Source organism: Ranitomeya imitator, chromosome 4 (assembly GCF_032444005.1).
Source record: "Ranitomeya imitator isolate aRanImi1 chromosome 4, aRanImi1.pri, whole genome shotgun sequence".
Classification (NCBI taxonomy): Eukaryota; Metazoa; Chordata; class Amphibia; order Anura; family Dendrobatidae; genus Ranitomeya; species Ranitomeya imitator.
This window is the reverse complement of record NC_091285.1, coordinates 707,746,388-707,890,566: the sequence shown is the minus strand read 5'-3', so window position 1 is coordinate 707,890,566 and position 144,179 is coordinate 707,746,388. Positions and strand designations below refer to the sequence as shown.

At 44.3% G+C, this 144,179-nt stretch overlaps 2 protein-coding genes across 2 annotated transcripts; both read right to left on the bottom strand.

The window, feature by feature from the left end:
- Positions 1–19,583: 19,583 nt before the first annotated feature.
- Positions 19,584–62,465, bottom strand: LOC138674849 (olfactory receptor 5V1-like). The gene is made up of 3 exons (XM_069762666.1): positions 62,172–62,465; positions 27,941–28,843; positions 19,584–19,670 (listed from the first exon to the last, which is right to left on the bottom strand). Exons 1-3 carry the CDS (start codon positions 62,463–62,465, stop codon positions 19,584–19,586), a joined length of 1,284 nt encoding a protein of 427 aa, XP_069618767.1.
- A 16,292-nt stretch (positions 62,466–78,757) lies between these two features.
- LOC138674848 (olfactory receptor 5V1-like) lies at positions 78,758–134,027 on the bottom strand. Its single transcript, XM_069762665.1, has 4 exons — positions 133,929–134,027; positions 125,257–125,335; positions 119,573–119,712; positions 78,758–79,675 (listed from the first exon to the last, which is right to left on the bottom strand). The coding sequence occupies exons 1-4, from the start codon at positions 134,025–134,027 to the stop codon at positions 78,758–78,760; spliced, it is 1,236 nt and encodes a 411-aa protein (XP_069618766.1).
- Between the last annotated feature and the right edge of the window lie 10,152 nt (positions 134,028–144,179).

Here is a 144,179-nt window from a genome sequence, read left to right as displayed (position 1 = left end):
ACAACCCATAATGTATGAACGGAAGGTCCTCTTGGTCAAGGTACCATCTCTATGCATTATATGTTATAAGCACAGGGGTACTTCCAAAATATATCCTGATTAGAATAAAGTTCTCGTCAGGACATATAATCTCCCCATACGTTCGCCACCCGTAAACACTCATTCGCACCCATATAATTATTCGATGAATTCATGAAAAGATGTACATACAAATTTATACAGGCGTCGCAAGACTGATATGGTCAATAAATATGTCTTACAGATAATGAGACCCATAAGTTAAGACTCCATATGTTAAATTTGTTATATCTCTTTAAAACACAAAAGAGGCTGGGGGTAAGAAGACCTAAAAAAAGAGAGGGGGGGGGGTAAAATGATAGTGTGTTTTAATCATATCTCGCTTATCTAAGCTAGATCGTAAGGAGAAACCTATGCAAATTTCACAAAGGATTCTCTCAACAGAAAACACACTTGTACAATAAATGTGGATAGTACCAAGCATAAGGGAAACTCTTATATTCAGATCATGGCATATAAGTTGGACTAATACGTGTGCCACCGCACTACTCCACTAATATCATTGCTAAAAATAAGAGCAATCAAAGAAAAGGGGGGTGGCTATTGTGAACTTGTGCACTTTAATACCAGGGATGGGCATTATGAATATCTGGTGATGCCCTTCGGGCTCTGTAATGCCCCAGCTGTTTTCCAAGACTTTGTGAATGACATCTTCCGGGATATGCTCTCCACCTCGGTCATAGTCTATTTGGATGATATACTCATCTACTCTCCAGATATTGATTCCCTCCTGAGAGAGGTTCGCAAGGTCTTCGACATCTTATGGGCAAATTCTCTTTATGCCAAGGTGGAGAAATGTATATTTGAGCAGGACAGGAGTCCTTGCCTTTCCTTGGTTATATCATCTTCCCCCAGGGATTGGCTATGGATCCTGCCAAACTACAGGCTGTGATGGACTGGCAGGAACCTCATTCTCTCAAAGCGGTGCAGCGTTTTATAGGGTTCATTAATTATTACCGTCAGTTCATTCCGCATTTCTCAACTTTGGTAGCTCCCTTGGTAGCCCTCTTCAAGAAGGGAGCAAATCCCAAATTGTGGTCGGAGGAAGTCTCCAAGGCCTTCCCCTCCATAAAATCTCATTTTGCTAGCGCTCCCATCCTACATAGATCCAATGTAGATAATCTGTTCATAATGGAGGTGGATGCCTCATCTGTTGGTGCCGGTGCAGTCCTCTTCCAAAAGGATGCCGAGGTCGGAAGCATCCTTGCTTCTTCTTTTCCAAGACCTTCACACCAGCAGAAAGGAATTATTCCTTCGGGGACAGGGAGTTGCTAGCTATGAAGTTAGCTTTCTCTTAGTGGAGACATCTCCTGGAAGGGGCTTGCTTTCCCTTCCAAGTCTTCACCGACCACAAAAATTTGGTGTACTTACAAACAGCTCAGCGGCTAAATTCTCGCCAGGCCAGATGGTGCTTATTCTTCTGCTGGTTCCATTTCACCCTCCATTATCTCTCTGGGGAGAAGAACATTTGTGCTGATGCTCTCTCTTGCTCCGTTGTGTCTTAGTAGCCCTTTAAAAACTGTGCAGAAGGGTGCAGAGGTCCTTAATCTGTGCCCACTCTGTAAACGTGATATGTGCCACCTCCATACTGCATTGGGCCAGGCTATATGACATAACATACTGCATCAGGGTGCTGTGCTGCCGCCACAGTCGCTGTAACATGTGCAGAGTGGAATTCCACCGTGTTGTCTCATCGCATATCAACCTATTATCTGGCATGGACATAGACCTCTGCAAGTCGATGAGAAGATTTTGTCTGCTACCTGCTGGTGTAGTGCAGACACAGCTTTCTTAGAAAAGTAATGGTGACTGGGTAGTTGGTACTGGGGGACTGCGACAGCCATCATCCTTCGGAAACCGTCGGTATCCACCTAGCGGAAAGGCAGCATTTCCATGGCCAAATTGGAAATGGTGGAGTTCAACTTCCTAGATTTGTTGTGCGTAGGAGGAACCAATATTTTCTGTGACCACAACTGCGGAACCATGGCCTGGCTGCAGTGCTTTGAGAGGGTGGAGTATGGTGAACTGGACAAACTGCTGGACCATGAGAGAGGTGGATACTGTGAACTGAGAAACTTTTGGTGTGATCATTTTCTGAGATCGGTCAAAAACAGCAGGAGTGTCCACTTCCATTACAGCTGAAGGCGGCCTCTCAGTCAGTGTGACTCGATTGGGTAAAGAACCTGAGGTTTTATGGTCAAAGACCTGCATCTCAATATTTGGCACGGTAACAGAGGAGGAAGAAGAAGCAGATGCAATTAATGGGTCGGCTGATGGTGGTTGATGTTTGCTGGTCCGCATTCTTGCACAGTGGGATTCCCACACTAAATCATGTTGATTGCGCATTTGAAGGTTCATACATGTAGTAGTCAAATTATTGCAGTTTTTACCTCGACTCAGTTTTTTTGAAAAGTTGGCAGATTACGTGAGTTGGCTCATCCTTTGCAGTGTCAAAAATGGCCCAGGCTAGGCAATCATTGCCACCCCTGCGAGCTGCAGATCCACAGATGCTGCTGGTCAGAGGCACAGTTGTGGCTTCTTTTCTTGCCCTGACAGCACAGTACAGTCTGTGTGAGCCTCAGGTATCTGAGACTCATCAGGATCACCTCCCACCAAGGGGTTAAAGTCTGATGATGCGGGTCAGTATGCTGTTGGGACTGTACTTCTTCCTGCCCCGGATCCAAGCTACAAAAATTTTGGGCATCAGTGCAGATTTCCTCATCTTTACTCGGGAAAGCTTTTGAGTACACTTCTGATAAACATGGCAGAGAGTGTGTGAATCTTCAGAATCACCCATCTGTGGTTCCATGCGGTCACTTGAATGTTTGGATAGTTGGGATTTGGGGAGATGCAAGGGGAATTTGGGTGCCACCTCTGTGGACTGTACTGGGTGTGATGTTGAGGTGGAGGAAGAGGAGGAGAGGCCAATTGAAGCTGCACTTGCCATCCACTCGAGTACATGCTCTTTCTGGGCATCATTGACGAGGCGTACCGCTGTGCCTCTGCCAAAGAAAGGTAGTGGAGTAGCCCGTCTAGTAACATAAGTTGTCAGTCGTCTTTGCATAGGACATGACATTGCTTCACTAGTGCTTTCACCAACATTGCCACCTACCCACGTACACCTTGAACACCAAGCCTTATTCCCATTCCACCATGGCCTCACTTTTTCCCAGTCATGTTGCTCAGATAGTGTGGTAGGAGCACAGAATTAACAACCAAAAATTAGATTTTAAACTCTGCACTACCTCTGCAAACAGCTGAATTTAAGCTACAGTAAATTCAAAGTTGAAATATGGCGTGCTGTTTTGTGTTAATCACAAAAAAAAGATTTTTTCTTCAGACCAAGGATTAGGCCTCTATAACACACTAGATGCTACAAACTAATTTCAAGTAAGGTCCCTTACTGTATAACTTTAACAGAATAATTTGTTTGTGGCCTATGTATCACGCCTCTATAACACACTAGATGCTACAAAATGTTGCATAAACTCAGGTCCCTTACTGTATGATGTTAATAACAGAAGATTTTTTGTGGTCTATGTATCAGGCCTCTATAACACACTACATGCTACAAAAATATTTAGAATTAAAGGGAACCTGTCACCCCGTTTTTTCAGTATGAGATAAAAATACCGTTAAATAGGGCCTGAGCTGTGCGTTACAATAGTGTATTTTGTGTCCCCTGATTCCCCACCTATGCTGCCGAAATACCTTACCAAAGTCGCCGTTTTCGCCTGTCAATCACACTGGTCTGGTCAAAAGGGCGTGGTGAAATGGCTGTTTCTTGCTTATCTTCCCGGCGTTGACGTAGTGGTTCTCGCATGTGCAATAGCCGAAAAATAGCGCGATCTGTGTTATTCCCCTGGTTATCGGTGGGGGCGGCCATTTCCCTGAAACCCCGGGCAGCAGAATACTCCATCTGCGCCCGCGCGGCCTCAGGAAGATGGCCGCCCCCACCGAACGGGGTGACAGGTTCCCTTTAACCCCTCTGTGACCTTGGACGTACTATCCCGTCGAGGTGCCCTGGGCCTATCTGACCCTTGACGGGATAGTACGTCCTGCCCTTTAATGCGATACCGCGACTTAAGTCGCGGTGATCGCATTAAAATTCCGACGCCATCTCACCTGGGGGGAGATGGCCTCGGCATCCAGGGCATTGTCGCCGCCCACCCGCCCTCTCGATCGCTGTGATTGGCTGTTCAATTCTGAACAGCCAATCACAGCCATTCTCATTGTTTCAGCCAATCGGTGCGGCTGAAACAATGAGGTCACAGGCTAGGATCGAGTACCGATGTACTCGATCCTAGGTCCAGTGCCTGGCAACGCCAGGCACCGGCAAGAACACCCCGGATTGGTGCGATCGCCGATCGCATCGATCGCGCCAATCGCAGGGCACCGCGCGGTACTACCGCGCGGTGCCCTGCCGGAACCTGCGTGGATCGGTGCTCTAATAGCACCGATCCTAGGATAGGATAGGATAGGACACAGTGCAGGCCCAGCAGGGCCTGCAGGAACCGATTGGCGCGATCGATGTCATCGTCGATCGCACCAATCACAGGGCGCAGCGGCGATCACGCTGTGACCGCTCTGTGCCCTGCAGGTGACCTGGCTGTGACCTGCCTAGGATGGCGCGAACAGATCCGATCCTAGGCAGGTCACAGCCAGGTCACCAGGAAAGCTCTGATTGGTGGGATCGATGTTATGGTCGATCCCACCAATGACAGGTCACAGCAGCAGCATGACCGCTCTGTGACCTGTCTGTGTCACCTGCCTGACCTGTGTATGACCGCTCTGCAGGGTCCTCATTCTAGCTGAGGATTCCTACAGAGCGGTCATACTGCTGGATCTCCTGGCTTGATCTCTCTGCTGGATCTACCTTCTGTGCTGGGTATTGTGGTGCCACAGCAGCCTGTAGCACCACAATCCCTGCTAAAGAAAGAAGACAACTAAACGTAAGTTTTATCCCTGATCCCTGCCCAATCCACGTTCATCCACCCCAATCCCCGTTCATCCACCCCAATCCCCCCTTCCCCCTCTTTTTACCCCCTCCACCCCCATTTGTGCCGCCTCCGTGCGCACATTTAGTAGCCGCCGAGCGTTGATTGGTGACGCAGTTCACCGATCAACGCTCGCGCTCGCTTTTTTTCACCTCGCCCCCCTTGCGCCAACTCCGTACACACATTCCGCAGCCGCCAAAGTTTGATAAGTGACGCAGTTCACTTATCAGAGTTTGTGCCTGCCGTTTTCCTTTTTTTTTTTTTCACCCCCCTTTTGCGCCACCTGACTACAACCGTACGTTTTGATCACTGATCCCTGCCCAATCCCCACTTCCACCCCCATCTCCCTTCCCCCTCTTTTTACCCCCCTTTGCACCTCCTTCCGTCCGCCCATTTAACAGCCGCCGAACGTTGATTGGTGACGCAGTTCACGGATCAACGCTCGCGCTCGCTTTTTTTCCCTCACCCCCGTTGCGCCAACTCCGTACACACATTCCGCAGCCGCCAAAGTTTGATAAGTGACGCAGTTCACTTATCAGAGTTTGTGCCTGCCGTTTTCCTTTTTTTTTTTTTTCACCCCCCTTTTGCGCCACCTGACTACAACCGTACGTTTTGATCACTGATCCCTGCCCAATCCCCACTTCCACCCCCATCTCCCTTCCCCCTCTTTTTACCCCCCTTTTCACCTCCTTCCGTGCACCCATTTAACAGCCGCCGAACGTTGATTGGTGACGCAGTTCACGGATCAACGCTCGCGCTCGCTTTTTTTCCCTCACCCCCGTTGCGCCAACTCCGTACACACATTCCGCAGCCGCCAAAGTTTGATAAGTGACGCAGTTCACTTATCAGAGTTTGTGCCTGCCGTTTTCCTTTTTTTTTTTTTTCACCCCCCTTTTGCGCCACCTGACTACAACCGTACGTTTTGATCACTGATCCCTGCCCAATCCCCACTTCCACCCCCATCTCCCTTCCCCCTCTTTTTACCCCCCTTTTCACCTCCTTCCGTGCGCCCATTTAACAGCCGCCGAACGTTGATTGGTGACGCAGTTCACGGATCAACGCTCGCGCTCGCTTTTTTTCCCTCACCCCTGTTGCGCCAACTCCGTACACACATTCCGCAGCCGCCAAAGTTTGATAAGTAAATAGGGCAGCACACTGCAGCGCCAAAACATGCAAACTTGAAAACACAAAATTTGAACTGCATTACTGCACTGAAAATATGAAAAATGAGAGCTTTTAGCGCATAAAAATGGCCAATTTTATGTGTACCTCGTAGCCACGATAAGGCATCTCTCTTATACGAGGCCCTACGCTTGACCTACCTCTCTGAGAATAAACGTCTCCATCTGAATGGGTACATGTGAAACCTCTCCTTGGACTCAAATTCTCTCTCACTGTGGAGGGGTATTGGACCTATTATAATTAAAACACCTGAAGCTAGGAGGCGGGGAGTGCACGATCAGAAGGCTAGAGAATACATTTCAAAAAACCTGATCTGCACATCCAAACATAGACACAGTGTGAACAGGTGCTGAACCCAGAGTCGCCAACTCGTATATATTTAAGTAAATAGGGCAGCACACTGCAGCGCCAAAACATGCAAACTTGAAAACACAAAATTTGAACTGCATTACTGCACTGAAAATATGAAAAATGAGAGCTTTTAGCGCATAAAAATGGCCAATTTTATGTGTACCTCGTAGCCACGATAAGGCATCTCTCTTATACGAGGCCCTACGCTTGACCTACCTCTCTGAGAATAAACGTCTCCATCTGAATGGGTACATGTGAAACCTCTCCTTGGACTCAAATTCTCTCTCACTGTGGAGGGGTATTGGACCTATTATAATTAAAACACCTGAAGCTAGGAGGCGGGGAGTGCACGATCAGAAGGCTAGAGAATACATTTCAAAAAACCTGATCTGCACATCCAAACATAGACACAGTGTGAACAGGTGCTGAACCCAGAGTCGCCAACTCGTATATATTTAAGTAAATAGGGCAGCACACTGCAGCGCCAAAACATGCAAACTTGAAAACACAAAATTTGAACTGCATTACTGCACTGAAAATATGAAAAATGAGAGCTTTTAGCGCATAAAAATGGCCAATTTTATGTGTACCTCGTAGCCACGATAAGGCATCTCTCTTATACGAGGCCCTACGCTTGACCTACCTCTCTGAGAATAAACGTCTCCATCTGAATGGGTACATGTGAAACCTCTCCTTGGACTCAAATTCTCTCTCACTGTGGAGGGGTATTGGACCTATTATAATTAAAACACCTGAAGCTAGGAGGCGGGGAGTGCACGATCAGAAGGCTAGAGAATACATTTCAAAAAACCTGATCTGCACATCCAAACATAGACACAGTGTGAACAGGTGCTGAACCCAGAGTCGCCAACTCGTATATATTTAAGTAAATAGGGCAGCACACTGCAGCGCCAAAACATGCAAACTTGAAAACACAAAATTTGAACTGCATTACTGCACTGAAATGTATTCTCTAGCCTTCTGATCGTGCACTCCCCGCCTCCTAGCTTCAGGTGTTTTAATTATAATAGGTCCAATACCCCTCCACAGTGAGAGAGAATTTGAGTCCAAGGAGAGGTTTCACATGTACCCATTCAGATGGAGACGTTTATTCTCAGAGAGGTAGGTCAAGCGTAGGGCCTCGTATAAGAGAGATGCCTTATCGTGGCTACGAGGTACACATAAAATTGGCCATTTTTATGCGCTAAAAGCTCTCATTTTTCATATTTTCAGTGCAGTAATGCAGTTCAAATTTTGTGTTTTCAAGTTTGCATGTTTTGGCGCTGCAGTGTGCTGCCCTATTTACTTAAATATATACGAGTTGGCGACTCTGGGTTCAGCACCTGTTCACACTGTGTCTATGTTTGGATGTGCAGATCAGGTTTTTTGAAATGTATTCTCTAGCCTTCTGATCGTGCACTCCCCGCCTCCTAGCTTCAGGTGTTTTAATTATAATAGGTCCAATACCCCTCCACAGTGAGAGAGAATTTGAGTCCAAGGAGAGGTTTCACATGTACCCATTCAGATGGAGACGTTTATTCTCAGAGAGGTAGGTCAAGCGTAGGGCCTCGTATAAGAGAGATGCCTTATCGTGGCTACGAGGTACACATAAAATTGGCCATTTTTATGCGCTAAAAGCTCTCATTTTTCATATTTTCAGTGCAGTAATGCAGTTCAAATTTTGTGTTTTCAAGTTTGCATGTTTTGGCGCTGCAGTGTGCTGCCCTATTTACTTAAATATATACGAGTTGGCGACTCTGGGTTCAGCACCTGTTCACACTGTGTCTATGTTTGGATGTGCAGATCAGGTTTTTTGAAATGTATTCTCTAGCCTTCTGATCGTGCACTCCCCGCCTCCTAGCTTCAGGTGTTTTAATTATAATAGGTCCAATACCCCTCCACAGTGAGAGAGAATTTGAGTCCAAGGAGAGGTTTCACATGTACCCATTCAGATGGAGACGTTTATTCTCAGAGAGGTAGGTCAAGCGTAGGGCCTCGTATAAGAGAGATGCCTTATCGTGGCTACGAGGTACACATAAAATTGGCCATTTTTATGCGCTAAAAGCTCTCATTTTTCATATTTTCAGTGCAGTAATGCAGTTCAAATTTTGTGTTTTCAAGTTTGCATGTTTTGGCATGTTTTTACCCCCCTTTGCACCTCCTTCCGTGCGCCCATTTAACAGCCGCCGAACGTTGATTGGTGACGCAGTTCACCGATCAACTCTCGCGCTCGCTTTTTTCCCCTCAGCCTTTTTGCGCAACCTCCGTACACACATCCCGCAGCCGCCAAAGTTTGATAAGTGACGCAGTTCTCTTATCAGAGTTTGTGCCTGCCTTTTTTTTTTTTACAGGTTTTTCTTCTCCTTTTAGCATTTTCTTTTCAGATAAGTTTGCACAAATCACTATCCCCCCACACATACACATACAGTTATCAATAAAGTGCACCCAATCACCATATTCACACAAAAATGTCCTGCTCGTCCCGTTCGTCCCAACAGCGCTATTCATTGGAGGAGGCATATGCTTTCCTTGCCTCCGACACTGATAGCGAGGGAGAGGATCCCACTTTTCTTTACTTTTCTGATTCTTCATCCTCTTCCTCCTCCTCCTCCTCCTCCTCCTCTTCCTCCTCATCTTCCTCCTCGGGTCCTGCGGAACCACCACGCAGACGCCCCAGGACAGAAGATGAGGCAGCCCCCACCACTCCTGAACCAGCGCTCCCCACTGCAGAACCCACATGGACCTCGCCCCCCGAAAATTACGAGCCACTGATTCCTGATTTTGTGACAGAATCAGGAATCAAGTTTGACACCACGGGCCTCACAGAAACAGACTTTTTCAAAGTCTTTTTCTCTGAGGATTTTATTAACCTCATGGTGGAGCAAACTAATTTGTATGCTCGTCAATTTTTGGTGCAAAACCCCGGTACATCATTTTCCAACTGGTCTCCTGTAGACGCAGTTGAAATGATGCAGTTTTGGGGCCTGGTCCTCCACATGGGGATCGTGAAGAAGCCAGAAATGCGGCAATATTGGAGTGTAGATGTTTTATATAACACTCCAGTATTCCGAATGGCCATGGTTCGGAGACGTTTTGAGGCCATCCATAAATTCCTGCATTATTCCGATAATGCACAGTGTCCCGCACGAGATGACCCCAACTTTGACCGTCTGTTCAAAGTTCGGCCGGTCATCGAACACTTCAACAAAAAGTTTTCTGAAGTGTACGTGCCCAAAAGGGACATCTGCGTGGATGAGTCCTTGGTCCATTTTAAGGGGCGGCTCGGATTCCGTCAATACCTGCCCAACAAAAGGGCCAGGTACGGAATCAAACTCTACAAGCTGTGTGAGAGTGCCTAAGGGTACATCCACAGGTTTAGAGTGTATGAAGGGAAGGACAGCAGGATTGAACCCCCTGAGTGTCCTCCTGTCCTGGGAGTGAGTGGGAAGATCGTGTGGGATTTGGTGCACCCACTGCTGGATAAAGGTTATCACCTCTATACTGATAACTTTTATACCAGCATCCCACTCTACAAATCCCTCTCTGCGCGAGGTACCGCAGCCTGCGGTACTGTGCGCAAAAATCAGAGAGGCCTCCCAAAGACGCTACTTCGGCAGATGCTCAGAAAAGGTGAGAGCAAGGCCCAATGTAGCGACCACCTGCTGGTGGTCAAGTACAAGGACAAGAGGGATGTCCTTCTCTTGACCACCATACATGGTGATGGCAGAGCCCTCAGCACTGTACGGGGTACCTCTACACAGGTCTGCAAACCGGACTGTGTACTAGGCTACAACAAAAGCATGGGGGGGGTTGATCTCTCTGATCAACTCCTCCAACCATACAGTGCTTTGAGAAAGGCCAAGGTGTGGTACAAAAAGTTGGCCGTCCACATCGTACAAATGGCAATGCTCAACGCTTTCCTGCTGTTACGATGTGCACGCCACACCGATACGTCGTACCTTCAGTTTCAGGAGGTAGTGGTTAAGGCCCTGATATTTGGTACTCCGGAAGGAGAGGGCCCCAGTACTTCCGGAACTGAAGGTGCTCGTATCGTACCAGGCCAGCATTTTCCGGGGGTGGTCCCGCCAACCGGCAGAAAAGGTAAGCCGCAAAAAAGGTGCCGAGTGTGTTACAAAAGGGGAATACGCAAGGACACCATTTATCAATGCGACACCTGCCCCGAAAAACCTGGCCTGTGTATGAAGGATTGCTTCAGATTGTACCACACCTCCATGCACTACTAATTTACTTTACAAGAAAGCGTACATTAGTTCCAAAAAGGGGGCACATCTAGATAAGTTCCTTGGGGGGGGGTCTAGGTTCCAAAATGATGTCACTTGGGTTTTTTTTTTACTGTTTAGGCACATCAGGGGCTCTGCAAACGGAACATGACGACTGCAGACCATTTCTGCATTCCAAAACGTCACAACTTCCCTTTCGAGCCCCAACGTGTGCCTAAACAATTTTTTCCCACATATGGCATACCAGCGTAATCAGGACAATTTGGACAACAACTTTTGATGTCCAATTTCTCCTGTTACCTTTGGGAAAATTAAAAATTGGGGACTAAAATATCATTTTTGTGGGAAAAAATAGGATTTTTTATTTTCACGCCTGGGCATTATAAACTTTAGTGAAGCACGTGGGGGTTCAAATTTCTCACCAAACACCTAGATAAGTTCCTTAGGGGGTACAGTTTCCAAAATGGGGTCACTTGTGGGGGGTTTCTACTGTTTAGGCACATCATGGGCTCTCCAAACGCAACATGGCGTCTGATCTCAATTCCAGCCAAATTTAGCTTGAAAAAGTCAAACGGCGCTCCTTTCCTTCTGAGCCCTGCCATGCGCCCAAACAGTGGTTCCCCCCAAATATGGGGTATCAGAGTACTCAGGACAAATTGGACAACAACTTTTGGGGTACAATTTCTCCTTTTACCCTTGAGAAAATAAAAAATTGGGGACTAAACTATCATGTTTGTGGAAAAAAATAGGAATTTTTTTTTTCACGCCCGGGCGTTATAAACTTTCGTGAAGCACTTGGGGGATAAAAGTGCTCATGACACATCTAGATAAGTTCCTTAGGGGGTCTAGTTTCCAAAATGGGGTCACTTGTGGGGGGTTTCCACTGTTTAGGCACATAAGGGGGTCGCCAAACACGACATGGCGTCCGTTCTCAATTCCAGCCAAAGTTAGCTTGAAAAAGTCAAACGGCGCTCCTTTGCTTCTGAGCCCTGCCATGCGCCCAAACAGTGGTCCCCCCCACATATGGGGTATCAGCGTACTCAGGACAAATTGGACAACAACTTTTGGGGTCCAATTTCTCCTTTTACCCTTGAGAAAATAAAAAATTGGGGACTAAACGATCATGTTTGTGGAAAAAATAGGAATTTTTTTTTTCACGCCCGGGCGTTATAAACTTTCGTGAAGCACTTGGGGGATAAAAGTGCTCATGACACATCTAGATAAGTTCCTTAGGGGGTCTAGTTTCCAAAATGGGGTCACTTGTGGGGGGTTTCCATTGTTTAGGCACATCAGGGGGTCGCCAAACGCGACATGGCGTCCGATCTCAATTCCAGCCAAATTTAGCTTGAAAAAGTCAAACGGCGCTCCTTTCCTTCTGAGCCCTGCCATGCGCCCAAACAGTGGTCCCCCCCCACATATGGGGTATCAGCGTACTCAGGACAAATTGGACAACTTTTGGGGTCCAATTTCTCCTTTTACCCTTGAGAAAATAAAAAATTGGGGACTAAACGATCATGTTTGTGGAAAAAATAGGATTTTTTTTTTTCACGCCCGGGCGTTATAAACTTTCGTGAAGCACTTGGGGGATAAAAGTGCTCATGACACATCTAGATAAGTTCCTTAGGGGGTCTAGTTTCCAAAATGGGGTCATTTGTGGGGGGTTTCCACTGTTTAGGCACATCAGGGGGTCGCCAAACGCGACATGGCGTCCGATCTCAATTCCAGCCAAATTTAGCTTGAAAAAGTCAAACGGCGCTCCTTTCCTTCTGAGCCCTGCCATGCGCCAAAAAAGTGGTTCCCCCTCACATGTGGGGTATCATCGTACTCAGGATAAATTGGACAACAACTTTTGAGGTCCATTTTCTCTTTTTACCCTTGGGAAATTAAAAAGATTATTGCTGAAAGATCATTTTTGTGACTAAAAAGTAAAATGTTAATTTTTTCCTTCCATGTTGCTTCTGCTGCTGTGAATCACCTGAAGGGTTAATATACTTCTTGAATGTGGTTTTGAGCACCTTGAGGGGTGCAGTTTTTAGAATGGTGTCACTTTTGGGTATTTTCTGCCATATAGACCTCTCAAAATGACTTCAAATGTGAGGTGGTCCCTAAAAAAAATGGTTTTGTAAATTTGGTTGTAAAAATGAGAAATTGCTGGTCAAATTTTAACCCTTATAACTTCCTTGAAAAAAAAAAGTTTGTTTCAAAAATTGTGCTGATGTAAAGTAGACATGTGGGAAATGTTATTTATTAACTATATTGTGTCACATAACTCTCTGGTTTAACAGAATAAAAATTCAAAGTTGGAAAATTGTGAAATTTTCAACATTTTCGCCAAATTTCCGTTTTTTTCACAAATAAACGCAAGTTATATCGAAGAAATTTTAGTACTATCATGAAGTACAATATGTTACAAGAAAACAATCTCAGAATCGCTAAGATCCGTTGAAGCGTTTCGGAGTTATAACCTCATAAAGGGACAGTGGTCAGAATTGTAAAAATTGGCCTGGTCATTGACGTGCAAACCACCCTTGGGGGTAAAGGGGTTAAGAGTCCTCAGTGGTTGATACCTTTTAATGGCTAACTGATAAGATGGTAACAAATTGCAGCTTTCAAGACTACTCAGGTCTCTTCATCAGGCAAAGACTCAAAGAAATTCTGGAGAATCACATATTTATGCACAAAACATCACAGAAAAAAAAATGGATAAGACATGAAGCAGAATTACCCCTGAGGATCCTCAATTCTAAATATTTTTCTATCTACTGGCTAACACTTGTACCAAGATATTTATTTTTCCTGGATCTACAAACTCTTTTTAAAGGTATTTCTTATACTGTAGGACGTTAATAACAGAAAATTTTTTTTTGGGGGGACCAAGGATAAGGCCTCTATAACACAGTAGATCCTACAAACTATTTTTCAAGTCAGGTCCCTTACTGTATGACATCATTAATAACAGAATAATTTGTTTGTGGTCTCTGGATCAGGCCTCTACATCTTAATTTCAACCCAAACATATGACAGAGTGTGATACAGCGGGTTGTCTAACTTTTTGCAAATGAAAAATTATAGTTTTGTTTTTATGTGCCTTAGGTCTACAGACAGGTTACTATCACCGCCACAAAGTGACTATGTGGGACACAGCAGGTTGTTTCACATTTAGCAACAGAAAAAATTATAACTTTTTTTATGTGCCTTAGGTCTAGAGACAGCTTTATTTCACCACAGCACTACATTAAAAGGTGAGATACAGCAGGCTGTTTAATATTTTTCCACTAGATACATGTGACTTAGAATGCTAAACTCATGCATGGATCACAATAGAAGTAATATACAACACGTGCCCTGCTGGATTTGTTTATGCACCTCAGTATGGCCAAAAAAGAAAAAAAAGGGCTGGAAGTTAAATTTCACAGCCACACTGGACAATATCTAGCTACACTATCTGACTGATATGCAACCACCTATCTAACTAGCTACAATATAGTAACATAGTAACATAGTTAGTAAGGCCGAAAAAAGACATTTGTCCATCCAGTTCAGCCTATATTCCATCATAATAAATCCCCAGATCTACGTCCTTCTACAGAACCTAATAATTGTATGATACAATATTGTTCTGCTCCAGGAAGACATCCAGGCCTCTCTTGAACCCCTCGACTGAGTTCGCCATCACCACCTCCTCAGGCAAGCAATTCCAGATTCTCACTGCCCTAACAGTAAAGAATCCTCTTCTATGTTGGTGGAAAAACCTTCTCTCCTCCAGACGCAAAGAATGCCCCCTTGTGCCCGTCACCTTCCTAGGTATAAATAGATCCTCAGCGAGATATTTGTATTGTCCCCTTATATACTTATACATGGTTATTAGATCGCCCCTCAGTCGTCTTTTTTCTAGACTAAATAATCCTAATTTCGCTAATCTATCTGGGTATTGTAGTTCTCCCATCCCCTTTATTAATTTTGTTGCCCTCCTTTGTACTCTCTCTAGTTCCATTATATCCTTCATGAGCACCGGTGCCCAAAACTGGACACAGTACTCCATGTGCGGTCTAACTAGGGATTTGTACAGAGGCAGTATAATGCTCTCATCATGTGTATCCAGACCTCTTTTAATGCACCCCATGATCCTGTTTGCCTTGGCAGCTGCTGCCTGGCACTGGCTGCTCCAGGTAAGTTTATCATTAACTAGGATCCCCAAGTCCTTCTCCCTGTCAGATTTACCCAGTGGTTTCCCATTCAGTGTGTAATGGTGATATTGATTCCTTCTTCCCATGTGTATAACCTTACATTTATCATTGTTAAACCTCATCTGCCACCTTTCAGCCCAAGTTTCCAACTTATCCAGATCCATCTGTAGCAGAATACGATCTTCTCTTGTATTAACTGCTTTACATAGTTTTGTATCATCTGCAAATATCGATATTTTACTGTGTAAACCTTCTACCAGATCATTAATGAATATGTTGAAGAGAACAGGTCCCAATACTGACCCCTGCGGTACCCCACTGGTCACAGCGACCCAGTTAGAGACTATACCATTTATAACCACCCTCTGCTTTCTATCACTAAGCCAGTTACTAACCCATTTACACACATTTTCCCCCAGACAAAGCATTCTCATTTTGTGTACCAACCTCTTGTGCGGCACGGTATCAAACGCTTTGGAAAAATCGAGATATACCACGTCCAATGACTCACCGTGGTCCAGTCTATAGCTTACCTCTTCATAAAAACTGATGAGATTGGTTTGACAGGAGCGATTTCTCATAAACCCATGCTGATATGGAGTTAAACAGTTATTCTCATTGAGATAATCCAGAATAACATCCCTCAGAAACCCTTCAAATATTTTACCAACAATAGAGGTTAGACTTACTGGCCTATAATTTCCAGGTTCACTTTTAGAGCCCTTTTTGAATATTGGCACCACATTTGCTATGCGCCAGTCCTGCGGAACAGATCCTGTCGCTATAGAGTCCCTAAAAATAAGAAATAATGGTTTATCTATTACATTACTTAGTTCCCTTAGTACTCGTGGGTGTATGCCATCCGGACCCGGAGATTTATCTATTTTAATCTTATTTAGCCGGTTTCGCACCTCTTCTTGGGTTAGATTGGTGACCCTTAATATAGGGTTTTCATTGTTTCTTGGGATTTCACCTAGCATTTCATTTTCCACCGTGAATACCGTGGAGAAGAAGGTGTTTAATATGTTAGCTTTTTCCTCGTCATCTACAACCATTCTTTCCTCACTATTTTTTAAGGGGCCTACATTTTCAGTTTTTATTCTTTTACTATTGATATAGTTGAAGAACAGTTTGGGATTAGTTTTACTCTCCTTAGCAATGTGCTTCTCTGTTTCCTTTTTGGCAGCTTTAATTAGTTTTTTAGATAAAGTATTTTTCTCCCTATAGTTTTTTAGAGCTTCAATGGTGCCATCCTGCTTTAGTAGTGCAAATGCTTTCTTTTTACTGTTAATTGCCTGTCTTACTTCTTTGTTTAGCCACATTGGGTTTTTCCTATTTCTAGTCCTTTTATTCCCACAAGGTATAAACCGCTTACACTGCCTATTTAGGATGTTCTTAAACATTTCCCATTTATTATCTGTATTCTTATTTCTGAGGATATTGTCCCAGTCTACCAGATTAAGGGCATCTCTAAGCTGGTCAAACTTTGCCTTCCTAAAGTTCAGTGTTTTTATGACTCCCTGACAAGTCCCCCTAGTGAAAGACAGGTGAAACTGCACAATATTGTGGTCGCTATTTCCTAGATGCCCGACCACCTGCAGATTTGTTATTCTGTCAGGTCTATTAGATAGTATTAGGTCTAAAAGTGCTGCTCCTCTGGTTGGATTCTGCACCAATTGTGAAAGATAATTTTTCTTGGTTATTAGCAGAAACCTGTTGCCTTTATGGGTTTCACAGGTTTCTGTTTCCCAGTTAATATCCGAGTAGTTAAAGTCCCCCATAACCAGGACCTCATTATGGGTTGCAGCTTCATCTATCTGCTTTAGAAGTAGACTTTCCATGGTTTCTGTTATATTTGGGGGTTTGTAACAGACCCCAATGAGAATTTTGTTACCATTTTTCCCTCCATGAATTTCGACCCATATGGACTCGACATCCTCATTCCCTTCGCTAATATCCTCCCTTAAAGTGGACTTTAGACAAGACTTTACATAGAGACAAACCCCTCCTCCTCTCCGATTTTTACGATCCTTTCTAAACAGACTGTAACCCTGTAAGTTAACTGCCCAGTCATAGCTTTCATCTAACCATGTCTCGGTTATTCCCACTATGTCAAAGTTACCTGTAGATATTTCTGCTTCTAGTTCTTCCATCTTGTTTGTCAGGCTTCTGGCGTTTGCGAGCATGCAATTTAGAGGATTTTGTTTTGTTCCAATCTCCTCGCTGTGGATTGCTTTAGAAATGTTCTTACCTCCCATCTGAGTATGTTTTCCTGGGTCTTCTTTGTTCAAGTCTAATGTTTTTCTTCCCGTCCCCTCTTCTTCTAGTTTAACGCCCTCCTGATGAGTGTAGCGAGTCTTCTGGCGAATGTGTGTTTCCCAGGTTTGTTGAGGTGTAGTCCATCTCTGGCGAGGAGTCCATCGTACCAGTAATTCACACCGTGGTCCAGGAATCCGAATCCTTGTTGTCTGCACCATCGTCTTAGCCAGTTGTTTGCATCAAGGATCCTGTTCCATCTCCTGGTGCCATGCCCGTCTACTGGAAGGATAGAAGAAAAAACTACCTGTGCATCCAGTTCCTTTACTTTCTTCCCCAACTCTTCAAAGTCTTTGCAGATTGTCGGTAGGTCTTTCCTTGCCGTGTCATTGGTGCCAACATGTATCAGAAGAAATGGGTGGACGTCCTTGGAGCTGAAGAGCTTTGGTATCCTATCGGTCACATCCTTGATCATCGCACCTGGAAGGCAGCATACTTCTCTTGCAGTTATGTCCGGTCTGCAGATGGCTGCTTCTGTGCCTCTCAGTAGTGAGTCTCCCACCACCACCACTCTTCGTTGCTTCTTGGCTGTACTTTTTGCTGTCACTTGTTGCTGTGTGCCCTTTTCTTTTTTGCTTGCTGGTATTGCTTCATCCTTAGGTGTGCCATCTTCATCCTCTACAAAGATTTGATATCGGTTCTTCAGTTGTGTGGTTGGTGATTTCTCCATGGTCTTCTTGCTTCTTTTGGTCACATGCTTCCACTCATCTGCTTTTGGAGGTTCTCTGACACTTTTTTCACCTTCTGTGACCAGTAGAGATGCTTCTGTTCTGTCTAGAAAGTCTTCATTCTCTTTGATGAGTTTCAAAGTTGCTATTCTTTCTTCCAGACCCCGTACCTTTTCTTCTAAAAGGGCCACTAGTCTACACTTCTGACAGGTGAAATTTGATTCTTCTTCTGGTCGGTCTGTGAACATGTAGCACATGCTGCAGCTCACCATGTAGGTCGTCACATCTGCCATGTTGCTCCTAGATCCTGCTGACTTGCTGTGTGTTTTCCTTCTTGTGTAATCTACTCAGCCAAGCTCTTTTGCAATAATATCCTACAGGCAAAAATTCGCGCGCCGATACAATGTATGATACAGCAGGCTTTTCCACATTTAGCTACTGAAATAATATAATTTAGAATGCTAGACTAGTGCATGTGAAACGGAGGCCAGGGTGGTAGTCGTGGCAGAGGGTGGCAGTACTGGCACACCCTTGCCCTCCATCACATTGACACATTGCAGTCCACTCACTTGTAGGTCAGGGTCCATTCCACACTGCCGGAGGCTCCTTTTCTTTCTAAACCACACAATGACAATCAGAGACCAGGGTCATCTTTAACATAACAATTTTACTCAGCTCGTCCAATATAGTCACCAAAACAGCTCAAGATTCTTCGCAGAATATCACAATTCTGTTTCCTGTACTGTCCCTCATTCCTCCAGGAATGTCCACCGGATCCGCCTGTGATGCAGCTTCCTGACTGGTTAGAGTAACCCGCTTCAGGAGTTCCCTGCCCGCTTTCCTCTCCAAAGGTGAAATCAAAGAATGGCTGTTCCATTCCTTACTAGGCCGTATGTCTCGGACATTAAGGGTTGTTCCCACGAAGTTAGCTGCTACAAAATTTATGCTGCCCTGATATTCCTCCACTACCGTGTGACTGTCAACTCTTAGACCCTGGACTGCTGAGCTTTTCTGCTTGAATTTTCCCCTGGACATGGCTGTCCTGTCCCTGCTCCCGGCTCACACACACTAACTAACTCCAGGAAGCTCCCAACTACTCTTTTCCTAGCACCTCCCAACCAGACAAAATACTTTTGGTCTAGCTAATCCCTGTTCTATTCTATTCTATTCTACTATGTATCCCGTACAATGCAATACACAATATATAACCATTACATGACATATGAAATATACCAGGGATGTACAGTATACAAGGATTGCAGGGCACTAAACTGGCCCCCCACACCCCTTACACTCCTCCCTCCTAAAATATGGTCGCTCCCGACCACACGGTGCTGGAACAACATAAAACACATTTTTTAAAATGTATTTAACTGTAATATAAGTTTATTTGCTTTACATGAGAGTCCATTTTTCCTTTACCGTCCAATGCTGACCTTTTGGCCATTGATATGCTTTAGGTAAGCGCTGGGTTACAGTCCTCCCTGACCTGAGCATGTACACAGTTCACATTAGGACTCACCACAGTCCTAGCAGATACAGCCCACATTATATTGCCCCGGCTCATTCATTAGGTCCTCTTGTTTGAGTTCTTCCCTCTCCTACTTTGCAAGGATTATGGCCATCTAACGCACGTTTGCTGCTCTTTCCCTAGGGATAAAGTTCAGGTTACACATAGCAAATTAAAACACAATCCATTGCAGCAGCCATGTACAGTCCCTTTTTAGTCCAAAGACACCTAACCCCTCAGGGTCAGCATCCTGAAATCTAACAGAGGAGGTGCAACAGGCGCAACAGAACTTGGGGAAGGGGAAAAGAAAAATCATGTAAACCATGTTCCTCATCAATGTTCAACCATGAGTGTGCCAGCCACATTCTTCCTCAACTCTGCACCAGGCTCGGGTCCTACAGGGCTCCTCTGCCCACAAGGACATTGAACAGTCCCATTCACCATTTTTTTTCAGCAGATACAACAAGCACAACTTTTTTTTCAAGTACTCCTCATCAGTCACTGTCTCGGTGGCACAAGTCCTGTCCCACATCGGGCTCCATGTCTGTGCAACAGGCAGGGAATGTGAGGACTACTGCACCCGTTCCTGGCACTCATGCAGTTCCGAGTCATCCTACGGAGTAGCAGGGCGACTGCCACAGCAAAATACTCCAGGTTCCATCCCCTTTGAAGAAGGTGTCCCGATCTCCTTCCCTCAGGGGGTGCTGAAATTTGACAGAGCTGGCGTTCACAAACACCTTATCATCAGTGTAGGCCTCGCAGAGGAAGCCATACTCGCAAGATGCATTAGTGTGCACCAACACCCTGTTGATCTGCCATCCGGCAATTGCACACCCACCAGGTCGGCGCAGCTCTGCCCAGACCTCTCTCTCTCTCCTTCTTTCCTTTAATCATCCCCATTATCCATGCTGCCTGCCCGAGGGATGGGAAGAAACCCTCTCCTTCCTGTTATCGGTGTGATGGATCCAAGGATGGAACGTCTATGAAGATGTGCTTGCGCTCCAGTGTGTGGGACCAAGTTCCACTCACCGCCTGCTTGTCGTCCCGTTCCTGCTGTTCTGACATCTCGGCCGTGATTGCTCCGAGACCATCAGACTCCACCGACACAGCTACCACACCCTCCAGCTCAGGCTCCGGCTCCTCCAGTTCCACCTCTTCCAGGCCTCACCTGTTCCAGGGTGGAGCTGCTTCAGGCTGCTCCACTCATTCAGCATCGGACTCCGCCTGTCCCTGGGGAATCTGCTGTAAGGGGCAAGGCTTCCTTTTCTTTCTTCTCGCCCACCATGGGCAGGCACCGCTCACCGGGGAATGCATCTCAGACCCGGGCCACTGTCTCTGACATACGGAGTTTCATGCCACTTTCAGGTTAGGACACCCATAAGGGGCGGAGCTATAGTTGTCCACAGTTTCTGTGCCAATTTCCACCATCTTTGCCATAGTAAGGGTACCTCCACTTTCTGAATGTGAGGTACCCGGATCCTGCCATACTACACAAAATGAAAAGGAGGCCAGGAGGGTAGATGTGGCTGAGGGTAGCCGTACTGGCACACCCTGGCCCTCCGTCACATTAACACATTGCAGTCCACTCACCTGTAGGTCAGGGTCCATTCCACACTGCTAGGGCTCCTTTTCTTTCAACTCCACACGAGAGTCAGAGTTGAGGGTCATCTTTAACATAACAAATTTACTCAGCTCATCCAGTTTATTCACCAAAACAGAACAAGATTCTTTGCAGAATATCACCATTCCCTGTACTGTCCCTCACTCCTCCAGGAAAATCCACTGGATCCGCCAGTGACGCAGCTTCCTGACTGCTCAGACTAACCCACTTCAGGAGTTCCCCGCTCACTTCCCTCTCCAAAAGTGAAGTTGAAGACTGGCTCTTCCATTCCTTACTAGGCTGTAGGCCTCGGATGCTAAGGGTTGTTCCCACGAAGTTAGCTGCTATGATCTTTATGCCCTGATATTCCTCCGCTCTGTGTGACTATCAGCTCTTAGGTCCTGTACCGCTGGGCTCTTCTGCTTGAATGTTCCACTGGACATGACTGTCCTGTCCTTTCTCCGGGCTCACACACTAACTAACTCCAGGAAGCTCCCAACTACTCTTTACATAACCCCTCCCAACCAGACAAAATCTTATTGGTCTAACTAATCCCTATTCTTTTCTATTCTACTATGTATCCCCCTACTGGTCTAAGTCCTCCACTATCCCTATATCTTTACAACACATGAACATAAGTACAATGCAATGCACAATCTATAAACATTACATGATATATGAAATATACCATTGGCATATGCAAGGAGTGTAGGGAACTAAACATGCCCACCGCACCCCTTACATATGCAGCACTATAGAAGCAGTGCACAACACACTTGTAGGACATGTGCCTTGCCGGTTTTCTCTGAGAACCTCAGTAATGCCACAAAGAAAAATTACAGAAGGTAAATTTTACAGCCACACTGGACACTATCAAGCTACACTTTCGGCAAGATATACAACCTCCTAACTAAATAGCTGAAGTCTAACACTCGCAGCCTCTCTGCGCTGTTACAGTGTCAAAATGGCGCTAAAACTACATGTATGCTATTTATATGGAGAGAGACATGTGATTTCAGCAGCCAATGATGCAAGCCATGGTGTCAAGACATTGTGGGTGTTTTCTGCATCATGGTTGGCTAGCCGCAATGTGCACACATAAATTTAGGAAAAAATAAATAAAAATTACTATTTACAAGGACGCTGCACCTCTGAGCTCTGCAAACCCCTTCCCCTCATCAAACAAGTGCCGAATGCTCATGATACACCACCATTACCATTGCTAAAGTGGGGAAAATATTTTGAGGGCAATGCACATATTTTCCCGCACTTTTACCAAATGTTACCGTTTTTTACCCGTTTTATGAAATTTTCCTTAGATTTACGATCACGAATGTGAATGTGCCATATACATGCAGAATTAATCTTTGGCGATCATTTTCCGAACAAATGCACTCATTTCTAGTCATGATGTCATTGTGACAACCGCTGATGAAGCTGCTGAGGCCATTTAATATGTGGAGAGGGCAAATCAATTACAATTTTACCTCAATGAGGGGATTCTCAGTCCTTATTAATAAGTTCAACTCCTTTATGATCTATTGTATACCCTTGGACTGTGCTTAAATTAAGTTACTGATGTATCTCTGCAACAGTTGGTGAATATCAACCATACTCGGGTTACAGAACCATTTTCCAGGTTGTGTAGGATTTGTGTCGTGTGTCAAACTTGCATATTATTTAGTGCAACATAAAGATTTGAATTGAAAGTATTATTCTTCACATAAATCATATGAATATTTCATAAAAATCACAAATCATGGAGCGTCCCGGTACAAAATACTCAATGCATAAAATATCCAAATCCGGACATTTTATAGCTTCATGTCCAATTCTAATGAGTCCAGAGACATGCACTATCTTCTCCTGAGTTTCTAGATATTATTACTCTATTGAGAGGCAATTTACAGGTAATTTCTGTCAACTTTATATTTTGTATTTTTCGTTTTTTACGGAATATTTCTGATTTTTATTGACTATTCAACTCTAAAAGTAAAAACAAGTTAAATTTCTCTTTAGAATAAAACTTCATTTTAGTTTTCTACTTTCTACGTTGTGTCAGAAGTCAGTCTTTGTTCACGCTACAAAATTGTACGATATACTAACTTAAGTTGGACAAAACTTTTGAAAATTTAATTTGCCGGTTTACAAAATTTTTCCAATTTTTTTTATTTGCGCAAGTAAGTTCTCCACATGTCTCTTTTTATAATTCACAGCTCTTATTCAGACATTTTTCGCAGAATTGGGAGAAGGTGGCAGTGATTCATCTCTCATTGTTTGAGTATTTAATCAATCTGCGTAGTTTTTTCTCCCCTGTTTCACAAGTCCACAAACTACATGGACTCATACAATGGATAATCAACATATTAGCAAGCATCAGTTGTTTAATGACCCTGTGGCACTGTTTTGCAAAGATAGTCGATAATTTGTTGAAGCTGAAATAAGAGGCAAACAGCAGCCATTCAAAACTCCTCAAATATAAATTTCAATAATCAACACTCAAACAATAGCCGCAGTTCACTATATGAAATTTCTCAAGGTGAACTGCAGTGGACTCAATGAGCTCAGCGCTAGTGTTGAGCATTCCGATACCGCAAGTAACGGGTATCGGCCGATACTTGCGGTATCGGAATTCCGATACCGAGATCCGATACTTTTGTGATATCGGGTATCGGTATCGGATCAATAGGGATGTGTAAAATAAAGAATTAAAATAAAAAATATTGATATGCTCACCTCTCCGGCGGCCCCTGGACATCATGCTGCTAACCGGGAGGCTTCTTTGTTTAAAATGCGCGCCTTTAGGACCTGGGAATGACGTCCCGGGTTCTGATTGGTCGCGTGCCGCCCATGTGACCGGAAGCCGCGACGTCATTCGCAGGTCCTCAATTCCTAGAATTAGGAGTTTTTGTGAATGAGAATGACGTCGCGGCTTCTGATTGGTCGCGTGCCGGTCACATGGGCGGCACGCGACCAATCAGAACCCGGGACGTCATTCCCAGGTCCTAAAGGCGCGCATTTTAAACAAAGAAGCCTCCCGGTTAGCAGCATGATGTCCAGGGGCCGCCGGAGAGGTGAGCATATCAATATTTTTTATTTTAATTCTTTATTTTACACATCCCTATGGATCCCAGGGCCTGAAGGAGAGTTTCCTCTCCTTCAGACCATGGGAACCATGAGAATACCTTCCGATACTTGGTGTCCCATTGACTTGTATTGGTATCGGATATCGGTATCGGCGATATCCGATATTTTTCGGGTATCGGCCGATACTATCCGATACCGATACTTTCAAGTATCGGACGGTATCGCTCAACACTACTCAGCGCTAAACTGTGAGACTTTTTCTCAAGGTGCTAGCGGTGATCTCACTGAGGTCACAACAGTTCACTAACAGAGAAGTGAGCTGGGATTGCAGTAAAAGATCATTAGTGTTTTTTTTGTGCGAGATAAGCAATATAAAAGTTTTTTATTTGCTGATGGCATTCTGCTTTTTATAAATCTCCATATTTCCCTTCTAACTCATAACTCCACCAAGTTACGACTTGCCTACTTTAAACAAATCATACGAAAAGGGCAATCACTAGAGAAGGACTTCATGGTTGGAAGAATAGAAGGAATAAGGAGGCGAGGAAGACCAGCAACCCGATGGCTTGATACTATCAAGATAATGGCGGAGAAGACCCTGGTGGACCTATCTAGGCTTGAACAAGTTCAATCTTCCTATTCATCCTATTTCCCTACTTGGTAGCATGACTGAAGCTAAAATGCGAGATTTGCCTTAGCTTTTTTTTACTTTTCAAATTTTTTTCTATATTGGTCTCTCAAAGGAAGGTGGCATTTATACCGAATCAATTTCTGACATTCATGTAGGTCAAAAAAGACGCAATATTTTTCCTGTTTGCTCTTGTATCACGTTGGACTTTTCATGTACAGACATCACTAAATACTATCACTTGTCTCAGCTACGCTCTTTAGTATCACAGACTCCTTTATTTGATTTCAGTAGATGGTGCCAAATTAATAAATCATGGAACTAACATGTTCACCTCGAATCATTCTTGTGAACCCCTTATTTCTTAAAGTTCTCTGGCTTTGTATTGGGACATACTGTATTTACAACCAATGGTCTACTGAAACTTTAATAATTTTTAAGAAATTTATCTTTTAGACATGTGCAGATTAGAGAGAGCACTGAAGAACATGTGCTTACAACCATGCGTAAATTATGTGTGGTCCTTACTCATAACCTGCTGATAAGCCTAAGTAGTGTCGGAAGATGCACCACAATTCCATCTGGAGAACACAACTATTTCACCCATGTGCACCTCTCAACATGTTATTTTGACAGTGCCTGGAGTGAGAGTGTTAATTACATATCGCTCACAGACATACAGTTTTCACATGGTTTGTAGGATTTTTAATCTCTTTATGACCAGAGCTTTTTTCGGTTTTGCATTTTCATTTTTTGCTCCCCTTCTTTCCAGAGCCATAACTTTTTTATTTTTCCGTCAATATGGCCATGTTAGGGCTTATTTTTCGTCGGACGAGTTGTAATTTTGAACAACATCATTGGTCTTAGCATGTCGTGTACTCGAAAACAGGAAAAAAAATTCCAAGTCCGTTGAAATTGCAAAAAAGTACAATTCCACACTTGTTTTTTGTTTGGCTTTTTTGCTAGGTTCACTAAATGCTAAAACTGACCTGCCATTATGATTCTCCAGTTACAAGTTCAAAGAAACCAAACATGTCTAGGTTCTATGTTATTTAAGTGGTGAAAAAAATTCCAAACTTTGCAAAAAAAAAAAAAATGCCATTTTCCCATACCCGTAGCGTCTTCATTTTTCATGATCTCGGGTTGGGTGAGGGCCTATTTTTTGTGTGCCGAGCTGACATTTTTAATGATATAATTTTGGTGCAGATACGGTCTTTTGATCACCCGTTATTGCATTTAAATGCATTGTTGCAGTGACCAAAAAAAACGTAATTCTGGTCTTTCGATTTTTTTCTCACTACACCATTTAGCAATCATAGCGACCAAGTTAATCCTTTTTTTATTGATAGATCGGGAGAGTCTGAATGCGGCGATACCAAAATATGTATGCTTGATTTTTTAAATTGCTTTATTTTGACTAGGGCGAAAGGGGGGGTGATTTAAACTTTTTTAAATTTTTTTATATTTTTAAAACTATTTTTCTTAAAGTTTTGGCAAGCATCAATAGCCTTAATGGGAGGCTAGAAGGTACCACAAATTTATTCGGCTCTGCGACATTGAGGGGATGGTCAGATCGCCTCTATGTAGCAGAATTACTGCATTGCTATGAGCGCCGACCACAGAATGGCGCTCATAGCAATCCGGCATCAACAACCATAGAAGTCTCAAGGAAACATCTGGTTTTTATGCCAACAAACCGATGATCCCTGATCACGTGACGGGGTCATCGGTGCATGTATTTCCAGCCCGACGGCCGTAAGTGCACGTTAAATGCGGCTATCAGAGTTTGACAGTGGCATTTAACTAGTTAATAGGCGCAGGTGGATCATGATTCCGCTGGTGCCTATTGCGAGCACAAGTCAGCTGTTCAAAACAGCTCCGGCTTTGATGCGAGCTCACCATCGGAGCCCACATCAAAGCCGGGGTTCTGCCCTCGGACGTACTATCCTGTCCAATGGCAGTAAGGGGTTAAGAATTGATGCTTTCAACTATGAAGAAAGAAATCAAAGGTGCAAATATATGTTCTGCTTCTGAATTCTGCTTCTCCTTTTATCCATGTCCCACCTCCTTTAATATATTCTTCCACCTGCAGCAGAATAATTTTCAATCAAAATGTAAATAGACTTCATCTCCAACATGTGCTCTAGTCCTCTTCAGGCTCGGAAGACAATAATTATACATTTAATGGTATGCTGTAACAAGGAGACACAAGCAGAACATTTGTTTTCCAAGCCTACCTATGCTCCTGGTTATGACTAATCCCTTCTCACTCTCTATGTTAGACAAGTCTTAAGTTACCTTCACACATAACGATTTTGTTAACGATATCGTTGCAACGTCATGCTTTTTGTGACGTAGCAACGATCCCGCTAACGATCTCGTTATGTGTGACAGCGACCAACGATCAGGCCCCTGCTGGGAGATCGTTGGTCGCTGGGGAATCATCAGGACCTTTTTTTGGTCGCTGATCACCCGCTGTCATTACTGGATCGGCGTGTGTGACGCCGATCCAGTGATGTGTTCACTTGTAACCAGGGTAAATATCGGGTTACAAAGCGCAGGGCCGCGCTTAGTAACCCAATATTTACCCTGGTTACCATTGTAAAAGTTTTTAAAAAAAACAGTACATACTCACATTCTGATGTCTGTCACGTCCCCCGCCGTCAGCTTCCCTGCACTGACTGTCAGCGCCGGCCGTAAAGCAGAGCACAGCGGTGACGTCACCGCTGTGCTCTGCTTTACGGCTGGCGCTGACACAGTCAGTGCAGGAAGTTGACGGCGGGGGACGTGACAGACATCGAAATGTGAGTATGTAGTCTTTTTTTTTTTACTTTTACAATGGTAACCAGGATAAATATCAGGTTACTAAGCGCGGCCCTGCACTTAGTAACCCGATGTTTACCCTGGTTACCCGGGGACTTCGGCATCGTTGAAGACAGTTTCAATGATGCCGAAGTCATTCCCCTGATCGTTGGTCGCTGGAGAGAGCTGTCTGTGTGACAGCTCCCCAGCGACCACACAACAACTTACCAACGATCACGGCCAGGTCGTATCGCTGGTCGTGATCGTAGGTAAGTCGTTTAGTGTAACGGTACCTTTAGTTTATGAAAAGCTTTTTTAAAGTCCTTGTTCCTCAGAGTGTATATAATAGGATTAAGAAGTGGGGTCAGCACAGTATAAATCAGAGATAAAGCTTTGCTCATGGTTATAGCTTGACCCTTAGATGGAAAAAGATAAACAATAATTAGTGTCCCATAAAGCATGGAAACAACAGTGAGGTGGGAGCTGCAGGTGGAGAAGGCTTTATGTCTACCGGTGTTAGATGGGATCTTCAGTATGGTGATGGCAATGTACACATATGACATAACAATTATTACAAAAGGGCTAAATCCATTTAAAACCCCAACTAGAAGAATTTCTTTATGAATTGTGGATGTATCTGAGCAGGAGAGCTGCAGAATAGGCTCTAAGTCACAGTAGAAATGGTCAATAACGTGTGGTCCACAATAATGCAGATGGTACATGGATATCATATACATGAACATCACTGTAAAGCCAATCAACCAAACTATAGCTACACATACCACACAAAACATGTGATTAATTATGGAGGTATAACGAAGGGGGTTACAAATGGCCAGATAACGGTCATAAGACATCACCGCCAGTAGAAGACATTCTGAGGACTCTGACATCACAAAGAAAGAAAACTGGAGGATGCAACCGATGAGAGTCACCGAGCTTCCTCCATACAGTACAGTGAGAAGAAGGGTCGGCACAATGTCTGTGGTCAGCAGGATGTCACACAAGGAGAGCTGAGTAATGAAGAAGTACATGGGGGACTGGAGGGTTTTACTCAGTAGAAATAGAACGATGATTAGAAGATTCCCTGAAATAGTTGCCCAGTAAATGAGAACTATGATTAACAAGAATGGGATTTTGAAATGTTGAAGATTTGAAAATCCAAGCAGAGTAATTGATGTAACATTATTTGCGATCTAAAGAAAAAGTTAGAAATGGTGCAAAATAGTTATGAAAATTCTAATGAATAAATAATAGCAAAATGTAAATGTAAAATAAAAATAACTTATGTATTGAGCATGAAGTTTCTAATTGTACAGTGTCCTATTATTGTTTATAAATCGCAACTCAGAGATCACTAGTTAGTGTTGTCCTTAATTTCGCATCAAGCTATTCCAAGAATCTACGCGGTTGTACCCTACGTATCGGCATCGGATGTGCGCAGATGTGAGCACAGCTTCTTTCTGCAGTTGACTTATGGTAATTTTCTCAACATTCTATCAAGGTTCCGCTTACTCAGACCCACTGGTGCTACGGAGTGACTGCCTAACTGTGAACATTTTGCTCATTCATCTGGTGATCAGCAGCCTATTTAGACTGCAAATTTATTGTGAAACGTAATCTTTCAGTGTAAATACAACTTTAGTGTGGCAATGACTATTTTTACTGCACAATTTTCAAGACCTGATATTTTTCAGTCTTCCTTATTTTTTTTTTACCCCACTTTCTCCCGACACTTTTCGTGACGATCCACAACATCTCCTTCTTAATGATAGTTAAGTCAGGTGTCTTGTGGATTAATACTTTTTCCATTGTTTGTTCTCACTGGTTCTTCTGAGTGCGCAGCTGGTAATTTTCGCAAATGTTCCAATGAATCATTTTTACAACAGTCTAACGTTGATCTTAGTCGGTCTGCGAAAAATTTGTGCAAGGTTTACAGCTTTGTGTTATTCCTTGCGCTCAGTGTAAACTTTCCACTCCTGGTTATTTCATCAAATAATAATAACACTGTTCATCAGAAATTGAAATGGTCAATGTAGAAAGAAATTAAGTAAAACTTTTACTAAAACAGTAAAGAGAAAAAAGCAAATAACTAAACTTTTAATTTTCAGTAACTGTATACGCAAAAATAATACTCACGTGAATTTCCTCTGAGATCTCCCTTTGTGCGTCCATTTGATATATTTCTATGGTCTTATAGCATTAGAATTAGGAACTGACAACATTGATGGGTTAATATAATTATAGGACCATGTGGACAGTACAGCAGTCATTGTATAATATATTGATATTCAGTCATTTTTCGGCTACATTTATAGGGCATCATATACCTGCAGAGTACAGGGTGCAAAATGTCCCCAGAGCTTCGATGTAAATCTTCTCCATTGAGACACTGCCTGTCTGTAATTTATTTTAATTAGTCATATTTTAAAATTGTTACAAAATAAAAAAGTAACAATATAAAACAGTAACATACAAATTAACAGACTTGAAAATAAAACAGGATTTTTTACTAATTTTTTTATTGATTTCCTATTTAACAAAAAATAAAGTCATATATTTTATTAACGAAACTTAATTATATCAAATCATAGAACAAACGCGGCAGCACTCACCGGTCCTGTAGTCAGAAGTTCTTTTATTCAAATGTGTAGAAAAAACATCTTCACGGCTCAGGGAAACAGGGCAGTGAGAGGAGTGTGCAGGAGGAGACGACGGCCGTTTCTATGGGTAACCGCTTCTATGGGTAGCGCTGTTTCAAGCACGAAACGGCTGTCGTCTCTTCCTGCACACTCCTCTCACTGCCATGTTTTCCCGAGCCGTGAAGATGATTCTACAGATTCTACACATTTGAATAAAAGAACTTCGGACTACAGGACCGGTGAGTGCTGCCGCGTTTGTTCTATGATTTGCTATGACTTGATCTCTCATTTTCACGCAAGCACCTCCGTCTATGTATTGGATTACCACTGACTGAAAGTCTCCATTTAGCATCTTTTTGGATTCTGCAGCTGTGCAGCTCACTTTTTTCTTTTTGTTTCATTGGAAACTTAATTATATATTACACAAAACTATACAAAAGTTTTTGACCATGCCAATTGCCACCTCGTCACTCACTCGAGCATCAGTGTGCTCGGGATGCTCATTTATTGGGCTGTATTTTTTAATGCTCAAGCAGGAGAAACTCAACCCACAAGCCCTTCTGAGGGTTCATAATATTCTGATATTGGTATTGTAAAACTGCAATTCTTTGGAGCAGTGGAGTTTTATATGGCATTTAGCATGCTACAGTTGTACTTCAAAACCCCTCAAAAAGAAATTGCTGTTAAAAAAATCACATTGCTATATTTATATTGCAGTCTGATACATCCTTCTGAGGTGTACAATTTTCCTGGTAATGTAATACATATATTTTTTTAGCTGTAATATTTTACATAGCATTTATCATGCTAGAATTGAGCCTCAAAGCACACAAACAACCCTTTGGTTTCAAATAGCATTGCTATATTGATACTACAGTCTTATGTGTCCATCTGTAGTGGGCAAATTGTGCTGGCATTGTCATACTGTCTGCAGTGTTTCTCAACAGGGATGTATAATAATAATAATAATAATTTTTATTTATATAGCGCCAACATATTCCGCAGCGCTTTACAAATTATAGAGGGGACTTGTACATACAATAGACATTACAGCATAACAGAAATACAGTTCAAAACAGATACCAGGAGGAGTGAGGGCCCTGCTCGTAAGCTTACAAACTATGAGGAAAAGGGGAGACACGAGAGGTGGATGGTAACAATTGCTATAGTTATTCGGACCAGCCATAGTGTAAGGCTTGGGTGTTCATGTAAAGCTGCATGAACCAGTTAATTAATTTTTTTTTTTTTTTTTTTTTTAAATATAGGCCACACAGGGATCGTTAGGTTAATGCATTGAGGCGGTAGGCCAGTCTGAACAAATGAGTTTTTAGGGCACGCTTAAAACTGTGGGGATTGGGGATTAATCGTATTATCCTAGGTAGTGCATTCCAAAGAATCGGCGCAGCACGTGTAAAGTCTTGGAGACGGGAGTGGGAGGTTCTGATTATTGAGGATGCTAACCTGAGGTCATTAGCGGAGCGGAGGGCACGGGTAGGGTGGTAGACTGATACCAGGGAGGAGATGTAGGGTGGTGCTGAGCCATGGAGTGCTTTGTGGATGAGGGTAGTAGTTTTGTACTGGATTCTGGAGTGGATGGGTAACCAGTGTAATGACTGGCACAAGGTAGAGGCATCGGTGTAACGGTTGGTGAGGAATATGATCCTGGCAGCAGCATTCAGGACAGATTGGAGCGGGGAGAGTTTGGTAAGAGGGAGGCCGATTAGTAGAGAGTTACAATAGTCCAGACGAGAATGAATAAGTGAAACAGTAAGAGTTTTTGCAGAGTCGAAAGTAAGAAAAGGGCGAATTCTAGAAATGTTTTTGAGATGCAGGTAAGAAGAGCGAGCCAGTGATCGGATGTGGGGGGTGAATGAAAGGTCAGAATCAAGGATGACCCCAAGGCAGCGGGCATGTTGCTTTGGAGTAATGGTGGAACCGCAAACGGAGATGGCAATGTCAGGCAAAGGTAGGTTAGTAGAGGGAGAGAACACGAGGAGTTCAGTTTTTGACAGGTTTAGTTTCAGATAGAGGGAGGACATGATGCTAGAGACAGCGGTAAGACAATCACTGGTGTTTTCTAATAAGGCAGGCGTGAGATCAGGAGAAGAAGTGTATAGTTGGGTGTCGTCAGCATAGAGATGGTACTGGAAGCCAAATCTACTGATTGTTTGTCCAATAGGGGCAGTATACAACGAGAAGAGGAGGGGGCCTAGGACTGATCCTTGAGGAACCCCAACAGTAAGGGGAAGGTGAGAGGAGGAGGAACCAGCGAAACATACAGTGAAGGATCGGTCAGAGAGATAGGAGGAGAACCAGGAGAGAACGGTGTCCTTGAGGCCGATGGAGCGGAGCATAGTGAGGAGGAGCTGATGATCCACAGTATCAAATGCTGCAGAGAGATCCAAGAGAATTAGCATGGAGTAGTGACCATTAGATTTAGCTGTTAGTAGGTCATTAGAGACTTTAGTGAGGGCAGTTTCAGTAGAGTGTAAAGAGCGGAAACCAGATTGAAGAGGGTCGAGAAGAGAGTTATCTGAGAGATAGCGGGTAAGACGGGAGTGGACCAGGCGTTCGAGGAGTTTAGAGATGAAGGGAAGATTAGAGACAGGTCTATAATTAGCGGCACAGTTTTGGTCGAGGGATGGTTTTTTAAGTAATGGATGTATGATGGCATGCTTAAATGAGGAGGGAAAAATACCGGAAGTGAGGGAAAGGTTGAATATTTTTGTTAGGTGAGAGGTGACAGCCGGGGAAAGGGACTGGAGGAAATGTGACGGAATGGGGTCACTGGTGCAAGTGGTCGGGCGAGAAGATGCAAGGAGCCTGCTTACTTCTTCTTCTGTAACTGGTTCAAAGTCAGAGAGTGAACTAGATGCAGTGGGGGAGGGAGGACAGTGCATGGTATGAAGAGATTGGGAGATGATTTCCTGTCGAATATGGTCAATTTTTTCTTTGAAGTAATTGGCCAGATCGTCAGCACGGAGATCCGTGGTTGGGGCCTGCGCTCTTGGGTTGAGTAGGGACTGGAACGTGTCAAAGAGACGTTTAGGGTTATTGGACAGGGAGGTGATGAGGGTGTTGAAGTAGGTTTGTTTGGAGAGGTGAAGGGCAGAATTGTATGTCTTTAGCATGAACTTATAATGGATGAAATCTTCGGGTAGATTAGATTTTCTCCACAGACGTTCTGCGCACCTGGAGCACCGCTGCAGGAAACGTGTTTGCAGCGTGTGCCACGGTTGTTGCCGTCTGTGCCGAGTTGTTTTATGTATAGGAGGAGCAGCTTCATCCAGGGCACTTTGCAGGGTTTCATTGTAATGCTTCAGAGCAGAATCAGGACATGAGATGGAGGAGATTGGGGCCAATGAGGACTGCAAGTTCTTCATAAGTTCCTGGGTGTTAATGGCCTGTATGTTTCTATAAGTGTGGAAAGTGGGGGTGACCTGAGCGGGATGGCAGTTCTTGATAGAGAATGAAAGAAGGTGGTGGTCAGAGAGTGGGAGAGGGGAGTTTGTGAAATCATCCACTGAGCAAAGCCGGGAGAAGACCAAGTCAAGGGAGTTTCCATCTTCATGTGTTGGCGAGTTAGTATGCTGCGAGAGGCCGAAAGAGGAGGTTAGAGCCAAAAGGTGAGAAGCAGATGGGGAGAGGGGAGAGGCAATAGGGATGTTGAAATCACCCATGATAAGGGTGGGGGTGTCACAGGAAAGAAAGTGTGGAAGCCAGGTGGCAAAGTGATCCAGGAACTGATGAGAGGGGCCGGGAGGACGATACACCACCACCACTCGCATGGAGAAGGGGACGTAGAGTCTGACCACATGGACCTCAAAGGAAGGGAAGACAAGTGAGGGTACTTGGGGGATAACTTGGAAAGTACATTTTGGTGAAAGGAGCAGACCAACGCCTCCACCTGCTCTGTTGTCCGATCTTGGGGTATGAGAAAAGTGTAGTGCACCATATGAAAGAGCAGCAGCAGCGGTGGTGTCTGACTGCTGGATCCAGGTTTCAGTAAGAGCCAGGAGATTAAGAGAATTAGAAAGGAAGAAGTCATGGATGAAGGAGAGTTTATTACACACAGAGCGAGAATTCCAAAGGGCACAATTCAAAGAGACAGAAGGCATGCAGGGAATATTAATAAGGTTAGAGGGGTTTCTGGGTGTAGCAATTGGGAGGTTTGACTGGCTATAACATGGGGGGCCGGGGTTTGGAGAGATGTCTCCAGCAACTAGGAGGAGGAGGATCGAAAGAGTGAGCAGATGGTTAAGTGATTTGTGAGAGCGTCTCTTGTGTTGGATGGTGGGACTGAATGGATCTGCGCTGCTAAGCAATGTGAACAGAGCATGAGTGCTATACATAGGAGAGGCAAGGACAGAGGGGCCGATATGGATGGAGTGTAGAGAGTTAATGCAAGGGCGGTGAATGTGAGTGAATGCAGCAGCCAGGATATAGAATATGCAAATAAATATGGTGAGTATTTGTGTTGTTTCAAGTGAATAGGGAATAGATTTAGATTGTCTTACCTGTCTCCTGCCCTGTCTATCTGCCATGTTATAACTGCCGAGTACTTAGAAAAAAAAGTACTTTGAATAAAAATACACGAATACAAGTGCACGAATGCACCCCTGCATGAATGCTTCCCCAAGCTAAGTCTACATTTATAGAAGGCTAGCCCTTAGATCTTCCTATTTTTTTTTTTTTTTTTTTTTTTTTTTTGTGTTAAAGCTCGTTAGCAATCAATCAAACTCAGTTGAGACAACAGGACACAATAAATGTAGTGATCAGATAAACAAATGTCCAGGTCTACATGGATCATAAAGCACTTTGAAACAGTTATGTGATCTCTCTGAGTAAGGACATGCAAAGTCAGATTAAATATCTATAAACACAAAAAATGCATAATAGGATGACTAACATATATAGATATATGCAGGATTCAATGCCGAAGATGGAATGACTCAGATACCATTCAAGCTGCTTGCTGTCAGGGACTGGAGCAATAGACATGCAGGATATTTCAGCTCAGAGAATGAATGATCTGTTTACCATTCAAGCTGCTTGCTGTCAGGGACTGGAGCAATAGACATGCAGGATATTTCAGCTCAGAGAATGAATGATCTGTTTACCATTCGTAGTATAAAATGGGCACAGCGAGTGCTAAGTGTAAAGCTGCAGTAGTATCGTACGCAGTGAAGAAGCAGTGACCCACAAATGCAAACACAAAAGTCTCTTTTAATGTGTTTCTTCACAGCATTAAAGTCCAATTCACATAAATGCATATAACTTCAGTGGATATTATCAGTGACCAGTTTACACCAGTTCAAAGCAATACATATCACATGGCTTTAGATTTGCGGTCCCTAAACAGGCCAGACTTCCCTTGTCCAGTTTCTCTGGGCGACCACACGCCATCTCACAGTCTCTATACGTCTCCATACACACAGCCTCATATGTTGCAGACACTACACACGCCAGCCCTCCTCTGACTACTTCTCGTGGGTGTCCTGCATCGCTGTATCACAGTCTCTTTACAGACCCTTTACTCACACAGTCGTACACAGTTCAGGATATCCTCCGGATAGCAGCCGGGCGCCATATCCACCTGTTTGCAATTGTTGCACATGCTAGTCCTCTTTCGGGTACAGGACATCCACCTCCGGGCACAGGACTGTCCACATCCAACTCCTACGGGCACAGGACATCCACCTCCGGGCACAGGACATCCACCTCCGAGCACAGGACCACATCCGAAACCAGTACCATGGACGACTTGCATCTCTGTGTACACTGCGGGTGCCAGGCTATTCAGCTGCCCTGGGTGCTGGCTCTGCTGGCCTCCATGCACTCTGCAGACCAGCACACACCAGACTGACACTGACGTGCACCTGGCCTCCTGGCCAGACACCTGACACACCCATACCCCTTACTGCAGGGTTTTTAAACACACCAACCTGTGGCCTTCAGCCACCTGAAAAACCTGGACCGGAGATCCGTGACTCTCATGCACACCTATGGACTTCATCCGTCTGCATGCACATTCTGGGGAGAACAAACAGCGCCCCCTAGCTGTATCAGAGGCCGCAGCCTCATAAAAGGGACAGGTAAATGGATTTTAAAGGGACTCTGTCACCTGAATTTGGAGGGAACCATTTTCAGCCATAGAGGCGGGGTTTTCGGGTGTTTGATTCACCCTTTCCTTACCCTTTGGCTGCATGCTGGCTGCAATATTGGATTGAAGTTCATTCTCTGTCCTCCGTAGTACATGCCTGCACATGTTTCACCATCACGTGGAGTAGGAATCCACACTGATGAGGGGCAAACACCCCGAAACAGCTGTCTGTGGATGGATACCATGCTTGGCATAGGTGGCTTTCCTTCATAGGATGCTGCCCTTCCCGTGGTTGTTCCTTCCCGGGGAAAGGCCTGGCTATTCACTGCTTGCGTCGAGAAACACGTGATGGTGTCTCCGCAGCTTCTTTACCTGCATCTGCATATTTCCCATAAGGGATGGGGGCAGTGTTCTGGAATCACTGCGTTGAGAAACACGTGATGGTGTCTCCGCAGTGTTGGATGTTTTGGTCTCCCCGAGGCCAATCATCTGTGCCTTTATAGCCTTTTTACTAGGCACTGCTCCTAATAGCCAGATTCCTACTCCACACTGATGAGGGGCAAACACCCCGAAACAGCTGTCTGTGGATGGATACCATGCTTGGCATAGGTGGCTTTCCTTCATAGGATGCTGCCCTTCCCGTGGTTGTTCCTTCCCGGGGAAAGGCCTGGCTATTCACTGCTTGCGTCGAGAAACACGTGATGGTGTCTCCGCAGCTTCTTTACCTGCATCTGCATATTTCCCATAAGGGATGGGGGCAGTGTTCTGGAATCACTGCGTTGAGAAACACGTGATGGTGTCTCCGCAGTGTTGGATGTTTTGGTCTCCCCGAGGCCAATCATCTGTGCCTTTATAGCCTTTTTACTAGGCACTGCTCCTAATAGCCAGATTCCTACTCCACACTGATGAGGGGCAAACACCCCGAAACAGCTGTCTGTGGATGGATACCATGCTTGGCATAGGTGGCTTTCCTTCATAGGATGCTGCCCTTCCCGTGGTTGTTCCTTCCCGGGGAAAGGCCTGGCTATTCACTGCTTGCGTCGAGAAAAACGTGATGGTGTCTCCGCAGCTTCTTTACCTGCATCTGCATATTTCCCATAAGGGATGGGGGCAGTGTTCTGGAATCACTGCGTTGAGAAACACGTGATGGTGTCTCCGCAGTGTTGGATGTTTTGGTCTCCCCGAGGCCAATCATCTGTGCCTTTATAGCCTTTTTACTAGGCACTGCTCCTAATAGCCAGATTCCTACTCCACACTGATGAGGGGCAAACACCCCGAAACAGCTGTCTGTGGATGGATACCATGCTTGGCATAGGTGGCTTTCCTTCATAGGATGCTGCCCTTCCCGTGGTTGTTCCTTCCCGGGGAAAGGCCTGGCTATTCACTGCTTGCGTCGAGAAACACGTGATGGTGTCTCCGCAGCTTCTTTACCTGCATCTGCATATTTCCCATAAGGGATGGGGGCAGTGTTCTGGAATCACTGCGTTGAGAAACACGTGATGGTGTCTCCGCAGTGTTGGATGTTTTGGTCTCCCCGAGGCCAATCATCTGTGCCTTTATAGCCTTTTTACTAGGCACTGCTCCTAATAGCCAGATTCCTACTCCACACTGATGAGGGGCAAACACCCCGAAACAGCTGTCTGTGGATGGATACCATGCTTGGCATAGGTGGCTTTCCTTCATAGGATGCTGCCCTTCCCGTGGTTGTTCCTTCCCGGGGAAATGCCTGGCTATTCACTGCTTGCGTCGAGAAACACGTGATGGTGTCTCCACAGCTTCTTTACCTGCATCTGAATATTTCCCATAAGGGATGGGGGCAGTGTTCTGGAATCACTGCGTTGAGAAACACGTGATGGTGTCTCCGCAGTGTTGGATGTTTTGGTCTCCCCGAGGCCAATCATCTGTGCCTTTATAGCCTTTTTACTAGGCACTGCTCCTAATAGCCAGATTCCTACTCCACACTGATGAGGGGCAAACACCCCGAAACAGCTGTCTGTGGATGGATACCATGCTTGGCATAGGTGGCTTTCCTTCATAGGATGCTGCCCTTCCCGTGGTTGTTCCTTCCCGGGGAAAGGCCTGGCTATTCACTGCTTGCGTCGAGAAACACGTGATGGTGTCTCCGCAGCTTCTTTACCTGCATCTGCATATTTCCCATAAGGGATGGGGGCAGTGTTCTGGAATCACTGCGTTGAGAAACACGTGATGGTGTCTCCGCAGTGTTGAATGTTTTGGTCTCCCCGAGGCCAATCATCTGTGCCTTTATAGCCTTTTTACTAGGCACTGCCCCTAATAGCCAGATTCCTACTCCACACTGATGAGGGGCAAACACCCCGAAACAGCTGTCTGTGGATGGATACCATGCTTGGCATAGGTGGCTTTCCTTCATAGGATGCTGCCCTTCCCGTGGTTGTTCCTTCCCGGGGAAAGGCCTGGCTATTCACTGCTTGCGTCGAGAAACACGTGATGGTGTCTCCGCAGCTTCTTTACCTGCATCTGCATATTTCCCATAAGGGATGGGGGCAGTGTTCTGGAATCACTGCGTTGAGAAACACGTGATGGTGTCTCCGCAGTGTTGGATGTTTTGGTCTCCCCGAGGCCAATCATCTGTGCCTTTATAGCCTTTTTACTAGGCACTGCTCCTAATAGCCAGATTCCTACTCCACACTGATGAGGGGCAAACACCCCGAAACAGCTGTCTGTGGATGGATACCATGCTTGGCATAGGTGGCTTTCCTTCATAGGATGCTGCCCTTCCCGTGGTTGTTCCTTCCCGGGGAAAGGCCTGGCTATTCACTGCTTGCGTCGAGAAACACGTGATGGTGTCTCCGCAGCTTCTTTACCTGCATCTGCATATTTCCCATAAGGGATGGGGGCAGTGTTCTGGAATCACTGCGTTGAGAAACACGTGATGGTGTCTCCGCAGTGTTGGATGTTTTGGTCTCCCCGAGGCCAATCATCTGTGCCTTTATAGCCTTTTTACTAGGCACTGCTCCTAATAGCCAGATTCCTACTCCACACTGATGAGGGGCAAACACCCCGAAACAGCTGTCTGTGGATGGATACCATGCTTGGCATAGGTGGCTTTCCTTCATAGGATGCTGCCCTTCCCGTGGTTGTTCCTTCCCGGGGAAAGGCCTGGCTATTCACTGCTTGCGTCGAGAAACACGCGATGGTGTCTCCGCAGCTTCTTTACCTGCATCTGCATATTTCCCATAAGGGATGGGGGCAGTGTTCTGGAATCACTGCGTTGAGAAACACGTGATGGTGTCTCCGCAGTGTTGGATGTTTTGGTCTCCCCGAGGCCAATCATCTGTGCCTTTATAGCCTTTTTACTAGGCACTGCTCCTAATAGCCAGATTCCTACTCCACACTGATGAGGGGCAAACACCCCGAAACAGCTGTTTGTGGATGGATACCATGCTTGGCATAGGTGGCTTTCCTTCATAGGATGCTGCCCTTCCCGTGGTTGTTCCTTCCCGGGGAAAGGCCTGGCTATTCACTGCTTGCGTCGAGAAACACATGATGGTGTCTCCGCAGCTTCTTTACCGGCATCTGCATATTTCCCATAAGGGATGGGGGCAGTGTTCTGGAATCACTGCGTTGAGAAACACGTGATGGTGTCTCCGCAGTGTTGGATGTTTTGGTCTCCCCGAGGCCAATCATCTGTGCCTTTATAGCCTTTTTACTAGGCACTGCCCCTAATAGCCAGATTCCTACTCCACACTGATGAGGGGCAAACACCCCGAAACAGCTGCCTGTGGATGGATACCATGCTTGGCATAGGTGGCTTTCCTTCATAGGATGCTGCCCTTCCCGTGGTTGTTCCTTCCCGGGGAAAGGCCTGGCTATTCACTGCTTGCGTCGAGAAACACGTGATGGTGTCTCCGCAGCTTCTTTACCTGCATCTGCATATTTCCCATAAGGGATGGGGGCAGTGTTCTGGAATCACTGCGTTGAGAAACACGTGATGGTGTCTCCGCAGTGTTGGATGTTTTGGTCTCCCAGAGGCCAATCATCTGTGCCTTTATAGCCTTTTTACTAGGCACCGCTCCTAATAGCCAGATTCCTACTCCACACTGATGAGGGGCAAACACCCCGAAACAGCTGTCTGTGGATGGATACCATGCTTGGCATAGGTGGCTTTCCTTCATAGGATGCTGCCCTTCCCGTGGTTGTTCCTTCCCGGGGAAAGGCCTGGCTATTCACTGCTTGCGTCGAGAAACACGTGATGGTGTCTCCGCAGCTTCTTTACCTGCATCTGCATATTTCCCATAAGGGATGGGGGCAGTGTTCTGGAATCACTGCGTTGAGAAACACGTGATGGTGTCTCCGCAGTGTTGGATGTTATGGTCTCCCCGAGGCCAATCATCTGTGCCTTTATAGCCTTTTTACTAGGCACTGCTCCTAATAGCCAGATTCCTACTCCACACTGATGAGGGGCAAACACCCCGAAACAGCTGTCTGTGGATGGATACCATGCTTGGCATAGGTGGCTTTCCTTCATAGGATGCTGCCCTTCCCGTGGTTGTTCCTTCCCGGGGAAAGGCCTGGCTATTCACTGCTTGCGTCGAGAAACACGTGATGGTGTCTCCGCAGCTTCTTTACCTGCATCTGCATATTTCCCATAAGGTATGGGGGCAGTGTTCTGGAATCACTGCGTTGAGAAACACGTGATGGTGTCTCCGCAGTGTTGGATGTTTTGGTCTCCCCGAGGCCAATCATCTGTGCCTTTATAGCCTTTTTACTAGGCACTGCTCCTAATAGCCAGATTCCTACTCCACACTGATGAGGGGCAAACACCCCGAAACAGCTGTCTGTGGATGGATACCATGCTTGGCATAGGTGGCTTTCCTTCATAGGATGCTGCCCTTCCCGTGGTTGTTCCTTCCCGGGGAAAGGCCTGGCTATTCACTGCTTGCGTCGAGAAACACGTGATGGTGTCTCCGCAGCTTCTTTACCTGCATGTGCCCATAATAGACATGGGTGGAATCGCGATCCACTCATGCCTATTAACTAGCTATATGCCGCTGTCAAGCTCTGACAGCGGAATTCAATGCATGCTTCCGGCCATCGGACCAGAAATACGTGCACCGCTGACCCCATCACATGATCGGGGTCATCGGTGTGTCAGCATGACGACCAGAGTTCTTCTTGAGCCCTCTATGGTTGTTGATGCCGAATTGCTATGAGCGCCACCCTGTGGTCAGCACTCATTGAAAGTCTGTAATTCTGCCACACAGAGGCGATCTGAGCATCACCTCTATGTAGCAGAGCCAATCAAGTTATGGCAGCTTCTAGCCTCCGATGTAGACTATTGAAGCATGCCAAAGGTAAAAAAAAGTTTGTAAAAATATGAAAAAATAAAAAAGTATAAAAGTTTAAATGACCTCCCTTTCACCCCATTCAAAATAAGACAAAAAAGAAAAAAGAAACAAAAAAATATTTGGTATTGCCACGTTCAGTTTCACCTGATCTATCAATAAAAAAAAGATTAACCTGATTGCTAAACGGCGTAGCGATAAAAAGTCAAAACTCCAGAATTACGTATCTGCACCAAAATGCACTCAGTTAGCCACTCCTTTTGCCTATATAATCTGGGCTCTGCTACTAATACTAATGCACATGGTAATTCCCTATCCTTCTCTATTTTGTTTTTTTCCCATTCCTGCACACCCCAGTGGATTTGTCTGTTATATGTGATTGAATAGTTTGTGTGACTGGAATTTTTCTTTAACCCCTGTCTGTGTTACCCTGTTTGTCTGATTGATGTACTGTGGTGCACAGTAGCGCCCTCTCTTTCTTGGGTGGGGAAGAGAATAGACTGAGGGAAAACTTAAAGATAATGCAAGGGTGGAGGTCCTGGCCTCTTCACCATCTGAAGTATCCCAGGGATCAGGGTGAGCTAAGGCGCCCCCTAGTGTTAGGACCAGGAAAGGAGCCCCTGGTCAAAGGCTTCCCGACAGCTGTGTTGTGACACGCAGTTTCAGTTACTGTACCAGCAGAATCCTGCTTCTGCTCACCGGGCTCCATATTCCAGTAAAGGCAATAATGCACTGATGGCGGCCGTCACATTAACACTTGCCTCACACTTGCACTTCAAATACCATGCCTGTTCCCTGTTTCACCACAACCTCGCTTTTCCCAGTCATATTGGTCAAATAGTGTGCTAGGAGTAAAGTGTTACTAAAAATGTGATTTTTTTTTTTTAATCTGCACCACCCTTGCATACAGCTGAATTTCAGGAGCACAAAATGAAAAGATGAAAGATGGCATGATGAATCTTGTTAGTCACTGAAGTAAGAATTGTTTCAGTGTGGATGAGGCCTGTATGACAAAGAATACATGCTCCAATTTCTAACTGAGATCTCCCCTACTGTGTGACAGAAACCAACAAAAAATGTTTGGCCTGTGGATGAGGCCTGTATAAGATTGACTAGATGCTACAAACAATTTCAAAGTGAGATGTCCCCTTCTGTATTACACTAGTAACAGAAGAAATATTTTTGGGGTCTGTGAATGAGGCCTGTATAAAATAGATTAGATGCTCCAAACAATTTCAAAGTGAAAAATCTTTTATTGTATGACATTAGTAACAGAAAAAATAATTGTTTAAGTGTGGATGAGGGCTGTATGACAAAGAAGATTTTAGGGCTAGCGGAATGCACCAAATAATTAGGAAAATGGTATAAGGTGCGTTCGCAGCCTAGGGTCCACCGTGCAGAGATTGAACCTGTTGCTGAGTAATGGTGGACTATATGGCGGTATAATGTGGATACACACATGGGTTAGCTTCACCCTGCTGCACAAAGAGCGCAAGCAAGGAGTCACAGAAATCTGTCCCAAGACGCAGGGAGAGAGTTCCTCTAGACCTCTTGCGCTCGACACTGCTACTGGGGTGTCAGAGTTTAACAGAAATAATAATTTAATGCACAAGAGTGCGTGCAGTGCCGCTCTGGCGGATGCCACCAACCACCCAGACTTGGGTCAGGAAAGTGCTCTAATAGTGCACGGCTCCGCACTGGCAGTCACAGCAATAAGACACTGTGTCGTGTGTTAGGTACAGATAGCACTGTCGGGCGCTAGATAGCAAGCATCCACCATTCGAGAGCAGTCAACAACACTAGGAAGGGGGATGATTAATGAGCGACTTTCACACATCTGCACATACACGTTTTCAAGTATACACTAGCACATGACTGAGCGGCCATGTGAACCTTTTATAGCAGCAGTGCTACGGGACCTTTCAGATGGTCAAATAGGAACTACAATAGGACCTTAGCATGTAGCCTCCGACCTCCAATGGGAGGTGTTCCCATGGGCATGCTCAGTATGGGAAAAGCAGAACTTAGTCCCAGAAAGACCTGCTCGCTGCTGATCAGTGCTGGCTACAAAGGCAGAGCCTGGAAGGCCAGTGGTAACCAGTTGCATAGTATCAGCTTGAGCCAGATGCTGGGACCGACGTCTCTGCTGAGCAGGCACCACTGTGGCTGGAGAAGAATGGGAGACCGCAGCGGAGATGGTTCCCCCTGTGCAGAGGCGGGAACTCGACACCTAACATTACCCCCCTCTTAGGGTCCCCCCTCCCTGGGCCTCGCTACATTCAAAGGCTGCAATGAGGAGCGGAGCCCGATTGTGCTCCACAGGTTCCCAGGTTCTGTCCTCTGGGCCGTGACCCTTCCATTCAACCAGATAGAACTTTTTTCCATGTACCACCTTGCACCCCAAGATAGCTTTCACCACACAATCGTCTGTGGACGAACCCGTTGTCCCGGCAGATGACTCGGAAAACCGGGACATGTAAACGGGCTTTAAGAGGGACACATTAAAGTTGTCGGTGATACCCAGGCATGGAGGAAGAGCCAGATGGTAGACCACAGGATTAACCTGTTCCAGAACCTTGAAGGGACCTATATAGCGAGGCGCAAACTTAGTGGACTCAACTCACAGCTTGATATTGCGGGTGGAGAGCCACACTAAGTCGCCAGGAGCAAAGGTCAGAGCAGGGCGCCGATGTGCATCAGCAGAGACCCTTATTCTCCTTGGAGGCCCGGATGGCATCCTGTGTGCAGTCCCAGATATACCGTGCTTCCACTGCCCAGTCTGCCACCCTAGAGTCGTAGGAAGACATGGGCATGGGCACAGGAACCCGCAGATGCTGGCCATAATTAAGGAGGAATGGGGTCTGCCCAGTGGAGTCGGCTACGGCATTGTTCAAGGCAAACTCTGCCCTTGGTAGCAGGGTTGCCCAGTCATCCTGCCTGGCCGAGACAAAATGTCGTAGGTATGTGACTAGGGTCTGGTTGGCCCTCTCTACCAACCCATTGGTCTTGGGATGGTATGCTTAAGAGAGATTCAACTTAATACTAAGTAGGCGACAAAGCTCCGTCTTCGGGAGAGACAGGGGATAGACTGATCTCCAGGGAGGCTCTGACCCAAGGCAAGAGATCAATAGGGCAGTCATAGGGGCAGTGAGGTGGTAGAGTCTCTGCAGCTCTCTTGGAGAATATATCCGCATAAGACCATTAGTGTTTGGGGAGAGAGGTAAGATCTCGGGTACCTCTGTTGTGGCAACCTGAATGCACTCCCTCAGACATCTGCCCCCACAAGATTTACTCCATCCCAGAATTCTCCCAGAGGACCACTCTATATGTGAAGAGTGGTAACGCAACCAAGGTATCCCTAGCAGAATCTCATCTTTTCCCTCAGGAATGACAAGAAGGGAAATGATCTCCTGATGGGATGGAGACATAGATAATGTAAACGGGATAGTCTGGTGTGTAATTTGTGAAGGCAGTGTCAACCCATTCACCACTCTTACGGTCACTAGTTTGGCTAGTATATTCCATTGGGCAAAGGCTGAGGACATGAAATTTCCCTCCGCCCCGGAATCCACACAAAGTACAACCATAAAAGTGGAAGGGTCAAAGGTAATTTTCCCCTTGATGGACAATTTGGAGGAAAACGCCGGTGTCTAGTGAACCTCCACCTACAGTTACTAGACGTGGTCGTTTCCCCTGCCGCTGTGGACATTTCTTGGTATAATGTCCTGACTTCAGGCAGACATTACAGACCATGGGTTTTCAAACTGCCCGAGACTTAGGACCCGCTCGAGAAACCTCCATGGCCTCATAGGGCTTGGACGCCTGAAAAGGGTACTCCAGTGGCATGGCGAAGGTAGGTGCTAGCCGAAACCTCTGCCTACACTGGTCTCGCTCCAAATCCCCGCTCATGAAAACGGAGGTCAATGCTAGTGGATATGGCTATCAGCTCAAGCCAGTGTGACGGAAATCTCCCTAGTGGCCAAGGTGTCCGTCATATGGTCAGCCAGTCCTCTCCAGAACAGAGATAAGGACCTTATCTGGCCACTCCAGTTCGGATGCCAAAGCCCGGAAGTGAACGGAAAAGTGACTGACCATGGACAAACCCTGTGTCAAAGCCAGCAGTTGGAGCGCCGAATCATGAGTGACAGGAGGTCCCAAAAAGACCTAACTCAGAGAGTCCAGAAACCTTGGAGCACTCTGCACCACATGATCGTCACGCTCCCACAGAGGCGTTGCCCACTCTAACGTCCTGCTCGACAACAGGGATGCAATAAATCCCACCATCGCCCGCTCCATGGGAAAATGTGCAGCCAGGAGCTTAAGGTGTATGGCACACTGACTCATGAATCCCCGACACAGCTTACTGTCACCTCACCAGTGAACTTATCAGGTAGCGGGAGACGGGACAAAGTCGGAGCAGGGGTGGCAGTGGGCAAACTGGCTGCAGCCAGCGCTAGCAGCCTGAACAGCGACCGCAGTAACATCCACAGCCGAGGTTGTGCGCTCAAGAGCTGCCAACCTACCCTCCAGCTGCTGGATGTACCTTTGTAATCGCTGTTCGTCCTCCATTACTAGCCAGACCCTGGTGCTGGTGTAATGTTAGGGCTAGCGGAATGCACCAAATAATTAAGAAGATGGTATACGGTGCGTTCGCAGCCCAGGGTCCACCATGCAGAGATGGAACCTGCTGCTGAGTAATGACAGACTATATGGCGGTATAATGTGGATTCACACACAGGTTAGCTTCACCCGGTATGAAGGAAGCAAACTCTGTTGCGTCACAGGGCTGCAGTACCGCAGAAAGAGCGCAAGCAAGGAGTCACAGAACTCTATCTCAAGCTGTGGCAGCTCCTATTGGACCACTAAGAAGGTCCCGGAGAGCTACAGCTATAAAAGGTTCGCATGGCCGCACGGCCATGCACTAGTATAAACCTGTTATTGTGTGTGGTTGTATGCCTGTTCTGGTGATGGCTCCTTAATCATTTCCATTCCTAGAGTTGTTGAATGTTTGCGAATGTTGGAGCTACCTAGCGCCTGACAGTGCTATCCTTAACACAAGAGCATGATCCTTACTGCGTCTAACCAGCAGCAACCACCAGTGGTTAGTGGCTTCTGCCAGAGCGGCGCTGTACGCACTCTGTGCAGTAATCTTTATTTAGTCCTGACAACTGGTAAGTATAGGGTGGGAACTCCCGCTTGAGCTCAGCATCTGACTCAGGGCATCCTCAGGCGCGGGCTCAAAAGCCACCGACGGTCAGAGTGAGATCAATCACCAGCATAGTGGGGGTGAATTTCAGGGATCCCACTAGCGTCCATCTGCTGCACCCTGTGACTGCTAACAGGGCACAGCTTTTCTTTGTTTCCCTGCGACTCTGTGAAGCAACAGAGTTTGCATCAGTTCATACCAGGTGACGGAACCCGAGTTTAGTCTGGCGTAGTACCGCCATATAGTGTCGCTATTACCTAACAGCAGGTTCCATCTCTGCACTGTGGACCCCGGGCTCGAATGCACATTTTATTATCTTTCTATTTATTCGGTGCGTTCCACAAGCCCTAACACCAAGTTTTTTGAATTTTATGAAGGCACAGAAACATCAGCTTAGGCCAGTCTCACACGTCCAGATAATTCCGGTACCGGAAAAATCGGTACCGGAATTATCCGTGTCCGTGCCTTTCTGTGGCACATCAGTGTGGCACACGGGCAGCACACGTGTACTGCCCATGTGCCGACTGGGTACCACACGCACTGTGCAGGAGACAGCGCTAGAGATAAGCGCTGTCCCCTGCATCTGGTGCTGAAGCTGCCATTCATATCTTCTCTGCAGCAGCGTTTTCTGTAGAGAAGATATGAATAATCCTTTTTTTTTGTTTCTCGTGTTTAAAATAAAGATCCATGTTCCCACCCCCCTCCCACCCCCTGTGCGCCCGCCCGCTGTTATTAAAATACTCACCTGGCTCCCTCGCTGGCGCTGCTTCCTGTCCTGGCCGCACCTTCTACTGTATGAGCGGTCACGTGGGGCTGCTCATTTACAGTAATGAATATGCGGCTCCACCCCCACGTGACCGCTCATACAGTAGAAGGTGCGGCCAGGACAGGAAGCAGCGCTAGCGAGGGAGCCGGCTGAGTATTTTAATAACAGCGGGCGGGCGCACAGGGGGTGGGAGGGGGTGGGAACATGGATCTTTATTTTAAACACAAGAAACAAAAAAAAAAGGATTATTCATATCTTCTCTACAGCAAACGCTGCTGCAGAGAAGATATGAATGGCGGCTTCAGCACCACGTAGGGGGGACAGGACTTACTGTAGCGCTGTCTCCTGCATGGCACACGGACTGCACACGGACAACGTCCGTGTGCGGTACGTGTTTTACACAGACCCATTGACTTTAATTGGTCCATGTAATACGTGCGCTCCCACGAACACTGACATGTCTCCGTGTTTTCCAAACGGACACACGGTCCGTAAAAACACGCTGACATGTGCAGAGACACATTGATTTCAATGTGTCTACGTGAATCAGTGTCTCCGGTACGTGAGGAAACTGTCACCTCACGTACCGGAGCCACTGACGTGTGAAACCGGCCTTACAAGGTAAAAAAAATCTCAAAGTAGGGTGCGTTGCACTACATCATCAGGTCGGATCCAGAGTATGTGAGGCATAAAAAGGAGAAAAAATGCCAGCATCTTCAAAAATACATAGACTAAAACATAACAGTTATGGTATACAAAAATCCAGACAGAAAAGGAAAAATACATGCAAAAGATGAGACACCGAGATGACTATCTTTTACTCTTGACCAAGAGATATTTTGGAAACTGATGTCATTCCTCATTTACCCATTTTAGTAATAATTTTGGCATTGTGACCACTTTATTAATTTCAGGCAACGGTAATGGAAACTTGAAAATATTCTAGGACCACTACTGAAGCCAAGCATTAGTGGATCCCATTGCAGGATCCCATTCTTCTGAAGATCAAAAGACTCAAGCTTTCCATTCCTCAGTGCATGATGTCTTCTCATAGGAAATGAAAACAGCTATGGCAATGGTGGGTAACTAAGAATAATGTGGCTTCAAAACAATGCTAATTTATGCAGTTGATTTCTCAGCATTTGGTGTAGCTGTTTCCTAGTGTATTTGCTGGATCATTGTTTCTGCGATAGTTATGTATTTTTAATCTTCTGCATTATTATTATTATTTATTATAGCGCCATTTATTCCATGGCGCTTTACATGTGAGGAGGGGTATACATAATTAAAAGAAGTACAATAATCTTGAACAATACAAGTCACAACTGGTCCAGGAGGAGACATTTTTGGTGGTGTACATTATACACATGCATCCTTAATTCATAGAATCCCTTTCCCGGTAATGTTTTATGCGATATAATCCCCACGTATGTGTCTTCCACCTGCAGTGTTTGTCTGTATAGTCCTAGCCATACCCTTTTGGATATTTGAAGTGGGATTCTTAGCTGCCACGAATTAAGTTATAGTAATCCAAGGATACCTAGCAACGAGCCATGAATAACATTTTTGTATAACGTCACATATTTTTGTTTATACAATTGTATCAATTTGATTAACTTTATGTGATTTCTTTATAATTTTAACCATTATCATTGTGACAGCTATAATTGAACAAAAACCTTCCACCCTTTCTCATGCACAAAACCGATTATATCGGATGACTGCTCTCCGTTGTTTTCATGGAGAGCACTAGTACTCATACTTATGATATTCTTTGGGGCTGTGTACATGCCTGATCTTTTACTCGGATCAAGTGAAATGAAAAAAATCGGAGACAGGTCCAATCTGAATTTAGGATCAAAATCGGCAATGTAAGACTATGGGTCCATGAAAAACATCAAACGGCACAGGGATAGCAAATTGGGAAACAAAAAGATAACGTGTATCACAGTCCATATGCCTGCGGGAATCCGCCTGCTCACGGTACAATCAACAGAGTCCAGCACAGTTGCACATAAACTTTTCTGGGATTAACTCCCACATGACCAGTCCAGAGATAAAACAGCTGAACATAAACTCAGAACTGGATCATGAAAATTCTTATGTGGTATTTCCTGATGAAGGGGTTCTTTGAAACTCAGAAACGTGTTGAATAAAGACCACTTTTTAACAACACCTTTGGATTACATGATTCAGCAGCGCAGAATTTGACCACGTTCTCCTACATTGTATTCTCAATGGTGAGTCCCTCGTGGATTCATGGATCTGCAGCAGCGAATATTTCCAATGCTTGTCTTAAGCGTCCTCTGGTGAGTGCTTTTACCTTGCATTGACTGCTTAATCTCGGATAAAACCCTATTGTGCTATTTTCCTCCAACAGTTTTTACATCTTTCATGATGTCAAACCCCTCTGCCTCACTTTGAGGCTGGCTGAGCTATTTAAGTCCTCTGCAGCCTGTGGGCCAGTGTCAGCTATAGTTCATGCTGCACGGTTTGAGCACCTGACCTGGATCCCTGTACTAGTGTTCCTATTTGCCTCTGACTGCCTGCACCCGTTTATGACTTGTTCCGACCTTTGGCCTGTACCCCGACTCCATCTTACATCTCACGTTTTGGTTCCCACGTTCCCGGTAGGCTCTGACGTTTTGCTTGTCCCCGACTATTCTCTGCTTGCTCCTTCTGTACCGCGCTGCTATCTCCGTGTATGACCTTGGCTTGTCTCACACCTCTTTCTTTACCTGTGACACCTGTGTTGTTGTTCAGTATTGCTGCGCTGTGTGTTCAACCTCTTTTCCTTAGCCAGCAGCACTTGGTGGAGGTTGCTCTATACTGCACTGCAGCAGCACATTACAAGAATGAAAAGAAAGGCTGTAAGATGGAGCCATGTGAGCATGCAATCCTAATAAAGGATAAGAGGGGTGAGGTAAGGGCCCCACGCATATCCCTGCAGCAGCTGACGAAGGCTATTGTATGCCTCTGTTGATCTTTATTCCACCAGGATATTTACCTTTTCCCAGTGTTGCTGCACTTTCCATTTTTGGACTTTCCTTGTCCTTTCCTCTTTCTAACTATGGTGTTTCATATTGTGGGAATCTATTCCCATACCTTTTAGGATAACACACCAGTGATCTGGAGGTTGGGATGCATCATTTTATGTCTCCACAATGCGGCTCACTTGTGACAACAATCGTGTGCATATATGCTATGTAAGGTGTATTGTATTCACTACACATACTCTTGTGTCACATCATTTTTGGGATGTTGTATGGCTTGTCACTAATATTTGCTTTTGCTTACTGACTAGACCCATATTATGGTGTACAGGGGCCATTATTGACCTTTTTTATAAATATAACATTGATTATTTAATTTGTTTCACTCTTTGCCTAATTGACCTAGTTCTTTGGGGGTGATGCTTTATTGGTCATGTTATATGTATTTTACATGTTTTTAAATGTTGTTTTGTCTTGAGGTGCAATAAATGTTTTTTCTTATATTTTACTATGTGGATGTGCACACCATTATTAGTCTAGTCTTTTTTCTCTTCTCTCGTGTTTAGTTTATACTTGCCGAGCGGCCATGCAAACCATTTATAGCCCTATATATGTACTTTTGCCTATATTAGGCTGGTTTCACATTTGCGGTTGTGTCCGCAGCGTTTCATCTGCAATAATTTGCATGCGTTGTGTATTCCTATATTTAACATTAGAAACGCTAGTGTCTGCGTCTGAGTGCGTTTTTCCGCGTTTGACGACGCATGCGTCGTTTCGTCGTCTGCGGTTTGGCGTGCTAAATGCTACATGTAGTAATTTTAGAGGCGTCAATTTGCCGCCTAGAAACGTATGCGGTTGTTAGCGGTTCAAATGCGCCAAAAAAACGCATTGCTGTCTATGTGAACGCATGCAGCCGCAAGCACATGCGTTTGCTTGCGTTCGTGAACGCATGCGTTGCACCAGATAAAAACACGTCTAGACACTGATAAGCCACCCCCCACATACAAGGTGATAAGGGGAGGGAGTGGACAGTTGCAGGTCACTACGCAGCAGACAGAGAAGCTTTCCAGATGCAGCAGAGCAGACACAGGTAGGAATCTACACCCAGAACAATGTGAGTGTATCCTAGCCAATGCCTTTATTTTCTATTTTCTGTCTCTACATGTCCTAATTTCTGCCATTTCTTTCTTTCTGCATGCCTCAGAATGTCTTCTTCTTCTGATGAGGAGCAACATCCTGGGCCTTCTGAAGTCGAACATGTCAGTGAAGTAGTACTCACCTCGTCAGATTGTTAAGTATTCACTGTCACATCTACACATATGACACTTCTTCTACTGCGGCAGAGACTGGGCAGGAGCAGCGGAGTCATGGTCGGGTGGCAAGGCAGCAGCGTGTACGTATATCAGGCTGACTGTTTACTGTATCCTCACTTTAGTATTCTTGAATCTTCCTTTATTTACTTTCCTCTTTCTTTAGATTTTTCTTCTGTACTCCTTTTGTATCTTGACTTTCCTTATTCATGCCATTTCTCATCCTCTGTTTCCTTTCTTTTCCTTATGTTAATGTATCCAACATTAATGTCTTTATTTAATTTTTAGGTTCCTGAATGGGATGAAGACCTCATAGAAAATGACCTCCTCATCTCCCTGGTCCAGGAGCAAGTCCCATTGTGGGACACCCGGGTTCCACAGCACTCGGACAATGTGACGATCCGGCGCCTATGGAATGAGGTGGCCAAAGCGATGTGGGATGGCTGGGAAAACGCCCCTACTTGGGTCCAAAATGCATTTTCTAAGTATTGCAATGCAGTGAAGCAGCAGAGACCTTGGCCGTGCTCACACAACTGTGTGTGATGAGAGAAACTCTCTGGAGTTTCTCTCATCACACACAGTTGTGTGAGCACGGCCAAAAGTACATTGTGTAACCCTATTTTTTTGTTTTTACAACAGTGCAGAAAGTCAAAACACGTTGGCGTTCGATGAAGGACCGCTTCAACAAGGACCTGCGTCAAGAGAGCCGTGTTCCCAGTGATTCAGGAGCAAGGATCTGAAAGTACAAATACCATCACATTCTGGCATTTTTAAGACTGGTCATTGCCCAGAGAATGTAAATATTTATCCTGTGTGTTAGGTTGTATTGTATTGCCATAATATGTATGTTTCTATTTCACAGGATTTGGCGTCTGGTTAATTTTTGGTATTCATTTTTTTTTCCTTTTTTCACAGCACATCGAGCAGCACTGTTGACCCAGGTTCTGGAGCGGTCTCCATCATGACACAGGATACAGGAGCAAAATCTGAAGATTTCAGCTGTTCAAGGGTCTATATAAAGATATCCCATCATACATGCCCTCTGTAGTCAAATTGGCGGTGTCTGGTTATCTAGGTTTTTCTCCTGTAAAATTTGTTACCATATGCAACAAAAAGGCAAATGCAGGAAAAAACACATAGAAAAGCGTGCAAACGCTGCGTTTTTTTAACCGCATGCATTCCCGCATGCGTCTAAAAAACGCCGCGTTTGTACGTGTTTGTATGCTTTTTTTCCTGCACTTGCGGATGCGGATTAAACACTGCGGATTCTAATGCAAATATGAAACTAGCCTAAGTCATATTATGATTATTATCTAGTGAGTGTTAGGTGTCGAGTTCCCGCAGCTGCACAGAGGGAATCTCAAACCATGTCCTCTGCAAAGCAGTCATCAAGGCAAAAGGTGGCTACTTTGAAGAAGTTAGAATATAAGACATATTTTCAGTTGTTTCACACATTTTTGTTAAGTTTATAATTCCACATGGGTTAATTCATAGTTTTGATGCCTTCAGTGTGAATGTACAATTTTCATAGTCATGAAAACACAGGGAAATCTTTAAATGGTGTGTCCAAACTTTTGGTCTGTACTGTATATATATATATATATATATAGAGAGAGAGAGAGAGAGAGAGAGATAGATAGAGATAGTGACGGTGCTTACAAATAGGGTTGAGCGACACGGATCGGACATTTTCAAAAGTTGCCAACTTTCGGCAAAGTCGGGATTCGTGAAACCCGACCGGATCCTAGTGTGGGATCGTCCATGAGATCGGCGATCATCGCGCCAAAGTCACGTTTAGTATGACGCTTTCAGCACCATTTCTCATCCAATGAAGGAGGACGCAGAGTGTGGGCAGTGTGATGACATAGGTCTCGGTCCCGACCATCTTAGAGAAGGGCATGGCAGTGATTGGCTTGCTGTCTGCGGCATCACAGGGGCTATAAAGGGGTGTGCACGCCAACCGCCATCTTACTGCTGCTGATCTTAGCATAGGGAGAGGTTGCTGCAGCTGCATCAGAAGAAGGGATATAGTTAGGGAGGGAAGATTAACCCCGAAACTGCTTGTGCTGTAGCGATTTCCACTGTCCAACACCACCTTTTCTTTGCAGGGACAGTGGAGTTTTTTTTGTGCATCAGCTCTGTAGCTTATTAGGCTGCCTTATAAGGCTCCTTGATAGCTGCATTGCTGTTTGTACACCGCTGTGCAAACCAACTGCTTTTTTAAAAGCAAAAATCCTGTTGCTCCTTTCTGCACAGTTCTCTTGTTTCTTTGTCCACACTTTTGTGTGCAGCAGTCCTTTTTATTGCTGCCATACTTGTTCTTTGATCAATGTAGGGAGATTGAAATTGTACTACAGCCCTTTGTATTTTTTGATATATCTGCCAGCCACGTTTTGCCACTGACATTGTGTAGTTTAATACACAGGGCCTGTTTTTTGCTGCAGTCTCCCCCCCAAAAAAGGAGATTTAAATTGCCAACAAGTTTCTATATGTCAGTTCTGTTAGTCGTATATCTGCCAGCCACGTTCTGCCAATTACATTGTGTAGTGTAATACACTGGGCCTGAGTTTTTTTGCTGTCTGTTAGGGCTAGCGGAACGCACCGAGAAAATAGAGATGTTTTATTATAAATGGTGCGTTCGCAACCCGGGGTCCACCGTGCAGGAGGAACCTGCTGCTAGCAAATGGCGGCACTGTAAGGCGGTATAGACTAGCTCTGTTACTCCACAGAGGAGCCGTGTAAGGGAAGCACTGCGCCCTGTTAGCCTCACAGGAGCACAAGCTTACTGCCAAGCTGACAGCAGTCAGTGGTTATGCTACATGCAATCTCTTCACCGGAGAAGCCGGTATTCTAGGGGCTTATTTCAGCCGGGTCCCTGAACACACTCATACATAACCACACTGGCGCAAAGCACATATATGAATTGATACTAGCGCATGGCCGTGCGGTCATGCGAGCCTTAAATAGTTGCAGCACATTTAGGACCTTTCAAAGAAGGAACAATGGAGTGCTGCAGCACCTGAGCATGTGACCCTGGATCTCCACTGAGAGATCTCGCCCTGGGCATGTTCAGAGTGCAAAGCAGGATTTAGTCCTAGCAGCTACAAGGACCTTAGCTGCAGTATCTGATCATGTGACCCTCGATCTCCACTGAGAGATCTTATTCTGGGCATGCTCAGAATGTGAAAAGCAGGACTTAGCCCCAGAAGCGTCCGCTCGCCGCTGCCCAGCACTGACTTCAATGGGAGAAGCAGGAAACGCAGCAGTAACTCTTAGCACAGTCAGACCGAGCGAGATGCTGGGATCGACGTCTCCGCTGAGCAGGCTCCACTGCGGCAGGAAAAGAATGGGAGACCGCAGCGGAGATGGCCCGAGATTCCCCCTGTGCAGAGACAGGAACTCAACCCCTAACACTGTCTCCCCCCAAAAAAGGGAGATTTGAATTAGCACTAAGTGGATCTACATCAGTTCTGTTTGTCGTATATCTTTCAGCCACGTTCTGCCTCTTACATTGTGTAGTGTTATACACAGGGCCTGTTTTCTATTGGAGCAGTTGTAAAACCGCTGCGGAATCCGCAGAAAGAAGTGACATGCTGCGGAATGTAAACCCCTGCGTTTCCGTGCAGTTTTTCCGCATGTAACATAGTAACATAGTAACATAGTTAGTAAGGCCGAAAAAAGACATTTGTCCATCCAGTTCAGCCTATATTCCATCATAATAAATCCCCAGATCTACGTCCTTCTACAGAACCTAATAATTGTATGATACAATATTGTTCTGCTCCAGGAAGACATCCAGGCCTCTCTTGAACCCCTCGACTGAGTTCGCCATCACCACCTCCTCAGGCAAGCAATTCCAGATTCTCACTGCCCTAACAGTAAAGAATCCTCTTCTATGTTGGTGGAAAAACCTTCTCTCCTCCAGACGCAAAGAATGCCCCCTTGTGCCCGTCACCTTCCTTGGTATAAACAGATCCTCAGCGAGATATTTGTATTGTCCCCTTATATACTTATACATGGTTATTAGATCGCCCCTCAGTCGTCTTTTTTCTAGACTAAATAATCCTAATTTCGCTAATCTATCTGGGTATTGTAGTTCTCCCATCCCCTTTATTAATTTTGTTGCCCTCCTTTGTACTCTCTCTAGTTCCATTATATCCTTCCTGAGCACCGGTGCCCAAAACTGGACACAGTACTCCATGTGCGGTCTAACTAGGGATTTGTACAGAGGCAGTATAATGCTCTCATCATGTGTATCCAGACCTCTTTTAATGCACCCCATGATCCTGTTTGCCTTGGCAGCTGCTGCCTGGCACTGGCTGCTCCAGGTAAGTTTATCATTAACTAGGATCCCCAAGTCCTTCTCCCTGTCAGATTTACCCAGTGGTTTCCCGTTCAGTGTGTAATGGTGATATTGATTCCCTCTTCCCATGTGTATAACCTTACATTTATCATTGTTAAACCTCATCTGCCACCTTTCAGCCCAAGTTTCCAACTTATCCAGATCCATCTGTAGCAGAATACTATCTTCTCTTGTATTAACTGCTTTACATAGTTTTGTATCATCTGCAAATATCGATATTTTACTGTGTAAACCTTCTACCAGATCATTAATGAATATGTTGAAGAGAACAGGTCCCAATACTGACCCCTGCGGTCCCCACTGGTCACAGCGACCCAGTTAGAGACTATACCATTTATAACCACCCTCTGCTTTCTATCACTAAGCCAGTTACTAACCCATTTACACACATTTTCCCCCAGACCAAGCATTCTCATTTTGTGTACCAACCTCTTGTGCGGCACGGTATCAAACGCTTTGGAAAAATCGAGATATACCACGTCCAATGACTCACCGTGGTCCAGTCTATAGCTTACCGCTTCATAAAAACTGATTAGATTGGTTTGACAGGAGCGATTTCTCATAAACCCATGCTGATATGGAGTTAAACAGTTATTCTCATTGAGATAATCCAGAATAACATCCCTCAGAAACCCTTCAAATATTTTACCAACAATAGAGGTTAGACTTACTGGCCTATAATTTCCAGGTTCACTTTTAGAGCCCTTTTTGAATATTGGCACCACATTTGCTATGCGCCAGTCCTGCGGAACAGACCCTGTCGCTATAGAGTCCCTAAAAATAAGAAATAATGGTTTATCTACTACATTACTTAGTTCTCTTAGTACTCGTGGGTGTATGCCATCCGGACCCGGAGATTTATCTATTTTAATCTTATTTACCCGGTTTCGCACCTCTTCTTGGGTTAGATTGGTGACCCTTAATATAGGGTTTTCATTGTTTCTTGGGATTTCACCTAGCATTTCATTTTCCACCGTGAATACCGTGGAGAAGTAGGTGTTTAATATGTTAGCTTTTTCCTCGTCATCTACAACCATTCTTTCCTCACTATTTTTTAAGGGGCCTACATTTTCAGTTTTTATTCTTTTACTATTGATATAGTTGAAGAACAGTTTGGGATTAGTTTTACTCTCCTTAGCAATGTGCTTCTCTGTTTCCTTTTTGGCAGCTTTAATTAGTTTTTTAGATAAAGTATTTTTCTCCCTATAGTTTTTTAGAGCTTCAATGGTGCCATCCTGCTTTAGTAGTGCAAATGCTTTCTTTTTACTGTTAATTGCCTGTCTTACTTCTTTGTTTAGCCACATTGGGTTTTTCCTATTTCTAGTCCTTTTATTCCCACAAGGTATAAACCGCTTACACTGCCTATTTAGGATGTTCTTAAACATTTCCCATTTATTATCAGTATTCTCATTTCTGAGGATATTGTCCCAGTCTACCAGATTAAGGGCATCTCTAAGCTGGTCAAACTTTGCCTTCCTAAAGTTCAGTGTTTTTGTGACTCCCTGACAAGTCCCCCTAGTGAAAGACAGGTGAAACTGTACAATATTGTGGTCGCTATTTCCTAAATGCCCAACCACCTGCAGATTTGTTATTCTGTCAGGTCTATTAGATAGTATTAGGTCTAAAAGTGCTGCTCCTCTGGTTGGATTCTGCACCAATTGTGAAAGATAATTTTTCTTGGTTATTAGCAGAAACCTGTTGCCTTTATGGGTTTCACAGCGATTTTTGTTTCCCATAGGTTTACATTGAACTGTAAACTCATGGGAAACTGCTGCGGATCCGCAGCGTTTTCCGCAGCGTGTGCACATACCTTTAGAATTAGGCTATGTGCACACGGTGCGGATTTGGCTGCGGATCCGCAGCGGATTGGCCGCTGCGGATCCGCAGCAAAGTTCCATCAGGTTTACAGTACCATGTAAACATATGGAAAACCAAATCCGCTGTGCCCATGGTGCGGAAAATACCACGCGGAAACGCTGCGTTGTATTTTCCACAGCATGTCAATGTCACGTTGCCTGGATATCTATGCTGCAGGGGAAACTGCAAACAGCAGCTGAACAAAACGCCAAGTTACTAACCTGAACCCACGGGACCTTAGACATAAAACAGAGTGTACAGGTAACGAACAGGACCTAGACCATGTGACAGAGTGGGAGGAAGAAAAAGGGGGCGGAGCCAGACGCCAGGGAAACAGAGAAAGGACAAGCACTAAAGAATTATTAAACAAGCAGAAGTCGGAGCCAGGAGATTACGAGGTACCAAAACAGAGAGACAGGGGATCATCAGAAGCAAAGCCAGAGTTCAGAAGCCAGGAACACGAACAGGGTAAAGCACGGGAAGCAAGACAACGCTATGCAAACCAAGCACACAATCCAGGAGTCACACATACAGACAAACACAGAATCTATAGCTGACAGAGAAACCAGGCTAGGAGCGAGTATAAATACCCCTCCCAATATAGAAAAGAGGCTAGCAAAAATTAACCCTGACAGGACATTAACCATGTCCTGACCATGACAGTACCCCTCCTTAATGGGGGGCCACTGGACCCCCAGGCTTCTCAGGGTATCTAACATGAAAAGCCCGCACCAGTCGATCAGCATGCACAGAACTGGCCGGAACCCATGACCTATCCTCAATAGAAAACCCCTTCCAATGTACAAGGTACTGAAGCCTACGACGCACCCACCGTGAATCAAAGATGCGCCCTACCTCGTACTCCAGCTGACCCTCTACCAATACTGGCGGAACATTCAATGAAGAATCTTCTCTAACCGTCCCCACAGGTTTTAATAGGGACCTGTGGAAGACATTAGAAACTTTGAAAGAGGTGGGCAACTGTAACCTATAGGCCACCGGGTTGATCACCTCAATAATCTTGTAGGGACCTATAAACCTGGGGCCCAACTTCATGGAGGGAATCTTAAGTTTGATGTTACGAGTAGACAACCATACCTTCTCCCCCACCGTCAGTGTAGGAGCTGACCCCCTCCTCCTGTCTGCAAAATGTTTGTACCTCTTTTGGGCTTTGGAGATGTTCGCCTGAACCTCCCTCCAAAGGGTTCTTAACTGTTGCACCAGACCCTCAGCACCAGGGCAACCAGAATCCATGCGGGAAAATTCTCCAAACTGTGGAACAAACCCACAATTGACTTCAAAGGGAGATTTGCCAGTAGACTGATTAATACGACAATTGAACGCAAACTCAGCCATGGGTAAAACCTCACACCAGTCCTCCTGTCTGGAAGAGGCCAGGCATCTCAAAATCTGTTCCAACGACTGGTTGGTGCGTTCAGTCTGTCTGTTGGATTCCGGGTGATAAGCAGAGGAAAATGACAACGTAACCCCCAACTTCTTACAAAAAGCTCTCCAAAACCTGGCCACAAACTGCACACCCCTGTCAGACACCACATTCACAGGGACCCCATGCAACCGAACTATATGCTGAATAAACAAGCGAGCCAAGGTTTCAGCAGAAGGCAACGCAGGTAGCGGCATAAAATGGGCTTGCTTTGAAAACCTATCAACCACAACCCAAACTACAGTGTTGCCCTTGGAAGACGGAAGATTAGTGATAAAATCCATGGAGAGGTGTGTCCAGGGTTTATCCGGAATTGGCAAAGGTACCAATTCCCCGGCCGGCCGGACCAGAGAGCTCTTAGAACGAGCACACACCCCACAAGAATTCACAAACTTTTTGATATCCGAACCCATAGAAGGCCACCAAAAGTTCCTAGCTACTGCCCCCCGGGTAGCTGCAATCCCAGGGTGTGCACTCAACACAGAATCATGAAATTCTTGCAGAAGTGTGAAACGGAAGTGATCGGGTACAAACAGTTTACCTTGGGGTTTATTCCTGGGAGCTTGTGTTTGTGCATTCAAAATCTCCCTCTGTAACTCAGATGAGACTTCAGCCACAACCACTCCAGGTTGAAGAATGGAGGAAGGAGGTTCTGGAGGGGACACAGAATCAAAACTACGAGATAAGGCATCCGCCTTCACATTTTTAGACCCTGGTCGGAATGTAATGGTAAAATGAAACCGAGAAAAAAAAAGTGCCCACCGAGCCTGTCTGAGGGTTAATCTCTTAGCGGACTCGATATAGGCCAAATTTTTATGATCAGTGATGACCGTAACGGGAAAAACAGCCCCTTCCAGAAAATGCCTCCATTCTTCGAAGGCCAATTTAATTGCCAACAATTCTCTGTTGCCGACATCATAATTTCTCTCGGCCGAAGAGAATTTTTTAGAGAAAAAGGCACAGGGTTTAAGGTTAGTAAGGGTGGACGGACCCTGAGACAACACTGCCCCCACCCCCACCTCCGAGGCATCAACCTCCACGATAAAAGGTTTCGATGGATCGGGTTGTATCAACACGGGTGCTGAAGTGAAACATTTCTTCAGTGCCAGAAAGGAATTTTTTGCGGCCATGGACCAATTTTTTACATCCGCCCCTTTGAGTGTGAGGTCCGTCAAGGGTTTCACTATCTGCGAAAACCCTTTAATGAACTTCCTATAATAATTAGCGAAGCCCAGAAATCGTTGCAACCCCTTCAGGTCCTGAGGTTGCACCCAATCAGAAATGGCCTGAACCTTCCCAGGATCCATGCGGAATCCCTCCCCAGATACAATTAACCCCAGAAAAGACAGTTCTTGCAAAAAGAACGAGCACTTCTCCAGCTTAGCATATAAATGGTTCTCCCTGAGTCTTACAAGAACCGAATGAAGATGGTGTAAGTGTGACTGACTGTCCTCTGAGTATATCAAGATGTCATCCAGGTAAATGACAACATAACGCCCAATCAGGTCAGAAAACACAACATTAATAAAACTCTGGAAAACAGCAGGAGCGTTGGTGAGACCGAAGGGCATGACCAAATTTTCAAACAAGCCCTCGGTCGTCAGAAATGCTGTTTTCCATTCATCCCCCTCTCGGATCCTTATCAGATTATAAGCCCCTCGTAAGTCAAGCTTGGAAAACCACTTGGCCCCAGTGAGTTGATTACATAAATCAGGAATCAGAGGAAGAGGATACGTGTTTTTAACAGTAATCTTATTTAGTTCTCGAAAGTCGAGGCACGGTCGCAAACCACCATCTTTTTTCTTGACAAAGAAAAACCCCGCGGCAACGGGTGAGACAGAGGGCCGAATATGCCCCTTGCGGAGGCTCTCTGTGATGTACTCTTTCATAGATTGGCGCTCAGGCCCAGACAAATTGTACAGACGAGCCTTGGGTAATTTGGCTCCCGGGATCAAATCAATTGCACAATCACCGGGTCGATGTGGTGGAAGCGCCTCAGCCTCACTTTCGGAAAACACGTCTTCGAAGTCCTTCAGGTACTCCGGAATACCCTGCAGACCGACAGACGACAAAGATACAGACTTAATAGGGTTAACAAGAGGTCCCAGGTTACAACACGGACCATTACCCTTACATCTCCATTGAGTGATTTCCCCTGCCACCCAATCAATGACAGGATTGTGGCGTTGCAGCCAAGGCATATCCAGTACCAGTCCTGCAGGTAGATTATTCATTACAAAGCAACTTAATTTTTCCACATGAGTGGAACCCACTTTCAGAGAAAAAACATCAGTCCCGAAACAAATTCCATCCCGGGTAAGAGGGGATGAATCAACAGCCACAACTTTAACAGGGTTTTTCAGCCTGACTGTCCCTATCTTATGACGAGTCACAACTTGGGCATTAATCAAATTAATAGAAGAGCCACAGTCAACAAAGGCGGTGGTCACCACAGGACCGCCAGCAAGTTCCAATTCCACTTGAAGCAATATTTTGGCAAGTGAAAAAACATGTACCTGGGAGTCTGGACAACCTCCTCGATTGTTGTCCAGACTCAGTCGTTTCTCAGACGGTTTCACAGAAGAAGGGCAGAGTGGACAGTTGCTTTTCCAATGTCCAGAGGCTCCACAGTAAAAGCACAATTGATTGTCTCTCCGGCGCCTCCTTTCTTTTTCCATAACCAAAACTGACCCAATCTCCATGGGTTCAGATACAGGAGCAGCGTCACGCAATTTGGAAAACAAGGAAGTCTCTTGCTGCATCACTCCTCTAGCACGGAGTCTCCGGTCCATTCGAACTGCCTGAGTCATGGCGTCCTCCAGGGTATTAGGAGGAGGATGAAGTGCCAGAGCGTCCTTCAGACGGTCGGACAGACCCATGCGGAACAACCCCCTCAGGGCTGCATCATTCCAAGAAATTTCAGCTGCCCAGCGCCTAAACTCTGAGCAGAACCATTCAGCAGAGTGCTTCCCTTGTGTCAAACTCATCACCATTTCCTCCGCCAGATGTACTCTATCAGGTTCATCATAAATGAGCCCCAGGGACTCAAAAAACAGGTTCACAGACATACGTTCAGGAGCAGAGGGAGAGAGGGAGAAGGCCCATGCTTGAGGGGACCCCCTTAATAAAGACATAACTACCCCCACCCTCTGTCTTTCATTTCCCGAGGCCCGGGGACGCAACTCAAAAAACAACCTGCATCCCTCCCTAAAGACCCTGAATAACTTTTTATCCCCAGAAAAAGAATTGGGTAACTTTACAGGTGGTTCGGGGTCCACCAGGGATACATCAGTGGTGCCCCCCTCCCGGGACCGCAAGGAAGCAGACATCTGTAAAGCACCTGCCACATCTCTCTGCACCTGCTAGTGCGAGTGGACCAGGGCTTGCTGTTCCACAGACAGCTTCTGCAACAACTGGGAGAGCTCATTAATCTGCCCCGTGAGAACCTGTACAGGATCCATGGCATACCAAGAACCCCCCACCAGGGAAAAAGACTGTAAGGTCAGCTATAATGTCACGGTGCCTGGATATCTATGCAGCAGGGGAAACTGCAAACAGCAGCTGAACAAAACACCAAGTTACTAACCTGAACCCACGGGACCTTAGACATGAAACAGAGTGTACAGGTAACGAACAGGACCTAGACCATGTGACAGAGTGGGAGGAAGAAAAAGGGGGCGGAGCCAGACGCCAGGGAAACAGAGAAAGGACAAGCACTAAAGAATTATCAAACAAGCAGAAGTCGGAGCCAGGAGATTACGAGGTACCAAAACAGAGAGACAGAGGATCGTCAGAAGCAAAGCCAGAGTTCAGAAGCCAGGAACACGAACAGGGTAAAGCACGGGAAGCAAGACAACGCTATGCAAACCAAGCACACAATCCAGGAGTCACGCATACAGACAAACACAGAATCTATAGCTGACAGAGAAACCAGGCTAGGAGCGAGTATAAATACCCCTCCCAATATAGAAAAGAGGCTAGCAAAAATTAACCCTGACAGGACATTAACCATGTCCTGACCATGACAGTCAATTCTTTGTGCGGATTCCGCAGCGTTTTACACCTGTTCCTCAATAGGAATCCGCAGGTGAAATCTGCAGAAAAAACACTGGAAATGAAAAACCTCACATGAATCCGCAACGTTGGCACATAGCCTTAGGGTTAGGGTTGGGTTGGAATTAGGGTTGTGGTTAGGGTTAGGGGTGTGTTGGGGTTAGGGTTGTGGTTAGAGGTGTGTTGGGGTTAGGGTTGTGATTAGGGTTACGGCTACAGTTGGGATAAGGGTTAGGGGTGTGTTGGAGTTAGAATTGAGGGGTTTCCACTGTTTAGGCACATCAGGGGGTCTCCAAATGCAACATGGCGCCACCATTGATGCCAGCCAATCTTGTATTCAAAAAGTCAAATGGTGCTCCCTCACTTCCGAGCCCTGACGTGTGCCCAAACAGTGGTTTACCCCCACATATGGGGTACCAGCATACTCAGGACAAACTGCGCAACAATTACTGGGGTCCAATTTCTCCTGTTACCCTTGAGAAAATAAAAAAATTGCTTGCTAAAACATCATTTTTGAGGAAAGAAAAATTATTTTTTATTTTCATGGCTCTGCGTTGTAAACGTCTGTGAAGCACTTGGGGGTTCAAAGTGCTCACCACATATCTAGATAAGTTCCTTGGGGGGTCTAGTTTACAAAATGGGGTCACTTGTGGGGGGTTTCTACTGTTTAGGCACACCAGGGGCTCTGCAAACGCAACGTGATGTCCGCAGACCATTCCATCAAAGTCTGCATTTCAAAAGTCACTACTTCCCTTCTGAGCCCCGACGTGTGCCCAAACAGTGGTTTACCCCACACATGGGGTATCAGCGTACTCAGGAGAAACTGGACAACAACTTTTGGGGTCCAATTTCTCCTGTAACCCTTGGGAAAATAAAAAATTCTGGGCTAAAAAATTATTTTTGAGGAGAGAAAACGTATTTATTATTTTCACGGCTCTGCGTTATAAACTTCTCTGAAGCACTTGGGGGTTGAAAGTGCTCACCACATATCTAGATAAGTTCCTTTCGGGGTCTAGTTTCCAAAATGGGGTCACTTGTGGGGGGTTTCTACTGTTTAGCCACATCAGGGGCTCTGCAAACGCAACGTGACGCCCGTAGAGCATTCCATCAAAGTCTGCATTTCAAAACGTCACCACTTCACTTCCGAGCCCCGGCATGTGCCCAAACAGTAGTTTACCCCCACATATGGGGTATCACCGTACTCAGGAGAAACTGGACAACAAATATTGCGGTCAAATTTCTCCTGTTACCCTTGGGAAAATTAAAAAATTCTGGGCTAAAAAATTATTTTTGAGGAAAGAAAACTTATTTATTATTTTCACTGCTCTGTGTTATAAACTTCTGTGAAGCACTTGGGGGTTCAAAGTGCTCACCTCACATCTAGATAAGTTCCTTTCAGGGTCTAGTTTCCAAAATGGGGTCACTTGTGGGGGGTTTCTACTGTTCAGCCACATCAGGGGCTCTGCAAACGCAACGTGACGCCCGCAGAGAATTCCATCAAAGTCTGCATTTCAAAACGTCACTACTTCACTTCCGAGCCCCAGCATGTGCCCAAACAGTGGTTTACCCCCACATATGGGGTATCACCGTACTCAGGAGAAACTGGATAACAAATATTGCGGTCAAATTTCTCCTGTTACCCTTGGGAAAATTAAAAAATTCTGGGCTAAAAAATTATTTTTGAGGAAAGAAAACTTATTTATTATTTTCACTGCTCTGTGTTATAAACTTCTGTGAAGCACTTGGGGGCTCAAAGTGCTCACCTCACATCTAGATAAGTTCCTTTCAGGGTCTAGTTTCCAAAATGGGGTCACTTGTGGGGGGTTTCTACTGTTCAGCCACATCAGGGGCTCTGCAAACGCAACGTGACGCCCGCAGAGAATTCCATCAAAGTCTGCATTTCAAAACGTCACTACTTCACTTCCGAGCCCCAGCATGTGCCCAAACAGTGTTTTACCCCCACATATGGGGTATCACCGTACTCAGGAGAAACTGGACAACAAATATTGGGGTCAAATTTCTCCTGTTACCCTTGGGAAAATAAAAAATTGCGGGCTAAAAAATCATTTTTGAGAAAAGAAATTTTTATTTTTATTTTGTTGGCTCTGCGTTATAAACTTCTGTGAAGCACTTGAGGGTTTAAAATGCTCACCTCACATCTAGATTAGTTCCTTTCAGGGTCTAGTTTCCAAAATGGGGTCATTTGTGGGGGATCTCCAATGTTTAGGCACACAGGGGCTCTCCAAACGCGACATGGTGTCCGCTAATGATTGGAACTAATTTTCCATTTAAAAAGCCAAATGGCGTGCCTTCCCTTCTGAGCCCTGCCGTGCGCCCAAACAGTGGTTTACCCCCACATATGGGATATCTGCGTACTCAGGACAAACTGGACAACAAAATTTGTGGTCCAATTTCTCCTATTGCCGTTGGCAAAATAGGAAATTCCAGGCTAAAAAATCATTTTTGAGGAAAGAAAAATTTTTTTTTATTTTCATGGCTCTGCGTTATAAACTTCTGTGAAGCACCTGGAGGTTTAAAGTGCTCAGTATGTATCTAGATAAGTTCCTTGGGGGGTCTAGTTTCCAAAATGGGGTCACTTGTGGGGGAGCTCCAATGCATAAGCACACAGGGGCTCTCCAAACACGACATGGTGTCCGCTAACAATTGGAGCTATTTTTCCATTCAAAAAGTCAAAAGGCGCGCCTTCCCTTCCGAGCCCTGCCGTGTGCCCAAACAGTGGTTTACCCCCACATATGAGGTATCGGCGCACTCGGGAGAAATTACCCAACAAATTTTAGATCTAATTAATCCTATTGCCCATGTGAAAATGAAAAAATTGAGGCGAAAAGAATTTTTTTGTGAAGAAAAAGTACTTTTTCATTTTTACGGATCAATTTGTGAAGCACCTGAGGGTTTAAAGTGCTCACTAGGCATCTAGATAAGTTCCTTGGGGGGTCTAGTTTCCAAAATGGGGTCACTTGTGGGGGAGCTCCAATGTTTAGGCACACAGGGGCTCTCCAAACGCGACATGGTGTCCGCTAACGATGGAGATAATTTTTCATTCAAAAAGTCAAATGGCGCTCCTTCCCTCCCGAGCCTTACCATGTGCCCAAACAGTGGTTTACCCCCACATGTGAGGTATCAGTGTACTCAGGAGAAATTGCCCAACAAATTTTAGGATCCATTTTATCCTGTTGCCCATGTGAAAATGAAAAAATTGAGGCTAAAAGAATTTTTTTGTGAAAAAAAAGTACTTTTTCATTTTTGCGGATCAATTTGTGAAGCACCTGGGGGTTTAAAGTGCTCACTATGCATCTAGATAAGTTCCTTGGGGCGTCTAGTTTCCAAAATGTGGTCACTTGTGGGGAGCTCCAATTTTTAGGCACACGGGGGCTCTCCAAATGTGACATGGTGTCTGCTAAAGAGTGCAGCCAATTTTTCATTCAAAAAGTCAAATGGCGCTCCTTCCCTTCCAAGCCCTGCCGTGCGCCCAAACAGTGGTTTACCCCCACATATGAGGTATCAGCATACTCAGGACAAATTGGACAACAACTTTCGTGGTTCAGTTTCTCCTTTTACCATTGGGAAAATAAAAAAAATGTTGCTGAAAGATCATTTTCGTGACTAAAAAGTTAAATGTTCATTTTTTCCTTCCATGTTGCTTCTGCTGCTGTGAAGCACCTGAAGGGTTAATAAACTTTTGGAATGTGGTTTTGTGCACCTTGAGGGGTGCAGTTTTTAGCATGGTGTCACTTTTGGGTATTTTCAGCCATATAGACCCCTCAAACTGACTTCAAATGTGAGGTGGTCCCTAAAAGAAATGGTTTTGTAAATTTCGTTGTAAAAATGAGAAATCGCTGGTCAAATTTTAACCCTTATAACTTCCTAGCAAAAAAAATGTTGTTTCCAAAATTGTGCTGATGTAAAGTAGACGTGTGGGAAATGTTATTTATTAACTATTTTGTGTCACATAACTCTCTGGTTTAACAGAATAAAAAATCAAAATGTGAAAATTGCAAAATTTTCAAAATTTTCGCCAAATTTCCGTTTTTATCACAAATAAACACAGAATTTATTGACCTAAATTTACCACTAACATGAAGCCCAATATGTCTCGAGAAAACAATCTCAGAATCGCTAGGATCCGTTGAAGCGTTCCCGAGTTATTACCTCATAAAGGGACACTGGTCAGAATTGCAAAAAATGGCAAGGTCTTTAAGGTCAAAATAGGCTGGGTCATGAAGAGGTTAATGGAGCACACTCGAACTGGGTAGCGGTTAGCAGTGGAGTACCACAGGGGTCAGTATTGGGCCCTCTTCTTTTTAACATATTTATTAATGACCTTGTAGGGGGCATTCAGAGTAGAATTTCAATATTTGCAGATGACACTAAACTCTGCAGGGTAATCAATACAGAGGAGGACAATTTTATATTACAGGATGATTTATGTAAACTAGAAGCTTGGGCTGATAAATGGCAAATGAGCTTTAATGGGGATAAATGTAAGGTCATGCACTTGGGTAGAAGTAATAAGATGTATAATTATGTGCTTAATTCTAAAACTCTGGGCAAAACCGTCAATGGAAAATACCTGGGTGTATGGGTGGATGACAAACTCATATTCAGTGGCCAGTGTCAGGCAGCTGCTACTAAGGCAAATAAAATAATGGGATGCATTAAAAGAGGCACAGATGCTCATGAGGAGAACATAATTTTACCTCTATACAAGTCACTAGTTCGACCACACTTAGAATACTGTGCACAGTTCTGGTCTCCGGTGTATAAGAAAGACATAGCTGAACTAGAGCGGGTGCAGAGAAGAGCGACCAAGGTTATTAGAGGACTGGGGGGTCTGCAATACCAAGATAGGTTATTACACTTGGGGCTATTTAGTTTGGAAAAACGAAGACTAAGGGGTGATCTTATGTTAATGTATAAATATATGAGGGGACAGTACAAAGACCTTTCTGATGATCTTTTTAATCATAGACCTGAAACAGGGACAAGGGGGCATCCTCTGCGTTTGGAGGAAAAAAGGTTTAAGCATAATAACAGACGTGGATTCTTTACTGTAAGAGCAGTGAGACTATGGAACTCTCTGCCGTATGATGTTGTAATGAGTGATTCATTACTTAAATTTAAGATGGGACTGGATACCTTTCTGGAAAAGTATAATGTTACAGGGTATATACACTAGATTCCTTGATAGGGCGTTGATCCAGGGAACTAGTCTGATTGCCGTATGTGGAGTCGGGAAGGAATTTTTTTCCCCAATGTGGAGCTTACTCTTGCCACATGGGTTTTTTAGCCTTCCTCTGGATCAACATGTTAGGGCATGTTAGGTTAGGCTATGGGTTGAACTAGATGGACTTATAGTCTTCCTTCAACCTTAATAACTATGTAACTATGTAACTATGTAAATACATTGTGTAGTGTAATACACAGGGCCTGTTTTTTGGCTGCATTCTCCCCCCCAAAAAAGGGAGATTTAAATTGCCAACAAGTTTCTATATGTCAGTTCTGTTAGTCGTATATCTGCCATCCACGTTCTGCCACTTACATTGTGTAGTGTTATACACTGGGCCTGAGTTTTGTTGCTGTCTCCCCCCCAAAAAAGGGAGATTTGAATTGGCACTAAGTGGATCTACGTCAGTTCTGTTTGTCGTATATCTGCCAGCCACGTTCTGCCACTTACATTGTGTAGTGTAATACACAGGGCCTGTTTTTTGCTGCAGTCTCCCCCCCCAAAAAAGGGAGATTTAAATTGCCAACAAGTTTATATACACCTTCTACCTTGTTTCACAGTACCATATAACGGTTGCTATTTTGGTTACATTGTTCCAAATATGAGGAAGTCTGGTGGAAGAGGCCGTGGGCGGGCGTTGCTAGCTGGTACTGATGGTGGTGTTGGTGGTGGTGGAGCATCTGGTGGTAGTGAGAAAAGCAAAATAGCACCAAAGGCTCGAGGTGTTGAGCCAGCGTCATCGTCTGGCTACACAAGGCCTCGAAGGCTCCCTTATCTGGGAGTAGGAAAACCGCTTTTAAAGCCGGAGCAGCAGGAAAAAGTTTTGGATTTCCTTGCTGACTCAGCCTCTAGCTCTTTCGCCTCCTCTTCAGAAGGTTCGATATCTGAAAGCTGCGCGTCGTCAGTGGATGCTCCCGGTCAGGAACAAGTCGCTTCCTTGTGTCCTTCACCCAAACCACAAGTGAAGGATGCGGCAGGCGAGACTACAGTTTACTCCATGGAGCTCTTAACACATACCATGCCTGGGTTAGAGAGGGAAATTTTTAAATGCCCATTACAAGATGAATCGGACATGGAGTGCACAGATGCACAGCCACAGCTGGATTATTATGATGTTCCATTGACTCAGAACACTACATTGCCCTCGCAGTGTACTGAGCCAGAATCTGACCCCGATGAGACTATGGTGCCCCGTCATGAATGCTATAGCACCTTACACGGTGACACAGAGGAAGGTGCAAATGAAATTGAAGAGGAGGTGATAGATGACCCAGTTGTTGACCCAGATTGGCAGCCATTGGGGGAAGAGGGTGCCGATGCCAGTAGCTCCGAAGCAGAGGAGGATGATCCGCAGCAGCCATCTACATCGCAACAGCTTTCATTTGGCAGGCCCGTCTCTGGCCACAAATGTTTGTCAAATCCAAAAACAATTTTAGGACACCATTGCCATCCGGTAAAAGTAGTACAATGCCTGAAAAGGTAATCCATAGTAGGAAGAGTGCAGTGTGGGCAATTTTTAACCAAGATCCGAATGATCAGTGCAAAGTTATCTGTAAGAAGTGCTCAAAGACCTTTAGCAGAGGGAAGAATCTCCAAAGTTTAAATACAACGTGCATGCGTAGACATTTAACCAGCATGCACTTGCAAGCCTGGACTAACTACCAAATGTCCAGTACCGTTGGTGCACCTGCTCAGAATGAAGGTAGTCTGCAAAGCTACATTGCTTCCCTCACAGTAAGCCCACCGGTTAGGACACCCCCAGCAGCAAATGTGGAGGTATCGTCGCAAGGCCAAAGCAGTCAGCGAATCACAAGGTTCTTGGTAGGAAACACTGTAGGTAGGCCAACATCAAGAATACCATCACCAACCCTCTCTCAATCTGCAATGTCCACCACCACCCCCGCTAGTTCCACCATATGCACCTCTCCAGTCCAGCTCACCCTACAAGAGACTCTCGCTAGGAAAAGAAAGTACTCATCCTGTCATCTGCGTACACAGGGTTTGAACGCCCACATTGCTAGACTAATCTCGTTAGAGATGATGCCCTACCGTTTGGTTGAAAGCGAAGCTTTCAAAGCCCTGATGGCCTACACAGTACCACGCTATGACCTACCCAGTCGACACTTCTTTGCGAGTCAGTAGAAAGGTGCACCTCACAACAGATGCATGGACCAGTAGGCATGGCCAGGGATGTTACATGTCCATCACGGCACACTGGGTTAATGTGGTGAATGCAGGGTCCACAGGGGACAGCCATAGTGGGACAGTTCTGCCTAGCCCACGGTCAAGGAAACAGTTGGCTGTAGCCGTTTGCCACCCCTCCTCCTCCAGAAGTGAAAGATCTCCCACAGAGCGCAGTCGCATGAACACTCCATCCGCAGCAGCCAGTGTTGCACCCGCGGTGTCCCATTATTGAACAGCTAGTGGTAAGCGTCAGCAGGCTGTGCTACAAATTAAGTGTTTGGGTGACAACAGACACACAGCGGAAGTACTGGCCGAGTACTTGCAGCAAGAAACTCAGTCATGGCTGGGCAGTGTACATCTTGAGGCAGGCAAGGTAGTCCGTGATAACGGAAGGAATTTTATGGCTGCCATAGCCCTTTCTGAACTAAAACACATTCCATGCCTGGCTCACACCTTGAACCTGGTGGTGCAGTGCTTCCTGAAAAATTATCCGGAGTTACCAGCCCTGCTCCTGAATGTGCGAAGACTTTGCTCGCACATCCGCCGGTCGCCTGTACACTCTAGCCGTATGCTGAACCATCAGTGATCGCTCAATATTCCCCAGTACCGCCTAATAGTCAACGTTGCAACAAGGTGGAACTCCACACTGCACATGCTTCAGAGGCTGTGCGAACAGAGGCGTGCTGTCATTTATTTGAGGGAGGATACACATACCCGGGCAGACAGTTGGATAGCAGACATGGAGTTGGCTGGTGTGCAGTGGTCGAAGCTCCAAGACATCTGTCAAGTCCTTCAGTGTTTTGAGGAATGCACACGGCTGGTAAGTGCAGATGACGCCATCATAAGCATGAGCATCCCACTAATGCATCTGCTAATGCAAAGTTTGATGATCAAGGAGCAGGCGTCTGCAGCCGAGGAGGAGGGAAGTCTTGATTACAGTCAGCCATTGTCTGGTCAGGGAACTCTCCAGGATGAGGTGGCAGAAGAAGAGGAGGAGAAGGAAGAGGATGATGGGTATGAATATTTATGGGAGGAGGATGCATCTCAGGGGGCAATATTAACTGGTGGCGTTGCAAGGTCAGGTACGCGGTTTTTGTAGGCCACAAGTGAAGATGTTTTGCAAGAAAGTGCTCCTCAACCAAGCACAAGCAGTGAATTGACACCTGGAACATCATATCCTAAAAAGGGACCCCTGCATTGTCAAAATGATGGCTGATGATGATTACTGGTTGGCCTGCCTCCTGGATCCTCGATACAAAGGAAAATTACAAAATATCATGCCACATGAGAACCTGGAGCAGATATTGGCTACCAAACAAGCCACTCTTGTAGACCGTTTGGTTCAGGCATTCCCAGCACACAGAGGCGGTGATGGTTCTCACACGAGCCTTATGGGGCAACGTGGCAGTGGTGTTAGAGGTGCACAAATCCGAAGTGGCGTTGGACAGAGGGGTTTTATGACCAGGTTGTGGAGTGATTTCGCCATGACCGCAGACATGACAGGCACTGCTGCATCGATTCAAAGTGACAGGAGACAGCATTTGTCCAGTATGGTTACCAACTATTTGGTTACCAACTCCCTTATCGATGTTCTCCCTCACAGATCATTCCCCTTTGATTGCTGGGCATCTAAAATAGACACCTGGCCTGAATTGGCAGAATATGCATTACAGGGGCTCGCTTGCCCAGCTGCTAGTGTGCTATCAGAAAGAGCCTTCAGTGCTGCTGGTTCAATACTGACCGAAAAAAAGACACGTCTGGATACCCGAATTGTTGATGATCTAACCTTCATTAAAATGAACAAATCATGGAATTCTAATTATTTTGCCCCACCTTCCCCTGCTGACACGTAGCTTGCCTGAAAAATGTCTTGCTTTTGGCCTCCTTTTCCTCCATTTGCAGCTGCTGAATGTCCACCATAGGCCATATTTATACCTCCCTAAATGGGCTGAATCCCACAGGCCCGTGGTCACCACTTGGAGCAATCACCCGTGCGAGTGCTGTTTTCCTGGACAGGTGGGTGTGCCCACTCTTGGGCAATGGCACTGGCACAGGGTCCCTCATAGTACAATGAAGTGTCTCTGATGGTGGTGGTGCACAACCAACGTCAGACTCACCGTCGTAATATGTGGGGCCCTGTGCCAGTACCGCCACCCACGAGAAAGTGTCCCCCCCGCTCGAACAGTGCTCTACCACTTGCAAAACTTACCTCTCCCTGCTCCACCACTGTGTAGTCTGTGCTGTTAAATCCTTCAATGGCACTGCCAATACAAATTTATTGAAATGATAGATTATAGTAAATATATACGGGGGCCCTGGCCTCCATTTAGACCAGTTAATACTTTGCACCAACTACCACTGTCTGCTACTCAGCAGAGGACCCCACCCCTGTACCTAGCTTTGCCACCAGTTTATTTATGAACATTCTTGGGGCTGACATTTAGCCCACTTTATTATTTTGGCCTACTAACTGTGTCAGCACTTATTACAGTTGTCCTCCACTGAACAAAGCAATGCCACCTGTGTACTCCTGTTACCAATTTTGAACTGCATTTAGCCTAGTTTTTTATTTTAGGCCTACTAGTTGTGTCTGTCTGCGCCACTACTTACAGCTTTCCTCCACTGAACAAACCTATGCCGCCTGTGTACTCCCGTTACCAAATTTAAACTGCATTTAGCCTATTTTTTTTATTGTAGGCCTACTACCTGTGTCTGTCTGCACCACTCCTTACAGCTGTCCTCCACTGAACAAAGCTATGCCACCTGTGTACTCCCGTTACAAAATTTTAACTGCATTTAGCCTAGTTTTTTATTTAAGGCCTACTACCTGTGTCTGTCTGCGCCATTCCTTACAGCTGTCCTCCACTGAACAAAGCTATGTCGCCTGTGTACTCCCGTTACTAAATTTTAACTGCATTTAGCCTAATTTTTTATTTTAGGCCTACTACCTGTGTCTGTATGCGCCACTCCTTACAGCTGTCCTCCACTGAACAAAGCTATGCCGCCTGTGTACTCCCGTTACAACATTTAAACTGCATTTAGCCTAGTTTTTTATTTTAGGCCTACTACCTGTGTCTGTCTGTGCCACTCCTTACAGCTGTACTCCACTGAACAAAGCTATGCCGCCTTTGTACTCCTGTTATAAAATTTAAACTGCATTTAGCCTAGTTTTTTATTTTAGGCCTACTACCTGTGTCTGTCTGCGCCACTCCTTACAGCTGTCCTCCACTGAACAAAGCTATGCCACCTGTGTACTCCTGTTACAAAATTTTAACTGCATTTAGCCTAGTTTTTTATTTTAGGCCTACTACCTGTGTCTGTCTGCGCCACTCCTTAGAGCTGTCCTCCACTGAACAAAGCTATGCCACCTGTGTACTCCAGTTACCAATTTTGAACTGCATTTAGCCTATTTACTTATTTAGGCCTACTAACTACAGTATGTCTGCCTCCCATTACAGTTGTCCTCCACTGAACAAAGCTGAGCCACCAGTTTACTCCTGTTTCAAATATTAAACTGCATTTGGCCTACTTGTTTGGTTGGGCCTACTAACAGTGTCTGCCGCTCCTTGCTTTTCTCCTCCACTGAACAAAGCTGAGCCTCAATTTTCATCCTGTTTTGGATATTTAATTGCATTTGGCCTACTTGTGTGGTTGGGCCTACTAATGGTGTCTGCTGCTCTTTGCTTTTCTCCTCCACTGAACAAAGCTGAGCCTCAATTTTCATCCTGTTTCGAATATTAAACTGCATTTGGCCTACTTGTGTGGTTGGGCTTACTAACGGTGTCTGCCGCTCCTTGCTTTTCTCCTCCACTGAACAAACCTGAGCCTCAATCTTCATCCTGTTTAGGATATTAAACTGCATTTGGCCTACTTGTTTGGTTGGGCCTTCTAATGGTGTCTGCCGCTGCTTGTTGTTCTCCTCCACTGAACAAAGCTGAGCCTCAATTTTCATCCTGTTTCAGATATTAAACTGCATTTGGCCTACTTGTGTGGTTGGGCCTACTAACGGTGTCTGCCGCTCCTTGCTTTTCTCCTCCACTGAACAAAGCTGAGCCTCAATTTTCATCCTGTTTTGGATATATAACTGCATTTGGCCTACTTGTGTGGTTGGGCCTACTAATGGTGTCTGCCACTCCATGCTTTTCTCCTCCACTGAACAAAGCTGAGCCTCAATTTTCATCCTGTTTCAAATATTAAACCGCATTTGGCCTACTTGTGTGGTTGGGCCTGCTAATGGTGTCTGCCGCTGCTTGTTGTTCTCCACCAATTTTGAACTGCTTTTAGCCTACTTTTTTATTTTGGGCCTACTAACTGTGTCTGCGCCACTCATTACAGTTGTCCTCCACTCAACAAAGCAATGCCGCCTGTTTAGTCCTGTTACCAATTTTGAACTGCTTTTAGCCTACTTTATTCTTTGGGACTATATTCGTGTTTCCTCCTCATCCTGCCCATTGGCCAACCACTGCTACATGAGTCTGCTGGTACATTGACCCAGACCACTACATTCCCCTTGCACTCTACACAGCCAGAATCTGACCCTGTTGAAAGTCAGGCTCCCCTTCCCACATACTATACCACCTTACACGGGGACAAAGAAGAAGGTGCAGATGAAAGTGCAGGTTCCTTCATCAGGTGGGGGGCATACTTGTTGGCGACGTCACTGGCACAGGGCCCCTCATAGTATGCAAAAGTGTCTCTGCAGGTGGGAGGTGACCCGCCGTCAAACACACCGGCGTACTTTTAGGGGTCCTGTGCCAGTGCCAATGTGAATGAGTGGGCCCCCCCTGCTTGCTCAGGTTCACAACGCTTGCAATGTTGAAATACTTACCTCTCCCTGCTCCACCGCCGTGATGTAGTCCGCGTTTCCTGGGCCCACGAAAAACTTCAACCAGCCCTACCCCCCCACAACTTTAGCCAAATGACCCCCAATTTTCAATGACTAACTATTATTATAAGGTAAATTAAGATTGACAAGCTTAAGTAACAAGAATTGATGTTTTTGGCATTAAAATGGGCACTGTAGGTGTTTTTCTGTCCTCCACTCACTGCCGACTTTGATTCCCCATTGACTTGCATTGGGTTTCGTGTTTCTGCCGATCCCTGACTTTTCGCAATAATCGGCCGATTTCACCCGACCTAACTTTTGAAAAAGTCGGATTTCGCGAATCCCGACTCGATCGTAAAAAAAAGTAAAAGTCGCTCAACTATGCTTACAAAGTAATATTAGCTATAAAGTGCATATGGCATAGGGAATATGAATAGGTCATTGCAAAGGCATATATTATACAAAAAAATAAGTGCATGTGCTAAAAACTAGCAGTGTATTCATAGACCCAAATCCACAAGGCATGTTGAACAATAGAGATCTACCAAACAATCATTACTGCAAATAGAAATTGATATCGCAAATGCCCAAGTCCAAGAGCAATGAATTGAGGCAGAAAAACAAAGTTCACTAAGTTCATGAGCTATATGGACACATATTTAACCAAAACACCCTTTTACGCACGTTTTGCATAAGATGCTTCCTCAGAAAGGATTAGTACACAAAGCAGCACCAGGGTTTCTTTTATATCATAGCACGATCAATCAGCTTGTGATAACCATAGTAGCTGACCCCCAGCGAATCACAGAGGAACATCTCATAACTCATCAGCTGTTGATAACTACATTACCTCCCATCAGGTGCCTCAACTGTCGTTCAACGCCGTCACACATGAAATCAGCCATTATAATCCCACATGGCATACAATTTAGACCGGACGCCGGCATTATTCTATTGGAATCCAATAGATATTATTGCCTCTCTTTTTTCCACATGGGCATATGAGATGTATCTAACTATCTATACTAACTTGAAAATGATTTTGAGTAGTTTGGGACCAATTATTGATATATTTACCCTATGATCTTTTTGCTGTATGACCTCTCCTTTTTACTTGGTTTTTATATAATTGTTAATTGTTTCAATAAAAATATGTTTTATAATGACTTGTTGTCTGTGGGAGTATTTTTGTAATTTTCGTTGGTAATTCATACTCCTATTCACATAAATGACCCTTTATAGGTTTCTTAGGTAGTAAGGGGTGTAAGGTTGCACTTACTTGTGGGTTGGGGAATACTGGCTTGGCAGCGATATAACACTCAGCAAGACGTTTTTCTTCTAAAAGATCAACTGGGTTTATTACTCCATAAACCCCGGAGGCAGAAAACACAAAACAACAGTCTTCATAGCATGGCAACACAAAGCAACAATGTTCACAGTGTGACTCTGTTCCATCAGGACTGTGACCATACACTCTTGGTCGAGTCCAATATTCAGGCTCACTCTGGAGCCAAACACACAGTCTGGTATTACCTGCTTGTCAGTGCTGCAGGCTTTCCACTGGTAGTACCACATAGGACCTGTTTCTGGCTCTGCAGATCCCCGTCCTCACCTCGTGCTGTTCATGGATCCAGTCCTCCTCCCGGGACCTCCCAACACCCAGGTTACTCGGGATCAGACAGGTGGCCTGTCCGGGTACATGTCCGGGTACAATTCAGGACGTTCAACCCCAGCTGGGACCGTCCAATACCCAGGTCACCAGTAGCAAAGTCCTACCCTGTGCTCTTCAGGGCTTAGCACACCCAACACCGAGGTATCTGCCAGGACCTTGCACGTGGACCATTCAGGTCCCCTTACTCCGAAAACATGTGACCCACACCCTGGTCACATTACATACCTTAAACCACTCCCCTGGGTAGGAGTGTGGGTGTGTGGCTTGTTTGTCCTGCCCATCTCACATAACTAGCCCTGCCAGCCTCCCATTATAGACATACTAAACACTTGTAGGACTATAGGTCCCAGAACACCACATTGCTTCAGGCTAGCAGCGCAGAGTCTTCTGCTCTGCAACACACGTACTGGCCATTCACAATACTGCCGGACTTTAACACATTACCTCAGTCATGCCTGCGATTGCCATGCATTCCTATGGCCTCAATACGCCTCCGTGCGTATACTGGGAGACCATGCAGCGCCCCCTACCTGTTACAGGGGTCACTGCATCACAGGGGTTATTCATGATCTCTAACTAAACTCATACTCCAAATGTATTATCATGTTTCTACTTACACTGTGCATGAGCAAAACCCTGCCAATTAGTAGTGGGAATAAAAAGAACTCATGGATATCAAGGACTTCATAGCAGGAACTTATCATCGAGAGGACTAGACAAGCAGTTTGATCCAGACTGCAACACGGAGCCCAGTGAGCACAAATGTTCTAGAAATGGTGTTTTTATTCTGTCCTCTGATGACAGATTCTCTTTAATTGCATATCCATGCCTGGGACACAGCTTTCATGTAATTTGCAATTTTTACACCAACATGTAGCAGCAAGAATGTATATTGCATTTCCTAAAACTTCTAAATGTTTGTCTGCTCAAAAAATGCAAGTAAACTTCTTCTTATTTTGGTGTTTTATGCAGGGGGAGCTGGCTCAAAGCTCAAAAGGAAAACAATTATTCATTTATTGGTATGGCATCTTAAGATTTGTAAGAACTGAACATTTGTATCAGTGGACCAAGAGATTTCAGCTTTGCATACAGTACTTGCAAATCCCTTCCTCAATTTTCTATACTAGACAAGATTTAGTTTATAAAGAGCTTCTTTAATGTCCTTGTTCCTAAGAGTATAAATAATTGGATTGAGCAGTGGGGTCAGGACAGTATAAATCAGAGATAAGATCTTGCTCAGGGTCAGGGATTGTCCTTTTCTTGGAAACATATAAACAGTGATTAGTGTCCCATAGAGCATGGAAACCACAATGAGGTGGGAGCTGCAGGTGGAGAAGGCTTTACGTCTACCGGTGTGGGATGGGATCTTCAGAATGGTGATGACAATACACACATAGGATATCACAATTACTATAAAAGGGAAAAATCCACTTACAACACCAATCATAAGAATCTGTATATGGATTATGGATGTGTCAGAGCACGAGAGCTGTAAAATGGGTTCTATGTCACAGTAGAAATGGTCAATAATATGTGGTCCACAGTAATACATAAAAAACAGAGGAATTATATCAATTAATGTGATAATAAAAACAGTGAACCAAATTATACTGACAGACAACACACAAAACATGTGATTCATGATGGCGTTATACCGGAGGGGGTTACAAATGGCCAGATATCGGTCATAAGACATCAGTGACAGAAGAAGACATTCCGAAGTCTCTGACAAAACAAAGAATGAAAGCTGGAGGATGCATCCGAGGAGAGTCACCGAGCTTCCCCCATACAGTACCGTAAGAAGAAGGGTGGGCACAATGTCTGTGGTCAGCAGGATGTCACACAAGGAGAGCTGAGCAATGAAGAAGTACATGGGGGACTGGAGGGTTTTACTCAGCAGAAACAGAGCAATGATTAGAAAATTCCCTGAAATGGTAGCACAGTAAATGACAACTAACAGTGAGAAGAACGGGATTTTGAAATTTTGGAGATTTAAAAACCCCAGAAGAATAACTGATGTGACATTATTTGTAGGTCTGATCTATTAAAACAAAAAATTAAAGTTAGCAATTGTGCAATACAGTTATCATGAAAATCTTCACAAATAAAGCATAGAAAAATATAAAAATAAACATAATTTAATTGCTGCCCAACCACCTCACCTGTTCGGGTCCACAGAAAAATGCTCCAGTGATAGCAAGAGTTGAAACAATAGCCAGCGCAATAGCAAGAGTTGAAACAAAAGCCAGCACGATAGCAAGAGTTGAAACAATAGCCAGTGCAATAGCAAGAGTTGAAACAATAGCCAGCGCGATAGCAAGAGTTGAAACAATAGCCAGTGCGATAGCAAGAGTTGAAACAATAGCCAGCACGATAGCAAGAGTTGAAACAATAGCCAGCACGATAGCAAGAGTTGAAACAATTGCCAGCGCGATAGCAAGAGTTGAAACAATAGCTAGCGCGATAGCAAGAGTTGAAAAAATAGCCAGCACGATAGCAAGAGTTGAAACAATAGCCAGCGCGATAGCAAGAGTTGAAACAATAGCCGGCGCGATAGCAAGAGTTGAAACAATAGCCAGCGCGATAGCAAGAGTTGAAACAATAGCTAGCGTGATAGCAAGAGTTGAAACAATAGCCAGCACGATAGCAAGAGTTGAAACAATAGCCAGGGCGATAGCAAGAGTTGAAACAATAGCCGGCACGATAGCAAGAGTTGAAACAATAGCCAGCGCAATAGCAAGAGTTGAAACAATAGCTAGCGCGATAGCAAGAGTTGAAACAATAGCCAGCGCGATAGCAAGAGTTGAAACAATAGCTAGCGCGATAGCAAGAGTTGAAACAATAGCCAGCACGATAGCAAGAGTTGAAACAATAGCCGGCACGATAGCAAGAGTTGAAACAATAGCCAGCACGATAGCAAGAGTTGAAACAATAGCCAGAGCGATAGCAAGAGTTGAAACAATAGCCAGCGCGATAGCAAGAGTTGAAACAATAGCCAGCACGATAGCAAGAGTTGAAACAATAGCCAGCACGATAGCAAGAGTTGAAACAATAGACAGCTAAATAGCAAGAGTTGAAACAATAGCTAGCGCGATAGCAAGAGTTGAAACAATAGCCAGCACGATAGCAAGAGTTGAAACAATAGCCAGCGCGATAGCAAGAGTTGAAACAATAGCCAGCGCGATAGCAAGAGTTGAAACAATAGCCAGTGCGATAGCAAGAGTTGAAACAATAGCCAGCGCAATAGCAAGAATTGAAACAATAGCTAGCGCGATAGCAAGAGTGGAAACAATAGCCAGCGCGATAGCAAGAGTTGAAACAATAGCTAGTGCGATAGCAAGAGTTGAAACAATAGCCAGCACGATAGCAAGAGTTGAAACAATAGCCGGCGCGATAGCAAGAGTTGAAACAATAGCCAGAGCGATAGCAAGAGTTGAAACAATAGCCAGTGCGATAGCAAGAGTTGAAACAATAGCCAGCACGATAGCAAGAGTTGAAACAATAGCCAGCGAGATAGCAAGAGTTGAAACAATAGCTAGCGCGATAGCAAGAGTTGAAACAATAGCCAGCACGATAGCAAGAGTTGAAACAATAGCCAGCGCGATAGCAAGAGTTGAAACAATAGCCGGCGCGATAGCAAGAGTTGAAACAATAGCCAGCGCGATAGCAAGAGTTGAAACAATAGCTAGCGTGATAGCAAGAGTTGAAACAATAGCCAGCGCGATAGCAAGAGTTGAAACAATAGCCAGCGCGATAGCAAGAGTTGAAACAATAGCCAGCACGATAGCAAGAGTTGAAACAATAGCCAGCGCGATAGCAAGAGTTGAAACAATAGCCAGCACGATAGCAAGAGTTGAAACAATAGCCAGCGCGATAGCAAGAGTTGAAACAATAGCCAGCGCGATAGCAAGAGTTGAAACAATAGCCAGCGCGATAGCAAGAGTTGAAACAATAGCCAGCGCAATAGCAAGAGTTGAAACAATAGCTAGCGCGATAGCAAGAGTTGAAACAATAGCCAGCGCGATAGCAAGAGTTGAAACAATAGCTAGGGCGATAGCAAGAGTTGAAACAATAGCCAGCACGATAGCAAGAGTTGAAACAATAGCCGGCGCGATAGCAAGAGTTGAAACAATAGCCAGAGCGATAGCAAGAGTTGAAACAATAGCCAGTGCGATAGCAAGAGTTGAAACAATAGCCAGCACGATAGCAAGAGTTGAAACAATAGCCAGCGCGATAGCAAGAGTTGAAACAATAGCTAGCGCGATAGCAAGAGTTGAAACAATAGCCAGCACGATAGCAAGAGTTGAAGCAATAGCCAGCGCGATAGCAAGAGTTGAAACAATAGCCGGCGCGATAGCAAGAGTTGAAACAATAGCCAGCGCGATAGCAAGAGTTGAAACAATAGCTAGCGCGATAGCAAGAGTTGAAACAATAGCCAGCGCGATAGCAAGAGTTGAAACAATAGCCAGCGCGATAGCAAGAGTTGAAACAATAGCCAGCACGATAGCAAGAGTTGAAACAATAGCCAGCGCGATAGCAAGAGTTGAAACAATAGCTAGCGCGATAGCAAGAGTTGAAACAATAGCCGGCGCGATAGCAAGAGTTGAAACAATAGCCGGCGTGATAGCAAGAGTTGAAACAATAGCCAGCGCGATAGCAAGAGTTGAAACAATAGCTAGCGCGATAGCAAGAGTTGAAACAATAGCCAGCGCGATAGCAAGAGTTGAAACAATAGCCAGCGTGATAGCAAGAGTTGAAACAATAGCCAGCGCGATAGCAAGAGTTGAAACAATAGCCAGTGTGATAGCAAGAGTTGAAACAATAGCCAGCGTGATAGCAAGAGTTGAAACAATAGCCAGCGCAATAGCAAGAGTTGAAACAATAGCCAGCGCTCACATCTTCTTAACAGAATTGCTTTATTGATCTAGTAGTAAAAAAGGCACAAAAAGGGTTGGACATAACACAATAATTAAAAAGGCAGAAAAGAAATATCCGCTGCGTTCTCATGTTTCAGATAAAAGGACCATGTAGGTCTGAAACATCTTTCCTGAGAGTTCAGCGGATATTTATTTTCTGTTTTTTTAATTTTCATGCTGTTGAGTTCAACCAATTTTGGAGCCTTTTTTTCTATTAGAACAATACAGCAATTATTGTAGGAAGATGGGAGCGCTGGCTATTGTTTGGACTTTTGATAATTATATCAGACCCATTATTTTTTCTCAGACTGTACAATAAAGGCAAAACCTACCAAACTCCTTTCGGCTTTTATCAGGATTGTTACGTTATATATTTTTTACATTATTTACATATTTTATGTCAGCAAAATACAAGCAAGTACATCAAAATGTGAGCACGAAAAAGTCAATGTAAAAGAAAATAAGTAAAAGCTTCATCTTAATAAACAAGCAAAATATTAAGTTTAGCTTTTAACCAAATCTGAATATGTGTTCTCACGTGAGCTTCTTCTATCTCGTCCATGTGAGCGTCCATTTGACATTACATTTCCTTAGTCTTATAATATTAGAATTAGGATGTGATAACATGAATGCATTATTAAGCTGTAAGCTGATTCTGGCAGTATAACAGACATTGTTATGTGTCCAGTAATCCCGTCATTTCCTAACCCCATTTATAGAGTGTCTTGTACCGGTTTAGTCCAGAGGGATCGTCACAACTGTCCCCTGAGCTTCTGCACAATACTTCTCTATTGAGACCTAAGCCATATCTATTATTTTTTATTTTTATGTCATATTTGATAACTTGCAAAATAATTTAAATATGAGAAAAACAGAAAAGCAGAAATAAACATATTTTACTTAAATTAATTCTATTTTGAGTGAAGTTAAAAATTTTATATTAAAAAAATTTCAGAATTTTATTTATAATCTTGAGGAAAAAATGAATCAATATTCTAAAAATAAATCCCGACTTAAAAAAATCTATATTTATCACATACGCAAAGTTTTATTTACTTATTATTTCCCTTAGAGAGAGTCATAAAAACTATCAATCATTTCTTTAGAAATCTTAACACCAACATTTTATTACACAGCTACTTTTTAGACCTTTTATATATATATCCTGGAGAATGATGTATCTATCATGTAAATCTAGAATAAAAACTACACATACTGAGAATTTGTATACAGTAGTTTCACAATTTTTAAGGTTTAAGGTTGACTTAAGTCCATGAAGTTCAACTTATAGCCTAACATGGATCATCGCATCTCGCAGGATAGCTATAGAGATAGGGAGAGAAATCCTAAAAATGCTGAAAAAACTGAAAAAAACTGTGCATTGTTATGATGGCAAAACAATAAGAAGAAGAATAGTGTGAGAGGGAGATACAGAAAGAAAATAAAGGCACACGCATTTTTGCAGGGGAAGTTCGAGGATTTGAAATGCTTTTACTTTATTGCAACTTAATTCTCTGCAAATCCAACTTTCTGGGAAAATTGAGTGAATCTAGGGAATTTGAATTACAAAAGATTTGTTCTTCTCCTTTCATTATTAATCATTACGTGCTTTTTACCATAGCCCAGGGGTGGGGCCACAAACGTGCATAACAGGAAAAACTTAAGAAAGCACAACCTTTTCTCTGGTCCCTGGACAGATTCTTGGTTATTGCAGTGCTTGAGCCAGTGGCTGTCTTTCACTGGATCTTTAATTTCTTCTTAACAGCATGCCCACGCAAGTATTGAAGGATAATGTCTTGATGTTGGACAGTCCTTGTGTGCAGTGGTCCCAACATTTCCCGTGATGTCTCTACGTCTTTTTCTTTTCAATGTTCTTTTTATTGATTTTCATTAAAGAACAGAAGTACAAACATGTATAAAATACAGAGAAGAAAACAATTAATACAAAGAAGAAAACAATTAATAGAACGGCTTTAGGTAAACTTCGAGTAAGCGCTCATAGGACAAACATAGAGCTTTGAAATTACTCAGATTATATGCAGGTAAGACAATTGTAACGAATGAGAGATGTGTAGTTGTCAACTGGAGGATACATAAATCCTGTTTTATGCTAGTAGGTAGAAAGGTATTCCTGCAATCCACCATTAATTATGGACAGTCTTATAATACTGGCCGTCAAAGGATAAAAACAACATTATTAAAAGAGAAAGAATTTAGAGAAGAAAAGGAGGTAGAAAAGAAGGGATCAGAATTCAGGGGTGAAGATGAGGAGGGGGGGGGGGATAGCACCTTGTTCTGTAGTCGTTATTGTTTAAGATAAGTCTTCGGATATCAGATGTTTGTTAGATCTATAGAGGACCCAAGGGTGCCATGTTTCTTTGAATGTTGGGGTTGTATGATTCACGGAGGCTGCTAAGTCAGCTATTCTGTAAAGTTGGTCAATTTTGGAAAATAATTGTGGGAGTGTGGGTATTTTTGTTGATTTCCAGAGTGTTGGCACCAGTAGCTTAGCAGCCGCTATGATGTTGTAGGCTAAGGAAGAGGAGCGACGAGGTAGATTGGGCCAAATGGGTAGGTTTAAAAGAACAGACTCTGGCGTCAGCTTCGGTTTTTTACCTACAATATCCAGGATAGTCGTCTCCACAAGAGACCAAAATTGTTGTAGGGTGGGACAGGACCACCATAGGTGGACCTGTTCCTTTTTTGCATCTCCAGCATGAGGTAGAGGTGTTTGGGTTTGTGAAGTGTACCACCTGGATACTATTTTAAAGGAATTTTCCTGTGTTTTCACACAGCACGTAGGGCCATGTGAATTTTTGTAGATATGTTGGACCTGGTATTCATTAAAGGTATATCCCAAGTCTTTTTCCCAGCTTGTTATATATGCTCTTTTTAAGCAATGGTCTTCTGTCAGGAGAGTTTGGTAAAGGGTGGATAACGTTTTCGGAGGTTTGGATACTCTGGCACATTGGGTTTCGAAGGTTGTGAGGTTTCGGGTGGTGTCGGAGTTGTATTTCATTATCCCCAGGGATTCTTTGAGGGCGGAGTATTGAATGAAATTAAAATTCGATAGGCCCGTTAGTTTTTTAATTTCAGAGAGGGGCAGAAGCACTCCCTCCTCAAATAGCTGGTCTATGGGTGGGTTTGGGCCTTTCTGGCCGCTATGTATTTTATTGTCTGTTTTGATTGTGTGGGTCAGGACGTCTGAAAGTTTGAGTAGTGGTGATGAAGGGGGTATTAGTATGTTATAAACTTTCGTCCAGATCCTGATGAGAGTTTGTGTGAGTGGGTTAGATTGTGAAGGGGGAGGTCGCTTCTTGACATAAGTCATCAGGAGCGATCTGATAGGCTGAGGTGAGAGCTCATTCTCTATCGTAAGCCACTGTTTACTTTGTGTGCCGCGTATTAGATCCACTGAGCGCGTCAATATTGCAGCGTGGTAGTATTTCCTGGCATCTGGTGCGCCCATTCCGCCGTTAGATTTAACCAATACTAGCTTGCGGTAGGATAATCGTGGTTTGATATTTTTCCAAATATACTTGAGGAACAATGAGTTTACCTTTGCTAGGTAAGAGTCTGGGACGTGGATAGGTAGCATTTGAAACAGGTAGACAAACTTGGGGAGTATTAAACTTTTTAATATATTTTTCCTCCCTGACCATGATAGAAATTGGTCTCTCCAGGATTGCATGGTAGTCTTAGCTTTGTCAATTAGCGGGTCATAATTAAGATGTCTCTACTTCTATCCAATTGTCTCCTATGATGTCTCTGCTCTTGGATCACTTTCTCTTGTCATGTCTCTCTTACTATATTGGTGTAGCAATGCTCGAATCCAGTTGCCAAATTGAAGCCCTTGGAGACAGGAAAGAAGTTGTGAGAAACAATCCAGTGACAAGAGTAAAACTAATCCCAAACTGTTCTTCAACTATATCAATAGTAAAAGAATAAAAACTGAAAATGTAGGCCCCTTAAAAAATAGTGAGGAAAGAATGGTTGTAGATGACGAGGAAAAAGCTAACATATTAAACACCTTCTTCTCCACGGTATTCACGGTGGAAAATGAAATGCTAGGTGAAATCCCAAGAAACAATGAAAACCCTATATTAAGGGTCACCAATCTAACCCAAGAAGAGGTGCGAAACCGGCTAAATAAGATTAAAATAGATAAATCTCCGGGTCCGGATGGCATACACCCACGAGTACTAAGAGAACTAAGTGTTGTAATAGATAAACCATCATTTCTTATTTTTAGGGACTCTATAGCGACAGGATCTGTTCCGCAGGACTGGCGCATAGCAAATGTGGTGCCAATATTCAAAAAGGGCTCTAAAAGTGAACCTGGAAATTATAGGCCAGTAAGTCTAACCTCTATTGTTGGTAAAATATTTGAAGGGTTTCTGAGGGATGTTATTCTGGATTATCTCAATGAGAATAACTGTTTAACTCCATATCAGCATGGGTTTATGAGAAATCGCTCCTGTCAAACCAATCTAATCAGTTTTTATGAAGAGGTAAGCTATAGGCAGCACATATAATCCTTTTAGTATGCTTTCTCACCTATGAGCTTGTTTCCACGACCTGTTTTCATGTCTCTCATTGTGTGATCCTGGCATCTCTTTGAGTGGTCAGTCTTACCCCTCCCTCACTTTATGACCTTTGCTTAACTCTCTACATCTGGTCTCCCATACCCAGCCACCCCCTCATTCACACCTGATTGCCCTTAACTGGGGATATATTCACATGCAGGAGTCTGCTATAGACTCAGTCTGCTGCAAATCATCTTTTAACTTCCATCTTTTAAATTACATCTTTTTAATTATGATTCTGAATTAGACTGAATTGGACTGGAATTGACTGGAAGGTAACAGAACACCGACCACTACAATGTTTCGGTTTCTTTTCTCTTTCACCCCCATACTACTTTCCTTCTTACAATCTCCTGCAATCCCTCCTCCTAGTAAGGAACTAGTCATTTCTTCCTCCATCCTGCCCAGCCATCTCACCTTCTCCTCAGAACTGTTCCTCCACATACAATCCTTTTTATCCAGACACACACGGCCACATCATGTCCTATCCTGCTCCCACCTTCTAATGATCTGTCTGTTACTCCTCATTGCTGGTGACATATCCCCAAATCCCGGCCCTCCCCAATTCATCCCCACACTCGTTTCTAACCCCCTGCCACGATCCTCCGCACGTTTTCCCAACCACGACAACCTCATACCCATTCATCCAGCCCCCACTCCCCCGCTCCCCCTACTTGGAGCACTATGGAACGCACGCTCCATCTGCAACAAACTGCCATTTATCCATGACCTCTTCATCACCAACAAACTCTCCTTCCTCGGCCTCACTGAAACCTGGCTCACCCCCTCTGACTCGGCCTCTCCAGCTGCGCTCTCCTATGGCGGATTCCACCTCTCTCACACCCCTCGCCCCGGCAACAAACGCGGTGGAGGAGTTGGCTTGCTCCTGTCCGACACCTGCTCCTTTACTCCAATCCCGCTACCACCCTCCGCTACTCTTCCCTCGTTTGAGGTGCACTCTGTCCGCATCTATTCCCCCTCCAACCTCCAGCTGGCTGTCATCTACCGCCCCCCAGAACTAGCCATCTCCACCTTTCTCGACCACTTCACCACCTGGCTACTTCATTTCCTCTCTGTTGACATCCCCACTATCATCATGGGTGATTTCAATGTCCCCATTGACACTTTCACCTCAGCTACCTCTAAACTTTTATCACTGACTGCCTCCTTTGGCCTCACTCAATGGTCCTCTGAGGCCACTCACAAAGATGGCCACACGCTGGACCTCATCTTCACCCGCCTCTGCTCCCTTACTAACCTCACTAACACACCCCTCCCCCTGTCTGACCACAACCTACTGACATTCTCGTCCCTCTCCTCTCCTAGTGTGCAACCCCCACTCCACAAACTCACTCACCCTCGCAGAAATCTCAAACATCTCAACTTACAATCACTCTCTGAGTCCCTTCTCCCTCTCACAGACATAGCCTCCCTTCATGACACAGATGCTGCTGCCACTTTTTATAACACCACAATAACAACAACACTCGATTCGGCCGCCCCACTCATGCATAGTAAAACTCGTACAATTAACAGGCAGCCCTGGCTGACCAGCCTGACCAAAGAATTGAGACGGGCTTCCAGGATTGCTGAGCGGAGATGGAAGCGATCCCACTCTGCCGACCACTTCACTGCATACAAGCAGTCCCTCGCCAGCTTCAAGTCTGCGCTCACTGCCGCAAAACAAACTTACTTCTCATCCCTCATATCCTCCCTGTCCCACAACCCTAAACAGCTTTTCAACACTTTCAATTCTCTACTCCGTCCCCCCGCACCTCCTCCCTCCCCCCTCATTTCTGCTGATGACTTCGCCTCTTTCTTTAAACAGAAGATCGATACGATCAGAGAAAGCTTTGGCCCACAGCGCCCACTGCCCCTCTTAGCTGCTCAACCCTGCTCCTCCAAAACCAGCTTCTCCACCATGACAGAAGATCAGCTCTCCACCCTCCTGTCAAGATCACACCTCACCACCTGCACGCTTGACCCGCTCCCATCCCACCTCATCCCTAACCTTTCCACGGTCTTCATCCCAACCCTAACACACCTCTTCAACCTCTCACTCACAACAGGTGTCTTTCCCTCATCCTTCAAGCATGCCAAGATCACACCCATCCTCAAAAAGCCCTCCCTCGACCCATCCTCTGTGTCTAGCTATCGCCCAATATCTCTTCTCCCTTATGCCTCCAAATTGCTGGAGCAACACGTCCATCTTGAACTGTCCTCCCACTTCTCCTCCTGCTCCCTCTTTGATCGGTTACAATCAGGCTTCCGTTCCCATCACTCAACTGAAACTGCCCTAACTAAAGTCACCAATGACCTACTAACTGCCAGGAGCAAGCGACACTACTCTGTCCTCCTTCTCCTGGACTTGTCTTCTGCCTTTGACACTGTAGACCACTCCCTTTTGCTACAAATCCTCTCATCCCTTGGCATCACAGACTTGGCCCTTTCCTGGATCTCGTCATATCTGACAGACCGAACATTCAGTGTCTCCCTCCCCCACACCACCTCCTCACTTCGCCCCTTGTCAGTCGGTGTTCCTCAAGGCTCTGTTCTAGGACCCCTACTCTTCTCCATCTACACTTTCGGCCTGGGACAGCTCATAGAATCCCACGGTATGCAGTACCATCTCTACGCTGACGACACGCAGATCTACCTCTCCGGACCTGACCTCTCCTCCTTGCTTACCAAAATCCCGCACTGTCTGTCTGCCATTTCAGCCTTCTTTTCTGCTCGCTTTCTACAACTGAACATGGACAAAACAGAATTCATCATCTTTCCCCCATCTCACTCTACCCCTCCACCAGACCTATCCATCAATGTCAATGGCTGCTCACTATCCCCAGTCCCACACGCCCGGTGCCTCGGGGTGATCCTCGACTCTGCCCTCTCTTTCAAGCCACATATCCAAGCCCTTGCCTCCTCCTGTCGTCTCAAACTCAAAAATATTTCCCGGATCCGTGCTTTCCTTGACCGCAACACTGCAAAAACGCTAGTGCATGCCCTTATCATCTCCCGCCTCGACTACTGCAACCTCCTACTCTCTGGACTCCCCTCTAGCACTCTGGCACCACTCCAATCCATCCTACACTCTGCTGCCCGACTAATCCACCTGTCCCCCCGCTATTCCCCAGCCTCTCCCCTGTGTCAAGCCCTTCACTGGCTTCCTATCGCCCAGAGACTCCAGTTCAAAACCCTCACACTGACATACAAAGCCATCCACAACCTGTCTCCTCCATACATCTGTGACATGGTCTCCCGGTACCTACCTACACGCGACCTCCGATCCTCCCAAGACCTCCTTCTCTACTCCCCTCTCATCTCTTCTTCCCATAACCGCATCCAAGACTTCTCCCGTGCTTCCCCCATACTCTGGAACTCTCTACCCCAACACATCAGACTTGCGCCTACCATAGAAACCTTCAAAAAGAACCTGAAGACTCATCTCTTCCGACAAGCCTACAGCCTGCAGTGATCCTCAACCTACTGAACAGCCGTACAGCCAGCTCTTCCCTCTCCTAGTGTATCCTCACCCACCCCCTGCAGACTGTGAGCCCTCGCGGGCAGGGTCCTCCCTCCTTATGTACTCGTGTGCCTTGTTATCTGCTCATGTTTAATGTATTTGTCTATATTTGCCCCGTATTCACATGTAAAGCGCCATGGAATAAATGGCGCTATAAAAATCTATAATAATAAAATAATAATAATAATAGGCTGGACCACGGTGAGTCATTGGACGTGGTATATCTCGATTTTTCCAAAGCGTTTGATACCGTGCCGCACAAGAGGTTGGTACACAAAATGAGAATGCTTGGTCTGGGGGAAATTGTGTGTAAATAGGTTAGTAACTGGCTTAGTGATAGAAAGCAGAGGGTGGTTATAAATGGTATAGTCTCTAACTGGGTCGCTGTGACCAGTGGGGTACCGCAGGGGTCAGTATTGGGACCTGTTCTCTTCAACATATTCATTAATGATCTGGTAGAAGGTTTACACAGTAAAATATCGATATTTGCAGATGATACAAAACTATGTAAAGCAGTTAATACAAGAGAAGATAGTATTCTGCTACAGATTGATCTGGATAAGTTGGAAACTTGGGCTGAAAGGTGGCAGATGAGGTTTAACAATGATAAATATAAGGTTATACACATGGGAAGAAGGAATCAATATCACCATTACACACTGAATGGGAAACCACTGGGTAAATCTGACAGGGAGAAGGACTTGGGGATCCTAGTTAATGATAAACTTACCTGGAGCAGCCAGTGCCAGGCAGCAGCTGCCAAGGCAAACAGGATCATGGGGTGCATTAACCCCTCTGTGACCTTAGACGTACTATCCCGTCGAGGTGCCCTGGGCTTATCTGACCCTGGACGGGATAGTACGTCATAGCCGATCGGCCGCGCTCACGGGGGGAGCGCGGCCGATCGCGGCCGGGTGTCAGCTGCTTATCGCAGCTGACATCCGGCACTATGTGCCAGGAGCGGTCACGGACCGCCCCCGGCACATTAACCCCTGGCACACCGCGATCAAAGATGATCGCGATGTGCCGGCGGTGCAGGGAAGCACCGCGCAGGGAGGGGGCTCCCTGCGGGCTTCCCTGAGCCCCCCGCAGCAACGCGATGTGATCGCGTTGCTGCGAGGGTCTCCTCACCTCCCTCCCTGCTCGAGCCCCGGATCCAAGATGGCCGCGGATCCGGGTCCTGCAGGGAGGGAGGTGGCTTCACAGAGCCTGCTCAGAGCAGGCACTGTGAAGCCTGCAGCGCTGCATGTCAGATCAGTGATCTGACAGAGTGCTGTGCAAACTGTCAGATCACTGATCTGTGATGTCCCCCCCTGGGACAAAGTAAAAAAAAAATTTTCCAAATGTGTAAAAAAAATAAAAAAAAATATTCCAAAATAATGAAAAAAAAAAAAAAAATATTATTCCCATAAATACATTTCTTCATCTAAATAAAAAAAAAAAACAATAAAAGTACACATATTTAGTATCGCCGCGTCCGTAACGACCCGACCTATAAAACTGTCCCACTAGTTAACCCCTTCAGTAAACACCGTAAGAAAAAAAAAAAAAAAACGAGGCAAAAAACAACGCTTTATTATCATACCGCCGAACAAAAAGTGGAATAACACGCGATCAAAAGGACAGATATAAATAACCATGGTACCGCTGAAAGCGTCATATTGTCCCGCAAAAAAAGAGCCGCCATACAGCATCATCAGCAAAAAAATAAAAAAGTTATAGTCCTGAGAATAAAGCGATGCAAAAATAATTATTTTTTCTGTAAAATAGTTTTTATCGTATAAAAGCACCAAACCATAAAAAAATGATATAAATGAGGTATCGCTGTAATCATACTGACCCGAAGAATAAAACTGATTTATCAATTTTACCAAACGCGGAACGGTATAAACGCCTCCCCCAATAGAAATTCATGAATAGCTGGCTTTTGGTCATTCTTCCTCACAAAAATCGGAATAAAAAGCGATAAAAAAAGTCACGTGCCCAAAAATGTTTTCAATAAAAACGTCAACTCGTCCCGCAAAAAAAAGACCTCACATGACTCTGTGGACCAAAATATGGAAAAATTATAGCTCTCAAAATGTGGTATTGCAAAAAATATTTTTTGCAATAAAAAGGGTCTTTCAGTGTGTGACGGCTGCCAATCATAAAAATCCGCTAAAAAACTCGCTATAAAAGTAAATCAAACCCCCCTTCATCACCCCCTTAGTTAGGGAAAAATAAAAAAAAATGTATTTATTTCCATTTTCCCATTAGGGCTAGGGTTAGGGCTAGGATTAGGGTTAGGGTTAGGGCTAGGGTTAGGGCTAGGGTTAGGGCTAGGGCTAGGGTTAGGGCTAGGGTTAGGGCTAGGGTTAGGGCTAGGGTTAGGGCTAGGGTTAGGGCTAGGGTTAGGGCTAGGGTTAGGGTTAGGGTTAGGGCTAGGGTTAGGGCTAGGGTTAGGGCTAGGGCTAGGGTTAGGGCTAGGGTTAGGGCTAGGGTTAGGGCTAGGGTTAGGGCTAGGGTTAGGGCTAGGGTTAGGGTTAGGGTTAGGGTTAGGGCTAGGGTTAGGGTTAGGGCTAGGGCTAGGGTTAGGGCTAGGGTTAGGGCTAGGGTTAGGGTTAGGGTTAGGGCTAGGGTTAGGGCTAGGGTTAGGGTTAGGGTTAGGGTTAGGGCTAGGGTTAGGGCTAGGGTTAGGGTTAGGGTTGGGGCTACAGTTAGGGTTGGGGCTAAAGTTAGGGTTAGGGTTTAGATTACATTTACAGTTGGGAATAGGGTTGGGATTAGGGTTAGGGGTGTGTCAGGGTTAGAGGTGTGGTTAGGGTTACCGTTGGAATTAGGGTTAGGGGTGTGTTTAGATTAGGGTTTCAGTTATAATTGGGGGGTTTCCACTGTTTCGGCACATCAGGGGCTCTCCAAACACGACATGGCGTCCGATCTCAATTCCAGCCAATTCTGCGTTGAAAAAGTAAAACAGTGCTCCTTCCCTTCCGAGCTCTCCTGTGTGCCCAAACAGGGGTTTACCCCAACATATGGGGTATCAGCGTACTCAGGACAAATTGGACAACAACTTTTGTGGACCAATTTCTCCTGTTACCCTTGGGAAAATACAAAACTGGGGGCTAAAAAATAATTTTTGTGGGAAAACAAAAAGATATTTTATTTTCACGGCTCTGCGTTATAAACTGTAGTGAAACACTTGGGGATTCAAAGTTCTCACAACACATCTAGATAAGTTCATTGAGGGGTCTAGTTTCCAATATGGGGTCACTTGTGGGGGGTTTCTACTGTTTAGGTACATTAGGGGCTCTGCAAACGCAATGTGACGCCTGCAGACCATTCCATCTAAGTCTGCATTCCAAATGGCGCTCCTTCCCTTCCGAACCCTCCCATGCGCCCAAACGGTGGTTCCCCCCCACATATCGGGTATCAGCGTACTCAGGACAAATTGGACAACAACATTTAGGGTCCAATTTCTCCTGCTAACCTTGGAAAAATACAAAACTGGGGGCTAAAATATAATTTTTGTGGAAAAAAAATATTTTTTATTTGCATGGCTCTGCGTTATAAACTGTAGTGAAATACTTGGGGGTTCAAAGCTCTCACAACACATCAAGATGAGTTCCTTAGGGGGTCTACTTTCCAAAATGGTGTCACTTGTGGGGGGTTTCTACTGTTTAGGTACATTAGGGGCTCTGCAAACGCAATGTGACGCCTGCAGACCATTCCATCTAAGTCTGCATTCCAAATGGCGCTCCTTCCCTTCCGAACCCTCCCATGCGCCCAAACGGTGGTTCCCCCCCACATATCGGGTATCAGCGTACTCAGGACAAATTGGACAACAACATTTAGGGTCCAATTTCTCCTGCTAACCTTGGAAAAATACAAAACTGGGGGCTAAAATATAATTTTTGTGGAAAAAAAAATATTTTTTATTTGCATGGCTCTGCGTTATAAACTGTAGTGAAATACTTGGGGGTTCAAAGCTCTCACAACACATCAAGATGAGTTCCTTAGGGGGTCTACTTTCCAAAATGGTGTCACTTGTGGGGGGTTTCTACTGTTTAGGTACATTAGGGGCTCTGCAAACGCAATGTGACGCCTGCAGACCATTCCATCTAAGTCTGCATTCCAAATGGCGCTCCTTCCCTTCCGAGCCCTCCCATGCGCCCAAACGGTGGTTCCCCCCCACATATGGGGTGTCAGCGTACTCAGGACAAATTGGACAACAACTTTTGGGGTCCAATTTCTCCTGTTACCCTAGGGAAAATACAAAACTGGGGGCTAAAAAATAATTTTTGTGGGAAAAAAATTTTGTTTTATTTTTATGGCTCTGCATTATAAACTTCTGTGAAGCCCTTGGTGGGTCAAAGTGCTCACCACACATCCAGATAAGTTCCTTAGGGGGTCTACTTTCCAAAATGGTGTCACTTGTGGGGGGTTTCAATGTTTAGGCACATCAGTGGCTCTCCAAACGCAACATGGCGTCCCATCTCAATTCCTGTCAATTTTGCATTGAAAAGTCAAACGGCGCTCCTTCCCTTCCGAGCTCTCCCATGCGCCCAAACAGTGGTTTACTGCCACATATGGGGTATCAGCGTACTCGGGACAAATTGGACAACAACTTTTGAGGTCCAATTTCTTCTCTTACCCTTGGAAAAATAAAAAATTGGGGGCAAAAATATAATTTTTGTGAAAAAATATGATTTTTTATTTTTACGGTTCTGCATTATAAACTTCTGTGAAGCACTTGGTGGGTCAAAGTGCTCACCACACCTCTAGATAAGTTCCTTAGGGGGTCTACTTTCCAAAATGGTGTCACTTGTGGGGGGTTTCAATGTTTAGGCACATCAGTGGCCCTCCAAACGCAACATGGCGTCCCATCTCAATTTCTGTCAATTTTGCATTGAAAAGTCAAACTGCGCTCCTTCCCTTCCGAGCTCTCCCATGCGCCCAAACAGTGGTTTACTGCCACATATGGGGTATCAGCGTACTCAGGACAAATTGGACAACAACTTTTGAGGTCCAATTTCTTCTCTTACCCTTGGAAAAATAAAAAATTGGGGGCAAAAATATAATTTTTGTGAAAAAATATGATTTTTTATTTTTACGGTTCTGCATTATAAACTTCTGTGAAGCACTTGGTGGGTCAAAGTGCTCACCACACATCCAGATAAGTTCCTTAGGGGGTCTACTTTCCAAAATGGTGTCACTTGTGGGGGGTTTCAATGTTTAGGCACATCAGTGGCTCTCCAAACGCAACATGGCGTCCCATCTCAATTCCTGTCAATTTTGCATTGAAAAGTCAAATAGCGCTCCTTCCCTTCCGAGCTCTCCCATGCGCCCAAACAGTGGTTTACTGCCACATATGGGGTATCAGCGTACTCAGGACAAATTGGACAACAACTTTTTGGGTCCAATTTCTCCTGTTACCCTTGGTAAAATAAAACAAATTGGAGCTGAAGTAAATTTTTTGTGTAAAAAAGTTAAATGTTCATTTTTATTTAAACATTCCAAAAATTCCTATTAAACACCTGAAGGGTTAATAAACTTCTTGAATGTGGTTTTGAGCACCTTGAGGGGTGCAGTTTTTAGAATGGTGTCACACTTGGGCATTTTCTATCATATAGACCCCTCAAAATGACTTCAAATGAGACGTGGTCCCTAAAAAAAAATGGTGTTGTAAAAATGAGAAATTGCTGGTCAACTTTTAACCCTTATAACTCCCTAACAAAAAAAAAATTGGTTCCAAAATTATGCTGATGTAAAGGAGACATGTGGGAAATGTTACTTATTAAGTATTTTGTGTGACATATCTCTGTGATTTAATTGCATAAAAATTCAAAGTTTGAAAATTGCGAAATTTTCAAAATTTTCGCCAAATTTCCGTTTTTTTCACAAATAAACGCAGGTACTATCAAAGAAATTTTACCACTATCATGAAGTACAATATGTCACGAGAAAACAATGTCAGAATCACCAGGATCCGTTGAAGCGTTTCGGAGTTATAACCTCATAAAGGGACAGTGGTCAGAATTGTAAAAATTGGCCTGGTCATTAACGTGCAAACCACCCTTGGGGGTAAAGGGGTTAAAAGAGGTCTGGATACACATGATGAGAGCATTATACTGCCTCTGTACAAATCCCTAGTTAGACCGCACATGGAGTACTGTGTCCAGTTTTGGGCACCGGTGCTCAGGAAGGATATAATGGAACTAGAGAGAGTACAAAGGAGGGCAACAAAATTAATAAAGGGGATGGGAGAACTACAATACCCAGATAGATTAGCGAAATTAGGATTATTTAGTCTAGAAAAAAGACGACTGAGGGGCGATCTAATAACCATGTATAAGTATATAAGGGGACAATACAAATATCTCGCTGAGGATCTGTTTATACCAAGGAAGGTGACGGGCACAAGGGGGCATTCTTTGCGTCTGGAGGAGAGAAGGTTTTTCCACCAACATAGAAGAGGATTCTTTACTGTTAGGGCAGTGAGAATCTGGAATTGCTTGCCTGAGGAGGTGGTGATGGCGAACTCAGTCGAGGGGTTCAAGAGAGGCCTGGATGTCTTCCTGGAGCAGAACAATATTGTATCATACAATTAGGTTCTGTAGAAGGACGTAGATCTGGGAATTTATTATGATGGAATATAGGCTGAACTGGATGGACAAATGTCTTTTTTCGGCCTTACTAACTATGTTACTATGTTACTATGTTACTATGACAAGTAACAACAGCCTGGGTAAGGCAGTTCGGGAGCTGCAGACTGGAGCTAGAGTTACAGATAGTCACAATGCTCAAGAAACAAGTGAGAGATCCTTGAGGCTTTACGTAGGCCCAAACAGGAAACAAAATGGATTCCACAGGTTCAGAATCTGCCATCTTAGTAATGGGCAATTGTAGAACACAACAACAGCCTCCAGTGGTAAGGAGTGGAATTGCAGTAAAATTATTAAGGTGCAAAGTAACAGCCACTAGTGGTAAAACTGTAGAAGGATAACAGGAATCCTGAAACTACTCCTCCCTTACAAAAGCAGCCTCTGGACAATGCTTGACTTGGTTTATGGAGGTATATATCGGGAAACTCCTTAAACAGTTGAGAGGCATTGATATTTTTACAGGATCCCAGGAGTTATTGTCAGGGCAATACCCTTGCCACTTTATTAAGTACTGGAACTTGATTCTAAATATTCAGAAGTCCACAACCGTTTCAGTTATGTAATGTCCTTGTCCATCCACTTGAATATGAGGCTGGGTTCACATTGCACTAGGGCAGTCCGTCTAACAGACACGTTTTTAAGTAGTAAAAACGCAATGTAACGGACATTGTAAACGCACCCATAGACTTTCATTTTTATGACACATCGTAACGCATGTCAAAATTGGCATGCATTAGCAGCATTCCGTTTTTTTATGACGTACCTTCGAACGCGGCCTGCAGCGTTTTCGGGTCCGCTCAAGCTAACGCAAGATTAACAGAAACGCTAATTTTGCCATTCAAGTCTATTGCTAACGCAGTCAGACGCAAATCAAGCAAAATGTCCAAATGAAACAATACGTTGGATTGCGTTAATGAGGGTGGTGGGTGGTCCTTGAGGATCCATGTGGTCATGTGACAGGAAATATGATTGCAGCCATTTTGGAGCATATACTCTGCCAGCACATATTGTGAAAACGTCAGCAGCACAGTGTGTGTGTGTCTTGCAAGCGATCAGAGGCAATGTAAGTAACATAGTAACATAGTAACATAGTTAGTAAGGCCGAAAAAAGACATTTGTCCATCCAGTTCAGCCTATATTCCATCATAATAAATCCCCAGATCTACGTCCTTCTACAGAACCTAATTGTATGATACAATATTGTTCTGCTCCAGGAAGACATCCAGGCCTCTCTTGAACCCCTCGACTGAGTTCGCCATCACCACCTCCTCAGGCAAGCAATTCCAGATTCTCACTGCCCTAACAGTAAAGAATCCTCTTCTATGTTGGTGGAAAAACCTTCTCTCCTCCAGACGCAAAGAATGCCCCCTTGTGCCCGTCACCTTCCTTGGTATAAACAGATCCTCAGCGAGATATTTGTATTGTCCCCTTATATACTTATACATGGTTATTAGATCGCCCCTCAGTCGTCTTTTTTCTAGACTAAATAATCCTAATTTCGCTAATCTATCTGGGTATTGTAGTTCTCCCATCCCCTTTATTAATTTTGTTGCCCTCCTTTGTACTCTCTCTAGTTCCATTATATCCTTCCTGAGCACCGGTGCCCAAAACTGGACACAGTACTCCATGTGCGGTCTAACTAGGGATTTGTACAGAAGCAGTATAATGCTCTCATCATGTGTATCCAGACCTCTTTTAATGCACCCCATGATCCTATCTGCCTTGGCAGCTGCTGCCTGGCACTGGCTGCTCCAGGTAAGTTTATCATTAACTAGGATCCCCAAGTCCTTCTCCCTGTCAGATTTACCCAGTGGTTTCCCGTTCAGTGTGTAATGGTGATATTGATTCCTTCTTCCCATGTGTATAACCTTACATTTATCATTGTTAAACCTCATCTGCCACCTTTCAGCCCAAGTTTCCAACTTATCCAGATCCATCTGTAGCAGAATACTATCTTCTCTTGTATTAACTGCTTTACATAGTTTTGTATCATCTGCAAATATCGATATTTTACTGTGTAAACCTTCTACCAGATCATTAATGAATATGTTGAAGAGAACAGGTCCCAATACTGACCCCTGCGGTACCCCACTGGTCACAGCGACCCAGTTAGAGACTATACCATTTATAACCACCCTCTGCTTTCTATCACTAAGCCAGTTACTAACCCATTTACACACATTTTCCCCCAGACCAAGCATTCTCATTTTGTGTACCAACCTCTTGTGCGGCACGGTATCAAACGCTTTGGAAAAATCGAGATATACCACGTCCAATGACTCACCGTGGTCCAGCCTATAGCTTACCTCTTCATAAAAACTGATTAGATTGGTTTAACAGGAGCGATTTCTCATAAACCCATGCTGATATGGAGTTAAACAGTTATTCTCATTGAGATAATCCAGAATAACATCCCTCAGAAACCCTTCAAATATTTTACCAACAATAGAGGTTAGACTTACTGGCCTATAATTTCCAGGTTCACTTTTAGAGCCCTTTTTGAATATTGGCACCACATTTGCTATGCGCCAATCCTGCGGAACAGACCCTGTCACTATAGAGTCACTAAAAATAAGAAATAATGGTTTATCTATTACATTACTTAGTTCTCTTAGTACTCGTGGGTGTATGCCATCCGGACCCGGAGATTTATCTGTTTTAATCTTATTTAGCCGGTTTCGCACCTCTTCTTGGGTTAGATTGGTGACCCTTAATATAGGGTTTTCATTGTTTCTTGGGATTTCACCTAGCATTTCATTTTCCACCGTGAATACCGTGGAGAAGAAGGTGTTTAATATGCTAGCTTTTTCCTCGTCATCTACAACCATTCTTTCCTCACTATTTTTTAAGGGGCCTACATTTTCAGTTTTTATTCTTTTACTATTGATATAGTTGAAGAACAGTTTGGGATTAGTTTTACTCTCCTTAGCAATGTGCTTCTCTGTTTCCTTTTTGGCAGCTTTAATTAGTTTTTTAGATAAAGTATTTTTCTCCCTATAGTTTTTTAGAGCTTCAATGGTGCCATCCTGCTTTAGTAGTGCAAATGCTTTCTTTTTACTGTTAATTGCCTGTCTTACTTCTTTGTTTAGCCACATTGGGTTTTTCCTATTTCTAGTCCTTTTATTCCCACAAGGTATAAACCGCTTACACTGCCTATTTAGGATGTTCTTAAACATTTCCCATTTATTATCTGTATTCTCATTTCTGAGGATATTGTCCCAGTCTACCAGATTAAGGGCATCTCTAAGCTGGTCAAACTTTGCCTTCCTAAAGTTCAGTGTTTTTGTGACTCCCTGACAAGTCCCCCTAGTGAAAGACAGGTGAAACTGTACAATATTGTGGTCGCTATTTCCTAGATGCCCGACCACCTGCAGATTTGTTATTCTGTCAGGTCTATTAGATAGTATTAGGTCTAAAAGTGCTGCTCCTCTGGTTGGATTCTGCACCAATTGTGAAAGATAATTTTTTTTGGTTATTAGCAGAAACCTGTTGCCTTTATGGGTTTCACAGGTTTCTGTTTCCCAGTTAATATCCGGGTAGTTAAAGTCCCCCATAACCAGGACCTCATTATGGGTTGCAGCTTCATCTATCTGCTTTAGAAGTAGACTTTCCATGGTTTCTGTTATATTTGGGGGTTTGTAACAGACCCCAATGAGAATTTTGTTACCATTTTTCCCTCCATGAATTTCGACCCATATGGACTCGACATCCTCATTTCCTTCGGTAATATCCTCCCTTAAAGTGGACTTTAGACAAGACTTTACATAGATACAAACCCCTCCTCCTCTCCGATTTTTACGATCCTTTCTAAACAGACTGTAACCTTGTAAGTACAATTCTATGTATATATTTTTCTGTGTACATCACTTGAGTGTGTAGTGCCTGTCGGATGTGTGTATACTAAATGTATTGTTTGGTTTGTACACAGATGTCAGATAGTGAGGGCTCAAGCAGCAGTGTGTCTGCAGTGTTCCAAATCGGTATGCTTTTGATTTAAAAAGCCACAATAATATTGCAAAAAGGAATCTTCTGATCCCAAACCTGCCAGGCCACCCCCCAATAAATTGACAAAAGTGACAAAGAAGGTACATGCCACACATTTTGTGTCTCAAATTAACACATAAATTACTTGATACAAGAATTGTAATTTTTTGTTTTACTACACCATAGGTTGTTGAAAAGGGGAAAAAAAAGAAAGAGACACGCCGTCTGTCTTCACCTCACCTAGAAGTGGTAAATAATACTCAAAAAGTTCCTTTTTGACCAAAAAAAATACTAAATAGTTGTTTCCTTTTTTTTGTTAAGAAATCAACCATACTAAAGAAACATAACACAAGAAACATATATATATATATCACTCTATCTATCTATCTATCTATCTATCTATCCGCTATCTATCTATCTATCTATCTACTATCTATCTATCCGCTATCTATCTATCTATCTATCTATCTATCTATCTATCTATCTATCTACTATCTATCTATCATCTATCTATCTATCTATCTATCATCTATCTATCTATCTATCTATCCGCTATCTATCTATCTACTATCTATCTATCATCTATCATCTATCTATCTATCTATCTATCTATTATCTATCTATCCACTATCTATCTATCTATCTATCTATCTATCTATCTATCTATCTATCTATCTATCTATCTATCTATATATCTATCTATCTATTATCTATCATCTATCTATCTATCTATTATCTATCTATCTATCTATCTATCTATCCGCTATCTATCTATCTACTATCTATCTATCATCTATCATCTATCTATCTATCTATCTATTATCTATCTATCCACTATCTATCTATCTATCTATCTATCTATCTATCTATCTATCTATCTATCTATCTATCTATCTATCTATATATCTATCTATCTATTATCTATCATCTATCTATCTATCTATTATCTATCTATCTATCTATCTATCCACTATCTATCTATTATCTATCTATCCACTATCTATCTATCTATCTATCTATCTATCTATCTATCCACTATCTATCTATCTATCTATCTATCTATCTATCTATCTATTATCTATCTATCTATCTATCTATTATCTATCTATCTATCTATCTATCTATCCACTATCTATCTATCTATCTATCTATCTATCTATCTATCTATCTATCCGCTATCTATCTATCTATCTATCTATCTATCTATCTATCTATCTATCTATCTATTATCTATCTATCCTCTATCTATCTATCTCTCTATCTATCCGCTATCTATCTATCTATCTATCTATCTATCTATCTATCTATCTATTATCTATCTATCCTCTATCTATCTATCTATCTATCTCTCTATCTATCTATCTATCTATCTATCTATCTATCTATCTATCTATTATCTATCTATCTATCTATCATCTATCTATCTATCTATCTATCTATCTATCTATCTATCTATCTATCTATCTATCTATCTATCTATCTATCCATTATCTATCTATCTATTATCTATCTATCTATCCACTATCTATCTATCTATCTATTATCTATCTATCTATCCACTATCTATCTATCTATCTATTATCTATCTATCTATCTATCCACTATCTATCTATCTATCTATCTATCTACCTATTAGTGGCGGACACTAATTTAATAATAAAATGTAGTTTTGGCGATGAGATAAAGTTATGCAACCAAAAATGAAATTCAACCTTTTAATACAACGTTTTGTGTTTACATAGTCCAAGCAGCCCGCCAAAAAAAGGAACATTGTGGTTGATGAAGAGCCCTTGGACATAGAGAACGAGAACCTTATAACACTAATGGAAGCAAATCCGTCCATATGTAATCAAAGTGACAGCTCCCACCACGATATTATTAAAAACCGGAAGTTGTGGGAGAAAATAATCTGCCAGTTGGACCCAGGATATTTGGATAAGTCCGCATCGTCTAAGAAAAAAATTTGTAACTATTGCTGAACTTAACTTGCAAAATGTAAATGTCACGATCCATATTTGGATTTGTGGCAGATCATGTTTGCCTCAATTAAAGACCTTTTTTCCTTTCTGGTCATCGGGGGTTACATAGTTACATAGTTATTAAGGTTGAAGGAAGACTATATGTCCATCTAGTTCAACCCATAGCCTAACCTAACATGCCCTAACATGTTGATCCAGAGGAAGGCAAAAAAACCCCATGTGCAAAGAGTAAGCTCCACATTGGGGAAAAATGCAGTTTCTTCCCCCCGGTGGCCGCTGATGTTACTGCATTGCTGCTGGCTCAGCTGATGCTTGTGATGACCACTCCCTCCATCCTTTAAAAGGTCACCTGGTTCATCAGCTGACTGTCGGTGTTAGTTCATTCTTCAGCGACCAAGCCAGGAGTAGGAACTAGCTGGGAACTGCTGTTCTACAGCTGAGTCCGTTGTATCTGGTGTTTCTTTCTGCTGTGCTGTGCCTTGCAGCATTAAGTTACGTTTGGTTTTCCTTTACATTGTCTGTTTTTCCGTTTATTGTTTAGTTATACACTGGTGCAGTCCACCTCCCTTGGGGGGAGTGGGGATCACTATAGGGCCTGCATAGGAGACAGGGATATGCTGGCGGCTCGGGCCTCCTAACCTTCATAGGTACCCCCGAGATAAGGAAAAGCCAGGGCCCCTTATAGTGGCAGGGACAGCTGCGGATTCCAAATACGCCATCCTGCCCCTTTATCGCCGCATTCGGTGTGACAGTAAATATTGCAAGCTGTCAAATAATTAATTTGTTTTTTTCCTTAAAAGCCGATGCTGTCCATACCCGGTGGAGATCCATTTAGAGATCGATTTGTACGGGACTTCAACAGCAGCCAAAACACCCCCAGTGGATCTGGTGGCAAACGTGTCACCCCTTATGTGCATTATGAGCAATTTCTACAGAAAACGTTGTCCCAGCACTCGTAATTAAAAAGCTTCGGTGTGAGAGACGAACAAGTTTTAAATTAAAATCTCTTAAATATTTTTTTTTGTTTGTAGAATAGAACAATATGCAGTATGGCTGCGCCTCGAGAGGCACAGGAACCGGAGCCATCTCTACAGGAAACAAGCCAGCAGACGGGCGGTGAAGATGTGTCTGGCCTGAGCGAGCCACGATCAATGGAGAGTAGTACTGTGGCTCCTGTTGTCAGTGCCCGTTTGCAAGCACACCTCGGACGCAAGCGATCATCTGCCAAAGATGAAGTCGATGCCATAATTGTAGATGGACTCCAATGGTTAGAGGATCTGTGTCGCAGTGAACACAGAGATCTAAAGCGGGAAATTACAGAATTGCAATCCCGTGAATCTGTATATGCAGCCAATGAGTGGAAGCTCCTTCTTTTGTCATATGTGCCTGTAGTTCAAAATATACAGGCGCACAGAAATATAATGTTTAGGCAAAGACTTAATGACCTAGTTGAGGAATTTTGGGCCCCCAGGAACCCACTTCCTCAAGACCAAGAACCATGGACATGCCGTCATACAAACCACAATAGAGAGGCCAGGGTGAACCTAGTATGGAAATGCAAAGGCAATGTAGCAGTCCAACATACAGTTGGGCAGACAATACGCCCGCGCATTATCACAGTCTGTAACTTCTGTTAAAACGATCACCAAACTTTGGCAATTCCTGATGTTAAATTGTTTGTGTTAAATTTTTTATGTACCCAAGATATTCATGTATGTTTGTGTTCATCCCTATGGGATGTCATATGTACAAATGTCTACCAACAATGTGGTTGGACTAAGATTGTCTTCTAAATGTTTTTAGTAAAGTTTAACTGCTATTTACATTTCATAAACTTGTATGGGGTTCATGTCTGGAAACAAAATTGTGCAGACAGATGCATGCCTTAACCCCTTCAAGACCCAGCCTATTTTGACCTTAAAGACCTTGCCGTTTTTTGCAATTCTGACCAGTGTCCCTTTATGAGGTAATAACTCAGGAACGCTTCAACGGATCCTAGCGGTTCTGAGATTGTTTTTTCGTGACATATTGGGCTTCATGTTAGTGGTAAATTTAGGTCAATAAATTCTGCATTTATTTGTGATAAACACGGAAATTTGGCGAAAATTTTGAAAATTTCGCAATTTTCACATTTTGAATTTTTATTCTGTTAAACCAGAGAGATATGTGACACAAAATAGTTAATAAATAACATTTCCCACATGTTTACTTTACATCAGCACAATTTTGGAAACAAAATTTTTTTTTGTTAGGAAGTTATAAGGGTTAAAATTTGACCAGCGATTTGTCATTTTTACAACGAAATTTACAAAACCATTTTTTTAAGGGACCACCTCACATTTGAAGTCAGTTTGAGGGGTCTATATGGCTGAAAATACCCAAAAGTGACACCATTCTAAAAACTGCACCCCTCAAGGTACTCAAAACCACATTCAAGAAGTTTATTAACCCTTCAGGTGCTTCACAGCAGCAGAAGCAACATGGAAGGAAAAAATGAACATTTAACTTTTTAGTCACAAAAATTATCTTTTAGCAACAATTTTTTTATTTTCCCAATGGTAAAAGGAGAAACTGAACCACGAAAGTTGTTGTCCAATTTGTCCTGAGTACGCTGATACCTCATATGTGGGGGTAAACCACTGTTTTGGCGCACGGCAGGGCTTGGAAGGGAAGGAGCGCCATTTGACTTTTTGAATCAAAAATTGGCTCCACTCTTTAGCGGACACCATGTCACGTTTGGAGAGCCCCCGTGTGCCTAAAAATTGGAGCTCCCCCACAAGTGACCCCATTTTGGAAACTAGACGCCCCAAGGAACTTATCTAGATGCATAGTGAGCACTTTGAACCCCCAGGTGCTTCACAAATTAATCCGTAAAAATGAAAAAGTACTTTTTTTTCACAAAAAAATTCTTTTAGCCTCAATTTTTTCATTTTCACATGGGCAACAGGATAAAATGGATCCTAAAATGTGTTGGGCAATTTCTCCTGAGTACACCAATACCTCACATGTGGAGGTAAACCACTGTTTGGGCACATGGTAAGGCTCGGAAGGGAAGGAGCGCCATTTGACTTTTTGAATGAAAAATTATTTCCATCGTTAGCGGACACCATGTCGCGTTTGGATAGCTCCTGTGTGCCTAAACATTGGCGCTCCCCCACAAGTGACCCCATTTTGGAAACTAGACCCCCCAAGGAACTAATTTAGATGCCTAGTGAGCACTTTAAACCCTCAGGTGCTTCACAAATTGATCTGTAAAAATGAAAAAGTAATTTTTTTTCACAAAAAAATTCTTTTCGCCTCAATTTTCTCATTTTCACATGGGCAGTAGGATAAAATGGATCATAAAATTTGTTGGGCAATTTCTCCCGAGTACGCCGATACCTCATATGTGGGGGTAAACCACTGTTTGGGCACTCGGCAGGGCTCGGAAGAGAAGGCGTGCCATTTGACTTTTTGAATGGAAAATTAGCTCCAATTGTTAGCGGACACCATGTCGCGTTTGGAGAGCCCCTGTGTGCCTAAACATTGGAGCTCCCCCACAAGTGACCCCATTTTGGAAACTAGACCCCCCAAGGAACTTATCTAGATGCATATTGAGCACTTTAAACCCCCAGGTGCTTCACAGAAGTTTATAACGCAGAGCCATGAAAATAAAAAATAATTTTTCTTTCCTCAAAAATGATTTTTTAGCCTGGAATTTCCTATTTTGCCAAGGATAATAGGAGAAATTGGACCCCAAATATTGTTGTCCAGTTTGTCCTGAGTACGCTGATACCCCATATGTGGGGGTAAACCACTGTTTGGGCGCACGGCAGGGCTCGGAAGGGATGGCACGCCATTTGGCTTTTTAAATGGAAAATTAGCTCCAATCATTAGCGGACACCATGTCACGTTTGGAGAGCCCCTGTGTGCCTAAACATTGGAGATCCCCCAGAAATGACACCATTTTAGAAACTAGACCCCCAAAGGAACTAATCTAGATGTGTGGTGAGGACTTTGAACCCCCAAGTGCTTCACAGAAGTTTATAACGCAGAGCCATGAAAAAAAAAAAAAATTATTTTCTCAAAAATGATCTTTTAGCCTGCAATTTTTTATTTTCCCAAGGGTAACAGGAGAAATTTGACCCCAAAAGTTGTTGTCCAGTTTCTCGTGAGTACGCTGATACCCCATATGTGGGGGTAAATCACTGTTTGGGCACATGCCGGGGCTCGGAAGTGAAGTAGTGACGTTTTGAAATGCAGACTTTGATGGAATGCTCTGTGGGCGTCACGTTGCGTTTGCAGAGCCCCTGATGTGGCTTAACAGTAGAAACCCCCCACAAGTGACCCCATTTTGGAAACTAGACCCCCAAAGGAACTTATCTAGATGTGTGGTGAGCACTTTGAACCCCCAAGTGCTTCATAGAAGTTTATAATGCAGAGCCGTGAAAATAATAAATACGTTTTCTTTCCTCAAAAATAATTATTTAGCCCAGAATTTTTTAATTTTCCCAAGGGTAACAGGAGAAATTTGACCCCAATATTTGTTGTCCAGTTTCTCCTGAGTACGGTGATACCCCATATGTGGGGGTAAACTACTGTTTGGGCACATGCCGGGGCTTGGAATTGAAGTAGTGACGTTTTGAAATGCAGACTTTGATGGAATGCTCTGCGGGCGTCACGTTGCGTTTGCAGAGCCCCTGATGTGCCTAAACAGTAGAAACCCCCCACAAGTGACCCCATTTTGGAAACTAGACCCTGATAGGAACTTATCTAGATGTGTGGTGAGCACTTTGAACCCCCAAGTGCTTCATAGAAGTTTATAATGCAGAGCCGTGAAAATAATAAATACGTTTTCTTTCCTCAAAAATAATTATTTAGCCCAGAATTTTTTATTTTCCCAAGGGTTACAGGAGAAATTGGACCCCAAAAGTTGTTGTCCAGTTTCTCCTGAGTACGCTGATACCCCATATGTGGGGGTAAACCACTGTTTGGGCACACGTCGGGGCTCAGAAGGGAAGTAGTGACTTTTGAAATGCAGACTTTGATGGAATGGTCTGCGGGTGTCACGTTGCGTTTGCAGAGCCCCTGGTGTGCCTAAACAGTAGAAACCCCCCACAAGTGACCCCATTTTAGAAACTAGACCCCCCAAGGAACTTATCTAGATATGTGGTGAGCACTTTGAACCCCCAAGTGCTTCACAGACGTTTACAACGCAGAGCCGTGAAAATAAAAAATCATTTTTCTTTCCTCAAAAATTATGTTTTAGCAATAATACACTAGTATTTCCAGCCATGGCCGATGATATTTCAGCATCGGCCATGGCTGGATTGTAATATTTCACCCGTTATAATGGGTGAAATATTACAAATCGCTCTGATTGGCAGTTTCACTTTCAACAGCCAATCAGAGCGATCGTAGCCACGAGGGGGTGAAGCCACCCCCCCTGGGCTAAACTACCACTCCCCCTGTCCCTGCAGATCGGGTGAAATGGGAGTTAACCCTTTCACCCGATCTGCAGGGACGCGATCTTTCCATGACGCCGCATAGGCGTCATGGGTCGGAATGGCACCGACTTTCATGACGCCTACGTGGCGTCATGGGTCGGGAAGGGGTTAACTACACGGTCCACATTTTCAGGTTGCAGTTGCATGCAAGTTAGTAAGATACATAGTTAGTGAGTTAGTGAGGCTGAAAAAAGACATTTGTCCATCCAGTTCAGCCTATATTCCATCATAATAAATACCCAGATCTACGTCCTTCTACAGAACCTAATAATTGTATGATACAATATTGTTCTGCTCCAGGAAGACATCCAGGCCTCTCTTGAACCCCTCGACTGAGTTCGCCATCACAACCTCCTCAGGCAAGCAATTCCAGATTCTCACCGCCCTAACAGTAAAGAATCCTCTTCTATGTTGGTGGAAAAACCTTCTCTCCTCCAGACGCAAAGAATGCCCCCTTGTGCCCGTCACCTTCCTTGGTATAAACAGATCCTCAGCGAGATATTTGTATTGTCCCCTTATATACTTATACATGGTTATTAGATCGCCCCTCAGTCGTCTTTTTTCTAGACTAAATAATCCTAATTTCGCTAATCTATCTGGGTATTGTAGTTCTCCCATCCCCTTTATTAATTTTGTTGCCCTCCTTTGTACTCTCTCTAGTTCCATTATATCCTTCCTGAGCACCGGTGCCCAAAACTGGACACAGTACTCCATGTGCGGTCTAACTAGGGATTTGTACAGAGGCAGTATAATGCTCTCATCATGTGTATCCAGACCTCTTTTAATGCACCCCATGATCCTGTTTGCCTTGGCAGCTGCTGCCTGGCACTGGCTGTTCCAGGTAAGTTTATCATTAACTAGGATCCCCAAGTCCTTCTCCCTGTCAGATTTACCCAGTGGTTTCCCGTTCAGTGTGTAATGGTGATATTGATTCCTTCTTCCCATGTGTATAACCTTACATTTATCATTGTTAAACCTCATCTGCCACCTTTCAGCCCAAGTTTCCAACTTATCCAGATCCATCTGTAGCAGAATACTATCTTCTCTTGTATTAACTGCTTTACATAGTTTTGTATCATCTGCAAATATCGATATTTTACTGTGTAAACCTTCTACCAGATCATTAATGAATATGTTGAAGAGAACAGGTCCCAATACTGACCCCTGCGGTACCCCACTGGTCACAGCGACCCAGTTAGAGACTATACCATTTATAGCCACCCTCTGCTTTCTATCACTAAGCCAGTTACTAACCCATTTACACACAATTTCCCCCAGACCAAGCATTCTCATTTTGTGTACCAACCTCTTGTGCGGCACGGTATCAAACGCTTTGGAAAAATCGAGATATACCACGTCCAATGACTCACCGTGGTCCAGTCTATAGCTTACCTCTTCATAAAAACTGATTAGATTGGTTTGACAGGAGCGATTTCTCATAAACCCATGCTGATATGGAGTTAAACAGTTATTCTCATTGAGATAATCCAGAATAACATCCCTCAGAAACCCTTCAAATATTTTACCAACAATAGAGGTTAGACTTACTGGCCTATAATTTCCAGGTTCACTTTTAGAGCCCTTTTTGAATATTGGCACCACATTTGCTATGCGCTAGTCCTGCGGAACAGACCCTGTCGCTATAGAGTCCCTAAAAATTAGAAATAATGGTTTATCTATTACATTACTTAGTTCTCTTAGTACTCGTGGGTGTATGCCATCCGGACCCGGAGATTTATCTATTTTAATCTTATTTAGCCGGTTTCGCACCTCTTCTTGGGTTAGATTGGTGACCCTTAATATAGGGTTTTCATTGTTTCTTGGGATTTCACCTAGCATTTCATTTTCCACCGTGAATACCGTGGAGAAGAAGGTGTTTAATATGTTAGCTTTTTCCTCATCATCTACAACCATTCTTTCCTCACTATTTTTTAAGGGGCCTACATTTTCAGTTTTTATTCTTTTACTATTGATATAGTTGAAGAACAGTTTGGGATTAGTTTTACTCTCCTTAGCAATGTGCTTCTCTGTTTCCTTTTTGGCAGCTTTAATTAGTTTTTTAGATAAAGTATTTTTCTCCCTATAGTTTTTTAGAGCTTCAATGGTGCCATCCTGCTTTAGTAGTGCAAATGCTTTCTTTTTACTGTTAATTGCCTGTCTTACTTCTTTGTTTAGCCACATTGGGTTTTTCCTATTTCTAGTCCTTTTATTCCCACAAGGTATAAACCGCTTACACTGCCTATTTAGGATGTTCTTAAACATTTCCCATTTATTATCTGTATTCTTATTTCTGAGGATATTGTCCCAGTCTACCAGATTAAGGGCATCTCTAAGCTGGTCAAACTTTGCCTTCCTAAAGTTCAATGTTTTTGTGACTCCCTGACAAGTCCCCCTAGTGAAAGACAGGTGAAACTGTACAATATTGTGGTCGCTATTTCCTAGATGCCCGACCACCTGCAGATTTGTTATTCTGTCAGGTCTATTAGATAGTATTAGGTCTAAAAGTGCTGCTCCTCTGGTTGGATTCTGCACCAATTGTGAAAGATAATTTTTCTTGGTTATTAGCAGAAACCTGTTGCCTTTATGGGTTTCACAGGTTTCACTTTCCCAGTTAATATCCGGGTAGTTAAAGTCCCCCATAACCAGGACCTCATTATGGGTTGCAGCTTCATCTATCTGCTTTAGAAGTAGACTTTCCATTGTTTCTGTTATATTTGGGGGTTTGTAACAGACCCCAATGAGAATTTTGTTACCATTTTTCCCTCCATGAATTTCGACCCATATGGACTCGACATCCTCATTTCCTTCGCTAATATCCTCCCTTAAAGTGGACTTTAGACAAGACTTTACATAGAGACAAACCCCTCCTCCTCTCCGATTTTTACGATCCTTTCTAAACAGACTGTAACCCTGTAAGTTAACTGCCCAGTCATAGCTTTCATCTAACCATGTCTCGGTTATTCCCACTATGCCATTTTAAGGTCAAAATACCAAAGGCACATTCCACATAACGTCTTGCCCGGCTAAAGCGATAATTAAAAATGCGCCTTGTGGAGTTTAGACTATGGCTTGAGTACGCCTTCAGGAAATTGCGTCCGAGTTGGAACGCCTCATCTCCAACTGAAACGTAAGACAAACTTGGGCCTTCGGTCCCTGGAAGAGGTCGTGCTGATTGTATGTTGAAGCTGTTGCTGTACAAACATTTCCCCATGTTGGATTCTTTGGAGACTCTGGAATCGTTCGTCCGTCCATATGCACCAATATCCACAACAACAAAACGTTATCTAGCATCCGCAATAGCCATCAATACAATGGAAAAGTATTTCTTATAGTTATAGTATAGGGATCCACTATGCACTGGTTTCTGAATCCGAATGTGCTTGCCATCCATGGCACCAATACAATTGGGGAAATTAGCCACATCCTCGAAATGTTTTGAAATCGATAGCCACATTTCTGTTGTCGGGGTTGGTAGCACAAGTGGTTGTATGTTGTTCCAAATGGCATCACAAGTTTCACGAACTAGTTGGCAAACGGTTGATTTCCCCAGTCGAAATTGAAAATGCAGTGACACAAAAGATTCTCTGGTAGCCAAATATCTGTCGGCAATCAAAAAAAAAAAAAATTAGCACTATGGACATATTGATATATTCAACATTTCAAAGGGCAACTAAAATAAAGGCAAGTTAAAATGGAATTGGACAATTGCCAAAGTGTACATAATTATATGAGACATGCTCCACGATAAATTACATCCTGTCTTTTTAAATAGAAAAATGTTAAAAGAGGATAATTACCTCAGAGTCACCACTAAAAGTTGCACCGCACAAATACTATCACGGAAAGTGCTGCGCTGAAGATGTATCTCATCCTTCACATGTGATAGCAGAATATCAAAGGTCTCAATGGACATCCGAAGATAACGTTGAAATTTAAAGGGATGATCCCGAAGCTGAACATACAGGGTGTGAAAGGCACCATATGTATTCCGTAAAAAATTCACTTCATGGATCCAATATCTCCTTTGGGAAATACGCCTTCTCCGCCGAAGTCACAACTTCATCAAGCGAAATCTAACGAACTCAGACACAAACATCTTGCTAGCAGAAGTTCACTCAATGCTTGCAAAATGGAGAATGTTTTCCATACACACCCAACGCTGACAAAAGAGCAAAAAAAAAAGAGAACAACTTTATTGACAGTGCCTGAATGCAGACAAACGGATGCTTCACGAACGGTCATCAAAATGACTAAACGCAGTCACGTGCATTAATGCAAGCGTTAACGTGAAGCCAATTTTTCACCAAGTTTGGCTCATTTCTGGACATGCGTTTAACGGAACCGTTAAACAGATTGTACTAAACGCAATGTGAACCTAGCCTAAGGAGGAGGTAAGTGATGCCCTGGAAAAGGATTTGGCGCAAATGGTTTGGGTAAGATGATATGGAACACAGGAGCTATCTTAATTGTTCTGGGAAGTTGAAGACAAAAATCTGCAAAGCTAATTAGTCCATTGATTTTGAAAGGGGCAATGCGATTTTGGACCAGTTATAGTGAGGGAATGTGAAGTTTCAAATTCTTGGTGGAAAACCATACTTCATCACCCACTTGGAAGCTTGGAAAAGGTCTGCGAGATTTATCTGCTGCTTCTTTATATTTCTCCACGGCAATCCTTAAAGAGTCTTTTAGCATTTCCAGATTATGTTGCAGGGATTATATACTGTCATTGAAAGCAGGAATAGGTATTTCTCTGGGAAAAAAAGGAAGAATACTTGGATGGTAACACAAATTTGCGAAGAATGATTTTTTTTCGTAAAAGCATTTTGAAAACTCAGCCATAGGAATCAAATCAACCCAGTCATCCTGAAAATGACAAGCGTAAGATCTGAGATACTGCTCTAACGTTTGGTTTGTGCATTCAGTCGGACCATTAGATTGGGGATGAAATGCAGAAGATAAACTGATTTCAATGTCCCTAGCTGCACAAAATTTCTTCCAGAATCTTAACGTAAATTGTGTTCCACAATCAGGCACGCTTTTGTCTGGAACACCTTGAAGAAAAAATACATTTGAATTAGGATATCAGAAGTCTCCTCTTTAGCTGAGTGCAAACCAAAGCACAGGACAAAATGTGCTACTTTGGTGAGTCAGTCCACCACTACTAGGATGGAACTTTTCTCCTTCAGAACTGGAAGTTCAACAATAAAGTCCATAGATATAAAGTCCCAAGGACGAGATTAAATTTTCTGAGGCTTCAATAATCCTACTGGTGATGTACAGGGAGATTTATACATGGCACAGGTGTTACAGGAAGATACACATTTTTAAAAAAAATTTAACAATTAGGCCACCAAAAGAAGCAAGACAGAAAATCTTGTGCCTTTTTAATCCCTGTGTGTCCTGTTAACTTGGAGTAATGGATCAGTTTTGATACATTTAGTCTCACAGTTTCTGGAACATAGATATCCTTTCTGGAATATAGAACATACTTTATTTTGAAAGGTAAGAGATATATCATCTGGTGGATGCAGAAGAATTTGGTCTTGTATGCTTCCCATGTATCTTCCAGCAAGTCTTTGTAATAGATCACCCCCAGGAAGTTGGACTCTGGCAGTTACTTCTGGCAGTCCTACCAGTCACATCTCCTAGCCTTTCTTTTTTCTCTTTGGTAGTTGCTGAAATTTAAGGCTATTTTCTCTAGACCTGAATATGTTGTTTATGTTACTATACTCACTAGTTTTCCCTCAGCTAAGCCTGTATCGATAACATTTGTTCGCAAGTACATTTCAGTCTCTATCTATTGAATTCAGTACACATTTGAGATCTGTATGTGACTATATGTTTTTGATATTTGTTTTGTTACTTGAAAACTTAAATAAAGAATTAAAAAAAATAACTAAATTTGGATCCTCTTGTAGGGATTTGAGGGCCTGGCGATCCGTGAACGACAAGTTGGGAGGATAGTGTAACAGACCATGTTCAATGTCATTACTTAAATCAGAATACACATGTCTGGATACACATGATGAGAGCATTATACTGCCTCTGTACAAATCCCTAGTTAGACCGCACATGGAGTACTGTGTCCAGTTTTGGGCACCGGTGCTCAGGAAGGATATAATGGAACTAGAGAGAGTACAAAGGAGGGCAACAAAATTAATAAAGGGGATGGGAGAACTACAATACCCAGATAGATTAGCAAAATTAGGATTATTTAGTCTAGAAAAAAGACGAATGAGGGGCGATCTAATAACCATGTATAAGTATATAAGGGGACAATACAAATATCTCGCTGAGGATCTGTTTATACCAAGGAAGGTGATGGGCACAAGGGGGCATTCTTTGCGTCTGGAGGAGAGAAGGTTTTTCCACCAACATAGAAGAGGATTCTTTACTGTTAGGGCAGTGAGAATCTGGAATTGCTTGCCTGAGGAAGTGGTGATGGCGAACTCAGTCGAGGGGTTCAAGAGAGGCCTGGATGTCTTCCTGGAGCAGAACAATATTGTATCATACAATTATTAGGTTCTGTAGAAGGACGTAGATCTGGGGATTTATTATGATGGAATATAGGCTGAACTGGATGGACAAATGTCTTTTTTCGGCCTTACTAACTATGTTACTATGTTAGAAAGAGATTTATTTACAAAACTAATAAATGCTTCTAAGGCATGAGAACCATGGGGGGGTCTGAAGAGGCTTTTTGGTTTCAGACCTAAATTGGCTGCCGAGAGCAGCCTTTGATTATCCTCGGTTACTGGTCTAGTAGTCTCTGGAATAGGTGTGTCAGCAAAATAGACTTTCAATCTAAGACGACGGAAAAAACTGCTTAAATCTATTTCTAGTTCCAAAGTGTTAAGCTTACAGTATGTGCAGGGCAATAAGAAAGGCCCTTTTGTAACACTTTATGTTCCGATATGCCAAGGATATAGAGGATATATTTACCGCAAGCGGGCAGGTACCTGAGAGCGGGTCGTGCATGGAGGGTCGTTCCTTCTGCCTGGATCCATGTACACATCTTGTCCTTTTTTCTTTCTTTGTTGTTTCTTTCGCTGTTCAAAAAAACGAGTCAAAGAGGGTGAGTCTCTCCTTTCTGTTTCGGAGCCTGAGGTTGAGAGTTCTGTCGAGGATCTGAAGGTAGAGCGGGGTGGAGGATGTCTGATAGAGGATTTGTCACGCCATCGGTACACCCGATCTAATTGGTAGTCTTCCGCATCTCGGGCAAATTAGTTTCACTTTTTCTGTTCAGTGTCCCTTTTATGTTGATCAATGTTGGTCTGGATCTGAGTTTTTAAGGTAGTTAGTTCTACGGGTGTGCTTGTAGCACCTAACTGAGCTTCAATATTTTTGATATGCTCAGAGCTAGTCGCTATTGCTTTATGCAGATGCTCTATGGTGACAGTAATAAGGTCAAAAGAACATTTATTTAATATTTTCTTGAATTTGGTACAATAGTCAGGTGAATCACTGAAAAGAGTGGGGCGCAAAGGGACCCTCAAACCCCGAGGTATTTGTTGAACTTTCAGATACTCTGTGAGGGTGGCGCAGTGTAGTTCAATATTGACGTTGTGACGTAACTCACGTTCTAGGTCTCTCCCTCTAGTTTCTCTAGGAGGGACTTTAAGGAATTCACTAGATACAGTGGTCTGAGCAATAATACTTGACGTTTCCTTTGCGTTATAAGAGAAAACAAGTGAAGACATCGCCTTAGGTATGCAATACGTAAAGGAATAACAGCATGCTAAGAAAAAATGTATGCACTACCGGGGTGGTGCCAAAGTAGGGTCCAAAACCAAATAGTGAGAGATAACCTAAACACTCAACTTATATGTAGTTTTCGCAATTTATTGTAGTCATCAAATAAATGATTCAGCCCAAATACACGGCCTTCTTCAGTAACTACATGAGAAAGAATGTGTATATACAAATAAACAAACAGTTGGTCATACAACAATAAGTGGTGTACAAGAAAAAAGAATAAACATAAAAATCCTAAAAAACATAAGAAAACAAGGTACTGTATATATGAGCTTACAAAATAGTAGACTATAGCAGTATATAATAGTAGTAATAAATCAATGCTGCTTTCAAGGAATGGAGACATTGTCTAGAAGGAACAGCTCAACAAATTGTTGTTCTAACTGACCATCATAACCTTGAATTTATCATGGCTGCCAAATGTTTGTCCCCCAAAAGACAATGGAGTCTTTCTGAACTGATTCAACTTTGTTATCTCTTACAGATCGGGTTCCCACCCATAATGGTAAGGCTGATGCTTTATGTAAGATGGTCTCCAAAGCTTCTTCTACAGCAGCACCATCAACAACTATTCTGCCAGAGTCTAAAAGTTGCTACGCACAAAAATTATCACGGAAAGTGCTGCGCTGAAGATGTATCTCATCATTCACATGTGATAGCAGAATATCAAAGGTCTCAATGGACATCCGAAGATAACGTTGAAATTTAAAGGGATGATCCCGAAGCTGAACATACAGTGTGTGAAAGGCACCATATGTATTCCGTAAAAAATTCACTTCATGGATCCAATATCTCCTTTGGGAAATACGCCTTCTCCGCCGAAATCGCAACTGCATCAAGTGAAATCTAACAAGCTCAGACACAAACATCTTGCTAGCAGAAGTTCACTCAATGCTTGCAAAATGGAGAATGTTTTCCCTACACACCCAATGCTGACAAAAGAGCAAAAAAAAAAAAGAGAGCAACTTTATTGACAGTGCCTGAACGCAGACAAACAGATGCTTCACGAACGGACGTCAAAATGAGCTTAGCTGAGGGAAAACTACTTAGTATAGTAACATAAACAACATATTCAGGTCTAGAGAAAATAGCCTTAAATTTCAGCAACTACCAAAGAGAAAAAAGAAAGGCTAGGAGATGTGACTGGTAGGACTTCAAGTAGGCACTTATTTGTTGCTAAAATTTGAGGAAGGATATGAGGCTCATATAGACGTTAAATCGGCTAATCGGCTGAGCAGCAAGATGAAGGGCACGGCCACGGCATCGCACTCAAAGGGTTTGGAGGGAGAGGGAGGGAGCAGAAGTCAAGCAAAGTGTTCTGACAGAGGCAGAGATGTGTGTCAGAGGAGAGATCATCCAAGCCCGGAAGGAGTGGATGAAAATTTAGTCCAGGGAAGCCAAGAGGTTTGAAATTTCTCATGGGTGCGTGTTTCCCAACTAGAGAGGTCTTCTAAGCGGTACAGGTCTTGAACCTTAAGAGTCCATTCTTTCAGCTTTGGATGAGTTGATCAATGTCTCCAATGTGTAGAAATCAGATGTTTAGCAGCTGCCAATAAGATGGGGAGCAACTTGTGTTTCCCGGGGTTAAAAGTAGGTAAGGGAAGGGAAAGTAATACATCTTGGGGAGTAAGATCTCGCTTCATTAGACCCATACTATGTAAAGATTTTTTTATGTCGGTCCAGAATTGTAATAATCCTGGGCAAAGCCAAAAAATATAGTAAGAAAAGTACCTATGGATTGGGAGCATCTCCAACACAGTGGGGAATCCGTTAACCCTAAGTGGAACAATCGCTACGGGGTTCTGTACCACCTAGAGAGAATTTTGAACGCATTTTCTTGTAGTAAGATACATCTGGAGAACCCATGAGAGTTAGCAAGTATCTGTTGAGCTTCTTGGGAAAATAATGTAAATTTTAACTCCGACTCCCAAGAAGAGAAATACAGAGGTTTAAATTGGTTTGGGGTTTTGAGGAGGTTTGCATATAATTTAGAGACGAGTCTAGTAATTGGTGATTTCAATTTAACCAAAAATTCAAGCCAGAGCCAATCAGGGGATTGTCTGTCAACTGATTTGAATTTTAACATGATGTGGTGTGGCTCTTCTGAAAGAAGTTGGAGGGTTGTTTTGTAGCATTGGTCGGCCAATTGTCGGTGCAAGGAATTTGTTTGGACAGAAATTGGGAGATTGTGACATTAGGCAGGGATTCCCAAAGTCCAAAAGCGTCTTTATAGTCAGGGTCCATCAGGAGGATCCTAATTTAATTATCAAACCAATAGACAAGGGGGGAGCCATAGTGAGTATGGACAGATATTACTATATTCAAGAAATCCAGAGACAACTCCAAGATATCTCTATATATACTGAATTACCCAGAGACCCCACGCCTCAGGTTCGGGGGCTGATCTCTGAGGTTCTCTTTAAATACACGGGTCTAGGGATATTGGATATAAAAACATGGGATTTTCAGACTAAAAATCATCCCATTACCCCAGTATTTTACATTCTCCCAAAAATCCACAAAACCTTGAAAGACCACCATGGAGGCCAATTGTGGCCTCCACCGAGTCTATGTTATCACCACTCTCCATCTTTTCGGAGAAGATTCTAACACCACTTATCCACAAGACCCCATCTTACATACTGGAAACAGGTGACTTCCTTAATATCATCAGACAATTACATACTGTACCAAAGGATGCCCTCCTTGTCTCATTTGATGTAAAAGACCTTTACACGTCTATTACCCATACCGAGGGAATAAATTATGTACATAAATTATTGTCCATCTCAGGGATGGATCCAGACCAGGTAAACCTGTGTATAGAACTTTTACATCTAGTCCTCACACAAAATGTATTTCTTTTCCAGGATAAATACTACTTACAAAACAGGGGGACCGCAATGGGTTCAAATGTAGCGTTTCCATACGCCAATTGCTACATGGCGGACTTTGAGGACACTAAGATTTACACTAATCCCGTGTACCAGAATAATATTGTACTAAGGAATCTTAGACTCTCTTAATGTTTTTTTTAAATTTCTTAACACTTCGTGGCCAGGCCTCACCTTCACATTGTCCGTAGATCCACATAGGATTAATTTCTTAGACCCCTGATCATTAAGGATAGTGAAGGCTGTCTTTCCACGGATCTCTATATTAAGAGTACAGATCACAACAGTTTGCTGCACTATCATAGTTTCCATCCCTGTTAAGAAATCAATCCCAAGGTCCCAGATACAGAGAGTGAATCGCATTGTTTCCAATGATATAATACACGAACAACGTCAAAATGAATTACATACTAGATTCCGTGAGAGGGGTTATCCAGACGAGTTACTTAAATCCTGCAGGGATACCTTTCAACATACAGGGGTTAAAACAACTAACTGCATCCCTTTTGTCCACTCCTACCATCCCTTCACGTACATCCTACATAGAACTATTCATCGCCATTGGCATTTACTTGGGGAAGCTCACCCCAACATCCCTGAATTCAATGAACCTTTTCTCCCCTGCTTTAAAAGGGTCCCAAACATCAAAGACAAATTGGTTAGAGCTGACCTTGGAAGGGAAACTGCACCAGCATGCCAATTGACGTTACATCAGCCCAGAAGTGGCACGTTTCCCTGCCTACACTGTAATCAGTGTGGCAATGTACAAAAGGGTACATGTCTGTGGTATATCTAATCAAATGCCCATGTGGCCTTGGCTACATGGGCGAAACTACCCAGCCCATAAAAGACCATGTATCGAAGCAGAAGTCCACAATCAGGTGTAGAAATCTTATATTACCCATTCCAAAACACTTTACAGAGCATAACTATAAAGTTTCTCAATTACGATACCAAGTCATCGAACAGGTCTTCACTTGCAGACGCGGAGGTAACCATATTAAGTTACTGAAACAAAGGGAGGCATATTGGATACATCAGGGGCGGACACAGACAGCTTGGGGCCCCTGTGCAGAAAATGTGTCTGGGCCCCCCTCCTTTTAAGGTGACAGATATATATATATATATATATATATATATATATATATATATATATATGTAATATACATACAAAAAAACACACTAAGGGACTGTGCTATACATAAGTGAGTACACTTTATACTAAGGGACTGGGTTAGGCATAATAATCAACAATAACGTCTTCCTCCACCTTTCCCTGTTCCTAAATCCATTATAAATCCCCCTTCCTCCCATCTCAATCCCCCACACCCCTCATTGTCCTCCTCCCCCTCACATCCCATTATTACACTCTCTCCCACCCCATTATTGCGTACTCACCACCCCATTATTGCCCATTCCACCACCTCCATCATTGCCTCCTCCCCATCACCCCATCATTGTCCTTTCCACTGCCACCATCATTGCCTTCTGCCCCCACCACGCCATCATTACTCATTCCACCACCTCCATCATTTCCTCCTCCCCCACCACCCCCATTATTGCCCATTCACAACCTCCATCATTTCCTCCTCCCTCACCAACCCTATCATTGCCCTCTCTGTCAACCCAATCATTGCCTTCTGCCCCATCATTGCCCTCAACCCAATCACTGCCTTCTGCCCCATCACCCTCATCATTGCCCTCTCCTCCACCTACACACAAACACACACAGCACCATTCACCTCTCTGCACACACACACCACTATTCACCTCTCAGCACACACACACACAGCACCAGTCACCTCTCTGCACACACACACCACTATTCACCTCTCAGCACACACACACACACACACACACACACAGCACCAGTCACCTCTCTGCACACACACACCACTATTCACCTCTCAGCACACACACACACAGCACCAGTCACCTCTCTGCACACACACACCACTATTCACCTCTCAGCACACACACACACACAGCACCAGTCACCTCTCTGCACACACACACCACTAATCACCTCTCAGCACACACACACACAGCACCAGTCACCTCTCTGCATACACACACCTCACCACATCGTATACCAAATGATCGCACCATCGCCGGCAGCTTCCTGTCTCGCACAGCCGCGGTGCTGAATAATGATGTCATTCAGCCGCTGCTGGGCGAGTCATAACAGCTTCAGATCCAACCTGGTGGGCATGCTTTGACTTCTGCTCCCTCGGGTATATGGCGCCAGCTTGTGCTCTGTCCCCCAGTTATACAGCAGACGTCTCGTCCTCGTTGCTTCATATCCGTACGCCCCCCACCTCGGGGACGGATGCTGCTCCTAACCTGCACCGGACTGCGTGGCTGGCCCCTAGGGGCCCCAGTTGTGCTTGTGGTTGCCATGTTGTCGGGAGCAGCCACGCAAACGGGTCTCTTAATTTCCTGGGATCTTGTGGCCCCGCCCCCACAATGTGCAGAAGATTGTGGAAGGGTCGTTCAGTCAGCACTCACACTGCAACAAGAAAGGCAGGAAGTGAGAGTGAAATGGATCAATTCCCTGCAGCTCTGCCCCCATTTTCTGTTGCAGGCAGCGGAGTGCAGGGATTGCTCCATAGCTGCCGCACTAGAGAACAATCTGGCCAGGGGCCCCTCGGGGCCAGATAAACTGGCCAGATTGCCCTCATTATTAGCTGCCCTGCAGGGGCCCCCTGGAGCCTCTGGGCTCTGGTGCAGGCGCACCTGTTGAACCGGCGGTATGTCCGCCCATGGGATACATACTATGAATACCCTGCTCCCTCGTGGTTTAAACAGAGACTATGATCTTATGTCTTTTATTTGAAACCAATTGCTCTCTATTCAGATTGTGACAACATCAACTTCTAGTACAAACTAACAATATAGAGTTCACCGCCTATATATCCCCTGCAGGTACTAAGATACCAATACCATATGATCCTCCCCTAAGGGTTAAACCCAGGGCGTCTATGGATTAGCTTTACAGGTACAATGACAGCAACACTAAGCTTTCCTCTGCCATATACTGTACTTACTCTGTATTATTGCATTTTGATGTATGTCATTATGCTGTACTGTGCTGCTTTATATGATACTAATATATGTATCCTTTCTTGCAGAGTCATTTATTTTGAGTCTTCTTCAACTCACGCAGGACCCTTAGAGATTTGTTCTGGGTTCCTCTCACTGCTCATCTCTCTACCGCTTCCACCCTTTCCGCATTAATATGATTCACCACCTGAAGCCAGAGCCTATAAATCTGATTTACACCTACAATATAGCCCCCGGAACGCAAGCACTTGGATCTTGGACAGCATTATCCATTTCCCTCAGCAGCATCACAACACCAGCACCATAGCGTATACATATACTGGCACTTGTACGGCTTTTTTCTTCACCAACATATCTATTGTGCCGCTGATTCTCCATTGCGTTCATGAAAACGCTCCTTTGTCCCTGCAGTTATTTTTATTTTTTTAACTAGCCCCTCCCCCGGTCAGGTCACATGCACGGCATGTAAGTCCCGCCCTTTAGGCTTTTATAATCACCACTTCACTTCCTGGCCAGCTGACGAGCAGTGGATGCGGCGTCACTGCCAGACACGCCGACACATCTACTAGGGTAAGATTAATAATACCACCCACTGCATCACTGAGTTATGTACTTTTACTCCAGCTGCTTCGTTACCTTGCAGGCTTCCCACTTATATTGGACACACCTACGTGGACATTATACCTTGCTACAAGCATTTACTGGTAATACCACCACTTGTTTTGGGATTACACCTGCACCATAGCGTATATATACCGGCACTTATACGACTTTTCTCTTCCACCAACATAGCTATTGTGCCTCTGAAACTCCATTACGCTCATGAAAATGCTCCTTTGTCCCTGAAGTTATTGGTAGTTTTTTTTTTTCACAGAATCCTCTATCCGCACACAGTCTTCCTTGCAGCTATAGTTCTAAACACAATAGTTCTTTTTAGGCTCTTATATGTGGCTTATAATATGTACTGAATTTTCTGAAATTTTCTGAGCAATATATGCACTCTCCCTGCTAAAAGTATTTGAGATTTATTCAAAGGCCATTGCCTACTATTTTGTATATACCTTGTTTTCTTATGTTTTTTTAATTATTTTTTATGTTTATTCTTTTTTTCTGTACACCTCTTATTGCTGGATGACCAACTGTTTCTTTATTTGTATATACTCATTCTTTCTAATGTAGTTACTGAAGAAGGCCATGTATTTGGGCAGAAAAATTTATTTGATGACTACAATAAATTGCAAAAACTACTTATAAGTTGGGTACCTTAATTTATCTCCCACGATGTCTATGCTCAGCAGCTCCCGCAGAGGCCGGAGCTGAATGGGAGACAGTAGATGCAGACAAGGGTTTGGATCTACCCTGTTCAGTGGGAGAATCTCAGCACCTAACATCGAGTCTTGCCTCTAGCCGCTAAGCACCAGCTCAGAGACACCTATCAACCCACTTGGCCAGTTTCCAATACCATTACACATGGGTCCCCTTTAATCCGTTCCATGGGATAATTCAATTACCCGTCTACTTAAATCCACCCAAGGGGTAGTCAAAGACCTCTGGAAATCCCCCCATCTGAACTGCCTTTACCAGCACCACACACTTCGATGACCCCCCACACAACCAACATAAATGTTCTGATCCCCTCAAACATTTATGTCCCTCCATACCTTCAAGCCTTTTTCGATTCTTTCTTGTACCGCCAAACACCACATATCCAGACCAACCGCGTCCAGATGGATTCCATCCCACCTCCAAAATTCCCCTTCACCAGATTCCATGTGACAGTCCCATTACTTGCCATGAAATGGGACGCTGCTATATTCACCTTCATCCTAGCTTTGTTCACCCCCTGAACAGACCTCACTCCATGCCAAACTTTTCTGGGAATGATATCAGACCACACCACTAACAGCCCAGGAAACATGGACCACAGCTGCAACATATCTAACTTAATATCCTTAATCAAGTCCCTGCAGGGACTTTTCCCAAATCATTCTCCCCCAAAATGTATTACCAGTACATCTCGAACTCCATCCAAATAAACAAATCTGTGAAATTTATGGAGTAATTGCTTCCAAACCATCCCCCACTTTTCGATCCACCGCAGGACCGCTACATTTCTTGGCACACCCAGCTGCCACCTATCTGGATGGACCGCTGCCCAGAAGACAAATGAATGTCCCATAATCCACCAGAGCAGTTGTCCATGCTCTGAAATGAAAAACAACAAAAACCTAAAAGATCATGAAATTACACACTTACCCCTAAACTTAAATCAACGCTGGGCGAATGTACGATTGGAACCTCAGAGACTCCCCACGACCAATCCTCTTCACCACCTCCTCTCCCAAAACTCTCCTGGCTGACTCAGTGACTGCCCCAATCTGAAATGAATGCCCACTGTAATACTTTGAAACAATGCCCCCACGTTCCAAACACCTTTTCATTATCGTCACAAATTGAAAACGTGACAAAAATGAACCGTCCTCTTGTACAAACAATGGGGCATCCAACAAGCCACAAATCCTCAAAAACCTCTTCACATATCTCACTGGACACAAAAGAGAACCAATCACCTCTAACAACACTACTTTGCAACCTTTTCCTTCGACATCCGTTTTATAGGTACTGATAAATATTACCACCCTATCCTCAAACACATCGACATCTTGCCTCAGCAGCCCACCATTTTTAAATCTAGAAGGACTGACTAACTCAACCAATTGAAAAGCACCAAAGAAGGTCAACAAAAAATCCAACTTAAAAAGAACTCCCATTGAGAGGAACAGATATCCACTAACTGATTGCCAACAAGACTTCATAAGACACCGGATGTCTCCCGTCCAACACCCTCCAACCTTTTTTCCAGCCTTTCACGCCCTGAAGGACCAGAAAGGATTTTGTTAAGTCCTGAATACCCCTGAACTTAAAACTAAAAGCTAAATCAGACATCAATTTATTCAATTTAGAGACAGACCAACCCCTTTCCCAACTATGCCCAACCAATCACAATAACCTGCTCTCATCTTCCGGGCTCTCACCCAATGACGACTTTCAATCTTCCCATGTGTTCCACGCCCTAACATATTATGTCAACGTTCCTGCCAATAAGACCTAGATAATAAATCCCTTATGGCCCCAAAGGAAGGTCCCACAATTTCACTGGACACACCAGTCCTGTTGAATCCACTTGATATGCCATCTCCCAAACGTGATCCCACTGTGAAGAAGAAAAACTTCAAGAATGGGGTTATTCACAAAAGGCCCAACCTCCACTGTCACCCATAAGTTAAAATTCAGGCCCGTCCAAACCAAATGTTGTAAAACCCTTACCAATGGCTGCTCGGGAGAAGATAACGAATTTATGGCCTTCACCGCCCCTTCCGACTTGCAGTAAAACCAAAACTTCCTGTTCTGAACTCTATTACCCCACAATGATAATGCCACAATGATTGGAATTACCTGATGCTGATTAACTGCTACACCTTTATCAATCCAAGCCTGCAGCCACAACTCCACCCACCACTCACCCAGAAAATACAAACTGAAACCGTGCTGACCCGTCAAAACCACAAGAAGGCCTAATTTCTTTGTCGATACCACCGATGCAATCCGAATGGACCTGCCATTATATGACTCCAAGAAGAGTTCCCATACTTTTAAATCATCCTGCAACTCTCTTTTGAGTCTAATAAAGTGCGAAGGGAATTTTATCCCCACTGTTGCCAAAAATAAACGCCGGCTGAACGCTCTGCCTATCTGTTAGGGCTAGCGGAACGCACCAAATACTAAGACAGATAGAGTATGGTGCGTTCGCTGCCCGGGGTCCACCGTGCAGAGATGGAACCTGCTGCCAAGTAATGACGGACTATATGGCGGTACTCATAAGTATACACACGTGGGTTAAACTTCACCCAGCGTGAAGGAAGCGATCCTGTTGCGTCACAGGATCGCGGTACCGCACATAGAGCGCGAGCAAGTAGTCAGCGAACTCAACCCCAACTAGGATTGAAGTCCGATTAGACCCTTGCTGGCACAACACCGCAACTGGGTGTGTAAGGAAGCTAAATAACTATATTAGGGCACAAGAGTGCATGCGGTGCCGCACTGACGAATGCCACTAACCACCCAGGCTTGGGTAAGGAAAGCACAGAGGAAGTGCACGGCGCCGTACTGGCGGTCACAGCAACTGGACGCTGTAATGTGTGATTCGTGCTGTAGGATAAGTCGGGCGCTAGATAGCAACCATACACCTTCCGTGAACAGGCATCCAATAGGGAAGGGGTATCCAAGGACGACTTGCACTCACAACAAACACACATATGCAAATGTACACTAGCGCATGGCCGTGCGGTCATGCGCAGTTTATATAGTTGCAGCACAGGAAGTGGCCACAGAAACTTTGCCCTTCCAAGACCTGCCAAGAGGACCAATGGAATGTGCTGCAGGGCCTGAGCACATGACCCTCGATCTCCAACGGGAGATCTTGCCCTGGGCATGCTCAGTGTGTGCAGACAAGGACTTAGTCCCAGAGAAGTCTGCTCGCTGCTGACCAGCACTGGCTTTAATGGCAGAAGCTGAAGAAGCAGCAGTAACTCTCTGTACAGAGTGAGACTGAGCAAGACGCTGGGACCGACGTCCCTGCTGAGCAGACTCCGCTGCGGCTGGATAAGAATGGGAGACCGCAGCGGAGATGGCTCGAGATTCCCCCTGTGCAGAAGCAGGAACTCGAGACCTAACACCTATCAGCATAATCCTACTACTACTGTCAACCACTTTTTCTTTCGGTAACCTACACTCCATTGCAATTGTATCAATTTCGATACCCAAAAAACTCAATGCTGTCACTGGACCCACCATCTTTTTAGCTGCTAAATGAACCCCGAAATGCTTGGCCACTCTTTACATTGTACGTAATAACAAAGAATAATCATGAGCTTGCGCAGGTCCAATGAACAAAAAATCATCCAATTAAACAATACAGGAATTCAAACCGGACACCTCCTTAACCGTCCAATCCAAAAATGTACTAAACATCTCAAAATACGCACAGAAAAGAGAACATCCCATAGGTAGACAACGATCAACAAATAAACCCCCGTCCCAAAAACAACCTAGCAACTGCATGCTATCGGGGTGAACTGGCAACAAACGAAATGCCGTCTCAATGTCTGTCTTTGCCAAACACACCCCTTTTCCACACAACCTGACCCAAACCATAACAGCATCAAAAGAAGTGTACAACACCGAACACAAATGAGAGTCAATCCCATCATTCACCGATGATCCCTTTGGAAATGAAAAGTGATGAATCAGCCAGAATTTATTAGGCTCCTTTTTTGGCAACAACCCAAGTGGTGAAACACTCAAATTATTGAGGGGAGCAGACCCAAATGGTCCAGCCATTCGCCTATGGCACTAGCTAGGATAGCTGTTATGCTGAGATAATTCAGTACCACAATGGACATAAAAGTCAGAGCACATACAGTGATCTGACAATAACCCAAAAAACATAGAACGAGCTCTGAGACGTGGGAACTCTGCTGACCGCAATCCCTAATCCTCTCAAACCACAATAGAGGCAGCCGTGGATTGCGCCTAACGCTCCCTATGCAACTCGGCACAGCCTGAGAAACTAGCTAGCCTGAAGATAGAAAATAAGCCTACCTTGCCTCAGAGAAATACCCCAAAGGAAAAGGCAGCCCCCACATATAATGACTGTGAGTTAGATGAAAAGACAAACGTAGAGATGAAATAGATTTAGCAAAGTGAGGCCCAACTTACTAAACAGAGCGAGGATAGGAAAGGTAACTTTGCGGTCAACACAAAACCCTACAAACAACCACGCAAAGGGGGCAAAAAGGCCCTCCGTACCGAACTAACGGCACGGAGGTACACCCTCTGCGTCCCAGAGCTTCCAGCTAGCAAGGAAAAACAAATAGACAAGCTGGACAGAAAAAAACAGCAAACAAAATAGCAAAGCAGAACTTAGCTATGCAGAGCAGCAGGCCACAGGAATGATCCAGGAGGAAACAGGTCCAATACTAGAACATTGACTGGAGGCCAGGATCAAAGCACCAGGTGGAGTTAAATAGAGCAGCACCTAACGACTTCACCACATCACCTGAGGAAGGAAACTCAGAAGCCGCAGTACTACTCTCCTCCACTAACGGAAGCTCACAGAGAGAATCAGCCGAAGTACCACTTGTGACCACAGGAGGGAGCTCTGCCACAGAATTCACAACAGTACCCCCCCCTTGAGGAGGGGTCACCGAACCATCACCAGAGCCTCCGGGACGACCAGGATGAGCCATATGAATGGCACGAACAAGATCGGGAGCATGGACATCAGAGGCAAAGACCCAGGAATTATCTTCCTGAGCATAACCCTTTCACTTAACCAGATACTGGAGTTTCCGTCTTGAAAGACGAGAATCCAAAATCTTCTCCACAATATACTCCAACTCTCCCTCCACCAAAACCGGGGCAGGAGGATCAACAGATGGAACCATAGGTGCCACGTATCTCCGCAACAATGACCTATGGAATACGTTATGTATGGAAAAAGAATCTGGAAGGGTCAGACGAAAAGACACAGGATTAAGAACCTCAGAAATCCTATACGGACCAATGAAACGAGGTTTAAACTTAGGAGAGGAAACCTTCATAGGAATATGACGAGAAGATAACCAAACCAAATCCCCAACACGAAGTCGGGGACCCACATAGCGTCTGCGATTAGCGAAACGTTGAGCCTTCTCCTGGGACAAGGTCAAATTGTCCACTACATGAGTCCAAATCTGCTGCAACCTGTCCACCACAGTATCCACACCAGGACAGTCCGAAGACTCAACCTGCCCTGAAGAGAAACGAGGATGGAACCCAGAGTTGCAGAAAAACGGCGAAACCAAGGTAGCCGAGCTGGCCCGATTATTAAGGGCGAACTCAGCCAAAGGCAAAAAGGACACCCAGTCATCCTGATCAGCAGAAACAAAGCATCTCAGATATGTTTCCAAGGTCTGATTGGTTCGTTCGGTCTGGCCATTAGTCTGAGGATGGAAAGCCGAGGAAAAAGACAAGTCAATGCCCATCCTACCACAAAAGGCTCGCCAAAACCTCGAAACAAACTGGGAACCTCTGTCAGAAACGATATTCTCTGGAATGCCATGTAAACGAACCACATGCTGGAAGAACAATGGCACCAAATCAGAGGAGGAAGGTAATTTAGACAAGGGTACCAAATGGACCATCTTAGAGAAGCGATCACAGACCACCCAAATGACTGAAATCTTTTGAGAGACGAGAAGATCTGAAATAAAATCCATAGAGATATGTGTCCAAGGCCTCTTCGGGACCGGCAAGGGCAAAAGCAACCCACTGGCACGAGAACAGCAGGGCTTAGCCCGAGCACAAATCCCACAGGACTGCACAAAAGAACGCACATCCCGCGATAGAGATGGCCACCAAAAGGATCTAGCCACCAACTCTCTGGTACCAAAGATTCCAGGATGACCAGCCAACACCGAAGAATGAACCTCAGAGATAACTTTATTCGTCCACCTATCAGGGACAAACAGTTTCTCCGCTGGGCAACGATCAGGTTTATTAGCCTGAAATTTTTGCAGCACCCGCCGCAAATCAGGGGAGATGGCAGACACAATTACTCCCTCTTTGAGGATACCCGCCGGCTCAGATAAACCCGGAGAGTCGGGCACAAAACTCCTAGACAGAGCATCCGCCTTCACATTTTTAGAGCCCGGAAGGTACGAAACCACAAAGTCAAAACGGGCAAAAAACAGCGACCAACGAGCCTGTCTGGGATTCAACCGCTTGGCAGACTCGAGATAAGTCAAGTTCTTATGATCAGTCAAGACAACCACGCGATGCTTAGCTCCTTCAAGCCAATGACGCCACTCCTCGAATGCCCACTTTATGGCCAGCAACTCTCGATTGCCCACATCATAATTTCGCTCAGCAGGCGAAAACTTCCTAGAAAAGAAGGCGCATGGTTTCATCACCGAGCAATCAGAACTTCTCTGCGACAAAACAGCCCCTGCTCCAATCTCAGAAGCATCAACCTCGACCTGGAATGGAAGCGAAACATCTGGTTGACACAACACAGGGGCAGAAGAAAAACGACGCTTCAACTCTTGAAAAGCCTCCACAGCAGCAGAAGACCAATTGACCACATCAGCACCCTTCTTTGTCAAATCGGTCAATGGTTTAGCAATACTAGAAAAATTGCAGATGAAGCGACGATAAAAATTAGCAAAGCCCAGGAACTTTTGCAGACTTTTCAGAGATGTCGGCTGAGTCCAATCATGGATGGCTTGGACCTTAACAGGGTCCATCTCGATGGTAGAAGGGGAAAAGATGAACCCCAAAAATGAAACCTTCTGAACACCAAAGAGACACTTTGATCCCTTCACAAACAAAGAATTAGCACGCAGGACCTGAAACACCGTTCTGACCTGCTTCACATGAGATTCCCAATCATCCGAGAAGATCAAAATGTCATCCAAGTACACAATCAGGAATTTATCCAGGTACTCTCGGAAGATGTCATGCATAAAGGACTGAAACACTGATGGAGCATTGGCAAGTCCGAATGGCATTACTAGATACTCAAAATGGCCCTCGGGCGTATTAAATGCAGTTTTCCATTCATCGCCTCGCTTAATACGCACAAGATTATACGCACCACGAAGATCTATCTTGGTGAACCAACTGGCCCCCTTAATCCGAGCAAACAAATCAGATAACAACGGCAAGGGGTACTGAAATTTTACCGTGATCTTATTTAGAAGGCGGTAATCAATACAAGGTCTCAGCGAACCATCCTTCTTGGCTACAAAAAAGAACCCTGCTCCTAATGGCGACGATGATGGGCGAATATGCCCCTTCTCCAAGGACTCCTTCACATAACTCCGCATAGCGGCGTGCTCAGGCACAGACAAATTAAACAGTCGACCTTTTGGGAATTTACTACCAGGAATCAAATCGATAGCACAATCACAATCCCTATGCGGAGGTAGGGTATCGGACTTGGGCTCATCAAATACATCCCGGTAATCAGACAAGAACTCTGGAACCTCAGAAGGGGTGGATGACGAAATAGTCAGAAATGGGACATCACCATGTACCCCCTGACAACCCCAGCTGGACACAGACATGGATTTCCAATCTAATACTGGATTATGGACTTGTAGCCATGGCAACCCCAACACGACCACATCATGCAGATTATGCAACACCAGAAAGCGAATAACCTCCTGATGTGCAGGAGCCATGCACATGGTCAGCTGGGTCCAGTACTGAGGCTTATTCTTGGCCAAAAGGCGTAGCATCAATTCCTCTCAATGGAATAGGATACTGCAAGGGCTCCAAGAAAAACCCACAACGCCTAGCATACTCCAAGTCCATCAAATTCAGGGCAGCGCCTGAATCCACAAATGCCATGACAGAATACAATGACAAAGAGCAGATCAAGGTAATGGACAAAAGAAATTTTGACTGTACCGTACCAATGGTGGCAGACCTAGCGAACCGTTTAGTGCACTTAGGACAATCAGAGATAACATGAGTGGAATCACCACAGTAGAAACACAGACCGTTCAGACGTCTGTGTTCTTGCCGTTCAACTCTGGTCAAAGTCCTATCGCACTGCATAGGCTCAGGTTTAAGCTCAGGTAATACCGCCAAATGGTGCACAGATTTACGCTCACGCAAGCGTCGACCGATCTGAATAGCCAAAGACATAGATTCATTTAAACCAGCAGGCATAGGAAATCCCACCATGACATCCTTAAGGGCTTCAGAGAGACCCTTTCTGAAAATAGCTGCGAGCGCACCTTCATTCCATTGAGTGAGTACGGACCACTTTCTAAATTTCTGACAATATACCTCTATATCATCCTGAGCCTGACACAGAGCCAGCAAATTCTTCTCTGCCTGATCCACTGAATTAGGTTCATCGTACAGCAATCCGAGTGCCAGGAAAAACGCATCGATATTACTTAATGCAGGATCTCCTGGCGCAAGAGAAAATGCCCAGTCCTGAGGGTCGCCACGTAAAAAAGAAATAATGATCAAAACTTGTTGAACTGGATCACCAGAGGAGCGAGGTTTCAAGGCCAGAAATAGTTTACAATTATTTTTGAAACTCAGAAATTTAGTTCTATCTCCAAAAAACAAATCAGGAATAGGAATTCTTGGTTCTAACATAGATTTCTGATCAATAGTGTCTTGAATCTTTTGTACTCTTGCTGAGAGCTGATCCACACATGAAGACAGACCTTTAATGTCCATCGCTACACCTGTGTACTGAACCACCCAAATGTCTAGGGGAAAAAAAAAGGCAAAACACAGTGCAGAGAAAAAAAATGGTCTCAGAACTTCTTTTTTCCCTCTATTGAGAATCATTAGTACTTTTGGCCTCCAGTACTGTTATGCTGAGATAATTCAGTACCACAATGGACATAAAAGTCAGGGCACATACAGTGATCTGACAATAACCCAAAAAACATAGAACGAGCTCTGAGACGTGGGAACTCTGCTGACTGCAATCCCTAATCCTCTCAAACCACAATAGAGGCAGCCGTGGATTGCGCCTAACGCTCCCTATGCAACTCGGCACAGCCTGAGAAACTAGCTAGCCTGAAGATAGAAAATAAGCCTACCTTGCCTCAGAGAAATACCCCAAAGGAAAAGGCAGCCCCCACATATAATGACTGTGAGTTAGATGAAAAGACAAACGTAGAGATGAAATAGATTTAGCAAACGGAAGCTCACAGAGAGAATCAGCCGAAGTACCACTTGTGACCAGAGGAGGGAGCTCTGCCACAGAATTCACAACAGATAGCGCATGCCTGCAACCAATTAGAGAGGGTTCTTGGAATTAAACAAAACATCCTCTTGTCCTCATCCTCCCTGTTAGTCATCTCTTTTCACCCTATCAAAATTAAAATGTTCCAAGGAAAGTAACGAAAATATTTCCACATACTCCCCTTTACAAATCTTTTCCCTTACCTCCTGTTTTAAATGTGCCCCCAAAGGCCCCTTAAAACCAGCATACACCACACTCTTAGCCAAATCATCCAATCGAATTGAATCTTCTTTATCTATTTTACCACCTCCCCCGTTGATGGCCCATGACCAGATAACCCTCCCGCATCAGTAGTTGATGCCACGTCATACGCTGAACTCACGGCAGCCACACTTAATGCCAAACCAGATGTACCCAACACACAAATATCACCCTGAAACCCCCTATCTCTGGCACTACCCAGCCATGCTGCAGAAGGTGATACCCCACCTTGAGGGGTCCCTGATCCACATAACCTAACTAAATTCTTTAGACACTGTAAGATAAAACCCATGCCTCTGCCAACCCCCCCCAGGAAACATATTCTGACCGATACACTCAGAGGTAGCTAGCAAAGGGTTAAGAGTAAAAAAAACTGGTCCATCTCACCTGGCTACCTGGGTGCTGTGATCCCATAGTTGTGAATGCGGTGTTGTCCTGAGGTCTCTGCAGCACCCGGTTGTCCATGAATCCAGTACAGCCGGCCATGATGACACGCTGTGTTTGCCGGCTGCACAGGAATCCTCTGTGCCGCTGTTTCTGTTAGTGCATATTCCAGGCAAGCTGCCAGCTCATCATGCTGAAACCCCCCCTGCCCCCTCCCTCCCAAAGTCCTGCTAAATGGTCTGCTGCAATGTCAAATAAGTGAAAGTGATCCGTCTGCTGCTTGCATGCGCTGTCATCCTCCCTCCTGCTCTCTGCTCCAAGGCCAGCCTGACATTGCCCACCATCTTGTTGAATCGCCGCCACTGCCATCGAGTGAGAGGAGCCAGCCAAATGCTGCTGCAATGAGATCACTGCTGAGGGGCCTGTGCACAAAGCCCATGTCCTCTCACCACCTCATCTTGACCATGCCGAGCGGATCCAGCACCCAGCGTGATGTCCGCTGCACCCAGACCGGAAGCCTCGCTCGACGCCGATGTTGAGAGGGAGGCCAACTCCTCCTTACGCTGCAGGCCCCGCCACCTAGTCTGATTCCTCCCAGCTCTCTGCCTGCGAGCTGCCAGCACACAGCTTACGCCCTGTGCCGGAGAGTCCCCGCAGGGGATCCTGATGTGGCTCTGAACCTGGGGGATGACCTCCAAACTGAGGAGCGCTGGAAGCCTCATTTTCCATGGCCGACATCCATCCTGCAGGGCCTGAAGGACCTGGTCACCACTCCCTGTAGCAAGCCCTGGACAGAAGCTTGCAGCCAGCCAACACCATACAACTCTGCAGCATCACTCAGTTGTTGCAGCATTGCTTCAACCTCCATATTTAAGGTACTACAGATACCCCACAGCTTCTTATCACTAAGAGGGAGCACCTAAAATGGTTACCCAACTAAGATGGCTAGCCCTTTTTACATGATGCCTCATGACCCCACCTCCCCCTCATCCCATTACTAACCCCCACCAAATTTAGATGTATTAACCCTGCAATACCATCTATTTTCCCACACCCACCTCACCATATCCCCCTCAAACATGTAATGTTGCCCTTCCTTTTAAGGCCTGTGGCCCAGTATGGCCTCACTGGAAGGTACAATTGGGCTTCAAAGTGAAGGGATTAACAATAGTGCACCATGTGCTATGCTCTGTTTTTTTAAACTATGACATTCTATAGCATGGACAAAAGAAAGAACATGAGGATAAAGTTCAAAAGTCAATGTCAGCAACAAAGGAAGGAACAATATGCAAACAGAGACATATATGAAAATGTTTTGGTAATACCAATGTTTTGTATTTAGTTCTCTTAATGATGATCTTTGTGTTCTAGGCAAGGAGGTCGGGATCGAGGTTCAGAGACAACACAATTGTACAGTGGGTACGGAAAGTACACAGACCCCCTTTAAATTTTTCACTCTTTCTTTCATTGCAGCCATTTGGTAAATTCAACAACATCCATATTTTTCTCATTAATATACACTCTACACTCTTGACTGGAAAAAAAATGTAGAAAATTTAGCATATTTAGTAAAAAAGAAAAACCTAAATATTGCATGGTCATAAGTATTCAGACCCTTTACTCAGACACTCATATTTAAGTCACATACTGTTAATTTCGTAGTGATCCTCCATGAGATGGTTCTACTCATTCTTTGGAGTCCAACTGTGTGTAATTAAACTGATAGGACTTGACATGGAAAGGCGCACACCTGTCTATATAAGACCTCACAAGTCACAGTACATGTCAGACCAAAGGAGAATCATAAGGTCAAAAGAACTGGCCAAGGAGCTCAGAGACAGGATTGTGGCAAGGCACAGACCTGGCCAAGGTTACAACAGAATTTCTGCAGTACTCAATATTCCTAAGAGCACAGTGGCCTCCATAATCCTTAAAGGGACACTGTCACCTGAATTTGGAGGGAACAATTTTCAGCCATGGAGGCGGTGTTTTCGGGTGTTTGATTCACCCTTTCCTTACCCGCTGGCTGCAATATTGGATTGAAGTTCATTCTCTGTCCTCCATAGTACATGCCTGTGCAAGGCAAGATAGCCTTGTGCAGGCATGTACTACGGAGGACAGAGAATGAACTTCAATCCAATATTGCAGCCAGCATGCAGCCAGCAGGTAAGGAAAGGGTGAATCAAACACCCAAAAACCCCGCCTCCATGGCTGAAGATTGTTCCCTCCAAATTCAGGTGACAGTGTCCCTTTAAATGGAAGAAGTTTGGGACCACCAGAAGTCTTCCTAGACCTGGCCGTCCAGCCAAACTGAAAATTAGTGGGAGAAGAGCCTTGGCGAGAGAGGTAAAGGAGAGCCCCAAGATCACTGTGGCTGAACTCCGGAAATGCAGTAAAGAGATGGGAGAAAGTTACACAAAGTTAACTATCACTGCAGCCCTCCACCAGTCGGGCCTTTATGGCAGAGTGGCTCAATGGAAGCCTCTCCTCAGTGCAAGATACAGTATATGAAATCCCGCATAGAGTTTTCTAAAAAACACACAAAGGACTCCCAGACTATGAGAAATAAAATTCTCTGGTCTGAGAAGATGAAGATAGACATATTTGGTGATACTTCTAAGGGGTATGTGTGGAGAAAACGAGACACTGCTCATCACCTGCCCAATATAATCCCAACAGTGAAATATGGTGGTGGCAGCTTTATGCTATGGGGGTGTTTTTCAGCTGCAGGGACAGGATGACTGGTTGCCATTGAAGGACACATTAATGCGACCAAGTACAGAGATATCCTGGATGAAAACCTCTTCCAGAGTGCTCTGGACCTAAGACTTGGCTGAAGGTTCACCTTACAACAAGACAGTGACCCTAAGCACACAGCTAAAATAACAAAAGAGTGGCTTCAGAACAACTCTGTGACTATTCTTTGCAGGTCCAGCCAGAGCCCTGCCCTAAGCCCAATGGAGCCTCTCTAGAGAGATCTGAAAATGGCTGTCCGCCAATGTTCACCATCCTACCTGGCGGAACTGAAGAGAATCTGCAAGGAAGAATGACAGAGGATCTCCAAATCCAGGTGTGAAAAACTTGTATCATTCCCAAGAAGACTCATGGCTGTACTAGCTCAAAAGGTTGCTTCTACTCAATACTGAGCAAAGGGGCTGAAGACTTATGACCATGTGATATTTCAGTTTTTCTTTTTTTTAAAATTTGAAAAAATTTCTCCATTAGTGTGTTAGGGCTAGCGGAATGCACCAAATAGTAAAGAGGTAAATATGAGGTGCGTTCGCAGCCCGGGTCCACAAAGAGATGGTACCTGCTGCTGAGTAATGGTGGATGGACACGTGGGTTAGACTTCACCCTGTGTGAATAGTAGCGAACCCTGCTGCTTCACAGAGCTGCCAAAATACGCTGGGCCCTGTTAGGAGACACAGGGTGCAGCTGCAAGACACTAGTGGGATCCCCCAATCAACACAATAATCTGGTGATTGGACTCACTCTGACCCTCGGTGGCTTTTGAGCCCATGCCTGAGGATGCCCTGAGTCAGATGCAGAGTCTAAGCAGGAATTTCCACCCTACACTGACAGGCTGTCAGGAAAGCGCACTGATTGCTAGTAGCACTGTCTGGCACTAGATAGCTTCCACCATTTGCAAGCAGTCAACAACACTAGGAATGGGAATGATTAAGGAGCTTTCATCCATCGACAGTCATTCATCTACACACACACATTATAAAGATTATACTAGCGCATGGCCGTGTGGCCATGCGAACCATTTGTAGAGGAAGCTCTTCGGGACCTTCCTAGTGGTCCAATAGGAACTGCTACAGGACCTGAGTATGTGACCCCTGACCTCCAATGAGAGGTCTTCCCCTGGGCATGCTCAGTAGAGGAAAAGCAGGACTTAGTCCCAGGAGTGTCTGCTCGCCGCTGAACTGTGCTGGTTGCAATGGCTGAGCCTGGAATGTCAGCAGTAACCAAGCGCCCAGTATATACCTGAGCCAGACGCTGGGACTGTCGTCTCTGCTGAGCAGGCTCCACTGTGGTAGAGAAGAATGGGAGGCCACAGCGGAGGTGGTTCGAGATTCCCTCCATGCAGTGGCGGGAACTCAACACCTAACATAGTGTCAAGATGGAGTCCAGAATGTACATTAATGAGAAAAAAATGAATGTTTTTGAATTTACCAAATGGCTGAAATGAAATAAAGAGAAAAATGTAAAGGGTTCTGAATATTTTCTGTACAGACTGTACAATTATATGTTTGAGAAATAACTTCCGTTGCTGGGATTAGAACTCATGCAGCTCTCTGTTTCCAAGCCTGCACACCTTACCACTGTACTATACACTCTGTTGTATAATACACTCTGTTGTATAGTACAGTGGTAAGGTGTGCAGGCTTGGAAACAGAGAGCTGCGTGAGTTCAAATCCCAGCAACGGAAATTATATGTTTGGTATAATATGATTTGCACAAGTTGAACACTTTAGATCACTGGCACATGAGCTTTCTTCTATGCCTGTGGCCTTGATGATCCATAAACGAATATAATCCAATACCTGCAAATCCTTTCCTCCCTTCTCTATAGTAGACACTTTGTAGTCTATGAAAAGCTTCTTTAAATTCCTTGTTCCTCATGGTGTATATAATAGGATTAAGCAGTGGGGTCAACACAGTATATACCAGTGATAAGACCTTGCTCAAGGAGAGAGTTTGTCCTTTTGTTGGAAACAGATAAACAATGGATAGTGTCCCATAAAGCATGGAAACCACAGTGAGGTGGGAGCTGCAGGTGGAGAAGGCTTTATGTCTACCATTGTTGGATGGGATCTTCAGAATAGTGATGACAATGTACACATATGATATCACAATTACTATAAAAGGGCCATATCCATTTAAAACACCAAGGATAACAATCTGTATATAGATTATGGATGTGTCAGAGCAAGAGAGCTCTAAAATAGGTTCTAAGTCACAGAAGAAATGCTCAACAATATATGGTCCACTGTAATACAGATAACATATAGGGATTACATAAGTTAAAACTGTAATAAAAGCAATCAACCAAACTATACTGACTGACAACACACAAAACATGTGATTCATGATGGCATTATATCTAAGGGGGTAACGAATGGCCAAATATCGGTCATAAGACATCACCGACAGTAGAACACATTCTGAGGTCTCTGACAAAACAAAGAAAGAAAATTGGAGGATGCATCCGAAGAGAGTCACCGAGCTTCCCCCATACAGGACAGTGAGAAGAAGGGTGGGCACAATGTCTGTGGTCAGCAGGATGTCACACAAGGAGAGCTGAGCAATGAAGAAGTACATGGGGGACTGGAGGGTTTTACTCTGGAGAAATAGAACGATGATTAGAAAATTCCCTGAAATAGTTGCCCAGTAAATGAGGACCAAGATCAAGAAGAATGGGATTTTGAAATTTTGAAGATTTGAAAATCCTAAAAGAATAATCGATGTAACATTATTTGCAAGTCTGACCTAGAAAAAAAAAGATTGCAATTGTGAAAATAGTTATCATGAAAATCCAACTGAAGAAAACAGAAAAATGAAAGCAGAAAAATTAATTTCAACGCAATTTTCTTAAATTATTATTTTAATATTATATAAGACCCATTATTTTGCTTTCTCCTATCTTATGAAAAAGGCAAAATCTGCTAAACTCCATCAATCTTTTATTATGATTGTGACTTAAATCTTTACATTTTGTTTTTAGGTAATTTGCATAATAATAATGGAGTGCACCAAAGTGAGGACAGGAAAAGGTCAATAAAAAAGAAAACAAGTAAAAGCTTCATCTTACTAAGGAGCTCAAAAAATAATCTTAGCTTTTAATCTAATGTAAAGACCACTCTTACATGAGTTTCTTCTACGTTGTCCATGTGAGCGCCCCGTTTCATATAATATTTAGATAGTCTGATAATATTAGATTTAGGAAGTAACGACACAAATGTAAGAATATATCTGTAAACAGGTTCAGTCAGCGTAGCGATATATATTTTAGCCTATTCAGAACTACAGTCATTTTCCAGCCACATTTATAGAGCATCTTGTACCAGCTGAGTCCAGCGGGAGCCCCACACCTGTCCCCGAGCTACTGCGCAATACTTCTCTACTGAGACATAATCCATCTGGATTCCATTTTATTTTTTTTACATTATATTTAGCAATTTTTATAAAATAATATAAACACAACAAAAAAGAAAAACAGAAATAAATGCATAAAAACTAACATAGACCCACAAAGCAGACTGTCAAAATTTACTGAACCAGGTGATCCCGCAGATCTCCCGGCTGGTGTCAATTACAACGCATGAAATATGTATAGTAACATCCTCATGTGCAGGAACCAACAAGCTCCACAATAACCAAGGAAAAACTAGTTGCCACCGCCAATCGTTTATACAGATGGATTGGATTGTTACATTTACCGTATGGCTTCGGGGATGCGGTTTATAGTGGAAGAGGAATTCAATGTTATGAATTTCATTCGAAAGTAGGCAGTATCTATGAAAATATGTAAATGTGTTAGAAATTAGGAAAAAACAATATAGTATGTACAATCATATAAAATAAAAAGGTATAACAAAAGAAAAATACTAAACCTGTGTCATGGAAATATCTTAGATCTTAGCAGAGGGAAACTCTACTTTTAGGGAATTAGCACAGAAACACAGCAAACTGTGTCTGCCAGGACTGATAAAGACAATAACTCAAAATATGCTTTTATTACATACAGGTTACTCCTGTGAAGGAACAAATTATGAAAGATTCTCCATTTTGTGCTTTGACTCCATTTTCTTGTTGGTTAAAGATAAATTCTGTTATTTACTTAGGTAGAAGGCTACAGCTGCTATGAAGTAACTCTGTCCTGTTTCTCAGGAAGATAACATTTTGTTATTCAACTAGTCTATGGTTTATAATTAGTGTTGAGCATTCCGATACCGCAAGTATCGGGTATCGGCCGATATTTGCGGTATCGGAATTCCGATACTGAATTCCGATACTTCCCGCGTATCGGATACCGGAATCGGAAGTTCCCAGAATTCAAATTGAACGCAGCAGCCAATGAGGAATGAATGAAAGTGTGGGCACATCCTGTTTAGCATGGTGGGCATGTAAGTACTGGCAAGGCTTGGATTGGCTGCTGAAATGATGTCACTCTGCACTATAAAAAAGCGCTGCCGCCATTTTGCGCTCACTCTGCTGTGATTTCAGTTAGGGACAGGACGCTGTGTTCTAACTGAGGGCCAGTTGAGCTAGCTAATTGCTTTATTTTCCTTTCCAAAGGCTAATTTAGCAAAACGCTGTGTGTTCTTCACTGTTCACCTTGCTCTTGCCTTGCAGCGCTGTTTTAACAGCGTTCTGCAAGGTCTCTGTGTGTGTGTGTGTGTGTGCAGCTCACTCTGTAGTCTGTGTGCAGCCATATACCCGGTTGTATTCAGCTCAGGGGGGGTTCACACTGCCTCACACAGTTGTTCTTTTTTGCTCTTAGTGCAGCCTGCTGCACATTTTTTCTCAAATTTCCTATTAGTGTTTTTCCACCAGTCTCCAGCTCTATTGTGGAAAAACACTACATAGGATAACCTAGAGGGGGGTTTTTGGGCCTTGCAGCGCCGTTTACGGCTGTCTGCACGGTCTCCGTGTGAGCCCAGCTCGCCCTGTAGTCTGTGTGCAGCCATAGCCGGTTGGATTCAGCTCAGGGTTCGTTACTGGCTCATACCTTGAGAAAAATTTTCCTTTTTTTCAAATAGTGCAGCCTGTTTAAAATTTGAAAAAAAAAAATCCTATTAGTGTCTTTCCACTCGTATCCAGCTAAATAGTGGAAAAACACTATATAGGATAACCTAGAGGAGGGTTTTTTGGCCTTGCAGCGCCGTTTACGGCTGTCTGCACGGTCTCCGTGTGAGCCCAGCTCGCCCTGTAGTCTGTGTGCAGCCATAGCCGGTTGGATTCAGCTCAGGGTTCGTTACTGGCTCATACCTTGAGAAAAATTTTCCTTTTTTTCAAATAGTGCAGCCTGTTTAAAATTTGAAAAAAAAAATTCCTATTAGTGTCTTTCCACTCGTATCCAGCTAAATAGTGGAAAAACACTATATAGGATAACCTAGAGGAGGGTTTTTTGGCCTTGCAGCGCCGTTTACGGCTGTCTGCACGGTCTCCGTGTGAGCGCAGCTCGCCCTGTAGTCTGTGTGCAGCCATAGCCGGTTGGATTCAGCTCAGGGTGCGTTACTGCCTCATACCTTGAAAAACAATTTCCTTTTTTTCAAATAGTGCAGCCAGTTTAAAATTTGAAAAAAAAAATTCCTATTAGTGTCTTTCCACTTGTATCCAGCTAAATAGTGGAAAAACACTATATAGGATAACCTAGAGGAGGGTTTCTTGGCCTTGCAGCGCCGTTTACGGCTGTCTGCACGGTCTCCGTGTGATTTAAACTAGCTCTGTAGCCCGATCTGCACCAAAAAAAAGGTTAAGTTCACCAAACACAACTTACACTTGTGTAGGCCACATTTGAAAAATAATAAAGTTTAGTCCACAATTTACAACATTAGTGTTTCTTACACCTGTTAGGAGGAGCATTACAGGAATAAGCACACTAAGGCCTTAGTACTTTTCTGCTTATCTTTATCTGTCAACCAAGATGAAGAGGGCAGGGAGTAAGGCACGTGGGCGTGGGCGCGGAGCAGGGAGAGGAGCAGGGAGAGGACGTGGTGATTCTGTGCCTGCTGCGGGCGCCGGTGACTCGTCGTCACTCAGTTTCAGCAGGGAACAGTCCTTCATGCGCAGCTTTGTCGGAGAGCGCCGTGCACCGCTGCTGCGTGAAGACCAAATTGAAGCCGTTGTCGGGTGGATGGCAGCTAACGCCTCGGCATCGACTTCAGTTAGTGCCACATCCTCTCAGGCACAGAGCACTGGAGAGCAGCCATCTGTCTCTTCACCACCTGCCAAATTGGCCAGGCAGTCAGAGAGCCCAGGACAGGAGCCGTCTCTACTTCTGTTCTCTGAATCTCTTGGCTTGGAAACAGGGGGCCAGCCAAGCAGCATTGGAGAAATGGAAGAAGAGGCAGTGTGCAGTGATGCCCAACACCTTTTTCTCTCTGACTCTGAAGAGGCAGGTGGGCCAGTGCCTCCGGTGACCACAGCGCAGTACGCATCTGATGATGAAACTCAGGTGCCGCTTTCTCGTGCGTACTGTGCTGCTGAGACTACCCAGGAGGAGCAGTTGGTGGCAGAGGGTAGTGGAGATGATGAGGTCCTTGACCCATCGTGGCGTGAGGAACAGGAAGGTGGTGGGAGCAGCTCAGAGGAAGAGCTTCCTCTTACGGGCCAAAGAGGGAGAGGGAGGGGGAAGACTGCGGAGCCTGTAGCCTCCACTTTGGCACCCGTTAGGAGCCTGTCTCTTTCCAAAGCCAAAAAGGGCGCTCCCAAGACTTGCAGTGCCTGGTCCTTTTTTGACACAGTTGCAGATGACATTTGTTTTGTCAAATGCAAGCTGTGTCATCATAAAGTAAAAAGAGGGAAAAATGTCAGCAACCTCAATACCACAAATATGTGGAAACATGTGCGGACCAGGCACGCGGTGGAGTTACAGAAACACACTGAAGATGTAGGCCAACCAACAGCGGCAGCTACCACCTCTTCAGCTCGTGTTGCCTCTTCCTCCAGCTCACGCACAGCTGGTTTGGCTTCCTCCCAGAGACCTTGTGTAATTCCACCCACAGCACCACCTTCCCAGTCATCCTCACACTCCCAGTCTACTCTACAGCCATCGGTAGTACAGGCATGGGAGAAAAGGCGGGCATTCTCGGCCAACCACCCCCGAGCACAGGCTCTGAATGCAGGCATTGCCAAACTGTTGTCCCTGGAAATGCTCTCGTTCAGGCTGGTGGAGACTGACAGCTTCCGTGACTTGATGGCATTGGCAGTCCCACAGTACAAGGTGCCCAGCCGCTTTTACTTCAGCAGGCAGGCTGTCCCTGCCCTGCACAGGCATGTTGAGGCAAACATAAAACATGCGCTACTGAACGCCGTCAGTAGCAAGGTCCACCTCACCACCGATGCGTGGACCAGTCAGCATGGACAGGGGCGATATGTTTCCCTCACTGCCCATTGGGTTAATGTTGTTGAGCCAGGTACAGATCGTGCGAGTGGCGCAGGACGTGTCCTGCCCACTCCAAGGATTGCAGGAATCCAGTCTGTACGCATCGACTCCTCCTCTTACACCAGTTCCTCTGATTC

Excerpts from the sequence above, each read along its gene's own strand:
- LOC138674848 (XM_069762665.1), bottom strand. The coding sequence starts at position 134,027 with ATGGCCGGCTGTACTGGATTCATGGACAACCGGGTGCTGCAGAGACCT. Across the intron at positions 125,336-133,928 it reads CACAGCACCCAGGTAGCCAG|GGCGTGAAAGGCTGGAAAAA; the intron begins GTGAGATGGACC and ends CTGGTCCTTCAG. Across the intron at positions 119,713-125,256 it reads TGAAGTCTTGTTGGCAATCA|GGATGGAAACTATGATAGTG; the intron begins GTTAGTGGATAT and ends ATTTCTTAACAG.
- LOC138674849 (XM_069762666.1), bottom strand. The coding sequence starts at position 62,465 with ATGACTCAGGCAGTTCGAATGGACCGGAGACTCCGTGCTAGAGGAGTG. Across the intron at positions 28,844-62,171 it reads GAGGTTGTCCAGACTCCCAG|ATCGCAAATAATGTTACATC; the intron begins GTACATGTTTTT and ends CTTTTTCTTTAG. Across the intron at positions 19,671-27,940 it reads AAGCTTTTCATAAACTAAAG|GGAAAGAGCAGCAAACGTGC; the intron begins GTACCGTTACAC and ends CTTTATCCCTAG.